Raw genomic sequence first — 144179 nt, forward strand, 5'->3', positions numbered from 1 at the left:
CAGTCCGGTGTCCAGGTGATCTCGCACCCAGGCCACCAATCACAGAGCACGTCCTGCTATAACCATCCCTGCAGAGCAGCAAACTACCTCTTCTTGGCTGCTCTAGCAGAGACAAGTACTGATTTTCTTTCTTTTCCAAACTATTACGTGTTGTTTAATTATGCTTTGATAATGGCTTAATATATTTCTAGTTAAGAGAATTATTCTACACGGTTTATGTTGTATTTGTTTCAATTTCTGGTATCACTGAAGCCAGCTTGGCCCATTTGTGGCATCTCTCTACAGTGCAACACTGTACACTGCTGCTTCACCTTGGGCGCCCAACTGTTGCTCTTTGTGATACACGTCGGCCACAGTCTCCTCCGGGTACTAAGGGGGAAACAATGTTCATTTTCAGCTGTGCAACATTGGTACGTTTCCTTCCTCAGGCCACAGTTTATCAATGACCAGAATAATATTTTGTATCACGTCACCTGCCAGTTGGCTTCTTCGAGTTATATTACTTTCCCAGGAAAGTAGCTTCTGCAGGAGCAGATTCCCATGCTTCTGCTATTTATTACAATTCGTTTTGGATAACATATTATTTTATTAATTGACAGTTTATTGTAAAGAAAAAAAGAGAGAAATGGGTCATGTTTATTATCAGCTGATATTTTGTATTGCTCAGTCATTTCTCTTACATATTGCCTATTGTCAGTGCCTAATTTGTAAAGAAATGAGTGCCAGGGCCCAAATTAGGAGGCCACCACAGCTTGCTTCACCCTTGCCCCTGTCAGCGCAGCCATCACAGTACCTACAAAACTACTAATCATCACACTGCTAAAGTGTAACAATTCAGTCTGTTCGTGGCCCATAAAGATATAAAAATGGCTTGGGTGGCAGGTATTAGTGGCTTTAATGTATATTGAATTAATAAGACAACTGTTGTTCTGCTTACTCTAAATATTACAAACAGAGCCACCATGTTGCAGCTGTCATAAATGCCGGTGTTGACAATTAAGTGCTGGTGCCGAGCACCGGAAAACCCACCGGCATAAATTAAGCAATACCTGTTGTGGCAAAAGTCCCCCCCCCCCCCTTTACTATTCTGACCACTTGCTTTCTGTTGTTAGGGGTACTATGGAAAGATATGACGAGATTGGCATTAAAAGTATCTCACTTCAAAAACCGCCCAGGAATTCAGACATACCGAAGTATAATTATTTTGGGGAAGAGGAAAGCCAAGAAGGATTAGGTTGGCAATATTCTGTTGAGGTGTGATAGGTGTCTGTCCCTGAGGTTATTCAGTCATCTGTTCTAGGGAGGAGGCTCATACCACCCACCAACAAGTGTTTTCTAATGCTAATAAGGTGAAAACCTCCTCAAGGAAAAGAAGCGCTGAGGCGTCTCACATTATTCATTATAACAAAACCCCATCTTGTTCAAAGGAACAGAGAACACACTTAGTTTGTGCAAAAAAAACCTAAGAAGGTTACATTTATGGAAGATACTTTTTTGAGAAGGCCTGTGTAAATATACCAAATTTTTCCTCCACACACTACAGAGCGCTCAAGTGCAGAGAGCTCAGTGATGTGTGGGGTGAGGCCAGGAAGAGGTAGCAAAAAATAAATGGGAAACATAGAAGGTCTTGTGCAAGGCAATGTAGTTACTGAATCAATGGTGTTGTTTATTCTACAAGGGGGGGGGCATCATGCTTCATTCTGGACTGCTGAGGAGCACACATTGCTGATATGGATGATTGGTTTCTAGCAGTCAGAGGTGTAGATTGGTGCATAGTCTGTGACCCAAACAAAGTGTTGTGGGAACTGGTGCCTCCGGAGAGGTCTCACCAGTTGGGAGACTGAAATATGTCTTGAAGGTAGACATATGTTATGTGACACTATAAGCTTTTCGTGCTGTCTTGTGTTTGACATTGCATGTGGAATGGCATTTGGCGCCTCGATCTGTAGGAACGCACTGAGAGTAAAATAGCAGAAGTGGTGCCAGGATTGTAGATTCAAGCTGGCCTTCTATTGCAAGACAGAAGAATCAATTTTGACTGGACCTCTCTACTGAAATCTCGAGTAGCAAACCAATAATATGTATATATTATGAACAATTAAACAGAAAAATCCAACATGGATGACACAGTAACAGCATACATAGCACTGAGGCCGGCAGTCTAGTGTTCAGGTGAACTCGCAATCAGGCCACCAATCACAGAGCAAGTCCTGCTATAACCATCCCTGCAGAGCAGCAAACTACCTCTTCTTGGCTGCTCTAGCAGAGACAACAAGTACTGATTTTCTTTCTTTCCCAAAGTATTGCCTGTTGTTTTATCAAGCTTTGATTATGTCTTAATGTTTTTCTAGTTATGAGAATTATTCTACGCGACTTATGTTTTATTTGTTTCAACTTCTGGTATCACTGAAGCCAGCTTGGCCCATTTGTGGCATCTCTCTACAGCGCAACACTGTACACTGTTGCTTCGCCTTGGGCGCCCAACTGTTTCTCTTTGTGATACACGTCGGCCCCCGTCCTCTCCCGGGGGGAAAGGGACGGGCAATGTTCATTTTCAGCTGTGCTACATTGGTGCGTTTCCTTCTCAGGCCACGGTTTCTCCATGGCCTGAATAATATTTTGTATCGCGTCACCTGCCAGTTGCCTTCTTTAAGTTACATTACTTTCCCTGGAAACTAGCTTCTGCTGGAACAGTTTCCCATGCTTCTGCTGTTTATTACAATTCGTTTTGGTTAACATATTATTTTATTAATTGGCCGTTTATTCTAAGGGAAAAAAGAGAGAAACGGGTCATGTTTATAATCAGCTACTATTTTTTATTGCTCAGTCATTTCTCTTACATATTGACTAGAGCCCCTCCCCACTTCACCCTCTTGTGATAACCCAGTCCGCAGCTGAAGGTGTTAATAAGATCTTGAACAGGGCACAAGTCCTAAAGAAAGGAGGGAGGGCTAATTATCGTATCCAATTCACAAATGATAGCACAGAAAGTGACGTCACGAATAGCCATGGTGCGCCCTTCTAATAATCCTTCCTTAACCGCATGCGCGCTAGCGGTTTTCCCGCTGCGCGCTGCGATTTTAAAAAAAAAAGTTACGTGACGAGCTCAGCTCGTCATCCGCGTAGCGCAGGTTACGCTCATGACGAGCTGAGCTCGTCATGAGCGTAAAAGGGGTTAACAGGTCAAGGGACTATGTTAAAAAAACATCAGATTAACATAATCACGAAAAATATGAAAAAAACATGTTTTGGTTTTGCCTTTTATAAATTACATGTAGTTTTTCTACAAATCAAAGGTTTGCCAGCTTGAAAATGGCTGAAAGTAATAATACGTTTAAATCAGATTTGTGAAACTTGTAATTTACATGTTAATACTGCTTATAGTATGTAAAAAAAATATGCTGTGTGCATTTTTTAAACGTTGAGCTAGCTGTTAAGGCACATTTGTTTCCTGCTGGTGTTCTTTATTGATAATGAAAGCACAGAGTGAACATTTGCACTTCATTAAATAATAGAAGGATTATTTGTGTCAAATTCTTTGTTCCTCAGCTTAAAATATACACCTTTACTTGGTCACTCCCACAAATAATGAGATGCTGCAAGCGGGATGTAGGTTTACAAAACCATCCATACGTCAGGTTGTGTGCTTAAACTATTTACAAACGCAAGCAGCTCTGGTGGCACAAGATCACAATACTCTGATTTGGGCTAATGCGAAGAGTGCTTCTCTAAAGACAACCATTTGCAATGTAATCGGTCTCGCATCTGCTTTTGCTAAAGCTATTGGCATTGTAAATGACATTGGGCTAGATGTAGGTAATTGACATTTACCGATTCGAAAATACCAGATTTTACCGATTCGGTATTTGCGAATCGGTAAATGCTATGTAGATAATTTTTTGGCAAAAAATACTGAATCGTTAAGATTCGGTATTAACCGAATCGGTAATTATCGATTCGGTATTTGCCATTCATTCATATGGGCCTGGAGGCCCATAGGATGAATGTCAATTACCGAATCAGGAGCGGAGAGGAAGGGTCGAAAGAGGAAGAGCAGGAACAGGCGAAACCATAGAAAACTGGTCAGCTGGGTTTTTGATATTCACCAGTGTGTACTGTGAGAAGTGCCCGGTGTGGGCGCTCGTGCTTTTCAAATATCTGGATGTGATCCAAAGGGCGCAGGTCACGTATGGGGGCTATGCGTGGGCGCAGCATGACTAGGAGTTCGAGGCGCGATTGGCGGGGGACCCGGACGCGAAGTGGGGTAAGATCGACATGGAGCGAAGTTTGGTAAGACCATCTGCACGGCCAGCGGCTTGCCGCTGGCGCCTCCTCCCTTTCAGGCTCGTCCCACCCGTGGCGGGGTGGGATAAGGAGGGGCTGCCACAAACGCCGCGGTCAGAGCGTGTTGGGATTACAACAAGGGCACGTGTGGCAGACAGTATTGCTGATTTCGGCACGAATGCTCCAAGTGCCTGAAGCGCCACCCGGTGGCGGCGGATGGTGGGCCCATTTCGGAAGGCGCCCATCCAGGATTTGATTATTTCTCCTATCGGCGTGGTGCGGAAGAAGGAGCCAGGGCAATTCCGCCTGATTCAGCACCTGTTGTGGCCGGAAGGCACGTCGGTGAATGATTACATATCGACGGAGCCGTCCTCAGTGTCGTACTCGTCCGTGGATGTGGCACGGCGGCCTGGTGGCATCGGTGGGAGTGGGAGCACTCATGGCAAAATGCGACATTAGGTCGGCATTCAGGCTGCTGCCGATGCATCCGGAGGACCACCAGTTGTTGGGGATCCAGTTTGATGGGGACATATTTGTGGATAAGGCGTTGCCCATGGGGTGTTTGATCTCGTGCGTCTTGTTTGAGCGCTTCAGTACCTTCTTGCAGTGGGCTTTTTCCTGGCACACTGGTAATGAGACCATGACGCACTACCTGGATAACTTCTTCTTGGTGGGACGGCCTGGTTCGGTGGACTGCCAGCAGCAGCTAGACGGTTTTACGGAACTCATGGGTTACATGGGTGTGCCCCTGGCGCCAAAGAAGACGCAGGGTCCCAGTACAGTGCTGTAATTTCTGGGAATAGAGCTCGACTCCGTGGCCACGGAAGCACGCCTGCCAGAGGACAAGAAGGTGCACATGATGGCATTGGTGGACGGCATGTTGAAGAAACAGAAGGTGACGGTTCAGGAAGTCCAGGTTCTGTTGGGATATCTGAATTTCGCATGCCGCGTCGTTCGGGCGAGCCGTATATTTTGCAGGCGGCTGGGTCTGGCGCTGTCCGGTCTCACGTTGCCGCATCATCACCTCCGATTGTCAGCAGGGACAAAAGAGGACCTGCGCATGTGGCAAGCTTTTCTGGAGCGCTTTAATGGTGTGCCCATAGCGCCCCGGGAGGACTGGGAATAGGATGTAACCATCTCGTCGGATGCGGCGGGGGTGGGTGGTTTCAGTTTGTACTGGCAGGGGCGGTGGTGTGCGGAGGAATTGCCACCACAATGGCAAGGCGGGGGACGAAGCATTGCTTTCTTGGAGCTCTTCCCGCATGTGGTGGCAGTGACAGTGTGGGCTCAAGAGTTGGCACACAAGCGTTCACTCTTGTTTACAGTGGCAGAGGTTCCATAGTCTAGCCAGGGAGGTGGACGAACACAAGAAGCCAGTGACGCTGGGGCTGTGGTACGTGGGAGAGACCGGGTCGTACAGCCTGTAAGAGCGTCGGTGGCGGTTTCCACCTGGAGAGCGTACGAAGAAGCATGGCGGGACTTTCAGGAAGGTGGGGCGGTGCGGCAGGACGATCGCGGGCTGCGGTGCGAACAGGTGGTGCAATTTATGCTGCGAATGATGGACAAAGGAATGTCGAAGGTGACGATTGCTGGTAAACTGGCGGCAGTCGCCTTCATGGGGAAGTTGTGGTGGAGGTATGCGCCATCCGCAGGGGAACTGGGTGCGCGTTTGCTGGAAGGTTGGGCACGGGAGAAGGGTGCCAGAGTGTGTCAGTGGCGGCCCATCACTGCGGGTATGCCCGTCACTTTGATTCGGCTTTTGTCGTCAATTTGCCACAACCGGGAGGAGACCGTTCTGTTTTCCACGCTCATGTCATGGATGTATTTTGGGGCGTTTCGAGTCTCGGAGCTGGTGGGGACCAGAAGGGGGACTGGGGTCATGTGAGAGGACTTGGAACTGAGAACTCGAGAGGTGGTGGTGAGGTTACGACGCTCTAAGACCGACCAACGGGGTGTGGGGAAGTGGGTTGTGATGGGTCCGGTGGAGTCAGGGGCGGTATGTATGCCCAGAGAATTGTGGTAGGTTGTTGGCATCTGCGTGGCAAGTGGGGTCAGGAGAAAATTTCTGTCGGGACGACCATAGCAGGGTGACGGCGGCTAAGTTGTTAGGGGTCCTGCGGCACGCCCTACGTGCCATGGGTGAGGACCCGAGGGTTTTGGGACACACTCGTTTCGCATTGGGGCGGCGACGGATGCAGCAAGACAGGGTTGGGGAGGGAGGAACTCATGCGCTTGGGGCAATTGGAAACCGGACTGTTACAAGACGTATATCAGGCTGAGGGGAGTGGGGTTGGAAAACCACGCTTGATGGCGTCTTTTTTCTGTGGCTCACATATGTGTCTTTACAGGTGCCGTGGCGGGCCGGAGGAGGCCGTCCTGTCTATCCTCATTGAGGGGTATTCCTTTGTGAAATGGGCGGAATGTGCAGAGTGGGAAAAGGACCGGAGTTTGAATCTGGGATTGGATCCAGGGTTGTTTATTTGTCAATGGGAAGGAAAGGGGGGTAGGCGGTGGCATGAGCTGTTGCCAGCACTGAGTAAAGTGGTCAGGAGGGAAGTGTGTCCAGATATGCTTGTTATACACCTAGGGGGAAACGGTCTAGTGCATTGCAAGGGACTGGCTTTAGTCAAACAAATGAAGTGGGATTTGTTGAAAGTGCGGCGCCAGTGGTCAGGCTGCCATGTTAAATGGTCAGAATTGGTCTCGAGGCGGATATGGGGAGGAGCGGAAAGGCCAGCGGCTATAGATAGGGCACGCAGGAAGATTAACAGGGAGATGCGGTGTTTTTGCGAGAAGGAAGGTTTGACTAGGATGGAAAATCTGAATCTACGCTATGGGGCAGTGTACATTTTTCGGGAAGATGAGGTACACCTATCTCAGTATAGGATGGAGTTGTACATTGTGCAATTGAAGGAGGCGCTGGATAAGGCCATAGAAGTATGCCGCTATCCTAAGAGACAGGATGCCTAGGGGGGGGGGGATCGAAAGCTGTCAAGACGACTTTCGAGTGGCGTTTTTCCTAAAAAGTGCATGGGGGAGTTCATGAGGTCTGGGTTTACAGTTGGGTAGATATAAGAAGTTATATAGTAGGTAGGTAGGAAAGTTGAAAATTGCAAGTTGGTGTTTATAATTGTTGCAGGGGGGATCCAATTTTAGGGGTGGGGGGCAGGGTATGTTAGGAAGTATTTATTTAGTGAGGTTTAGTTTTGTTTGGCACAGGCCAAGGTTATGTATTTGTAAGGTGCACCTGTTTCCAAAAAAGCGGCTTTTTACTCACCAACAAGCTGGTCTGTGGTATGCGCTTCCCCTCCCCACCCCAGTATGGGCCCAATAGGGCCTTGGGAGGGCGGCCGACCAGCGGGAGACCTGGCCCTCCCGGGGGGTTTTGGCCCAGGGGGGCTGGGGGGGAGGGCAGCCAGGACCTCAGTTGGGCTGGTTGGGCTTTGTGGGCTCCTTTTGGGCTGGTTGGGCTGTTCTTGGGCTACCTTTGGGCTGGGTACATAGGTTGGGCTTTGTGGGCTCCTTTTGGGCTGGTTGGGCTTTTCTTGGGCTACCTTTGGGCGGGGTACATATTTATCTGGACATTTTGGGAAACCACCCACCATTTTGGTGGTAGTGACCCAGCAGCTGGTTGTAGGCGACCTGGGGGGTTTCCTCTGTTTTTCCCTCCCGCCCGCCCTAGGTTTCTTTTCATCTGGGGGTTGGTACTGGGTTGTAGGGTTGTGCAGGAGAGATTTTTTTGAGGTGGTCTTGTTGGGATCAGGTGCATTGTGGGTTATGTTGTATGGGGGGTTTCGTCGCTGGAGCAAGTGCTGGTCTGTTTTTTGTAGGCCTTTTTGGTGGCCTTTTTCCTAAAAAGTGCAGGGGGGAGTTCATGAGGTCTGGGTTTACAGTTGGGTAGATATAAGAAGTTATATAGTAGGTAGGTAGGAAAGTTGAAAATTGCAAGTTGGTGTTTATAATTGTTTCAGGGGGGATCCAATTTTAGGGGTGGCGGAGCGGGGTATGCTAGGAAGTATTTATTTAGTGAGGTTTAGTTTTGTTTGTCACAGGCCAAGGTTATGTATTTGTAAGGTGCACCTGTTTCCAATAAAGCGGCCTTTTACACACCAACAAGCTGGTCTGTGGTATGTGCTGCCCCTCCCCACCCCAGTATGGGCCCAAAGCATCTAATGAATAAAAGATTACATTTCCATCTGCTGTAAGTCAAGCACTCAATCCTCATCTGCATTTTTTCAATTGGAATGATGTACAGAGACCAACTCAAAAAGCATTAGATCCTACTGCTACAAGTACTGTTAAGAAGATGGCAGAGTAGTTGTCCTTAGTGAAGTGTGGCCAATTGCCAGCCAGTCAATAACACACGTATCCATTAAAAAAGATAACAGGCCAGTAACTATATGGTTTTCAAAATATAAGTGTCCCAGTCCATCCTCCAGTCAGGAAAGGATTGTTCAGTCATTTTCTGCTTTGAGGTACTAACTGTTCCTTCTGGAAATAGTTTTCTCTCAAGTGAGCATTCCAAAGAAGGCATAAAAGACCAAGAGGGACCATTGAGCAGATGTTGAATTAAAGGCCAGCTCGATATGTCTCTTGCCTCCTGTCCAATCACGATTGGAGTACGGTGTGCTGGTGGATTCTGCCCTAAGTTCTCAATGAAAATAAAGAACCTTTTTTTGCTGGAAGCAGTTTTAAACGAGGGAGGGAGTGCGATTCAGACTGCCCTACTAGGAATACAGTAGACAATAGGCGTGAGAAAACCCAATTATAAAGGACTTGTACAGTCATATGTGTAAATTCCTTGCTGTCCATGTGTTTTTAAAGGAAAGGAAGCAGAGTCAAATTACTTTTACTGCGACTACCATTTCATGAAAAAAAAAACAATCTGGTTTCTCTGACATTTGTCCTCTTTCTTTGAAGCGCAGCAAAAGTGACAGAAAAATGCAGAATTTAATGACATTTTTATTTATTGCCTGTACTTTGGCGACCCATCAAAAATCATCTTGCACAGTTTGGGAAACATTGGGCTAGTCTCTTGAGCTTGACAAACCCTTCTCCAACAGCCAAAAGGAATGCTGCCAGCTGTTGGATGGATGCCAGTCTCACTTGACTCATGGGGATAACTTTCTATATCTCATACATTAGACCACCTTCCAGGTCGGTCTGGTGGCACTGCTTCAACTGATAAGGCCAAGGCCATCCTTAACATATATCTTTACTATATTCTATTTCTTTCAAGGGCTGTCTGGTGGCACTGCTTCAACTGATGAGTCGATCCGTAACATACTTCTTTACTTTATTCTATTCCTTTTTGGTCCTGAAGAAGTGCTAGGGATCCCCTCCTGAGACCATTAAGAACGCGAAACATGTTGACCTAACACATTCCACTTTTACACCTGCACAGTAGCTTACAGCTACTGAGGGTTATAACCACCCTTGAGCAGCCTCTAACCTCCTGTTGTTTTTTAACCATGACAAGGGGAACTTTCTCATTAAATCTGCTCATTACAGATATCCTCTAGTTATTTTGACTCACCCATCAGTGCACTAGCACTAACTCGCACTCATCATATGGCATGAAAACGAAAAGATCTCCAACATAGCGACCCTCCGGGGGACCCATTGGGCTTTGCAGCGCCACACCCATGAGAAGCACTGCCCCATGAAGAAGCATGACATCCTTGAGGATGTCTGAGGACACCAAGTAAATAGTCACTTTGATTTCCCCTTCTTTGTTCTAAAACGACTCCTTCTGTCTTTTCTTAGGAACAGCCGCCCTTCGTTAATATTGATTCATTATTCGGGAGCACGGGCACTGGACCTTCATTTACCTCCTTGTCCCCCTTCTTCTAATTTTTAAAATGGAAACAGAAGGTACCATGCAACAAAGCCTCTCTTCTTGTGTGGAGAAACAATGTCCATGTGATTGCCTCTAAGCAGCCATTGCTCGAAGCCAAACAAAAGAAATAGAGAGCACACACACACACACTGCAGCATTGGAGGGGGGGGGGCCTTAAACTTTCGTTATGCCACTGCACTCAATCCAATCCACCCCAGACCAATCCTATCCACCCCACTCCAATCCAAACCAACTCACCTCACACCGATCTTCCCCACTCCAATTTGCCCCACTCCAAAACAATCTGCCCCACTCCAGTCTGCCCCACTCCAATCCAAAACAATATTGCCCCAATCCAAAACAATCTGAGCCACTCCAATCCAAAGCAATCTACCCCACTCTAATCTAAATCAATCTGCCCCAATTCAATCTGCCCGATGCCTATCTGCCACATGTCCATATAAAACAGTCTGCCCAACTCCAATATGCCCCACTCCAATCCAAAATGATCTGCCTCACTCCATTCCAAAACAATCTGCTCCAATCCAATCTTCCACACCTCAGTCTGCCCCACTCCAAAATAATCTGCCCCACTCCAATCCTAAACTATCTGCCCCACTCCTATCCAATACAATCTGCCCCAACTCAATCTGCCCCACTCCTATCTGCCCCACTCCCATCCAAAACAGTCTGCCAAATCCAATCTGCCCCGCTCCAATCCATAATAATCTGCCCCGCTCCAATACAAAACAATCTGCCCCACTCCAATCCAAAAAAATCCGTACCATCACAGTCTGCCCTAATCCAATTCAAAACAATCTGCCCCAGTCCAATCTGCCTCTCTCTCCAATCTGCTCCACTCGAATCTGCCCCGCTCCAATCCACCCACTCCAATCTAAAACAATCTACCCACTCCAAACCGCCACACTCCAATCCGTCCCACTCCAATCCAGCCCACTCCAACAATCTGCCCCACTCCAATCCAAAACAATCTGCCCCATTCTAATCCAAAACAGTCGGACCCCCTCTAATCTGCCCCACTCCTATCCAAATGAATCTGTCCAACTCTAATCTGCCCCACTCCAATCTTAAAGAAACTGCCCCATTCCAATTCAAAAGAATCTGACCCACTCCAATCTGCCCAACTCAAATCAGCCCCACTCCAATCTGCCCCACTTCAATCTGCCGACTCAAGTCCGCCCTCACCCATCCTTCCTCACTCCATTCCAAAACAATCTGCTCCACTCCAATCTGCCCACTTCAAGTCAAAACAATTTGCCCTTCTCCAATCTGCCCTATTTCAGTTGCCCCAATCCTATCCACCACATTCCAATCCAAAACCGTCTTCCCCACTCCACTCTGCCTCACTCTCAATCTAAAACAATCTGCTTCACTTCATTTTGCCCAACTCCAATCTGCCCCACTCCGATCAGTTTGCTCCACTCTAAAATACCCCACTCCAATCCAAAATAATATGCCCTCCTCCAATCCATAACAATCTATCCCACTTGAATCTGCCCCTCTCCAATCCAAAACAATCTGCCTGACTCCAGTCCAAAACACTCTGTCCCACTCCAGTCTGCCCCATTCAAATTTGCTCCACTGCAATCCCCCAATCCAGTCAAAAGAATCTGCCTCACTACAATCTACCTCACTCAAATCAGCCCCACTCCAATCCAAAACAATCTTACCACTCTATTCCACCCCACTCCAATTTGACCTACTCCAACCCAAAACAATCTGCCCACTACAATCTGCCCTACTCCAATCCAAAACAATATGCCCCACTCCAATCTGCCCTACTCCCTTTCTGCCCCACTCTAACCCCCTCTCCAATCCAAAACGGTCTGCCCCACTCTAATCCTCCCATTTCCAATCTGCCCCACTCCAATCCAAAACAATTTGCCCACCCCAATCGGCCTACTCCAATCTGCCCCACTCCAATCCAAAATAATTGGCCCCACTCCAGTCGATCCCACTCCAATCTTCCCCACTCCAATCCAAAACAATATGCCTCAATCCAACCTGTCCCACTCCAATCTGCCCCATTCCAATCCAAAACATTTCACCCTACTCCAGTCAGTCCCACTCCAATCTGCCCCACTCATACCACCCCACCCCAATACGCCCCACTCCAATCTCCAATCCACCCCACTACAATCTGCCCAACTGCAATGTGCCCCACTCCAATCCACCATACTCCAATCCAGTCCACCTCACCCCAATCCAACCACTCCATCCCAATTCACCCCACTCCAATCCACTCCAATCCAATCCAGCACAATCCAATCTACCCCACTCCAATCCAATCCACCCACTCCCTTCCCAAACCACCCGCTTCACTTCAATCCACACCACTCAATCCAAAACAATTTGCCTCATTCCAATCCAAAACAGTCTGTCCCACTTAATCCAAAACAATCTGCCCCACTACGAACTGCCCCACTCCAATCCAAAACAATCTGCCCCACTCCAATCAGCCCTACTCAAACCCAAAACAATCTGCCTCACTCTAATCCAAAACAAACCGCCCATCTCCATCCGCCCCACTCCAATCTACCCCACTCCAATCCACCTCACCTCACCCCAATCCAATCCACCTCACCCCAATACAGTCCACCCCACTGCAATCTCATCCAAACCACCCCAATCTAATCCAGCCAAATCCAATCTATCCCACTCCAACCCACCCCATTCCACCTCCCATCTCACCCCAATCCAATCCTTCCCATCCCAACAAACACATGTTTGATAATAGCAGGTCTCAAAGAAAACCACAACATTCTCGATGAAATGGAGACAATAATACAATACATGCACTGTAAGACACATATACAAGGAGATTGACATGCTTTGACTAGGTGTCTCCATAAAGTACTGAGAATGGTAGATGTTTTTCAAAGAAGTTGCTTATTTACCTTTGATACTCTCTCAACAGACAATGGCATTGTGGGAATGTTCAATCAATTCACATGGATGGGCAGTCAAGAACGGTGTATTAGTAGCTTCAAATAAAGACTAAAGATGGACATATATGCTGATCAGTAGGGCAAATTAAATGCCACCAGGATAAAAGGATATGTACTTTTATACTTGATCAATCAATCAATCAGGGAATTGTGAAGCACGCTAGTCACCAGTGAGGCTCTCAAGGCGTTGGGAGGGGGTGGGGGGGGTGCAGCTGCGAGTCAGCAAAAGAGCAAGGTCTTGAGGCTCTTCCTGAATGTGTGCCGAGTGGGGAGCGCGTCTGATGTTTATCGGGAGCTCGTTCCAGGTTTTTGCCGTGATGTAGGAGAAGGCTCGTCCACCCGCTCTGGCTCTGCAAATGCGCAGGGTTTCGGCGAGGGTGAGTTCGGTGGAGCGGATGTTTCTCTTGGGTACGTGGAAGGAGACTTGTTGAGGTTTTGGGGTCCGGTGTTGTGGAGGGATTTGTAAGCGTGACTGAGTTGCTTGAAGGTTACTTTCTTCTCGACGGGGAGCCAGTGGAGGTCTTGCAGGTGTTGGGCGACGTGTTCCTGTCGTGGGAATGCCGAGGACGAGTGTGGCCGCAGAGTTCTGGATGGTATGGAGTTTGCGGAGCTTGGATTTGTTGATTCCGGCATAGAGGGCATTTCCGTAATCCTATCTGCTTGTTATGAGTGTGTGGATGATGGTTTTCTGGATTCGGGGGGGATCCATTTGAAGGTCTTACGAAGGATGCGGAGGGTGTTGAGGCAGGTGGTGGCAACGGCGTTTATCTGTCAGGTCATTGGTCAAGGAGGATTAGAGTATGATGCCGAGGTTCCGGGTGTGGTCTGTGGGAATGGGTTGCCGAGGGAGGTGGGCCACCAGGTGTCGTCCCACGCTGAGGGGCGGACTCCGAAGACGAGTACTTATTTCTTCTCTGAGTTGCGCTTCAGGCAGCTGCAGCTCATCCAGGATGTGACGTCTTTAATTTCTTCCTGGAAGCTGAGTCTGGTGGTGTGGTGATCCTTTGTGAGAAAGAGGATGAGTCTGGTGTCATCGGCGTAGGATACTATGCTGAGTCCATGCTGTCTGACGATGGTGGCACTGTGGTTGCTATGGGATCTGAATTGGGAAGTTTCTAGAGAAGTTTAGAGTAATGCCTGGGCTTTTTGATGACTATGTTTTTAATTGTTCCTATGGATTATTAATATTGTACAGCGATGGTATTTCTTAACGCAGATGTACTGATTGATCTTTTTAATTTAATGAATCAAATTGAAGTTTGTTAAAATATATTGTGAATGAAATGTGACTCTTTTATGACACCATTGTCGAAATAAAGATGATAAAGAAAGAATTGGGAAGAGTCGAGGATGCAGTTGTCTTCGATGAAGTTCGTTAGCTGGACGTTGATGATCCTCTCAGTGAATTTGACTGCAAAGGGGAGGAGAGAGATGGGTCGGTAGTTTTTGAGGTCTGTCGGTCTGCAGAGGGCCTCTTGAGGAGGGGCTTGACTTCTGCTTCTTTGCAGTCATTGGGGAATGTGCCGGATTCGAAGGTGGCGTTGATGGTGCGTCATAGATCGGGTGCCATGGCGGCGGCGGCTCTGTGGAAGATGTGCGGTGAGCAGGGATCCATGGGGGGCTCCTGAGTGGTTGTGGCGGTGTCTTTGGTGGTGACTGGGGTCCAGGCGGAGATGGTAGGCTGGCTGTCGTTGCTGGAGGAAGGAGTGGTTTCGGTGTCAGGAGTCTATTCATTGAAGTTGTCGTAAAGGGACTTGATTTTCAGATAGAAGTAGGAGCTGAGTTTGTTGCAAAGGTCCTGGGAGGGTGTGATGTCAGTGGCTTCAATGGGGGGTTTGGTGAATTCCTGAATGATGCTGCAGAGTTCCTTTGAGTTGCTGGAGTTGGCGAGGATTTTGTTCTGGATGAAGGTCCTTTTGGTGGATCTGATGAGTTGGTGGTATTCTGTCATGGCGTTCTTGTAGGTGGTCCGGTCTTCCGAGGTTTTGCTGTTTCTCCATAACTTCTTGAGATGTCTGCAGGTACATCTGGATTCTCGGAGGTCAGTGGTGAACCAGGTGGCTTTCATGTGGCGCTGTCTGTCTGGGTTGTAGAGGGGGGCAAGCTTGTCTGCGCAGTTGGTGATCCATCTATGTAGTTCGTTGGCTGAAGAGTTGGCATCGGTCGAGGTGGGAGGGTGATCGTGGTTGAGGGTGGAGTTGAGGTGCTCCTCAGTGACCGTGCTCCAGTTCCTTAACAGAGGGCATGGTGTAGGTCTGTGAGCAGTGGCTTTGGCGAAAGAGAAGTGTATGCAGTGGTGGTCCGTCCAGGGGGGTTGCGTGGTGTCACTGATGTGGATGTTGTTACCTCATGCAAAGATGGGGTTGAGGGTGTGTCCTACAATGTGGGTGGTGATGAGCTGTTTCAGTCCAATGTTGGTGAGATTGTCCAGGAGGGCGGAGGAGTTGGGGGTCACTGAGGTTGTCAAGGTGAAAATTGAGGTCTCCGAGCAGTATGTGGTCCACGGAGGCGATGGTGTGGGGCGTGAGGAGGTTGGTGATGGTTATGGTGAACGCGGTTCGTGGTCCGGGAGGTTTTTAGGCGAGGGTGCTGCATAGGGTTGTTCTGGTCTGGGTCTGGAAATGTAAATATAGATGTTCCGTGGGGGAGGAGGAGTCATTCGTGCTGGAGGTAGTGAGTCGGAGGGAGTTCCTGTGTGCAATGACGAGTCCTCCTCTTGGGCGGTTGGGGCAGTCCTCCCTCTGGATCTTATATCCGTCGGGTATGGCGGTAGCGATGTCAGGGTCGGAGGTGGAGTTGGTCCAAGTTTCCGTGAAGAAGGTGACATCTGGCGAGAAGGTGTCGAGGAGGTCCCAGATTTCTATAGCGTGTCTGTGCAGGGAGAGCACGTTGAGGAGGATTCACCTCAAGGCTTCGGGTGTGCTGGCATTCAGCGGGAGGACGTGGCCATGGGGTGCTGGGGTTGGTGAAGGTTTATCAGCAGTATCGACAGGAGAACTGACCGTGCGTGGTGTTCAGCATAGGCAGCTGGCAGTTGTTGTTCCTTCCGGGGTTGAATGTGTGGAGTGCAGCTGATCTGTAGTGGTGGGTGGTCAGAGAACCAGGGTCCCTGGCGCTGGTTGCGGTCTGGTCGCGGACGGGCCCAGATGGGCTTGCCTTTGGCACGCCACCGGAAAGCCACCGGCACAGCCATTAAATAGGAGACGGATGAGAGAAATGAAGCTGGGAGGTGGGAGCGGGAACCGGCAAGGGGGAGGGGCTGCGGGGGCAGCAGGGGTGGGAAAAGGGCAGCAAAAACGGGCACAGTAAAACGGAAGACACAACAAATAGCAAAAAACACAAAAAAACACAAAAACAGGCACAATAACAGTAACAACATAAAAGACAGAAAAAAGACAGTCAACAGGCACATTTACAATAAAACAAGAAAATACATGCAAAAAGACAGTCAAAACAGATAAGGCTGGCCGAGCGAACCAGCAGAAGAGCAAGGCTCTCCCACTAGACCACCAGGGATAAGGCGCAGGCAGGAGCCTGCGAGTGGAGGCGAGCCTCGAACCCCTACCTGGACCGAGAGGTGTAGGGGGCAGAGGAGCAACGACGGAGCTGCTGGGGTGGAGTTCCCTGACCAAGAGTTCAGAGGTCTTGCTTAAACTTGAACATGTATTAAAGATACTTGTCTCAGCTTAAGTGTTTAATAAATCATAATTTCAAAAATAAGGTTCTAGGATTTTTAAAAGCCGTTGAAAATCATGTCTGTACATCATTTTAACATATTTTCATTAAATGCATCTCAAGCTTAACCACCTCAGAGTGGTCCACCCTGGTCTGCTCTCATCCCAGGGACTGCCATTACTCCCCGAAGGCATCTCAAGCATAACCAAACACCAACTGAAATTCCAAAAGCAAGCATTTCTCCTAGAAGATCTGAACATCTGGATCAACAACCCTTCCAACACCTTCTCCCAAGCAACTAAATAGGACAGGGATAATCTTTGCTGCATCCAGCCGCTGAACAGACAGACCCTTGACAAAGGAGGCCCTTTTAAAGTCAGATCATTCCAAATCTGCGGAGGCAGAAGTAAACCAAAGGTACAATTATGACCTAAACTAATGGAAACATTCAGGAAGAATACTAGAAAGGTGATATTAAGTAGCCGAAATCCCTCCTTGCCTAACTGCATGCTGAGCCAATTACCATGGCTATACACTAGTCATATCCAGAGCACTTACCAGCATCTTTGAAGGCAGAATTATCTCAAAATAACCCTTTAGGCTCTGCAGATAACTTGCCGCATCACTTCCCTAAACTTCAGCCCTTGTAGACCCAATAATAATTAATGTGTGACAGTTTTGAAGGCCTACTTTGGACCCGCATCCCCAGCTCAATGATCCTTGGTCCAGGGAGTGCAGGAGGGTTTATTCCTATCAGGAAGAACCTATAACATCCAGAAGGTCCTGTGTCTCTGCTTCTGCTCTCCTGCCTCTGGCTCCAGGAACAGGAAGCCAGGCTCCCACCCCTAAGCCAATCACAACGCTGCAATGCAGCATTGTGATTGGTCTGAGCGCCATGACATGGGGCTCAGCCAGAGGCTGGAGAGGTGGGCATGTTCCTCATGCAGGCTGTAATGCAGCCTGCATGGAGAACAGGGAAAGTGCGCATGACAGGTTTGGGCGGCCCAGGAGGGCCGACCAAAGAGTCATTGCAGACGTAGGAGTGGGCAAACCACTCCTCCCCTGCCCTGCCCTGCTCCAAGAGCAGAGCAGCCGCACCCATCCATCCACAACGTAGCAGGACACGAAGCATAAAATGATAACTCTAAGTTATCATTTTATGTGAATCATGTCTTGATAAATAAATAAATAAATAAATAAATAGCAGGAAGCCGCAACTGATAACTTTCATTACTGGTGCAGATTAATTGTATTACCAAACCCGAGGTGGGTCTTCACTCACTTTGTGACGTCTGCCCCTTCCAGAAATACTTCTTAGAACATGTATACTGCATTAAAGTCTCTGCGGTCCACCAGCCAGCATCTCCAAGCCAGGGAAGTCATCATTCTGATTCTTCACACGTGAATACAAATATTTTCTCACTTTTCCAAGCCATGTGCCCCTCCCTCATCAAGGAGGCCCTGGTGCCATTTCCGTCAGCACTCCTCTTCATTGATCCAGTACTCCTTTGTCCTAAATAACAGTAACCTCTGCTCATCCAGAGCATTAAACCACATATGCATTATGAATTCAAGTTTTTTTTTTAGTTCATCACTACCAGTGCTTAGCTTTTTGAACAAAATGTTAAGTTCAAGGGCCCCAACATGCTGTCAGATTGCCAGGTTGCTGAGCCAAGGCTGCTGAGTTTTAATTCCACTCTTGCCTCTTTCTTCCACCACCTTCCTTAACATTGTCTTGCACATTCTTTTTCCTCCCTACTTTCTCTTAATGTCACTGTCTTGTTCTGTGTTCCCTTCCTCATTTTTCCCTTTTCTGCCTTTCTCTTGCTCTTGGTCAAAGTCTGAGGATGAAAAAAAGTCCTGGTCCCCAAATATATATACCCTCAGCCTGGGTCGTCCAGCCAGGACCCCCGTTTACCTCATTTAGGAATGCCTTTCCATCTTAGATTGAATCATGGTCCCTTTCATAAAGCAGAATGGACAAAGACAATAGGTTTGGCGTTTGAATAGTGAATGAGCACTTGTCCTCTACATAACATATTCATATTAAGAGCGAATATAGCTATCAATCTTTTGTGCCATAGTCACAAACAAGGCCGGACATGGACAGAAAAGTGTCCGGGACATCAAAATAAAAGTGTCCCCCATTATTGAATTAGATAGCTATAAACGTGGCCCATGTTTGCAAAGTTAGCCAGTTTTGCACTTGTAAAGACACACTATATTTGTGTTTTGCAAGAAATGGAAGATTGCATGGATGCATGGATCTGAGGTTCAGGGGCGGCTGGTGACATTTGAAAGTGGTGAGGCGTAAATACTGCACTGTGACGAGCGCGCGCAGCGAGCGAGGCCCAACCACCTATGGGGGATTCGGGGGTTCTCCCACGAGAACATTTTGAAAAAAGAGTGGGCAAATGGTGCATTCTTAAGCACCCTGGACTCACACAGGCACACTGCTCACCCTGCGCTTACACAGACATCACCAACCCTGCACTGTCACAGACATCACTCACCCTGGACTCACACAGGCACACTGCTCACTTTGCGCTCACACAGACATCACCAACCCTGCACTGTCACAGACATCACTCACACAGGCACACTGCTGACCCTGCGCTCACACAGACATCACTTACCCAGGACTCACACAGGCACACTGCTCACCCTATACTCACACAGACATCACTCACCCAGGACTCACACAGGCACACTGCTCACCCTATACTCACACAGACATCACTCACCCAGGACTCAATTTTGTTCACTCTCCCTTGCTCTTTAAAATGGTGGTGCCTGTGCCTCCACACTGTTTGTGAGGCCTGTCTGCTTGAAACGCTGGAGCCAGTAGATTTCCATATTGAAAACATAATGCAATGCCCCATAGAAGCGACAGTAGCAAAACTCTACTAAAGCACTGCCTCCTGACAAAATGAACAATGCACACATTCTGAACTGAAAACTGGCTAGCCCATCAATATACATACAACTGTGATGAGCAAAAACACGGAGCATGTATATGTTTCACTTTTTACCAATCATTGTTGCTTAGATTTAGGTGACCGTTTTGACCAATAATTGGTAATTGTCTGTCCACGGTTACACAACAGTGTTTCATCTATCCCTTAAAGAGAATAATATTCATAATATGAATAGAACCGTTCACAAAGCGACTCGTCAAATGGATGGTGATGTTTACGTCAGAGTGGATGACGTAGGACTGCTAGGGTTCGAACCTGGGATTGCTGCAGCAAAGGCTTAACCCATGGAACTATCCTACCAGTGGGAAGTAATCTAGAATAGACACTTTCGCTCTGTTCTGCTACTGATGACAATTGTTTGACATGCATCAACTTCAAGGTCGGAAACAGAGCAATGATGTTATAGCTATACATTATCTATGTGAAGAGGTCAAGAGATGAACGCATGAACACTTTAACAAACTGACAAATCAATGCAGTACTCGCGAGGGGGGGTGGCGGGGGGGTTGGGGGGGGGGTCGCGGTGGGGGGTGCGCAAAGGTAGATAACATTAAGAAAACTTACCTGACCGCCTCTGCTCCTGCTCCGAGTTGGCGCCTCATCTCCAAACAGGAACCGGAACAGGACCAGCAGCACCGAGTGGCAACCCCTAAACCAATCTGCAGCGCCAGGGCACAGTTAATCCTCGCCCGCAGCACGCCCATTAGGAGCCCTAATGGGCATGCACTAACAAGTTAAAACACAAGTGCGCATGTGTGGGCACGGTGCGAAAATTCGCCCTCCGTCCCCACTCATGCGCACTTGTGTTGTGCTGCTGCCCCCATGTCTGACAATGCATGTCAGTCAACATGACGCGCGGTCTGACGTCATGCTGGCTGACATGCATTGTCAGTTCTCCCTCGGCGTCGGTCATTGAACTTAAGTAAACCATTCAGTTTACTTAAGTTCAGAAACGTCGGAGCTGCGGGCGGCTGCGGGCGGGGGTCTACGCCCCCCACGCCCTAATGGACGCACCACGCCTGCTGAGCTTGCTGCAGGCCATTTTTTACTTAATGTCAAGGAAATCAACAGAAAAGCCCAGCAGACCATAAAACAGGCGAACAAACAGCCAAAACAAGCATTTGTAATGCAATAGGTCTCGCATTTACGTGAGTTTCGTAAATGCGACATCTATCGCCAGGGCTCGAGTCGGGGTACCACGCGGGTGGACGGCGTCCCCCCACTTATTTTACCGGGAGCTCGATAACTGGAGCAAATGGAGCCACACATTCACTCTTTGGCCTCTCTGGGGCGAGATCGGAGCCGATTCAGAACGCTGCTCATGCGCTGGCTCCTCTGATGCAATCGCATCCAAGGGGTGAACGAGGGAAGGCAATGAGTCTGCTGGTGCAAGCCACCTTTCGTGACGTCACTTCCTGTTGTGACGTCAGCGTCCCCCCACTTCTTTTTTTAGGACTTGTGCCCTGCCTATTGCATTACAAATGCAAGTTTGTAAAAAAAGCCCATGCGGTGCTTTAACTTTAATATCGGCCACTTCCCTTTCTTCATACGAGCTGTGTCTAAAGAAAGGGACGTGGCCTCAATTAAAGGGAAAGCACGGTATGGTGTGCTTTCACAAAAAAAAGCATTTGTTTGTCAATTTTTTTGTAAGTGTCGTGCTTTCACTTTAATGGTGGCCATGCCCCTTTCCTTAGACTCTGCTCATTTAAGGAAAGGGGCGCGGCCAACATTAAAGTGTAAGTGCGGCATGGAGCAATTAAAAAAAAAATGTAAGTAGTTTAAAAAACATGCAGCCACGTTTGGCTGGAAGTACATGAAAGGCATTATCAGCGTGGCGTGCCGTGCAATGTAAAAAAAAAAAAAAAAATGCTGTTGTACGCGAGCGTGTCATGCCTGCAACATCAGGCATGCAAAATCCATTAAACGAAATAGGGCGCAGAGGCTGTAATTACAGTCTACCGAACAACAACACATGTAAAAGCGGGTGTTCACATGGGAGGTTGCAAATGAAGACAAGGTGCTACTAAGGAGGAACTAACAAGATTATTTACAAATCAGAACCCATAATTTACGAAGGACAATGACACATGCCAATGACAAATTTGGGCAGAGAGTGGGCAGGGATTCAAGTGCATACTCCAATACAGCATGCAGAACAGCGCATGGCTGCCCAGGCTCGACCTAAAAACAACCCACACATTGGCTTGTCCGACCGACCCAGTGCCTGATCCCAGTGCAAGAAAGGAAATGGACCTCTGGCTGCTTTTTGAATTATTATTAAATATAATAATAATCAGCGTTCAATTCACCCTTCAGGCCTCTGGGCATCGGTGCCGCTGCACCTGCCGCACCAATGGAAGCTACGCCTCCGCGTGTTTGCCTTATAGGCGAGACCGACCTTGGTCACAAGCAGCTGTATTTAAGTGGTTTTCGCTGGCAGAGACATACAGAAGAGATCTGTTTCCATGATATAGTTTACGTCAGGCGAAGCAGGGCAGTTAGTGTCCCATGGTGCGAAGCCAGCGCTGATTGGTGGGAGGAGTCTGAAAGGCGGACCTCATCTGATGCACGAGCACGGTGACATTTAGACTTCCTCAGGCACAGAGATTGTCTTGTTGGCGCAGCGCCAGCTGGCCACGTTTACAGCAATCAGATGCTCTGCGGTGAACTCCCCTGGCTGGAGGTGACATGGCAGAGAAGGTACGTATGTGGGACCTCAGGTGATGGGGCGCTCGGGCAGCCTCGTCACTCGAGGGGTGGCTGTGGTCCAAGCAGGAAGAGCTGAGGCGCTGGCAGGAACGCCTAAACTTTGGACCCGTCACCCTCCTCTCCAGCGCGACAATCCTTGGTCAAGGCGGGAGAGGCGGAGTTTTCACTTCTATCTGGAACCGATAACATTAATTATTAGCACAGATTAGATTGTAGAATAAACGACTGTTAACATAGAATCACTTCCCATGGGCTGTCTTCCCCGCCCTCCCCCTCCCACACACACACACACACACACACACTCACACTGCTGAAAAATGTACTTTATATTATCAACTCTACTCTACTTTATCTGCCATCCATTGCATGCCGGGAAATAAAAATGTTCACAATTTTTTTCAGACCGCACCCCTGCCTCACTGTATCCCAAGCACGACTAAAGAGGTGCTGTAACTCTTTCCACGCCTCTTCGCTCAACCAAATCCCCTCATTCCTACCTACATTGCCCTCAGCTCTTCCAAGTTCCAGTGCATGAAGCTATGTACTATTTAATGATGCTTTTAAAAGTAAAGCACTGTTGGTAGGTGTTCAAAGCTTTTGGTAGCAGCCGATTCTCAGTGCTGCTGAACGCCGAGGTTACAGAATACCAAGCCTGCTTGTAACACACATTCGGGGGCATTGGAATTATGTGACAGCAACGGGCCAAATTATGCTGCATGGCTTAGTAGCCTATGCTGCAAGAAAAGGCAGACTATGCGGTATAATGCGGCACATTTCATCTGCATTTTTAAACTTGGTAACACTGTATTTGCATTGGTTGCACCTCATTGGTATCAGTTCAAAACCCAAATAAAGCAATAAACAACTGAAAGGTGACCAGTCTAGCTTTGCAAAGGGCCTTCCGTTGCACAGCAACACATGTCGCCGCATTTTTATTAACTTTTGAACTATTCGAGCTAGAATCTAAAAATGTATTTGTAAAAATCTGCAGATTATGCGGCAGATGATGGATTACGTGGCAAATCTATATTAATATGAAAATTGCCTCGGCCTACAATCGCATAATTCCAGTGGCTCTGCTCATACCTCTCTCTCTCATCTTTATACTTACTTTCTCTTATGTCTTACTCTTGCAGGATATTTTCCAAAGCCTGCTTTGCCTCTTTGACACTGCTTTTCTATCTTTTTCTGCCTCCTTTTTTCTACTTATCTGTCTTTAACTCTCTTGTTCTGCGTGAAAGACTGCAGAAAAGTCCAGGTACCCAAAATTAGTATAGGTGCCCATCACTGGCAATCAAGGGCTCAAATTAAGCACTACTAGACGTGATCACAGTGACATCTGTTCCTGCTTGTTGCAGACTGTGAAGGCTAGCTTTTTCAGTCTGTCCATCCATCCACTCCTGGAGAATCAAGGAATTATTACTTGTCAATCCTAGTAGGATCTGAGTTCAGTAGGATGTCCTGTGGATTACGCACTCGGTTGAGCCTGGAATGTCCCCTGCATGGAATACAAGCACTTTCCTCTGCTCTTAATGCCTGACTGCATATGAATCTGGTATCCTGACTTTTATTTTGGCCCTGGCATCACTGCCATGTGACCTGGAGTGGTGCAGAAAACATGCCCTCATAGTTGCCTTTGGACTACTGCCCCTGTCCAGGGTGTACACATAGAGCAGTTGTGGCAGCATACCATGTTTTGTAATTTATAGTGTGACCAGACCTTTTTAGGTCTCGCCTATGCAGCGCACATGCATAGGCAAAAAAGACCTTTTGTTATCGGTACGGCTTTTCAGCCATGCACGTGCACGCGTTCCATTGCCTTCAATGGAAGCGCGTGCACGTCTGGCGATTCACTTGCGGGAGCGCGCTGGTCGCACGCTCCCGCAAAGGAATCACGCAGGCCCCCTCCCCTTGCTGCCGCACGCTTGTTCTGAACATTCCGTCCATCAATTGTTGTTTTTGCATTGTTCTGAGTTTGCGTCGGCTTCGCTCTAATATTGCATGTGTTGCGGCAGCTTCTTCTTTAAATGCAAAAATGTGATATTGGAGCAGCATAACAATGCAGGGGAGAGGATGTATGTAAAGCTCTCCAATACCTTCGGGTTGAGTTCGCGCTTTTTAAATCTGTCCCCAAAAAATGCCACCCATGAGCCAAAAACGATGTGTGTGGAGGAAATATGCTGCCACATGGCAGTGATTTTCCTCAGAATTCTCCAGATTATTATTTCACAGTAGTGAGGTGCGAGCGTTTCGTGTGGAAAGTTATGACGAAAAAAATAGTACTTGCCAGGAAGATTTGCCCGAGCTGTTAAACACTGGCGCAGCAACTTGCACAGAGGCTCGCGTGCTTGGACGCTGTCCCGTGCTACGTAGCATGATGGGTGGCAGCTCTTCCTTCAGTTCATGCATATATAGTCAAAGACTGCATTGTACCAATAAATTCTAATGCCATAGCGCCACCAAAAATTGTGCGATAATAACATGAAGGCTGGCCGTATCCGATTTCGAAGCAGTGCGCTTTCACTTTCGTCTTCCTCCGGATCGGCTAATGTGGGCAGGGACGCAAGCTGGCTGCAGATAGAAATACAGGAAAAACATAAGTGTTTATACATGTGGATCACTCTGAGCACACAACTTTCAACCACTCTGGTTGTTCACGGTTTTTGAGGGTGCAATTTAAAAAAAATATTTTTATTGATAAATGCCTCTGCTGTCAAACGAGGGCATCTGGCGGTAACAAGGATCTCGTACCAGTGTAGTAACGTCTAGAGGTGACATGTAGACACACATGTGTAATCCGGAGTCGAAGAGGGTGAGCATGGCCCTGGAGCATGGGCTTTTGACATGTTCATCACGCTGTGCTACGTAAACCTGTGGCTGTGGGTTTGAGCCTGTTATGTGGTGCTGATACGTACCACAGTGCACCGGCTGCACGCCACCAACTCCCTATCTTTCTGCACTGCCCAGTCCTCCGGGAGAAAGTATGGACAGAGTCACAGGGCCACTCAGTCTGAAGAGAACATCTGTCTGAGGCTGGGCAACAGAGTTTTCCTCGTAGACTGCCCTCCACTGTCCTTCCTTCCATCAGGTATTCCTTCCTAACAAGACGCTTCATTCCTCTCGCCTTCTCTTCCTTCACTCCTTTCACTTTTATTTTCCTCCTTCCCTTCTCTTCATAACTTACTTCACCTCAGCCCCACTCTCTTCTGCATTTACTTCTTTCCTTAAAACTCTTCATACACAAATTACATATTTCTATCATTCTTGTTTAACTCTTGGTAACATCTCCGCCGCTTTTTAAATCATCTGTATTAGTGACATGCTTTTTAAATCTTTTGTATGTAAGAAGTACTCCTTTAAATTGCCATGATGTTAAGTAATCAAACAATAAAGTCAAATTGAAATTGACTGTAGCGGGGGTGGCAGAAAAGGGCAAGAGACTTGTTTTGGTTAGGCTGGGATTTATTCGAGCCAACAATAAGTCAGTACAGGTTTTCCTAGAGGTGACTCGTAGTGGCGACCGGCTTCTCTCTCTCCTTCCCCTCCTACGGCTTTCTTCCTCCTCGGAATCCCGATCCGGTCCGCCCCTTGTATTGCTCTCAGCGGTCTCCGTGGTGACGGGTGTTGCGGGCTGTAAAGGCTCAATCTCCGTCCGAGGTCGTGCTCAAAGGAAAGGAAAAAGAACCAGGTATCAGTTCTTGACTTGCTGGGCTCATAAAATGCAGGGAAAAAGGAGTGAGGAAACACCACCGGTGTGGGAACACAACACTGTGAGGGAAGAGGTACGTGATGGGGGGGAAACACTTGAGAGGGAACCCAGGTCAGGTTACGGATCCTCCCTTCTTCCCGACCCAACCCGCTATACGGCTGCGTACCTGGTGTAGCCACACACCTCCAGGCGTGCGGCTGGGCGGCTCGTGATGCCGATGGCCTCCTGGCTCCCGCGCCGCCGACGGGTCCCGCTCTCCCTCTGACTCTCCGTTGATGTTGCTCCGGTCTCCAATCGTTCTTCAACTCCTCTGTCCTCCGCCTCGTCTTCAAACTCCACACTCGCCTCCGTCCTCCGCTCTCCGATACCTCCAACGCCTCCGGTGATAAAACACACCTGTGCAATCTCGTCCTCGGTTCTTGACGGGGATTGCGACTCCGCCCACTCTCCAAGGCCGGCCCAGTTAAAGCGATCGTCGTCTTCCTCTTCGTCAGGTACATAGACATGCTCGGCTGGGCTTTCCCATACATTTGGCTGTGGATATAAGAGGGGGTTTTTAAGAGACAAATCCCCCCCAGGGGGCACAGAGTTCACAGAGTTCGTGTCCAGTCGTGACAACCGTCCCTCCCCGCTACATTGACATATATAGTTTATTTGCAGTTAAAAAACACATGAACATTATAAAATCAAAACCTGCCATGTGAACCCATTAGCTGGCACCCTATCTGCCACAGGGCTGCTGCTATCTGAATATCAGAAGAATAGTGCAGACTTTCCATTGTTCATTTTTAGGTGTTGCCGAAGACAGCGCACATTCGCTGTTGCTTGCCAGAGATTTTGTTTACTACAAGGGGCTAGGAGCCCTCCCATTTCGTACTATTCGTTGGCTGCATTTCTTCTTTCATTGTCATTCGTTGTTGTCCATGTTGCTTCTTCCGTGTTGCTGGCTGTCATACCATCATAGCGCCGGTTGTTTGTGTTGCTTATTCCCTTCTATCATTGCTCTTGTTGCTTCTTCCCTCCCACCTCCAACTGCCCGTGTCCATGTTGCCTCTTTTATTCCAGATCTCGCCACATAATTACACTCTACTGAATACAATATAAATACACTCCACATAACACAACACAGTACCACATAATCACACCACGTACTTACACTCTACTAAATGCACCATGTACTCCACATAATACCCCTCAGTGCCACTTAATAACATGCGACGTAATTACACTCCACTCAATGCAACATAAATACAATCCACATAATATCACTCAGTGCCACATAATAACACCCCACATATTTACACTCTACTCAATACAATATAAATACACTCTACATAACACCACTCAGTACCACATGATTACACATCACGTAATTACACTCTACTCAATGCAACATAAGTACACGCCACAAAATACCACTCAGTACCACATAATCACATGTCACAATTACACTCTATTCAATGCAACATAAATACACTCCACATAATACCACTCAGGGCCACATAATTACACACCACATAATTACACTCTAATCAATGCAACATAAATACACCCAATGTAATACCACTTAATACAACATAAATACACGTCATAATTACATTCTATTGAATGCAACTACACTCTACATAATACAGCTATGCCACATAAGTACAAAAAAATAAAAAACATGTTTACATTAAAATATTTTTTTAATCAGGTTCTTCAGTTGTATATAATGTCGTCTTAGTTTTTATAAAGGTAACAAAAATGCTTTATACTTTTTATTATAACTTTTAAACACAATGCACATCAGCCACAATGCTCTACAACATAGCCAAAACTTCAGGATAAACAGATAAGGTCCCAAAAGCGAGACCTATTGGCAATGCCAATGCTTGTTTTTAAATCTGTCTCAGTGTAAATGTAGCCTACTGACGCCTCTTGTGTAAATTCTTTCTGTTAAGTGTATCCCAGAACCGTGGTCTGACATCACATGTCTATCTAAAGAGAGTGTGTGTCTACATTGAGGCTGTGGTACATGCATGGTTTTAGGACTCTTCAGGTGTGTGAGTCTGAGCATTGAAACCGGTGCGATCCGTTTTAGTTGCCCCTGGTTTAGCATGGCAAAGATGGTGGTAGAGGACAGGCCTTGACGTGAGGAGGGAGACAAGTCTACCTTTAGAAATATCACTAGGCTGCTGATTTTTCAAAAATATATAGAAAGAGTGGTCCTAGACACAATTTTTGCAAACAGAAACAATCAATGTAAGTGTTAATTATTCACACTAGGCAGTCAGATTTAATCTGAACAACAAAAGGAGATGTATTATTGATTAATACTGCTATCAAATGCAAAAAACCCAACACAACAGTACAAAAACAATTTATACTGCAGTTTATTTACATATTAATAAAATTGGCAATAAGAAAATAGAAAAGGTTGATGCTCAAGTGATGAAAGGGAAAGTTTAAAGTACAGGATTCAGAATGATTCAGTGCAAAAAGGAATAAGTTTACATTGCACATATATGAAGCCTACCCATACAAAGTATATACACACTATTATACAAGGGGACTGGGAAGATGGTATAGGCTTTAAAATTAAAAGGGGGGCATAATCGTCGACGTTTCGACCCTGGCGCAATACGGGGAATTCGCGACCTCTGCTACGGGTCTTCTTCAGGACAGGTAGGGGACGGGGAATGGGGAGCACCACGGAAGGAACGTGGCGGTGTAACAAGGCCAGATCAGTTGGGCGGTACACCTATGACTGGTGAATTCAATTGGAGGTCAAGATTGGTGAGTATGTCTATGGACAAGCAGGCAATATCAATCGTGCCTAGTATGGTCAACCAATTAGTTGAGAGCGAGGAAAAATGACTCTGGAATAAGCGGACCTAGTATTCCTTCGTTGGTCCCTGTATATATAAATCCAATTGAAATGAAGTTGTCAGCGATTGTCGCTCGTAGCTGCAGTCTGAGTCCGGCCAGACCCGATTCTCACATCCGGGAAGAGACCACGTGTATAATAGTGTGTATATACTTTGTATGGGTAGGCTTCATATATGTGCAATGTAAACTTATTCCTTTTTGCACTGAATCATTCTGAATCCTGTACTTTAAACTTTCCCTTTCATCACTTGAGCACCAACCTTTTCTATTTTCTTATTGCCAATTTTATTAATATGTAAATAAACTGCAGTATAAATTGTTTTTGTACTGTTGTGTTGGGTTTTTTGCATTTGATAGCAGTATTAATCAATAATACATCTCCTTTTGTTGTTCAGATTAAATCTGACTGCCTAGTGTGAATAATTAACACTTACATTGATTGTTTCTGTTTGCAAAAATTGTGTCTAGGACCACTCTTTCTATATATATACAATCACCCAGGTCCTGCTGACTTATTGGGTCTACCCCATTGTTTTTCAATGATTTTTCAAAAAGGCAGCATTAGAATTTACTGTAGGAGCAGAAGCTCATTATACCTGAAGAGTATGAACTGATGTAGGGAGAGACCGAGTGGTCACAGTACCCATCAAACCACACATCAGACCATGGACTGGCAGGTGCAGAATGCATACAAGAGGTCTGCCACCTTGAATTCTGACCCTCTGTTTGGAGCACTGGAATGCTATGAATCAGTGTCACTCCATCTCTGCAAATCACAATGAACGTCAACTAGTTTGGAGCAGATGGCATCCAGATTAGCAAAAAGTAGCACACAATCTTTAAATTCTGCTCTAGTTAGTATTTCCCGTGTATTAAATGGAAACAGGCTCTAACCAGGGGAGGCTGCTCCATTAGGGCGGAGGAGCGTCACCCCACTGCCTTCTCGCAGTGCGAGAAGCAGAAACGTAAAATTGTATTTTAAATACCATTTTATGTTTCAGCGTCTTGTGCTGCAAGAAAGCAGAATGGTATGCCTGGTTGGGGGCGGGCGTATCAGGGAGTAGTGCCTTGCCCAATGCTGTGGGCCCTGACTGTTTGGTCATCCCTCTGGGGCCGACCAAACCAGTCATGCACACTCTCCACTTTCTTTATGTAGGCTGCATGTAGCTTACATAGAGAAAATGGCCTCCCTACAGGTGCCTGGCTGGGCGCCGTCTGTACACGCTGCCATTGCAGTATTGTGATTGGCTTAGGGGAGGGGAGGGATGATGCCTGCTTCCTGCCACAGGCAGGAGAGCAGGAAAGCAGCAGGAAAACCCGGGCACGGTGCCCAGCCAGGAGCGGAGGCTGCGCATGACCTGGTAAGGTACTTTTTTTTTTAATCCCCTCCCGCGCGACATGCCGCACCCACCCCCCACCCGCGAGTCATGTTAGCCACGACTGGCTTTAACCCAGAAGATTTCATTGCTGTTAACTCTCTTTTATTTATAAACAGGAGGTCTTATCCATTACTTGGCACAGGGAATCCTTCGGTTTTATCCATTGTGTATCAAATTGTTAAGCAATTAAGGCTTCCTTCTTTCCCTGCTGTTTTGCAGCTGTCAGTCCGACCTCAATCCGTAGGAAGAATGGATTTAGGAGTGTTATCGTAAGAATCACATGGCCAGTACCCCCACTCACCATCACTTTATTTCCAAGAAGTTAGCTCTTCCTGTAATAATGTTGGCATTCCTCTGAATACTAGTTTGCTTAGAATTCAATCTAACAGGATTCGTTGGGTTAAACACCTACTATCCGCCTTTAACCTTTATATCTGCTTAACCTGATGTTTCCTACCCCTTTTCTTAACTATATTCCTTGATATACTCATATCTCATATCTCATATCTTGCTGGAAGGCATTCTTTTATCTCAAAGGATTTCCCTTTCCCACATAGTGCTCAGTATCCCCAACTGTCTATTAATAAAGCTCAGCAACTTCTTGCATATTGATGACAGGTCATTAGAATACAACACCTCCTGGTTTCAATGATATCTAGACTACCTGCAAACCAATACAGCGGAAAGTCTGCTCCATTCTGTCTAGTTCCTTCCTGGTCAAGTCCATTACAACTTTGAAACCTTTGGAAGACCTGCCTGATAGCTCTCCGGAAAGAAGGAAATATGTTGATCATCATTTAAATCATTTGAAGTTGAAAATTGAACATCCTAGCTCGAAAAATAAGAAATTGCCTGCTGAATGGAATATTCACCGCTGCAGATATTGCTGCAAGCAAGGGATCCTTCAAAACCAAACCTTCACAGGCAGGGTAGCAGCTAAGCATGTTTCCTCTACCAATAGATTCTGCTGAAATTCTTAGTTGCGTGAGGGCATACAGCAGGAAAACATCCTTGCTTAATGCGTATATAATGCAAAGGTTCAGCACAATGGATGAAGTTAATAAATTAAGCTGGCCTACTACAATGAAAGGATTTTTTTCTGACCACGACCCTCGGTGCTATTTTTTCCGAATAGTGCAATGGCCTCCTCACATGCCACTTATGTAGGGCACCACAAATGCCCCAGAATATATTTGTGTCCTAGCCCTTCTCCTTTGTAAACAGCATATGATACAGAAGATAGGCTATCTGGTGCTAGCCCAAAATTACTAGTAATACCATAAAAGCAAATAAAAAGAAAACACCTTAAAATAGCAGCAACATCGATCCTGGGCCCTGGTCCAAGGCCTTCGTCATTCAGCCTGACAGCACACACTAGCCTACTTTGCAGCCCTCAGTCATTGCAACATTCTCCATTGTTTGGCTAATCCAAAGCACTGTTTTCAAGTTTGACTCCACCCTTACTTTCCTGGGTATGAAAAGGAAAACGTTATCAGCTGTAGTGCCCTGTCAGTGGGAAGCAGTGCCGCCACAAGATCTACCAGAAGCAAAACAAGAATACACTTTTCATCAACTGACTCACCTTTCACTAATCCTTCAAGAAAAAAAACCCAGCTTTCTAGTTAGTCTTTCATCTTTCCATCGACTTCCATTTCAAGCAAGTAGTTAACTCTGCACATTTTTATGATACACATGGACAGAATAATTCGGCACCACTTACCAGCAGATGACACCGCCTCAACTTTTGTTATATCACGTCAACTCCATCAATGTGGTGCTAAAATTCCTGCCACTTTCCTCTTGAAATTCACTAAAGGTCTGCTTACACTAACCCGCATATTGTAGACTGGGTTCAAGAGCACATGCACCCTTCACTACTTCGCAGATGGGTCCACAGTGACTCCCTATGTAAAATGAGAAAGAACTTCAAATAATCATTCAAATTCTACAAATTGATCCTTCATTCACCCACTTATCTCAACGACCGCTTGAACATCTCAAGATGTCTCAGAAGATGAAGAATTCTAAGTCTAGAAAATCTCAAATTTAGAATTAAGCAAACGCAACGGGATGCTGATGCAGAACAATTGCTTGTTGACCCTGGGTGAAACGGTACACACATCGATTGTGTTTTAACTATGCTTTTTACTTTTGGACCACGTAGACACTGTGCGGGGATGGGGGTTGGTTCCGGGCGGGGGGATATAGGGGAGGGAGTTGGGGGGAAGGGAGTTACTTTTATGTGATGGATATTTATCTGCACACTGCTCCTCCGGCTCCTGGAGAGCAGTGCCCTCTTTGTATTCCTTCAACAACAAGAAAATCCAATAAAATTTTGTTCTGAAAAAAAAAAAAAGAATTAAGCAAACACTGAAACTATCCATCCATTTCAGGTTCTGGCCTTGCAATTAGGTATCTTTTATAACTCACCCCAGTCCTTCTGCTTTCAACTTAAAAGCATTTCTCTTCCGAGCTGTCATGTCGTGACATTAAAATAAAGACAGACGCTTAGTCTATGTTTTATATTGCTGAGCTTTATCCATACATCTGCTCCCGTCCCTGTCCCTACTCTATCTGCCCATTTCCTGTCCTCGCTCCTCCTCTTCCCCTCACCCCCTAGCTCCACCCATGCCCAACCACTAGAATGCTTCACGATCTCACATCTCCCCCTTTGTTAACAAAAAACAAACAAAATGAGCGTCCCACATTTGTATAGTTCCTCCGTCAGCCACATGGGTCTGTAGGTTGCTCGTTGAAGCTATGGAGATGCCAGTCCATTTCCTTGGTGTGGCCTTCTAGTGCTTTGATAAGAGTCTCATTGATTACCGGAGTACATCTTTGAACTTGCAAAATGTCTCTTGTGATCTTCTTGTTCCCAGGCTCATGACGGTTTCTGATAGGATCATGTACCGACCACTCATCTTCAGTCTCCAAGTCAATCATGATCGCCTCTTGTAAAAGGGCTGTGAAGGGTTCATCGTGAGGGTGACAGTTTTGCTTCCTTGATGGCTCTTGTTTGATTGATACACGATTTCCTTCATGAGTGGAGGTTGCTCCGGTCCTCTTCTGACTATCCATATGTCGTTGTACTTCCCTCGATCTTATCTGGTCGAAGGCAGCATTGTCTTGCGGTTCGACGTCAGGCATCCCAGACAGTGATGCACTGTTTGGAGAGAGAAGTTTGGTTTGGTTCGGAGACTCGGTCGCTGCCTCTGATTGGTTCGCCCACTCTCACTCGCAACTGGGATTGTAGAATCCTTTAACTATCTGAGCAGGTGCATGGTCTCCTCCCATCTGAGGATGATCTGTCTCCGTTACCGCTTCAAGTTTCTTCTGTGGGGTGACTGGGCAGACTTGTCTTGCCCCGTGCGTAGTGTCCTTTCTATCCATTTTTATTCGAGAGATCCTTTGAGTCAGCCTCGCTGACCCCATTCGTGGTGATGGTGTATTCTTTATGTCAGGAGCTGTCTGCGACTGACATGACAGGTTGTCTTGTGCGGTGATAGAGGATTCAAAAACATTAGTTTGAGATAGGTTGACCTTGATGGGGAGAAGGTCCTTTGGTTCTATGGCGTGTTCGAGTGATTGACGCCATGGCCGTTGTCGGGCCCATGACTCGGTCGACTCGAAAGATCGGACAGACATGCTTTCTGACTCAGAGGATCCTTGTGTCAAATCCCAGGAGCGGACAGACATGCTTTCTAACTCAGAGACTTCCTTTGTCGATTTTTTCCGAGGACGTTCCAGTGGGCGGGTCTGGACCGATAGATCTTTGACATGAATAGGCCAGGACGAACTGCTCTTCACATCGGAGTTATCTTTAGGATGTTTCTCCGAGTACTTCTCTTTAAGTGTCTGTGGTGTCCTTTCACTGGAAAGGTTGCCCGCCACCCACGTGTTTGTTTCTCGTGTTTGATCCCAGGGTGTTTCACGTCTGCATCGCTCGCCCGCTGGTAATAACCTCCTCTCAGTTTCCCCATTGTCTCGGCTGCCATGGAGGCGTTTATCATCCCTATTTCGGTGTCTGAGTGAATCAATCCATCTTATGCTATTGGCTTCTTCTTCCCACTTGTTTTGTGTAGTGGCGTCTGTGCTGCAGGTGTGATGTGTTCTGCTGCTTGATGCTTCCTCATACTCATATCCCGAGTTTGTTAGGCAGTGCGGTACTTGGGAGTGATTGTGTATCAACTTCCACTGTTGACTTGACTGGTCCATTCTTTCATAGTTTCTCTTTCTTGCCCGTTTGTTGGGCAGACGATCTGTCCCACTTGACACGTTATCGTCTTCAGAATAGTTTGTGCCATGCTTTGAATGACTCCTTGATGTTGAATAACTCCTTGAGGTTGTTGACTCGGAGTATTCTATGTCCCTTTGTCTCTCCCATTGTCGTATCTCTGATCTACCTTCATCCTCCCTCTGTTTGGTTCTATTTGCTTCCTGGAGTTTATTCCCATGCATGAGTGATGTCTCTTTCCTGGTGTACTTGGTTCTTGCATTAAGGTGCAATTTGTTTGATCTGTCTCTTGCTTGGATCCGTACTCCAACATCAGCCTTCCTGATAATTTCTTTTAGTGACCAATGCCCTCGAAGGATCTTGTGCTTCGTGCTAGAACTTGAACATCCTTCAATTATCCGGAGACTAACTGCTTCCTCATTTGTAAGTGAGTTGAAATGGCAATACTGTACCAGACTTTGCAGCCGGATGATGAAGCTTGGCAATGTTTCTCCTGGTTCCTGTCGTGCTTTGTTGAAGGCGATGCGATCATAATCCACATCTGCTTGTGCATGGAAATGTGAGCGTAACTTCTCTTGGAGTCTTTCATAGGTCTCTGTGTCCTTTTCAGAAAATGTGTTGATCAAGCGTCGGCCTTCATGACCCACCAGCTGGAGAAGTAACATTAGACATTTTCCGTCTCTTCGTTCACCGATTGCGTCAAGAAACTCCTCCAGTGATTCTAACCACCGGTTCCATTTGGGACTCAAACTCTGGGTATCAGTCTGTGTCACTGGGGGTGGTATTCCAATGCAGGGATTGGACCTCTGTGTTGCTTTTCCCACCGCCATGAGAGATGAAGATTCTGTTCTGTTACGGTCACAGGACTGTTCACTTTGCTCCCCGTCTTCTTTGCAGACTCTCTGCAGCCGAGATCCTCAGTCTGGTCGTCTGCTTGGAGGTCTGTAAACTTTGCAGCTAGCTCAGTATGCTCCAGTGGGTGAACATGGATTTCTGGAGTTAGGGCGGGTCACCACTCAGCTACCTGTGCGTGACTCGTGGCTCCCTTTCTTCTTTAGAGTCGTATGCTAGCTGCAGGTGGTTGATGGCTCTTTCACGATGATGCCTGACACATTTGACACCTCATTCATTCATGCGTCTCTTCTGGACTAGCAAAGGTCCTCCACTCCCTTTGCTGATGAGAGAAGGCTTCCTCACTGCTTGCGTTTGTCGCATTCACGGTTTGTGCAGACTTGAGCTTGTTTTCAGCGCGTCCCTTGTACTTGCCAGTGTCCGCTATGTTTATTGACCCTTGACTCCTTTCGCGTCACGTTGCTCATTTGCATTCATTGGTTACATTCGATGCGGTCTTCGCTTATTTGGAACTGTCTTCTGCAGTTCGGTCCCCTTCTGGTCGTGATCGATGTTATCTTTGTTTATCTCGGGCACTCGCTTAGGCTTATGCATCTGCTTCTTACGTCTACTTGCATTTGCATGTGCTTGTCTGTGTTGACCCTTGTGTTCGCTTGTGCTTGTTTACTTGTTCTATTCACTTTTAATTGGCTAAGGCTTGTTTGTTAGTTCACGTTTGCGTTGACTCGTGCTGGTTTATTATTTCTGACTTGCATTTACTTGTGCTTGTTGATGGCTTCACATTTGCTTTGCTCGTGATTGTTTATTGTAGCAGATTTACATTTGCTTATACTTGTTTCCTTTGTCCACTTGCATTGATCAATGCTTGTTGTATTTTCTTATTGTCTTTGCCAGTGCTTGTTTTCTTATTTTTTTCTTTCGCATTTACTTGGGCTTGTTATTTTACTTATTGTCTTTGCCAGTGCTTGTTTTCTTATTTTTTTCTTTTGCATTTACTTGGGCTTGTTTGTCGACTCTTGCACTCGCCAGTGCTTGCTTTCTTCTAGGTGCCTGACTTCAAAATGGCCGTTCATGAATCACACAGGGATGTCCCTCTGGGTTGCCTGACTTCAAGATGGCCGCCCGGAAATCTCACTCTTTACGAGATTTGGGATACATTCAGTCTCCAGCTCACCAGACACTCACTGGGAGCTTCTTCCACGGCCAGCAGGTCTTGTACGGCGCAGCCCACGATCTTTGGCCACTTTCCACCCTTCAGGTAGGCCAGGGATAAATTCCCGACTTCTTCCTTCTGTCCACGTGCCGTCTCTCACGCATCGGGGGTGAGCCCCGATGTCGGCAAAACGGGGTTTCTCTTCCGGCGCCTCCACAGGGGTCCCTCGCTTCTCTGGACACCCTTTACTCCTCGGGGCGCTTCAGGAGGGCTGGGGTGGGCTCCCAGTTTCCTCTTTGACATCAAACCCTCCAGGGGTACTCACGGTGCACTCGCGCTGTTTTGGCGCGAACCAGCGCTTTCGGGGCTGCAACTGCAGCGCTCTGCCACGCTGGTCAAGCGGGGGCTCTACACGATCACCTGATCGTGGGGCTGCTCATTTAGCGCTGGCCTCAGTCTATGGGCGGCGGCTTCGTGGGGCACATGGGTCGCGACGGCGACCACGTCCTTGCTGGTGCCCGGGACAGGGCTTCTTTCTTGTTCTGCAGGGGATGGCAGGTCACCTCATCCCACCCTCGTCGCCAGTTGTCATGTCGTGACATTAAAATAAAGACAGACGCTTAGTCTATGTTTTATATTGCTGAGCTTTATTCATACATCTGCTCCCGTCCCTGTCCCTACTCTATCTGCCCCTTTCCTGTCCTCGCTCCTCCTCTTCCCCTCACCCCCTAGCTCCACCCATGCCCAACCACTAGAATGCTTCACGATCTCACACGAGCCTTTCTCAACTAATGGTTTGCCTACATGTTTTCACTTTCCCCTTTTCCCTAGTTTTCTTTTCATATTTGATCACCCTGCCTTGCCGGTCACCACTGTGGATATTAGCACTTCAGTGGGGTCACTTCTCAGCAAAGAGAGTAAATGGTCACTGATTGAACGTAGGAATATATTACAATGGGTCTATCTTTCAAGCTTGTTGTAGATGTGGTTTTACAGGAGAGTGAGTGCAGCAACTCTCATTAGAGAGTTTCATTATCTGCAGCTGAGATAAAGGACGGAACATGTTTAGAAGGATGAGGTGGAAACAGCCCTGGCAGTAAAGATAGGAGGACCGACAGATTACTGTTTGCAAAGAAAAACCCAGGTAAGATCATAACAAAGATGAGCTGACTGGGTATGTGTGGAAATGCTAGCCAACAGTTTACTAATTTCCTCAAAGACATGTAAGATTCCATGCTAACTCTAATGAGCAAGGATGTGTACACTTTCATCTGGGCTTTATAAAATCCTTCAGCAACTGGACAGTAAGACAGCTGTCTTTTCCTCTCCCAAGCTAGGGCCCCCGATTTGTATTTTACCAAGGTCAGGATTAAATAAATTGTCTTCATTGTTCTATCAAGACTAACAATAGTTCCTTTGGCAACCTATAACTACCTTCCTAGATTCTTCTGCCATGAATACTTGCTCTCATATTCCCCAAATTAGGGAAGTTCCTAAACCTCAGATGATTGTTTTTCATATATTATAACTATTATGATATATTAATTGATTTTTTCTTTTTTCTTTTACTCTAGACTTTGAAGTTATTTATTGAAATGTGATTAAAAGCATTTTTAGAATTTGCTGATTCTCTCCCCTTCCCTCCACCTTTTTTCTTGCATATTTTATTTATTTGACAATTTATATGTACGGTTTTATCTTGTTCGTATTATATTGTATTTAAATATTTGCAAATAAAATCTCTTTCAACTTAAAAAAAAAAGACTAACAATAGTACCTAGGGAGCATAATCACAGCACTGAGTTTGGTTTTCCCAAATGGGAAATAATATAAGATGGAAAATTGACCCAATCTATTAATTTTCTTAGGGACAGACACATGAAGGAGTGAGGAGAGAAATTCGAGAGTATCAAGTTTCCAGGTTCTACAACACTCTCAAAGATTTGGAGTTAAAAGTTTGTCAAGAAGGAGACAGAAGAAACTGCTGATTGAAAAGCATAGCAAAGTGATCTAACTGTTTTGAGGATAGAGTGAAGATTCTATGAGATAATTTCAAACAGTTTTTATATGCATTCAGTTTTGTATAAAAGTTGCTTTTCTTGTAGTAGTTTGGGTGTTTTTGAACTAATGCATTAGTTACATATTTTTATACTCAACATTCATTATGCAATTATTGTTTTTTCAATTTGAATTTGGTTTTTGTGAAAACATTATTTTGGAATGACTGACTAGACCCTGAACAGAACTTTGAAATTGCCACTTTAATTTATCCTGTTCAAGAAACAATTAAAGTACCTAAATGCTTCTCTCTAGAAACAGAGGGGATCATTTAGAGCCTGACAGACACCTGGGTAGTTCGCTATGGGGAGCGATGGCCATGGCTTTTGGCCTGCTGACAGAATACTGGTGCCCTAATTAGAGATTCACCACTTCCTCAGTTTGTCCAGCAGGTGCCATGTATAAAGCACCCCCTCAGAAAACGTTTTTGTATTGATAAAGCAAACTCTGAAAGTGGGATATGTTTTCTCAGTACAAAAAACTAAAAGCCACATCATGCAGGGAGTTTTCTCCCTCTGCGTGGAGGCCAATCTACATTTGCCCTGATCAAATCCACCACGTGTCTATTACAGTGGTCACAAAGGGCATAAGGGACAACTGCAAAGTGTTTCTCTAAAGCAGGGGTCTCCAACCTTTTCTTTAATAAGAACTGCTTATATTCAATGAAAATCATCTTGAGCTACTAATATTATTAGTATTGTAGTGTTGTAAAAGTAACCACGTCAGAAAGGATTACATTGGTGACCATCCTACCCAAGATTAGCACCAGTGATCATCTCGGTGCATCGGGCAAGGTTGCCAGCAGTAACGTAAAAAAAGAATTTGTCAATTTGGAATACCTTTACTTGTGTAATACATAACAGCCATAGCTGCAACAATCCAGGTACCAAGGTATTATTACTAATACATTTCGTCTACACAAAATGATGTTTTCACTCAAATGTCAGCTTTAAATATAATCAATAATGTTATCTTCAAACATCAGTTTAGTCGTTGTAAAAATACACACATTTTTGTCTTGAATGCACGATTTTCAATTTTGGTACATATATATTAATTAAGCCAAGAAAAAGCTTTTAATTGAGTAGGCTTAGCTGCACACAGGAGAGCTACTTACAGGCCGGAGAGCTACCAGGAGCTCACAGGCTACTCATTGGAAAAGCCTGCTATAGATGCTATAGAAGGAGTCTATCTCTTGTCCCTGCAAATCTCTAGTAGTAAATGTGACTTTGCAGTTAATCAGATTTGTTTTTCTAAACATTTCTGTGTTCATGCTGTTGCTGATCTAAGAGAAATTGTGCACCTCAGGGTGTTGTCAATCAAATGTGATATTCTCATTACGCACAACTTTGAGATCTTACTATTGTTTTCTCTCTCTGTGCTGATGGATTAAACCCAGATCAGTTGACTGGGGGTGAGTGTTTGATTTGCTCAAACGCTCCGTCCATCATCCCCTTTTGTATCGCTTTGTTCGCCCCAAGTTGGCAGGGAATGCTCAGACGTGAGTCCTTTGCTCACTTTGCCACTGGATTCAAGATAGCCTGGCTGATGAGGATTATGAATCCGAAACCGGTCCCAGGATGCTTGTTTCTGGTCCAGAGAAGACATGGCTTGGCAGTTCGGGCTGGACTGTTCCCATGAGGCACAGGGTCAGACTGATTTGCATATGGCCATGTCTGAACTGGGGTGGCAGAGTGAGCTAAAGAATGGTTATGGATTAAACCCAGATCAGTTGACTGGGGTTGAGTGTTTGATTTGCTCAAACGCTCCGTCCATCATCCCCTTTTGTTTCGAGTTATATCCCATGGCTGTAAAGTGCATCCTCTTCCCTGGTTCAATAGCATACACATTTTTCATGCTAACCTAATTAAAGGCTCCTGAGTTTTCAATATATATATATTTTGAAAACTCTTTTCATTAAACATGCTCATCGTACAGCGTAACGTATAAAGAAACTAAGCAGGTATAAAAGTGCACTGTGACATAACTATTATTTCAAGGCAAGTCTTTGCTTCACATTTGAGGTGTGTAAAACCATATAAGACCACAATTTATAACCAGAAAGCGGGTATAATCGTCACTTTCTTCCCTTTGCTTTGTAGGGGTAGTCCGTCTTCAACCCATGGGCACTCATATGTCTAGATTCACTCCTGATATGTTTCCAGGGGCCCCATACCTTCTCCCATTTCTTCGGGCATCCCCCACTGGGGCACACCACCTGCTTTGCCCTTTGACCCCAGTCTAAATCCTTTTCCCATACTCTCACCGACGACAGGAGCAGCGCCCACCATCTCTTCACAATGTTACGTTTAGCCACCCCGGCTGGCAGTGCAAACCAGTGGCGGCTCCTCTATAGGGGCGTTTGGGCACAGCCCCCTGCTTTCTCGCCGTGCGAGAAGGCAGAAACAAATGGTAGTTATTACTGCGCTCGAGCAACACTGCACACTCTCCCTGTTCTCTATGTATGCTGCAGCAAACATAGAGAAAATGACCCGTGTGGGGCAGCGGCCTCACTAATCACAACGCTGCCATTGCAGCGTTGTGATTGGTGGAGGGGAGGGAGGCTGCCATCCTGATGACGAGCCAGGAATTCAACCCAGGACGGCGGGAGTCGGGAGTCTCGTGAATTAACAAGAAGCGGGACGGTAAGTTTTAATTTTATTTCTTAATTTTTTCCACTAAACCCCTCCCGCCCCCCCATCCCCTCCTTGGCGCGACGACCCCATTTCCAAACCTTCCCCGCCAGTAATGCCTGCCGCGACTGAAGTTGAACTCCGTGGAGCGTCGGACTGCAGTGCAGAAGACTACCGACGCTGGGGTGCGAGTCGTACGACAACAGGTAAGTGGCAGGCAGTGCAATAATTATTAAAAGATTTTCACTGTGGGTCTGCTGTTTGGGGAGGGCAGTTTGTCTGTCGCATGGAGGGGGATGTGCGGTGTGTCTGTTGCCTGGGAGGGAGGGACAGTTTGCCAGTTACATGGTGGGACCTGGACAGTATCTGGGAAGGAGGGTCTGTGCGCCTGGAGGGGAGGGAGGGTGTTTGTCGGTTACAAGGGAGGGCCTGGTCCTGGACATTGTGCCTGTAATGGGGGGTGAGGTCAGAGGCGTAACACAGGTCCACGTAGCCCCCGCGGTGCGGGGGGCCTCTAGCTACAAGGGGCCCCCTCAGCACTGCACTGTGGCCGGAGAGCTCCTTATTGAGCCCAGAGGGGGCCCCTCTAAGTACCCTGCAGGGAGGCCCCCTCACTTTTCGTTACGCCAGTGGGTGAGGTGTGGGCGGTGCGGGAAGTTCTGCAGTGTTCCGCCCCACAACTTTTACCATCTACCAGCCGCAACTGGTGCCAACCATAACCGGATGTATCTGGGTCAGTCTTCCTCATTCTGCATCATCAAGAACAGCCATTTAGCATCAACTGGGACTATAACTGAAAGGACCCTTGACATTACAGTAGTCACTTCCTGCCAAAATTGCTCTATCAGTGGGCACTCCCATAGAATATGGAAAAAGAAACCTCCTTGTTCACAATCTATTATGCATAGAGGCGCATCTACTGCCCACATTTTGTGAAGTAGAGTGTGTGGGTACTATGTTCTATGAAGGATCTTGAGTTGTATTAACCTAAAATGTGCTCGGATTGCTATATCCCGGGGACTTTGTCCCATTCCTCGTCCTCTATGTCGCCCAGGTCTTCGGTCCAAGCCTCTCTCAAGGAGCCCAGAGGGTTGGTCATTAATTTTTTTTTTTAATCGCTGGTACACCATTGTGTGGAATGGAATCAGCTAGCAGGCGGTCCTCGAGAGGGGAAGTGCCAGGTGAGCTCGTCCCCTCTCGAATGTGTACAAGGAGAATGTCCCCTAGGTGGTGATAGTGAAGTGCTTGGGAGTCCGTGAGGCCGAATCCCTACCCCAGGGTGCCAAAGCAGATAAAGGCTACATTCCTCCAGAGGCTACCCAAGTGCTCAATACCTATCTATGCCTACTGAGAGAAGCCTGTCCACCCTATAGGCTGGTTCCTCCCAATCCGAATACACCCTTTTATTATTCACTACCGACTGTGATGCCCAATAATAACTTTTAATGTCTGGGATTGCTTGGCCCCTGTCATAGATAGACCCCTCTCTGGAGCTTTTTTAGAGCAAGTCAAGGCACTCCCCCCGCCACAGCAATGTGCGGAGCTCCTGATCTATCTGCTTAAAGAAGATATGAGGAATGGGGTATGGCATGTTTTGTAGAAACATATAAAACCCAGCAGGGACATCATTTTGTTCAGGGCAGCTCTCCCTGACAAAAACAAGGCAAGTATATGCCAATGCATCACATCCGTTCGGAGCCGGTCTAACTGTGGGGCAAGGTTACGTTTCAGAAACAGACATTGATCCCTGGTCCCAAAGATTCCGAGGCACTTAAAGCCTGTTAATTCAATTGGAGCCTCATAACTTTCTGGGAATTTGGGGGGGGGGGGGCGACTCAACAGGTTTAGCCCAATTAATTCTGTAACCAGAATAGCTGCCCAAAAATTCATATATATGCAAAATGCAGGCTATCGAGTAATACGGTCTAGAAACATATAACACTATATCGTCGGCGTATAGGGAGATCCATTCCTCCCATTTGCCCCTAGATGGGATCCCCTAGACAAGTGAGTCCACTCTGATCCGGGCTGCCAAGGGTTCCAGTGCCAGGGCAAAGATAAAGGGAGACAGCAGGCATCCCTGTCGGGTGCCTCTTCTTAAAGGCAAGGATCTAGGTAGTACACCATTCACCTTCACCCTCGACACAGGAGCCTGATAGAGCAGTCTGATCCACTCACAAAACTTAGGGCCGAGGCCCAGCCTAGCTAGGGCGGCAAACAAATATGGCCATTCTATAATGGCAAATGCCATTGTGGCACCTAGTGCCATCAGTAGCCTCCGCAAATTGTGACAGGTGCTTCTACATGGCATAAAACAGGATTGGTCTATATGAATAATCGAGGAGAGGGCCGGTGTGATGCTAGTCGCCAAGACCTAGGCTAAGACCATCGCCTCAATATTCAGAAGAGAGATTGGTCTGTATGAGTTGCAGTCCTCTCTGGCCTGCCCGCCTTATGGATTACCACTATTGTGCCTGTACGCTCATCCTCCGGTAGGCATCCCAGTGCTTTAGCCGCCTTAAACATCTCTAGCATCGGTGAGGCTACTTTCTCAGTCATACTTTCAAAGATTTCCACTGGCAGCCAGTTCAGCCCAACCACCTTCCTAGATTACAGGGCCCTAATGGACGCTCCTGCCTCCATTACTGTGAGGTCCACCTCCAAGGCATTCACCATCTCGCTCGGGAGAGGCCGTAGGGAGAAGTCTCTTAAAAACTCATCGCAGTCAGCCCTTTCCCTGACACCAACCAGTGTATTTAAGTCTGCGTAGTAGGAGGCAAAGGTATTTGCTATGTCAGAACTCATCGTCTGAAGGACTCCTGTCCTATCCCTGACTCCTACCACCCATGTTCTTTCTCTATCCCTTTTCTCGAGCCAGGCCAGTAATCTGGAGGCCTTATCCTCGATGTTGTACAGTCAGCGCTGCGTCGCCAGAGCATAGGACCTAGCTGTGCTCTGCGCCAGAGTTCGCAAGGAGATTTTCTGCTAATTTTATCTGTGTTGATCCATTATTATTGAGGGGTTTCTAAACTAAAACACTTTTACAACTTCTATATTTTCATATATATTTAGCTGATATATAAATGCCTAATCAGTAGTAATGCTTTAAGTAATCATATGATACATCAGTACACTCATATACAAAAATGAGCTTCGTAGTTCACACATATGTGGATAGATGCAGTTGTTTAAGCTCAATTATCAAACTTTCTCTTAAACTCCCTAACCTGTAAATCTGAGCAATTGGCCTCGTAATCATGATTAGGGCTACCGTTTTTATAGTACACAGCATCTAGTGGGTGAAAAAAATCAAATAAACATGCTTTAGTGATGGCTTAAGACAAGTGTGCCCAATTCATGAATACACTGACACTGCACTAACAACGACACCCTGTTGTTTCACAATAAAATAACTTTCTTTATAGTTTTCCAATTATAGTTATAGAGATCGCCATTCCAAAGAATAGTACGGAGGAAAATGCATGGATAGATTTAACACATTCAGGATATAATGAATTACTGAATACTAATAGTGAACATACAGAATAACTCATGGTGGCAGTATTCCACTCCTCTCTCCTTTTTATTAATTTAGGAGAATCGTTCACGAGTTCTTATTTTTTCTTTCTGTTGTCTCCCTTTCTTTTAGGAATACTACTGGAACATAGGATACACAGGTGAGCACATTAGGCCTCCTTTTTGCATGAAAAGCGTGCTGAACAGAGAGCAGGGATACCCATGAGTAGATATTCCAGCCCTGAAGAAGGCCCCAGACCCGTGAGGTCTCACGTTGAGGGCCGAAACATGTTGGCACTATAAGGAGGGTACAATGGAAGCAATTGAATAAAAAAATAAACCCCATTTAGGCACAATTTTATCTTATACCCCGGGTACCCTAAGAATAAATGCATGTTTGGGTGTACCTGTAGTTATTTTTAACATCACCCATCTGGTTCCCTGCATGACCAGTGTAACGAGGTGAGACTAAGCGGAAACGAGGAGTGGTGGAAACCCGGAACTGACCACGTAATGCCTCCTTCATTGCAGACGGACCCCTGGGATCCAAGACAGGACGAACTTGAGAAAGAGGAACACGGCGCCTTTAATTGGGCGTTCACTGAGGAGGAGAACACTCCTTCTGTAAACGTCAGCAACGCCGGATTGGATAAACCACAGGAAGTGTTGTTTGTGGCGTGTGACATCACCCCGGAGGAGAAGGCGAGGAGCGGCGTTGGGGAGCGGGTTGGAGATTTCAGCGAAGGAGTACGAAGGATTCCCGAAGAACATCCAGGAGGAAGCGGAGGAGAAGAGTCCCACGGAGAGCCAGGTGGCCAACGACCCCGTGAGCCGCCGTGCCACGCTCCCGAGGGAGGAGTGTGGCTGTCCCAGGTACGGCGGCGTATGGCAGCTTGGGTGGGAAGCAAGCGTGTGTGAATAGCGTAAATAGCCCCATGTTCATTCTCCCTCGTCTTTCCCTTCCTATCGTTTCCATTACCCCGCGTTTGTTCCTCACTGTCTGTAAACCCGACTCACACCACTGACTTCAGCTAGATGCACGTTGTCACCGGTGATCCCCAGTCTCACTAAACCCGGCCCCGAGGTGCAATCCCCCAGACGACATTGGAACTAACGGCTTCTTTTGCATGGGAAACCAGAGCCCGGGAAGTCGCCTTACAGACCAGACCTTGAAGCGAATAACTACATACAGAAAACCAAGCAGGAAACAAACAGATCGCCAAAACGGATCCAAGTCAATTTGCCAAGGAAAGACTTACGTTCAAAACCAGGAGGACTTTGATATTAAAGTCAAAACGTGTGATTCCAATAAAACCATCTTTACCTCGACAACCTGGTGTATCTCTCATCCCTGACCCACAACCTGGTGTATCTCTCATCCCTGATCCACAAGCCCGGTCCACAGTGGTGTCAGAAGTGGGATCAACTCCCTCAGATCAAGACCCAGAAATGGAACAAGTCATCCAAACCTTAATCGAAGGGCAACAGAAGCTTGAATGGGCCATCAGCCAACAAATCAGCACAGCAGACGCAGATCGAGCCCTATTCCGCTCCACAATGACTCAACAAATGGACAATCTGCAAAAGGTGGTCCAGACCCCGGGGACCGCAGTTTCACTGGATCGAAGGCCTGCCGGACCCCATCCGTCAGGAGTAGCCTTACAGAAGTATGTCATAGGTGAAGACCCGGACGCCTTCCTGGTCAATTTTGAGAGAGCGGCCCGCGCTTGTGGCTGGCCAGAAGAAAAGTGGCCCTTCTTTCTCGCACCCTTGCTAACTGGTGAAGCACAGACAGCGTACCAAGTCGCAAACCATGCGGGAACCTCCACATACACAGAGATCAAGGGGGTGATATTAGATCACCTAGGGATGGATGCAGAAGCCTACAGGCTCAGGTTTCGGAAGGAAAAGGGTGTAACCGGGGAAAACCCGAAAACTTTTTATTTACGTCTTAAGATGGCAGCGGAAAAATTGTTAAAACCTGAAACCAGGAGCAAAGAAGACGTAATGACAAGTATAATCCTTGAGCAGTTCATGGAGGCCTTACCGTATGGTACTCAAAGGTGGTTGAGGCAACATCCAGGACTGACTGCAGCTCAGGCAATTGAGATGGCGGCCAACTATACAAGGGCAGCACCTCGGTCTTTTCCGGGGGAGTCGGAAAAAAACACCAAGATACCAGCCCCTTCCACTAAGATAGAGAAAAAAAAGACCGTCTATGAACCCCTGAAAACACGGCACTTCCGACCGGATGTAACCCCAATGAAGGGGCCCCAGTGCTTTGAATGCGGGGAGTGGGGCCATATAGCACGGTTGTGCCCCTGTAAAAGACCTGTTGAGGAACCCATGGAAGTTGGATATATACCCAAAACCGTGATGTACACCGCAGAAATGGGACCTTCTTTTTACGTAAGGGTACGGGTGAACCACGCCCCTGTTAAAGCTCTCTTAGATTCGGGGTGTAGACAATCCGTTATACGAGAAAAACTACTGTATCCCTCTCAGATAGGTCAGAAGGGCATAGTGCACATCAGGTGTGTCCATGGGGACATTAAGACTTATCCCATCGCACGCATCACTATACACCCGATAGGAAGGGAACCTTGCTCAGTGAGAGTAGGGGTGGTGGGGTCACTGCCCGAAGAACTGATCCTAGGGGTAGACAATCCTCATTTCCTGTCCTTATTTAAAAGGGAGTTAGACAGTCGTCCTGCTGAGGCTTACTTGACCGCTGAACCATGGGTCATCGACAGGGGGTTCAAATTTGCACAATCTAACGACCCTACCCTTTTGAATGCTTGGCAGGCCGCCCACATTGCACAAACAACTGCCTCATCTCAAAGATACCCCCGCTTTAGTATTGATAATGACCTACTATATCGGGAAGGAAAGGAGGGAGATCATAGACAACTGGTAGTGCCAAAAGAATTCCGAGAACAGATATTGTTCTACGCGCACACTCACTTAACAGCAGGACATAGCGGGGCAGAAAAGACCACCCAAAACATACTGCGTCTGTTTTACTGGCCAGGTATATATAAAGAGACCGAGGCCTATTGCCATCAATGTGAGGTGTGTCAGAGGAAAAATCTCACCAAACCCCCGTCGGTGCCGTTACAACCTTTGCCCGTTATCGGCAATCCATGGGAACGCGTGGGGATGGATCTTATAGGGCCTCTACCTCGCACCTCCAGGGGTCACACCTATGCCTTAGTGGTGGTGGACTATTCAACCAGATTCCCCGAGGCCTTTCCTCTGAGCGCCCCAACCACCAAGAATGTAGCAGAGAAGCTAGTAGAACTATTTTCAAGAGTTGGCTTTCCCCGAGAAATCCTAACGGATCAAGGGACACCCTTTGTTTCACGTATGATGACGGAGGTATGCAAAACACTGGATCTCCAACACATCCGCACTTCTGCTTACCACCCACAAACGGATGGTTTAGTGGAAAGATACAATAGGACATTAAAAACTACCCTTAAGAAACTGTTGAGTTCAGAAAAGAAGGACTGGGACAAAATGCTCCCATTAGCTCTGTATGTAGTAAGAGCACAGGTCCAGAGTAGCCTCGGATATTCCCCCTTTGAGCTTTTGTATGGCCGGCAACCGAGATCCCTTCTCGAAATAACCAGAGAGGCATGGGAAAGAGAAGAGGCAAATGAACAACGCTCCCTACTCGACTACACCCAGCAGCTAAGGTCCAGATTGGGTAAGCTGAGAGATTTAGCCTATTCGAACGTGAAGTCGGCCCAAATCCATCAAAAGCGATATTATGATAAGGCTAAACGATGGAGGTCCCTGGAAAAAGGAGACTGGGCCCTAGTATTGCTCCCTTCCTCTACACAAAAGTTTAGGAGTGAATGGAAGGGACCTTACCAAGTGCTAGAGAGAATCGGCAGTACCACCTATAGGTTACAAATGTCGCCCAATCGTAAACAAACCTTCCACATAAACCTCCTGAAGAAGTGGATAGGCCCAGTCCCACGAACATCTAATCTGGTCCTACCTGAAGATAGTTCTAAAACAACCTTAGAACACCTACCAGTCAATCCAGAGCTAACCGCTTCGGAGAAACAGGAATTAATTAAGGTGCTTTGCCCTTTTTCTCCCCTGTTCTCAGACACGCCTGGATGCACCCACTTGGCAGAACATGAGATTCATACAGCCAAAGGGAGTATAGTGAAACAAAGAGCATATCGCATCCCAGCCGCAAAAAGGGCAGACGTAAGAAAGGAAGTCGCTAGCATGCTAGATCTTGGTGTTATCAGACCATCAAAGAGCAACTGGTCATCCCCCATAGTCATGGTACCCAAGCCTGACGGGTCTACCCGTTTTTGTATGGACTTCAGGGCATTAAACGCTGTTTCCACCTTTGATGCATTTTTCATACCCAGGGTAGATGAGCTGATAGAACGAATAGGGGAAGCCAAATATATAACAACTCTGGATTTAACAAAAGGGTATTGGCAGGTACCCCTAAGGGAGGAGGACCGCCACAAAACAGCTTTTGCCACCGAGGAAGGACTATATGAATTCAATGTCCTTCCCTTCGGACTCCATGGGGCACCTGCCACGTTCCAGAGACTTATGAATAAGGTATTGGCTCCCCATACCAGTTACAGTTCTGTTTATCTTGATGACATCGTCATCTTCAGTCACACATGGAAAGACCACCTAGAACACATAACAAAAGTAATGGCCTCTTTGAGGGATGCCCGACTTCATGTAAATGCCAAGAAATCTCGAGCAGCATTCCCAAAGGTGAAATATCTCGGGTTTATGCTAGGGGAAGGTGTAATTGCACCCCAAGAAGAGAAAATAAAAGCCATCACTGAGACGCCTTTTCCCTCTACAAAAAGGGATCTAAGGGCATTTCTAGGCCTTATGGGCTACTATCGGCGTTTTATAAAGAACTTCGCCGACATAGCCACACCACTAACTAACCTATTGCAGAAGAATGTCAAAAACATCCTGCCTTAACCACCTTCCCAAGAAGCCAGAAATGCCTTCCTCCTATTGAAGAGAGCCATTACCACCAGCCCTGTGCTTATACCTCCTGATTTCGAAAAACCCTTTTCCCTAGCTACAGATGCTTCAGATACAGGAATAGGGGCAGTTCTTTCACAAATAGGGGAAGATACAGCAGAACATCCAATACTATACATAAGCCGTAAACTCCATCCACGTGAACAGAAATATCCCACTGTAGAGAAAGAGTGCCTAGCCATTCGTTGGGCTGTTGATAAATTGCGGTATTACCTGGAGGGGAGGGCATTCACACTCTACTCTGATCATGCCCCTTTACAGTGGATGCAAAAGAACAGGACACAGAATGCCAGGATACTGCGGTGGTTTCTGTTTCTTCAACCCTTTGCCTTTACAGTAGTACACAGGAAAGGGAGGGACAATGGGAACGCGGATTTTCTCTCCCGTATGCCAGTTCTCCCCGATCGGGAGAATCCAGGGGGGGAGGAGTGTAACGAGGTGAGACTAAGCGGAAACGAGGAGTGGTGGAAACCCGGAACTGACCACGTAATGCCTCCTTCATTGCAGACGGACCCCTGGGATCCAAGACAGGACGAACTTGAGAAAGAGGAACACGGCGCCTTTAATTGGCCGTTCACTGAGGAGGAGAACACTCCTTCTGTAAACGTCAGCAAAGCCGGATTGGATAAACCACAGGAAGTGTTGTTTGTGGCGTGTGACATCACCCCGGAGGAGAAGGCGAGGAGCGGCGTTGGGGAGCGGGTTGGAGATTTCAGCGAAGGAGTACGAAGGATTCCCGAAGAACATCCAGGAGGAAGCGGAGGAGAAGAGTCCCACGGAGAGCCAGGAGGCCAACGACCCCGTGAGCCGCCGTGCCACGCTCCCGAGGGAGGAGTGTGGCTGTCCCAGGTACGGCGGCGTATGGCGGCTTGGGTGGGAAGCAAGCGTGTTTGAATAGCGTAAATAGCCCCATGTTCATTCTCCCTCGTCTTTCCCTTCCTATCGTTTCCATTACCCCGCGTTTGTTCCTCACTGTCTGTAAACCCGACTCACACCACTGACTTCAGCTAGATGCACGTTGTCACCGGTGATCCCCAGTCTCACTACACCCGGCCCCGAGGTGCAATCCCCCAGACGACATTGGAACTAACGGCACCCTCTCTGTTGGTCTTCTTTTGCATGGGAAACCGGAGCCCGGGAAGTCGCCTTACAGACCAGACCTTGAAGCGAATAACTACATACAGAAAACCAAGCAGGAAACAAACAGATCCCCAAAACGGATCCAAGTCAATTTGCCAAGGAAAGACTTACGTTCAGAACCAGGAGGACTTTGATATTAAAGTCAAAACGTGTGATTCCAATAAAACCATCTTTACCTCGACAACCTGGTGTATCTCTCATCCCTGACCCACAACCTGGTGTATCTCTCATCCCTGATCCACAAGCCCGGTCCACACCAGTTAATATTTTATATAAGAACTCCCGAAACACCATTGGTTGAGTCCGCCCAGGTAGTCCCACCTTACCTGGGTGTGAAAAGATGCCTATGATGAAGCATGTCACAAATCCGATAAGTGAGTGAGGCGTCTTCTCCAAAATCTTTGGATATTCCACCATCCAAAGTGGTCTTTAGCAAGGATTGTTTTTTCTTGGACCCCGTGGACGCATTCCTTTATCCCCCCCCCCTTCTTTGACAGTCTGCATATCCATATGGGATAAAAACAGACAACTGCAGTTGCCTTTTGTGATAAGATTAACCTTGGGAGATTGCAACTGATCTGCTTCTCTCACTCTCAAATGTGAAAACAATGGCAGGTAATCGGCTGGGTCTTGGAGACCTCTCCTCTGTAGTGGAAGAACTCAGAGGAATGCAATCTATGCAAAAAAGTTAAAAAAAAGATATATTTTGAATTAAGTGAGCGGATGAAAGGTGCAGAGTGACGATCCGGCCACAATACCTTGAGATCCGTGGCCTTCTCTGAAGGCGTGGAAGGGACTCACCAAGCTCAATTACTTGAATATTAGATGAAACAACATCTTCAAAATGCGCAGCTCTTCACATGCTTCTTAAATGAAAGAGCACATCTGGTATTAGGACTCCGGCCTCCCCCAAGGACATCGCCACTTAGATTACTGCTTGCTTCCTCAATTATAAAGATCACAACACTGTGATTCCTCTGATCACTGTGCTGTGTTTGGCACGGTCCAAGGGTGACCTTCTGCATGAATCCCACAATATCCTAATCTTCCCTGTTTAGACTGAAATCGTACAGCGCCAGCAATGCTCCTTTGATCCGGGGAGGCAGAAGTTAAGGGCTATGGGCCTGCAATACATCGTTGCTCTTCCCAGCAAATTTGAAGATCCTGTTCCACGAAATGGCCCATTTCTTGAAGTCCCCGAATAAGACCTGGGAGTGGGATGAGGAGTGCCCTGAGCTCGCTCTGGGAGACTGGAACTCTGGGTCTTCATTGAACTTGAAGGAACAGTGCAGATGGATGAGATGCCGATAACATCCAAGGAAATTCAGAAAGACTGATCAACACATAGAAGGGACAGAGGGCAGAGGTATCCTTGGAGACACATCAGAGTATGTAGAAGAGGCAACTGTTGATTACGGGGGTAGAGGGAGAGATGAGTGACTACAAATCACCTGTAGCTAACTTTAGCACCTGGAGCACCTCAACTGGGACAACGAAGATACCCCTGACATAAAGCCAATGGCTCTAGTTGCTATTGAACACAGTACTCTGAGTCCTGGGGTGGGACGCAGGGACCTGCCATGGTCTGCTTCTCTGAGGGGGGGTGAGTGAACTTGGGGCCACACAAAGTGGGCACCTCCCCTTATAATATATGACTGTTGAACATTCAACATGGTTCCTTCACTTGACTAAGGGCTGCCAGTCATTAAGGGTGGATCCTGACTGGCGAGAGCTCACCACACCACACCACTTACTTTGATTTTGTTTTTCTTTCGTTCTATAGAGGATACGGATGGTTCAAGGGTGAAAGTATAGGATGAGGGGTTGTTGAGGGGTGGGAGTTTAGGTTATGCATTATGTTAGTGTTCTTGTTACTGTAAATCACACAGCAGCGCCACTGACTTCTACTCAGGTCACTACCCATCATGTCTATCGAATACGAGGGAGCTGGTGAGAGAGACCTTTATGTAATGTCCTGGAATGTGAATAGGCTGAATATTAAAATCAAATGGGGCAGTAATGTAATATGTAAAGCACCACACAGTGGAAGTTCTTCTTTTACAGAAAGAACATTTGTTGGCCACTCGCTGTGGCTTTTTAGGTAGACATGGGTACACACGGGTCTGGTACTCTGGTTTAGCTAGTGCAACTACAGAATGTCAATTATAGGGGGGACTTTAACTCTGTGATAGATCCTGCACTAGACATTAGTAACCCTTTACCAGTCTATCACATGTCTCATTTCAAACAGTGGATATCCACTATGGGCCTAGAGACACCTGGCGCTATCAGCACATGTCCGACATGCAATATATGTACTTCTCCTACGCACATGCATCTCATTCCTAAATGGACTACTTACTCTTACTGTCTATGGAACGTCATAAAGTAACCGCAGCTGTGACCGAAACGCATCAACGCTTCTGCTTTATAATGTTAAATTCGAGGAACCTTTAAGTGCAATTAGAATAGAATTCATCGACTTCAACAACATTGATTCAATCGAATTAACTTTGTTATGGTGATTTAAAGTTATCACTTGTTTTGTCTCTCGTTTTTTATTGAAGTTCAGTTGTTTTGTATGTGTCTAACTGTTGAATTGTTTTTAACCCTTAAAAAAACTATTGTATTTATGAACTGTGTTCTATATGACCAAATTCGCGTTTTTTAAATAAATGTATTTTTTAATATCTATAAAAAATATTCTTTTTAATTGACTTTTTAGGACCCGGTGTGATAGTGGACTGAGAATATGTGAATGACCTTTGTATGATCGAGTGTGGATTATTTTAGATGGTGTGATCAAAGAGAAATTCTCTTTCTATACATTTATTATAGATTCTATTATACACTGACAAGGCCCTGGCTTATGGGTAGAGCAAGATCCCATCATTATACTAGATACAGAGCTCAAGAGGGGAATTTGATATGGACATGCCCGACCATACAGAAATACTGAGAAACTATCTGTAGAGAATTGATGGGTAGCACAGATCCAGTCGACCCTCGAATGGTGATACTGGACCTACTGGAAGAATGAGGGAGCCCGCGATACACGCGCTTTTTTGTAGCTACAGGTTTTCTGATGGCAGGATGCTGAGGTGCCTACAATGACAGAATGGACGATGGGCATGGAGTTTTACGCAAAGGTCAAAGAACCTGTTTACAAGGCACGAAGGGCCAGCCAAAAACAAAAGAAGATATGGGAAGGTTGGTGGAACTACTCACAAGTCTGACACATCTTTTTGCTTACCATATTATACGAATATCACGATCTCCCTTAGAACGTTATTGTCATATGTACTTGGTAATGCACTGAATGTGGAATGCATTCTGCCTGATTACTGTTTGATGTTGTTATCAATTGCAAAAACAAAAAAATGAGTTTATAAAAAAAAAACAAAGAGACACTCATTTCATATCAGACCCAAGGTGAAGGCAAGAATACCTCCCGATCCTATTCCTCTGTGGTCTATCCAAATCTTTTTCCTGATACCACATATCAAGCTCTGGCAGCAAAATTGAAAAATCTAATCAGTGACAGGTATCATAGTCTCAGACTAGGCTCCATTAAATCTGACCTAGTCTTTATTTTTATTTTGTACAAGGAGCACAATTCTGAACGGATACACTATGCTTTTCCTTCTTGTATTCAAATACAAAAAGAATCTCTTATGTATTAGTATAACATGACTATCTCAAGTTAACATAAATTGAAATGTGAGCTGCACATCAACCTGTATGAAAAACAGAAAGCTCACAATCCAGTCCCCGGATATCAACCTCCACATCTTTCCCACATTGTCTGGTACCATGAAATGCTCTAAAAGCTTCTACTATGGCTAGGGAGGTTAACACTGGTACCATGCCTAGCATTTCTACTGGCTACACCACCCATAGTTCATCCTCCTCCACTCCCATATCTCATCATCACCCACACACCCATGAGGACATTAATCCATACAGTGAAATACCCATTTAAATCAAGGTTATCTGGACCATAACGTGGAGCAAAGCTACTCTTATTGTGACTCACATCTAAATACTATCAAGGACCAAGCCTACAGCCCTCCAGGCACACAGCACCAATCTCGATACAACCTCCCTTAAGCATGATTTAAACAAGAAGTATGACTACTAACATCATACTTCATTCCAGGTGCTCACGATTAATCAGAGCAGAAATCAGTTTTTCCACTCCCATAAAATGATCTGCTTCCCATCACACTCAAGCTGAACCACCTGCATGAGTTTATACCAAGTCTGAAAACCACACTCTCACATCTCTCACACAAGAATTTTCTTCTGCCATAAATGAATTGCTTCACTTCAAACTCGAGCTGGACCACCAGCATGAGTTGATACAAAGGTCTTCCACCAGGTTTTTCCTGGTACACCATCTGTTGGCAGATTAGGGCACATTTGCACGGTTGTCAGGTCCTAGTCAGATCTAACTGGGGTGTCAGATTCTTCGGGTGGTTGGGCCCATTTGCCTTATAATGGCTTGTGCAAATGCACTGTTGTTTACAGACAGTGAGAGTGGCATTGAGGCACAGGGCATGTCTAAATGCCTACAATTTTGTACAAACTACAACATTGGGGGTAGGATGCACACCTTTTTCTCAATAATTCAACGAAGTTTGTCCGTTATGATTTAAAGTGCGTGCAGACTGGTTGTGTGCCACGCCCAATTTGCACCTTGTGAACAATTAAACATGAGCTGGGGCGTCATTTACGCCCCCACCAATCGCACAGCTATAGCGCCTGTCTGGCAGAATTTTGTTCCACTCAATCCTGAATACTCCAAGTAATCCAATTTTTTAACCAATTCATTTGACTTTAATTCAATGCTTTTCCATCGTCCACCCACGGAATGGTATGCCTATTTTCAAGTTTCTTATATTCCAGCTGGGCCATCCGAACCTCATTAAAAAGCTTCCTTCCTCCTACGTCTCACAGATGATTGTTCTGTGAGACGTAGGAGGAAGGAAGCTTTTTATTAATGTTAGACAGTGACCCCTGACGAAGCACTGTCTTAGACGAATTTGCGTCAATCTTATTCTTGAAAATGAGGTTCGGATGGCCCAGCTGGAATATAAGAAGCTTGAAAATCGGCATACCACTCCGTGTGTGGACGATGGAAAAGCATTGAATTAAAGTCAAATGAATTGGTTAAAAAATTGGATCACTTGGAGTATTCATGATTGAGTGGAACAAAATTCTGCCAGACAGGCGCTATAGCTGTGCGATTGGTGGGGGCGTAAATGACGCCCCAGCTCATGTACAATTTTGTACAGGCAGGGCTCAGGAAGTTACATGGTAGGCTCACGTCTGTCAAACTCTATGTTAGAGCTCATTTAGATGTCCTGTGCATAAACTACTTATTATTCACTAGCAGATCACTGTAATAGGAAATGGCTTATTTATTCCCAGCAACAATATAAATGGATCTTTTTGCAATCACCTATTCATCCTTCTGTCCACTCACAGTCATCAATTCATCCACCCTGGTTACTCCCTCAATCCATGCATTTATCCATTTATCTTTCCAGTCATTGACATTCCTCCATACCTCCAAACACTTGTATCCAGACCTATTCCTCCATCAACCCATCCCCAAACGTCCATCACCCTCCCTGACCCAAGACATCTCATCTACCAACAACCACACAATTATGCAACAGCCCACAATTGTTCGGCTTTCAAACCACACATGCATCAATCCAGCTTTGCAACCACAACCATCCATCTACCCCCCATCATTGTATGCATCCACAGGGATCCAGCCATCCTGTGTCTGCACGTGCCCCCAAGAACAGTGGCAGCCGTCATGGATCTGGGGTGGAGGGCTGAGGGAGAGGGGATAAGGGGATGTAAAAAAAGAAAAAGACTCTTACCTCCTTGCCGCTCTCTCCCACATCGTCTCTCCTCCACATCGGTGGGACAGGAAGCAGCCAGGCTCCCCTGAGGCAATCCTTGATTGGTCTGAGCGCCATAGTTCAGCGCTCAGATTGGGATTGGGGGACTGGGGGCTTGGGTATTTTCTTCACCCAGGCTGTAATGCAGCCTTGGTGGAGAAGATGCTAAGTGTGCATGACTGTTTCGCCATCTGAGACGGCGGGCAAAAGCGTCATGCACTCTTCAGTGTGCCCCCCATTCCTCCCCTGCCCTGCTCTGTGAGAAGAGCAGTCCTGCCCCACCCCCATACTGCCGCAGCAGGAACAAATAAAATGATAATAACATCAAAATATCATCATTTTATTTTTCCTTTCTTTCACTGCTGCAAAGCAGTGGGTCGACTCTCCTCCACCTTAGCAAAGGAGCCGCCACTGCCTAAGTATGTCCCACAAAATGTCTATCTCAGTTTGTTGCCTGTGGGCGTATATGTGCTTTTGGGTGTTTCTGGTGTGCATATCTGTCTCTGTAAATGTTTTCAGTTTGTGCACCCAAACCTATCGCACAGCAGATACAGACCTAATGGGTTTGCCAATGCTTATGCCTCATGGCACAACATGTTGGAATGCATTATTTCTGCCTATACAGTGCTCTCTGGTATTTTATTTCTCCTGCACCTTCTTGCAACAGACATTACATTTTCTGATGCACTTTTCCTGTTGGCTATGAGTCATGGCAGATTTAAAGAGAACTATTTCTACCTCGACACTTTATTGTAGATGGGCTCTACAACCACTGTGGCACAAAAATATTTATTTTCTGGTGTATGTCCATTATTTTATTCTAATAAAATGTTTACAGTCATTGGTTAAGTGTGACTTCTTGACGCATTCGTAGTTTTTTTATGCCCCTTAGAAATAAAGCTACTAAGATAATGCGGACATCTTCAGTTCTTTGGGATTTCTTCTACCATCTAAATTTGTGATTTCTCCCAAAGGTATTGCTTTTTGAGCTATTGAATATGAAAAATTAAATTGCACCATTTGGCTATATTTAACCGATAAATCATGAGGAAAGTAGACTTGAATCTACAACTATCCCGCTGTTTCTTTTCCTGGTATTGGGCAGTAACTCAGGCCTCACCTTTCCTCCAGTGCCCCACTGGCACTCTCACCCCATTCGCATGGATAGGAGTCCACTGTGCCCGTCACAACACGCCTGGTGTAAACAGCGCATAATTCCCAAATCAGAGGGAAGTGAAAGGAGCCTCCCTGTCTTGGAAGGAATGCTCTATGTTATCAGTCAGGTGACTCCACGACCTACGGGGCCTTACCAGCCCCTTATCGTCTCCGTATCTCCTCCTGCACCACGTCCCCATGTTATTAAACAGATAGGAACTTTCTCCTCAGAAAACGCTGATAAGAGTACGAGGTCCCTTATCACAAGCAACACAGGAATGAGAACAAAAGACACAACCAGAGGTGGCCAAGGACAGCCAGTCCAATGATTCGGATTCAGTGCAGCTCTTTTAATTATACCTAGTGTTAAATAAGTGCAACGAGCTTGTCACAGTGAAAATATAGAGTCAAATGTAAAAAAAACTTTGGTCGCAAACCCATGGAATTTTGGGAACCAACATATGTAGTAATAGATCGATTCACAAAATTCTGAATTTTATTGAGTCACAATACTACCACCTCATCACTATTCATGAGGTAGGTTGCAAATTGCAACTCACCCCGATTTATGGTAATCACAGCCATAGTGCCCTGCTGAGGCCACCAGACCACCGTGTCTGTGATCACTTTTTAAATAATAATTTGTTTTAAGTTGCTGCAACAGGGCTGCTTTAAAAAAAAAAGTTAAAACTTTAAAAAAAAAAATCTTTTTATTGCAAAAAGAACAAAATAAGGTGGTCATCACATTCAAGGAACACAGTTATTACATTCTAGTCGTTGGAGAAACACAGGTTTAACACGTCTCTTCCTAGTACAGTGACTCTCTGGATTACATCCAGTCTGGTGAAAATCACAATGCAGTTAGTTCGTCAATGGGGGTGATTTGAGGGGGTTCACAAATATTACCACGGTAGTCATTCCATTTGGACCACGCCGCCACCCACTTTTTGGGACAACCCGGGTCACATACACTGTCTTTTCTTGGACCATGCACCAATCCATATCCTTCTTCCAGGAGCTGAGTATTGGTGGTGTGACTGTCCCCCACAATCTCGCACGTTAACACTTTTTAAAAGTTTGTTTGAGAGCGGCCGCCTGGACCACCTCCTAATCACTAACAAACGTCTCCTTTTTAAACTCAGACCCGGTGAGACCCAGTCCACTCAAAGCCCTGGGTACCCTGTTATCAAATCTCATGGGTTTGGTATACTCCAAACAGCTATTTAGTGGATGCAAATCCTGAGATTTAGCAAATCGCAGAGTCTGTGACTGCTAAATAGCTTCATACATCTGGCCCACAGAACTTTCAATTTACAGCATAACAATTTGCAGCAGAATAGGTGATCCACTTTCAACTCAACTCGACTAACCAAACCACTCAACACCAAAGGTACCCCATGTATGAACAGATCTGCCATATATGGCTGGCATCCTGGGAGACTTTAATATATATATATATATTTTTTTAGTTGTCTTTATTTCGATGATTTCATCATAAAAGACTTTGTACATTTAAAAATACATCCATAGGGAAAGAAGTACAATAATTAGTTAAAAAAAGGATAAAATACATATTCATAAGCATTAAAAAAGCACTAACTTTAAAAAGCGAGATTAATGCAATAAAAACATAGTAAAAATACAGTAGTTACAATAGAAATAAAACTGAATGGAATCACTACACAGCTACGGCCTGGCCCGAATAATCCACACCCAACCTAGGAATTTTGCCACAACAATTACTATCGGTTCGCTCGTGTCGTACCTCAGGATCCTTAATGCTACTGACCCTACCCTTGTGCCAACATTTCTATAAATGGATTTTAGCCATTTAACACGTGGGGCTTCATAAGCCGGACATTCAAAGAATACATGTCCAGTGGATTCCCTGCGGTCAGTACACCAACGACAGGATTCAGTCACCTGACCCTTCCAGTTTTTGGTAAAAGTTCGAATGGGTAGGGAAACTACCCTCAGCTGGTGATAGAGTTTCCTGTCGCTGGACCTGGTAATAATATCCCAGTACTCTTCTAACGAAGGGTCACTTTTAAACTCCAGGAACATGCCAGTAAGTGAGGTAGCTGACAATACTTTAAAGCGATTCTGGCTTATCAAGGACTAGTATAGGTTTTTGTATAGTTTTATGGAGGGGAAGGGATTGTTAGCGGGATCAGTCCACAGATTACCCAGGCGCATAGACTCCAGGAGCAATCTGACTTGCTTAAGCCATGGTATATTGCCCGAACCCAAAATAGATCTAACGTCAAGTATTGCCTTAGTGTTGTATTCTACATATTAGTTTAATATGTACTCTAGCCCTGCTGCCTCTTGCTGCTCAGCCAGAGTGTGTCTTGGTATTAGAATGTTGGTGTGCCTGTGATGCGTGTAATGCCTGGGTGACTGAGTGGGGTGAATGTGGCAGTTGGAGATGGGCTGAGCAGCTAGGGAGGCTGCTCCTGGTGGGGCTGGTACCACACTAGGCTGGCTGGAGTCATCACTGATGTAACTAGATCTGAAGACTGAATAAACAAGTCTTGACTTTCTCTAAATAGGAGCTTACCTTTTGCGACTTGTTTCTGTGCCGGTCCTGCTGTGGGGGTGACGCTCCAATCCTGACAGGTGAATCTACGCGGCAGTAGTCCAACGGAACGCCCGGTCTCTTCCTGCCGTCGCAGCTACCCTGTCATCAGCGTGACCGCAGTGGGGGGGAGACCGAGGGGCAGGGAGGAACCACATCTCCCAAGTGCCCTTGCGTTTCCCAGCCGCCTCCGGGGGATCGTGACGCGCCAGGAGGCGCTTTAAAGTGCAGAGCGCCCTCGGTGGAGCGGGGACTTTCTCTAAATAGGAGCTTACCTTTTGCGACTTGCTTCTGTGCCGGTCCTGCTGTGGGGGTGACGCTCCAATCCTGACAGGTGAATCTACGCGGCAGTAGTCCAACGGAACGCCCGGTCTCTCCCTGCCGTCGCAGCTACCCTGTCATCAGCGCAACCGCAGTGGGGGGGAGACCGAGGGGCAGGGAGGAACCACATCTCCCAAGTGCCCTTGCGTTTCCCAGCCACCTCCGGGGGATCGTGACGCGCCAGGAGGCGCTTTAAAGTGCAGAGCGCCCTCGGTGGAGCGGGGACTTTCTCTAAATAGGAGCTTACCTTTTGTGACTTGTTTCTGTGCCGATCCTGCTGTGGGGGTGACGCTCCAATCCTGACAGGTGAATCTACGCGGCAGTAGTCCAACGGAACGCCCGGTCTCTCCCTGCCGTCGCAGCTACCCTGTCATCAGAGCGACCGCAGTGGGGGGGGGACCGAGGGGCAGGGAGGAACCACATCTCCCAAGTGCCCTTGCGTTTCCCAGCCGCCTCCGGGGGATCGTTACGCGCCAGGAGGCGCTTTAAAGTGCAGAGCGCCCTCGGTGGAGCGGGGACTTTCTCTAAATAGGAGCTTACCCTTTGCGACTTGTTTCTGTGCCGGTCCTGCTGTGGGGGTGACGCTTCAATCCTGACAGGTGAATCTACGCGGCAGTAGTCCAACGGAACGCCCGGTCTCTCCCTGCCGTCGCAGCTACCCTGTCATCAGCGCCACCGCAGTGGGGGGGAGACCGAGGGGCAGGGAGGAACCACATCTCCCAAGTGCCCTTGCGTTTCCCAGCCGCCTCCGGGGGATCGTGACGCGCCAGGAGGCTCTTTAAAGTGCAGAGCGCCCTCCGCCCTGGAGCACGCGGGAGCAGCGCCGGGCTAAGCCGGGGCAAAGGGCGGGCCCTCTACGGCCCTCCTAGGCCAAACAAGGCCGGGCTGGGCATACCCTTTAACTTCTACGCCCCGACCCCCGATGTATGTATAAAATCTTCTAATTACGAACTTATACCATCAGGAATGTCTACATCTGCGGCTGATGAACTCCCACCCAGGGTAGGAGTATCTATCCTCGGCCCCTTGGATAGATACTTCTCGAGAGCAATTGCCGACGTAGATAGAGATATAGCATTGGCGGAGCGACGTGCGGAACGTCGCCTCTCTATTGAACTATTAAAAAACACAGTCATTGCTCCAATTCCTAAGGAAACAAATATACCACACTTAGAAAACGTCACATTTGAAAACACAGACACTGATCTGTTTAATACTGAGAGCATCCCTTTAATCTTTCAAGTCAGCTCCTCCCCAAAGCTGGCTAACATGTCGATATCTGTTGTCACCCAGTCAGACCCACCTCCCCCTACCAACCTTTTAATCGATCTTAACACCCCCATAGATCCAAAGGCTCCGGAACATCCCAGTCTAAATCTTTCTGTGGATCAAATAGGCTCAGGGGTTGATCAACATGTGCAAACACGACCTCCCCCTCCTATGGAACTTAGATTAACTGATAACAATTCTTTAAAAAACAAACGCGGAATTATTCGCTCACCTCCTAAAAAACGAAGGAAAAGAGGCGGGGGAAAAATAGCGAGCCCTGCTTGTAACTTGCTGCCATCTAATGTCCCTTTGACACAGGAATTAGCTGGAATTGTAGAAAGGGACCCAAGCTTAGTCTCGACTAGTCCATCTAATATCATCCCTTCTTATGTGTCTCCATCATTGAAAGACTTTACTGAGGTGATAGAACAGCTTTTGAAAGTCTTGCTGCTACCAATAGTAGAGAGACTCAAGAGACTAGGCGCCCAATTAGATACCCTTGTCGAAGGTGCTAAACAAACGATCCAAACAAAAAATGATGTAATAAAATCAACAAACTCAAAGGAGGCAGAAAAAGTGACAACTAAGGTTACAGCAACATCCGCTGTAAAAATAGCTACCATGCAAATACCTTCTGCAAAAATAAAACTAGCGAATAATAAGGTCTCTTCCGTCACCAAGAAGATGCCCCAAGAGTCACAGTCTCTTCGAGTAAATTCACTTGTGGAATCAGCAAGATTGGGGCATGAAAAGACCTACTCCCAGCTGAACAAGGACAAAACCAAACCAACCCAGATTCTACGTGAAAGAAATGTGGATCTACCCCCAGACGCCTTCAACTATGTTATTATTCTAACAGGGGTTTCGCCTTTACCATCAGGATCTTTTGAAAATCACACCAGCCTAAAAAATAAGGTTATTTATTGGCTATGCAACAACAGACCACTGCCACCTCACCTAAATGGTGATATAATTTCTGTGCGAAGAACAAACTGGGTGGGAATGCGACCAAAGGACATTGAGGGCGATGTCGTGATTGTCACTTTTAGAGATCACAGAGTCATCTCGCACATCAGGGATTGGTTTACAGATACTAGTAGGGGGTCGATTATTCCTAAAAATTTGAGTTACTTCTATCCTGAAGCCTTGATGCCCCGCAAGAATTATTGTTCAACACAGCCCTGTGAAAACTATTTTTCTTCCCAGCAATATAGATATTCACATAACTCCTATCCCTTAAGGCCAAGATATATGGAAAACACCTTTCCTCGTTCCTTCGCACATGCTTTCTCTGGCTATGGCCACTGCCCGCCACCTACAATGCCTCAGTGGAATATTCCTTGTTTTAACCCCTGTGCGCCTCTTTCCGGCCTGGATGATATTGAATGACTTTCCACCTTAGATGTATGCTCAATAAATCGCTTTGAGCACCTTCCTAAATATCAAAAGCCGAACACTGCGCCTTCAAAAAATCCAACGTCAAAAACATCTTTGGGGAGTAAAAATGGCAGTGAGGGTGTAAGGTCTCCTTTTTGTAAAAACAGTAGCCCGAAGAAAGGACTTCTTCTCGAGTCTTTGGACTTACACAAAAATGTATACCTTTCTATAGTTGGATCACAGCCCGGTACAAAAGTTTCTGATAGCGCATTGGTTTTATCAAGGTTGGATAGCCCCGAGAGAGGGAATGTAACTGGTGCGAGCTCTGATGTAGTACCTTTAAATAGCGTTTCTCTGTGTACCAAGATAGATGCCAGTGGGTGAGCAAGTCGGGCAGTTCTTTCGGACCCCTTAACCAAACAATCTTGGGCAAATCAGGAGAATAACACAGAGGTATCTTATAATCATCTTATGAATCGTGCCATACTTTCCCAAATTCAGATACTTAGTTGGAATGTGGCTGGCATTTCCACTAAAATAGGCTTATCATCTTGGCTTGATTTTGTTAGTTCTTTTTCAGTTTTATGCTTCCAGGAGACGTGGGTACAAACCCCGGTTCATCTTCTGGGCTTTCAGACCTTGCACTCACCCGCGTTATCGAGCAAGCAAGGAAGAAATAGGGGTGGGCTGTGTGTTTACGTTAATATTGCTAGGGGTCTGAGCGTACGGAAACATTCTCTCACGGAGTCTTATCAAATTATCTCCATTCAAACCGGTAAATCTTTGCATTTGTTAATAATACATTTTTATAATAATATGCCATTACATGGTTTGGAGAGGGTGTTAAATGAATTGTTTCACGCCGTTGTTTCTGTTAAAGAGTTGCTTGGGGGGGGAATGGACCATTGCCTTTATGGACGATTTTAACTGTTACACCTGCCAGCATGCTTCAAGGGGACTTTGTGACTTTATTTCTTCCCCGGAAAATGATGATACTTCAAACCATTTCATGCATTCAAAAACAGGGGAGGCACTAAATAACTTTTTAGCACATTTTAACTTAGCTTTTGCAAATGAGCTATGCTCACCTCCGATACCCTTTAAACCCTCTTTTCACGGAAGAGGCTCAAACTCTACCATTGACTTTGTATTCTTTTCTAAGATGCACGCCTCTTTGATAGCCTCATGGGATACGCTAGATCAGATATATGGTGATCATTACCCCATAGCCTTCTCCATTTTATTACCATCCCACATTATAAGTCACCATTCTCATCCGGTAAGGTATGACCAACCAATTTCAATAGGGGCGGTAAATGGCTACACTCTTAAATGAGAAAAAATTTACCCTGCTGGCCTTCTTAAGAACTTAATAGAGATGAGGCGGAAAGGGGTGCATATTTGTCTGTCTATGACGGAATGCCCTCAAAAAATTTTAGAATCTTTTTCAAAAATACAAGAAACCCTAAAAAAGTTACTTACCCGCCAGTTCAAGCCAGGCCCCTCTATATCTAAAGGATGGTTCGATAACAATTGTACACGAGCACTCAAGATATTGAAAAAGGCTTTACATTCCTTCCCGAAGTCCTTACCTGAGATACGTCAGGCTAGATATCGTTACCGCCATGCTATCAAGAGCAGGATAAAAACTTTGAAGGCGGAGGCTTGGCAGACATTGTTGGCAACCTCCGAAAGTCGCGATTCCTCGGCTTTCTGGAAGTTTGTCAACGCCCCACTCCCGTGGGTTAAAATGCCTGAGAAGAGGTTAGACCTGGCCATTGATGGAGATACTTGGGCTGCCTATTTTCAACAGCTGTATAGCAACCCAAGTCCTTTCGGCACACCTCCATCGGACCTTATACCTTCCTGTCCTAGTATTACAGTGGGCTCGAGAGAGTGTGTTCCTGACATTGTTTTTTCATGTGATGAGGTCATCCTTGCTATTAAGGAGAGTCGATCTGGCAAGGCCCCCGGTCCAGAGGCTATACCAGTGGATGTCTTCAAGGCTGAAATAGATTTTGGGGCCCCGTTATTAACTTCCGTTATGAACTGTGCAAATGTTTATGGTTTAATCCCAACCTGGTCAGAGGCCATTGTGGTACCTGTATACAAAAAAGGGGATAGGCATGTACCCTCTTGTTATCGTCCTATCTCTTTGCTTGATGCCCTAATGAAGGTGGCGGGACGCATTATCCTAAAACGTATGCATAACTGGACAGAGGAGGAAGACGTCCTCTCTAGATTTCAATACGGGTTTCGAACAGGTAGGGGCACGGTCGAACAGAGTTTAAATTTATATTTTTTAATTTCTAAATATGTCGAGGCTAAAAATGGGAACCTTTTCGTTACATTTATAGATTTAAGTTCAGCATTCAACTGTGTTGACCATAACCAGTTATGGAGTGTTTTGGAGCACTTAGGACTGAACTTATCTATTCTTAATGTTATCATTGCTTTGTATAGGGATGCAGGGGCCAGGGTGCGGTATGGACAGAGAGGGGAGTGCTCCTCAAGATTCACCATTGGCAGAGGTGTGAGGCAGGGGTGCATCTTAGCCCCCCTGCTTTTCTCGCTCTACATTAATGCCGTTGGCGATTTCATGCGGAGCTTTGAATGTGATTACCCTAAGGTAGAGCGCCATGCCGTTAAAATCCTGTTGTACGCAGACGATGCGGCTATTTTGTCTCAAACAAGGTTGGGGCTGCAAAAGGCGGTCACTAAATTTACTCTCTTTATGAAAGAAAAGGGTTTGAAGGTAAACATTGCTAAGACCTTTTCCTTGGCTTGTAGCAAGGGAATAGAGAAAAACCCCATGCCCGATATTTATCGAGGGAAAAAAGATAGACACTGTAGAACAATTTCCATATTTGGGTATTTGCTTTCATAGAAAGGTGTCCTAGCAACCCGCAGTAAAAGCCAGGAAGCTTGCTTTTTCAAGAGCGATTGGCGCACTTCGAGATTTTGCTAGTAAAATTGGGGGGAGACCAGTCAAGCAGCTTATTACCATTTACAAAGCAAAATGCGTATCAACGGCAATCTATGGGGCAGGTCTCTGGGGGACCGATACAATAACATCAATCCAGAAGGATGAAAATAAGTTCCTCAGATACCTCCTAGGTTTTCCGAAGTCAACGTCCACCTATTTGACGCACATAGAGTTGGGGCTACCGTTTATTTCTGACACAATCAAGACTGAGCCCATTCTCTTATGGCATAAGCTTTGGACTACTCCAGAGACGGCCTTTAATCGTGAAGTAATAGCTGATTGCCAAAAATTGGAGGGGGCAAAACACATAAAATGGATGTCTTCCGTTGAAAGGATGTGTTTTGAAATTGGCCGCCCAGAGTTTTTTATTGACCCATCGAGTTTGGAGCAAATATCGAGGAAAGCCTTGAGAAGGCTCTTAATGGACCATTTAGAAGCCAAAAGATGGTCTACTCAAAAGGACAATAAAACTGTTTTGGCTTTCCAAAGGATCACTATGGTTCAGGGTCTTCAACTATACCTGGGAACTGATATTAATTGCTTTTCAAGAATGCTCCTCTCCAGATTTAGATTGGGTTTCTTTTTTCGGCTAATTACTTTCCCCTCTTGCAATGATTGGTCCCGAAACCTGCTCCCTTGCCCGTGTGATGATATTGCATCCCAATCTAATATACATTGCATACTTTTCTGTAAATACTATCAAGTACCTAGAAAATCTTTACTGAAACCTCTACTGAAGACCTGGGGATTGCGGTCTTGCAAGGATGCTTTTGTTCGCTTACAACAATTGGAGAATAGGGAAGCGATACTTATTGTGGAAAAGTTTTTAAAATTGCTGCTAAGGTTCAGGAACTCGATATGATACATGTATTTTTATAACTATTTATTTGTCTTATATTCTTTTAAATATTTCTTTTATTGTTAAAGTTAACTTTTTCGTTTCTTGTGAAGCTATGTTTTTCTGGCATTTTATAGACTTATATGTGGTTTCTTAATTGCAATTCAATTATTGTAATGTGTGCTTTTATGATATCCTTGTGATTATCGAATAAAGCTTATTGATTTGATTTGATTTGAAGTCTTGAATATACATCCTGGCTCCTGGTGTCTTTCCATCAAGGGCACAACATAATTTTGGCGACGAGGACAGTCTTGAACCCCAGTGACTCTTGGTACAACAAAGCAACTAACAGCCTGATTCATGTAGGCAATAGCGCTCGCAAAAGGGCCAGATTCTGAGAATCTGGCCCTTTGCGAGTGCGATTTTTGCATTTGGTATTCATGATCCCAAATGCAAAAATCGCTATTTAAGAATTAGCAAATATGCGAGGAATAGCATTTAAGGAATCTCTATTAGAGATTCCTCAAATGCTATTCATGACACAATAAAAAATAGCGATTTTGCACTTTTGGGGCCGCTATTTACCGAGAGGTCAGACCTGTCGGTAAATAGCAAAAACTCAGAAAAATGCTTTTAAAAGCATTTTTCTAAGTTGCATGTTGCACACACACATGTCCTTTGGACATGTGTGTGCGCAACACCTGTTCCAATGTGCATTTAAGGGGTGCTACAGGGTGTCCTTTGGACACCCCTGGCACCCTTAAAATCGCTATCTTATTTGCGAGTAGCAAATTGCTACTCGCAAATAAGGGATACTCCCCATTCATTCCTATGGGCCTCTTGGCCCATAGGAATGAATGGGGAGTTTTTGCGAGTAGCAAATTGCTACTCGCAAATAAAGAACATGTAGGAATCGCTATTTAATTAGCAATTCCTACATGAATGCCGTTTTGCGTGTCCTCAATAGCGAATCGCTATGATTCGCTATTAGGGACACGCAAAACGGCCCGTACATGAATCAGGCTGTAAGTAACTTAGAAACTAAACAACTAAGAGAGTAACCAAGAGATCCTACAAGCAACTTCAAGAAAAAAAAAAGAAGGTATTTCCAGGCAAGCCAGCGCCAGCCCCACCAGTGTCCTTCCTTTGGACAGCCCCTACGAGCAGTGTCACCATCAACTGACACTTCTGCCTGGGAATACAACAGTAACAGTGAGTTGGTGGAGTAGTTCATCTACAACCTCATCTGGAGTTCCAGCGGCTTGGTAATGTACAGATATGTCTGTGAGTTGGATGGGTAGCGTCTCTACAACCAGGTGTTGGTGTACCAGCCACATCACACAAATGTGTGAAGAATGCCTTTAAAACATAGTGACAGAAATAAAGTCAAGGCATAATTTGGGATGTGTAGTCATAAAAGAGTTATTATCTAACAGCGTGCAGTGATTACACAACTGGAATTTATACCCTAAGGATGTTTCAACTTACAGTGTGCAGTTGCTGCGTTGATGGAGGATTTTAAAGTGATTAATTCACAGCAGCAGAGTTTTAAAGTACTTTCAAGTCTACACAGATCTTTATTGTAAGGGGTTTGTCAGCTATCTTCCTCCAGTAGTAGCACAGATGGACTATGCTTTATGCCTGACAAGTATTTTAATCAAAGTTTGTGGCTAGCTTTGCAACTAATGACTGTACATCTATCTGATACTGTGCTGCTGCATGTTTGGAGAAAGGAGGGACTTGCTTCTATCTCTGTGTGACTATTTTTGAAGCTATTTGCCAGTATCTTGTTTTGTGTACTCTTTGGATCCTACATGTTTGATACTTTCTACATGGGTACAGAGATGTATTCTGCGTGCTATTTGTGCGAGTACTGTTTCAGGAATTCTAGGTCCACCTTCTTGTTTGGACGGTTAGCAGAAACAGACTGTCATTAAACCGGTTTGCTTTTGAGCAGAGTACCACTATGATTATTAATGACCACTGAAACTTATTTGCGGCACAACATGGAGGAAATTCACCAATTCTACATGTACAGTGTCTTTGATGTGAACCATTCATCTGTTTTTTTTCCATTACAAGTAGCAGTTGACAGTTCATTTGTACTTTTGAAAGTTTAAATGTTGAGGCGCGTGCTGCATACAACGCAAGGAATCTTACCTGAGATGCCTTCTTGCTGCGCTCTTCCAAGCTCGTTCCTCTGTGACGCTTGTCTTTTGTATAGGAGCGTTTTGGTGCAATGACGCACCGTGAGCCACCCTGCAGTGCGTCAGCAGCGTACCGCCATCTTGAGGTTGGCGGGCGATATTCTTTTTCTCTGTGTAATAGTTCCCGTCTGATGCGGTGATGCGGTCTACACAGTTTTTTTAATGCCAACCACTTTGTTCACAGTTCCTCGATAAAGTTTCAACAACGACATGGAGATTGTTTGCTTTCGTTCAGGATTTACCTGTGAAGGAATGGAATAAACAGCGTGGAGCCTTTTAGACGTCTTTGTCAATATTATCGACAACATGGTGGGATTTACTTTCTTGGAACTTTGCTGCCACCAACTCGTTTTACCCGTGAACACTGCTTCACTGGTCCACGTCATGTGCCCTTTACAGTCTACTTTATTCATCTTGTGAGCGACATTGATTTTCTGTTTGTGGTGTTCTCATCGTGGGATCTTCTTGGCGGAGATCTCCGTTTCAAGTGTGTTCGAGACCACGAGATGTAAGAACTATGAGTGTCATTTTGCTGCACAGGTTTGGAAATGGATAATACTCTAATCGCTTGGGTAACACAAGCCACGTCTTCTGCTTGGTTTATGTGAACTTTGCAAAGTTGTGTTTTCACCTATTATTCATTATGGTTTGAACCTTTTATTTCTCCATGTATCTCTACCTATCCGTCGCTCTGTTGCTATTTAAGAATTGTTTGACAATGTGTCTGGTCTCACAGGTGTGGAAGTAACTAGTTTAGCTTTTTGGATTGTCATGTTGTGTTTTCTTTTCTTTTCTCTTCTGCAGGGAAAGTGTTTTGTCAGAACTCGGGTGAGAGATCGCTCACCGGCGTGTTCCAGTATGACTATTGTTAGGTGTCCTATTGCTCTAGTATAAACATTTATTTGAGTGTAAGGTGTTTCTTGTACAGCCTTTTTCAGTAGTGTTGCCACATGTTATCAGCAACAAAGTTAGTCTAAGGATGGCCTTTCTTAGTTTTCTATGGGACAGTGTGTTACTCCTACTCGGGGTTGGTTGTGGGCTGATGTGTCAGTGTGTTACTTCTACTCGGGGTTGGTTATGGGCTCTTGTGTCAGTTCCCATTAGTATGCATTTAGGTTAACTCCTACACGGGGTTGGTTGTGGGATTTACTCCCTGTTACAGTTGTGCACAGTACTTTTGTACGTACCTTTACGGTTGGTCTTATGGGTGACGACCCATTCATTTTGTTTTCCCTACTCTTGGGATTGAGTCGTAGGTTATTCTACCTGTAGCACTATCCTTTGTTTTGCTTGAGGGTCATAGTGCTTTTCGTTACAGTGTATTTGGAACATTGTGCTCTTTTTAAGGGGGATGGGGGATCTTGCATTTATTTGTATTTATCTTAACCATCATTCCTTTTCAGAATGTTTTCCTCTTGTGATGTTTTGGTGTTATTGCTGCATCCAAGAGATTTGAGATTGATACTATTATTGATTTTCTCCTGCATTAATGATTCTATCTTCTTTGATGCTTTGTTCATTCGCTGTTTCTTTGTGATTAGAAATGTTCATCTAATTGGACATTGTCCTCTACTTTCCTTTTGTTTTGTTTAAGGAAAAAGGGATAATTTTGTATTCTACATATTAGTTTAATATGTACTCTAGCCCAGCTGCCTCTAGCTGCTCAGCCAGAGTGTGTCTTGGTATTAGAATGTTGGTGTGCCTGTGTTGCGTGTAATGCCTGGGTGACTGAGTGGGGTGAATGTGGCAGTTGGAGATGGGCTGAGCAGCTAGGGAGGCTGCTCCTGGTGGGGCTGGTACCACACTAGGCTGGCTGGAGTCATCACTGATGTAACTAGATCTGAAGACTGAATAAACAAGTCTTGAATATACATCCCGGCTCCTGGTGTCTTTCCATCAAGGACACAACACTTAGCATAAAGGGCTAGTTCAGGGGTGGTCCAGATCCTCCTCTATAGGGCCACTGGTTTGAATCGTGCAATGTCATCAATAGAGTGACAGCCTAAATCCATTAATAGTGGACCAGTGGGACTAGAACAAGGAAGACCTGTGAGAGTCCTTAAAAATTTATTTTGGATTTTGACCAGAGAGGATAGGTCCCCAAAACCCCATAGGTCCGCCCCGTACAGGCAGGATCGCTGAACTTATCCCGGAGTTGTAAATCTTCAATGCAGGGCCAATCCTTTTGGTCTGGGACATTCTCTGTTCTTTTACCAAACATTCTGAAAGCTGGGAAAACTTGAGGGATAGGGTATCAATTTGGGGTTTCCAACTCATCTTACTCTCTAAGACTATCGAAAGGTAGGTCATTACATTTGTCTGTTCAAGCTTGGTGTTATTCAGCGTGACATGGCCCACCACAGGTCCATAAACTTGGTTTTGGTGACATTAACCTGGAGGTCGTGGTCTTGGCAGAAAACATCAAACTTATCCAGGGCAGCTTGCAGGCCCCTCTGTGTCTGCGATAATAGGAGGGTGTCGTCCGCAAACATTAGTAACGGAAACTTTATGCCACCCAAAGAAGGAGCGTCTGTCGGAAAGGTAGAAAAGTACTGCACAACCCTGTTTATGAATAACAAAAAGAGGGTTGGTGCTAAGACGCATCCTTGCCTTACACCGCGTGACACTGCAAATCTATTAGTCACCTGCCCTTGTTTACCCCAACGAACTTGGGCGTAGTTTGCCTTGTGGAGCCTAACTACGATGTTTAGAAGATCCGGAGGCATCCCCAGGCTATCTAGGACCCCCCACAGTTTGGCCCTGGGAACTAGGTCAAATGCTGACCTAAGGTCAACGAAGGCAGCAAACAAAGTGCCACCACCAAGGCTGACTGTTTTCCAATATAACAGCTGGAACCTAAGGACCTGCTCGATGGTGCTGATACAGGATCTAAACCCGGCCTGTAGGGGAGATAGAATATCCTCCAACTCTATCCAACTCTTTATTCGTGCCAGGACCATCCTGGCCACAGTTTTTTGGATAGAGTCGATTAAACTGATTGGGCGATAATTCCCCGGGCTTGAACGATCGCCCTTCTTATATACTGGCAGTATCTCGGCTCCACTCCATGTGTCTGGGATAGCAGCCCCCTTGGCAATTGCAGTGGCCAAGAGAGCGATGTAGGGCACCCAGTTGGTTTGATCATGTTTGAAGAGGTCCGCCGGGATGCAGTCAATACCTGGAGCCTTTCCACTGGGGATCTTACTCAAGGCTTCCTCGACTTCTCTGCAGTCAAATACGAGGTCGTGCGTGTTAGCCGTAGGACAGGAATCTAAAGGAGAACCTTCAATTCCCAATTGGCGACCACAAAACTGAGACTCAAAGTGCTCAATCCAAGTCTCCGCCGGGACATAGTTTAAAGGAACCGGAGAGTTGGAAGAATTGCCCCAATTAACAATATGCCAGAACTTGGTCAGGTTTTTTTGTTTGCTAGCAACAAGAAGGTCCTGCCAGTGTTCATTATCCCATTCTTGTTTAGCCCGATTTTTAGCTTTGGTGTAATTAAACCTAGCCAGTCTGATATCGACCACTTGGATTTAATTGCAGAGGCCAGTTTACCATTGGAATCCCGGCACAGTTTGTTGTACCAATGTTTGCGCTTTGGTTGGCCGATTTTGTTATTTAGTTTAGTGGGTTTGGAAAAATATATTTTAAGGCCAGAAAATAAATCTTCATGGAGTTTTGTAATCTCTCTATTAATATCTTCCTGGGTTGGGAGAGAGCGCAAAACTTCCAGGGCCGGTGTGACTTCCGTACTAATCTTCGCTCATGCCCCAGGGTCGACAGCGACCCTTGCTCAGCACACCCTACGTAGGTTATTAGTAAGTAGGGCATCTGCAGTGACTAACTCTGTATGAGCTTCACATCTGGGGACACTGTTTAGTTGAAGGCTAACTACAAGCGGGTTATGGTCACTTTCTGGGCGGTCCAAAATCTCCATATCCCTTAGAGTTGACCAAAATTCAACTTTAAGGTGGGCGTAGTCTATTCGGCTTTTACGTAAGCCGTTGTCAAAGGTGTTCCTGCCAATTTTATCGGAGACAGTCCGTCCATTTGCCGACCTATAACCGTGCTCTAAATAGAAGCCCATCCACTGTAGGGCCGATTTACCATTGGAATCCCGGCACAGTTTGTTGTACCAATGTTTGCGCTTTGGTTGGCCGATTTTGTTATTTAGTTTAGTGGGTTTGGAAAAATATATTTTAAGGCCAGAAAATAAATCTTCATGGAGTTTTGTAATCTCTCTATTAATATCTTCCTGGGTTGGGAGAGAGCGCAAAACTTCCAGGGCCGGTGTGACTTCCGTACTAATCTTCGCTAATGCCCCAGGGTCGACAGCGACCCTTGCTCAGCACACCCTACGTAGGTTATTAGTAAGTAGGGCATCTGCAGTGACTAACTCTGTATGAGCTTCACATCTGGGGACACTGTTTAGTTGAAGGCTAACTACAAGCGGGTTATGGTCACTTTCTGGGCGGTCCAAAATCTCCATATCCCTTAGAGTTGACCAAAATTCAACTTTAAGGTGGGCGTAGTCTATTCGGCTTTTACGTAAGCCGTTGTCAAAGGTGTTCCTGACAATTTTATCGGAGACAGTCCGTCCATTTGCCGCCCTATAACCGTGCTCTAAATAGAAGCCCATCCACTGTAGGGCCGATTCGGTCCATTTCTTGATAGGTATAAGATCGAGACTGGGGATGTTCCATTGGGCATCTGCTTCTGTCTGCAGTGTTTCCCCGTCTACACTCAGAGGCTCAAAAGAGCAGTTTAGGTCCCCTACTAATATTAAATTAATGTCGGGGCTAACTGAATCCAGGAATCCGTCCAGTTTTAGGAAGGTATCAGTACCACGCCCTCCGGGTTGGCCTCTATTGTATACATTGAAGATAAGGATATCAGGGCAGTCCTGGAAGTGCAACAGTATAACTAAGAGATCCAAACTGTCAATGACTAATTCGGTGGGTCTGCAGTTAATACTTTGCCTCACCCATATGCTAAGGCCACCTGAGGGTCTACCCTTTGCCCCTCTAACTGCTGCTTTGTGAAAGTTGAGGTAACCAGGTAGGTACACGGGATCCACTGCCCACGTCTCCTGGAAGGCTAGTATGTCATAATTCTCCACCCAGGCAGACCACTCAGCTATGGGGATTTTACTCCTTAACCCTGCTATGTTCCATGAAACCACAGTGAGCAAATGGGTGTCCCTGTCAACAAGCTCTTGGGTCTGAGACGTAGCGTGTTGGCTGTTTGAATCATCGATGTTACCATAATTTGGACACCCATACTCACAAGAGCTGGGTTCCATGGACATACACTCTCCCATTGCCAAAGGGTCCTCCCCTGCTAGTGGAGCTATAACGGGATTCAAAGACAAAGAGCAAAGTGGGTTCGTGCCCAAAGCGCTCACTGAGGGAACAGGGCTAGATTGAAGTCCCAGTCTTATTTGCAACACAGGGTGTGGTGGCGGGGCAATGTTAGGACACTCTTTCCCTACACACTGTTGCCCCTTCTTTAAGCTGCTACTAATTAAGTTCTCCTCCACGACAGTACAACCTTTCCCCCTAAGCCTAACAGGGCATATACCCTCATGGCTATAGGCCAGTCAGTCCACCCCCTCCAGATTACTCAATGGCTCAAATCGATTAAACAGGGGGAAGTGGGACACCTGTCTGGATGAACAAAAAGGGCGTCCAGGGGTCATTTCCCATCCCTCACTCTGAACGTGATGCTCACCACAGAAAGATTTGGGGTAAAAATAGCGCCAATCAAGAGTAAGAATTCCTCTAACACCCAGGTTTCTAGGGTGGTAACAGATGTGCCTAACCACTCTAGGGTCCCTGAAGTTTATAATTATGCAGTCGCCCTCCAAATCCTTTGGTCTGGTACCCAACCAATTCACCCTTCTACAGAGCAAAATCTCTGCGTTTATGTGGGGTGGGAGAGACCTGTTTTCATTTAACCAAAAGATGACCTTATTCTTGAGCTCGCTATGGGACTCTAGCCGGTCTAGTTTAATCTCTGGGACTCCTGCCATAATTACCGTATAGGGTGCTGACTCTGGGGGTAGGTTAATACAGCTTTGATGATAATCCCTCTTTCCCAGGGGGCTTATTCTCTCTTATGATCGCTACTACGGTCTGTGGTAACCGGCTTCCTCCTGCCTTCTCTGGCAGGGGGAACAGCTGCCTCCCTAGTAGAAACAGTAAAAGAAGAGATTTGTCTTCCTTTGGGGGTAGCTGTGTGGTGGTGTTGGACAGGTTGGCTAGGTAGAGTGGGAATGGGTGTACCAGTCGTTGTGTTCTTAAGAGGTGCTACCCCGCCTGGGGGCGGGGGTCCTGGGACCAGAGGGGGACTCTACGGCTTTTTCCAGGATAGCCGTATTTGCTATCCTGGAAAAAGCCAGCCAATTCTTTCCAACTTCCCAACGTTCTCACTAAGTTGTTTAACTCTCTCGAGTAATGGAAGCAATAATGATTTCAATAGTTGTTCCAGGGATTCCAGTATTCCTATAGGGAGTTTGACCTCTACAGACTGGGAAGGTGTAAACTTGTGAGTCCTACAACTGGAATCGTTTGAGGGTGTTGGGTGGTGTGCTACGGGAGGAATAGGATGTGGCTGGGTGGTGTTTTTTGAAACTTTGGCACATCTACCCTTTTGAGACCCTCCCCCACGCTTTCTTTTGCCAGCAGTCAACTGGGAGGGGTTTCCCTTCCATTTTGGTGGTGCCAGTGGTGCAGCTATTTGTGGCCGGATGGACATAACAGTGGGATTTGGTACAGAAGATCTGTTCCCTAAAATGGAAATACTATCTGTGGTGGAATCTAAAGAAGAACTGTTGTTAGAAATGACGTCCCCTACCCTCTCCGAGCTATGGCCCAGGCTGGGTTCACTGTCCAACTGCATCGTCTTTGGGGAAACGGCTGCCATAATTTTGCCCAGAGAGGATCTCTTCGCCAACAGCTCTAAAGACATCTTTTTTCAGTAAGTGCAATTTCGTTCTCAAGGACAACAGCTGCTCTTGAAATAAACTGATCAAGCGTTCCTGACACAGAGCCCCCCACACTTCCCTGTACAATCTTCCTCCCATTTCTCAGATGTAACGCCATAGCTGGTCGTAGGGTGTAAGTATTGAAATATGAGAATAAGCTACTTAAAAACACATATAAAATAGGTCACACATTAATGTGAACAAGAGTAACGCACAAGTCTTGGTATTACGTTTGGGGGTATGACCCAGCCTCAAGCTGAGAAAAGAAACAAAGGTTCCAGTCAATAGTCCCACTGAGAATAATATCGTAGAAATTAAAAAAAAAAGGGGATTTATGGCTGTAACGTGGATTGAATAGGGCAGAAGAGAGTCTAAAGAGGTGTAGGACTATAATACTTTGTACATGCACAGCAGGATTTGGTTTTGTGGGGTACACTGTTTTGTCATGTTTTGTGTAAGGAGTTCCTAGTGGGGACTGGGCGATTGGGTGACTGGGCGGAGCCTGGTGGGATTTCTTCTTTAAAAAGTATCTTTTTTCTCTTTGTTGTTTTTTTGCATTTGCATCTACTGTAAGAGAGTACAGGCAGGGAGGGGGGGGGGACAGCACCACTCAAGGGGATTGGGAACCAGTCATACATAGGTCAGGATTGACCTAGTTGCCTATGGACAGGGGGGGGGAGGGGGCGCCAGAGAGGGAGAGATAAGATTGATGGTACAGGTAGTACAGATGGTACAGGTAGTACAGGTGGTACAGGTAGTACAGGTAGTACAGCCAGTTCAGGCAGTACATGCAGAGGGAGAAGAAGGGGTAAATACATATAAAATACAGTGGGGAGAGTTGAAACAAGTGAAACAAGTGAACATGCATAATGACTCCAATGTACGCAAAGAAATCATAACAGGAGTAAGAGGATGTAGGGAAAGATTGAATAGTCCTCCATGAGTGCGAGCGTTAAAATTATCACCATGAATGTGTGTGGGCTGAATGATAGATTAAAAAGACAGCGGTTGACACTGCTGCTAATAAATACTGGGGCGGATTTTGTTTGTCTACAAGAGACACATGTAGAAGGGAATAGGTTGTTTTTGCTGGAACAACTGGGCTTTAGGGTCCCTTGCTCATTGCACCATCAGGATTCAAGCAAGCCGGGCCGAAGACGGCTGTAATGCCAGAAACCGGTCCCCGGAAGCTTGTTTCCTTTCCAGTGAAGAATTGGCTTGGTAGTTTGGTCTGCCCTGTTCCCATGATGCACTGGGCCAGGGACAGACGAATTTGCATATAGCCAGGTTCTGAACTGGGATGGTGCAGTGAGCTAAAAAACGGTGATGGATCAAGCCCTGATATGTTGACTGGGTAGGAGTGTTCTGATTAACTCAGATACTCTGTCCATCAGCACCCCCTTTTTGTAATTATTTTGGCCACCATGAGTGTGGAAGGGTATGCTCAGACATGAGTCCCTTGCTCATTGCACCATCAGGATTCAAGCAAGCCGGGCCGAAGACAGCTGTAATGCCAGACACCGGTCCCCGGAAGCTTGTTTCCTTTCCAGTGAAGAATTGGCTTGGTAGTTTGGTCTGCCCTGTTCCCATGATGCACTGGGCCAGGGACAGACTAATTTGCATATAGCCAGATTCTGAACTGGGATGGTGCAGTGAGCTAAAAAACGGTGATGGATCAAGCCCTGATATGTTGACTGGGTAGGAGTGTTCTGATTAACTCAGATACTCTGTCCATCAGCACCCCCTTTTTGTAATTATTTTGGCCACCATGAGTGTGGAAGGGTATGCTCAGACATGAGTCCCTTGCTCATTGCACCATCAGGATTCAAGCAAGCCGGGCCGAAGACAGCTGTAATGCCAGACACCGGTCCCCGGAAGCTTGTTTCCTTTCCAGTGAAGAATTGGCTTGGTAGTTTGGTCTGCCCTGTTCCCATGATGCACTGGGCCAGGGACAGACTAATTTGCATATAGCCAGGTTCTGAACTGGGATGGTGCAGTGAGCTAAAAAACGGTGATGGATCAAGCCCTGATCTGTTGACTGGGTAGGAGTGTTCTGATTAACTCTGTCCATCACCACCCCCTTTTTGTAATTATTTAGGGTCTTAGCACGTTCAAAACAAGGGGCGAGAATTAGAGGAGTGGCTGTATTAACTAAACACGCAGACATTAAAACGAGGAAGAAGTTTGAGGATGAGTGGGGGAGATGCGCCCTGATTGAGTGTCTTATAGGGGAGGAGTGGGTTACCATAGGTTCTGTGTACGGGTCGACCGAGGATGACCCAGAGTTGTTTCTTTTTCTGGATACTGAGTTACCATCCTGGGCGCCACGGGTTATTCTGGCAGGAGATTTTAACATCGACGGGGCCAACGGGCTAGATATAGATACAACAGGGCAATATCAGGGAAGAAAGAAGAGAGTGTGCAGGGCAATACAGAGCTTAGCAAGAAATAATGGAATGTACGATGTGTGGGGGGCCAAGAAACCGTTAGATTACGGATACACATTTTTTTTCAGCACCTCACCGCAAATGTGTCAGGCTTGATTATTTTTTTTTATATCCCGGGTACTATTAAGTAATGCAGTAATTGAGAGGTTACCGCGTATGCTGTCAGACCACAACCCTTTAAAATTAACAATAGAAGGAGAAGGGTTTAAGAAGGTGGCGGGGTCATGGACGTTCGAAAGGGGCTTGCTGAAGGACGATGATTATATTGCATATATGCATGTATGGATTAAAAAAATGTGGGACATTAATAGAGGGAGTACTAATATCGGGAACGCTTGGGACGCATTTAAAGCATGTGTCAGAGGGGAGACACTTAGCTATTCCATTGCTAAACAGAGGAGGGGAAAAACAGAGAGAGAACGATTGAACAGCGCCCTGATCCTGGCAGAAACGCGCCTCGAGCAAGCAACCTTAGACCAGCGGGGATTCACTGAACGACTACTAGAAATAACAGTAGCTAGGGCAGCGGCTCTGGAAGAGGTGGCGATCAAAGTCGCTAGACTGTACGAAGTGCAGAGAGATAGGTGCTACGAATTTAGCGAAAGGATAGGACGTACGTTAGCTGCACGGTCAAGACAAAGAGTAGCTAAAGGCGAAATCAAGGAAATTAAAGATGGAACAGGCCAGATAGTCACTGATGATAAGGGGATAGCAGAGGTATTCAGGGTTTATTACAGCACGTTATACAAGGAGGAGCTAGTTCGAGACAGGGAGGAAATAGAGCTTTACCTAGAGAACACCCCGGGTAAAGTATTAAGCGAAGAGGACAGAGAGTATCTGGGCAATGACATAAGTGATGAGGAGATAAACGATGCTATATTGGGGTTACCAAATGGGAAAGCAGCTGGACCCGACCAGGTACCCGGAGAATTTTATAAAGTATTCTTATCCTCAATATTCAAAGAAATAGCAAGAACCTTCAAAGGAGTACAGCAAGGGCAGGCGATCCCAGGTAGCTGGGCGGGAGCAGACATAGTAATTTTACTAAAAAAAGGGAAGGACCCAACAGAGCCTGGTTCATATCGACCCATTACATTAATTAATGCGGACACAAAAATATTCTCAAAAATACAGGCAGTCAGATTCGCCAGGGTAATCACTCAATTGGTGAGTGTCAACCAACACAGGTTCATACCTCATAGAGACACCACAATTCATGTAAGGAAAATGATCACACTGTTCGATATTCAGGAAGGGGAAGAGAACCCAATGGCCACCCTGTTACTTGACGCTGAGAAAGCATTTGACAGGGTGACATGGGAGTACTTATGGGCTGTTTTGAGAAGAGGGGGAGTGGGCGAAACCTTTATTAAAGTAATACAAGCTCTTTATACAAACCCGACAGCGTGCGTCAGGATAAATACAGGCCGTACGAAACCCTTCAACATCACCAGGGGCACAAGGCAGGGGTGTCCCTGCTCACCATTGTTGTTCGCAATGTATATAGATCCATTGATACATAAATTAGAACAAAACGTACGACTTGAACCACTGATTACTAGAAGGGAAATATAAAGGTTCTAGCATACGCAGACGACATAGCGGTTATTAAACCTAACCCAATGGAGGCGATAAGGGAAATCGAATCAGAGGCGGAGCAGTTTGGGCGAATAGCGGGATATGCACTGAACAAAAGTAAGACACAAATTATTAAAAACATGCATACAGGCTGTACAGACACACGGGTGGTCAATGAAGGGAAATATTTGGGTATTACTATTACATCAGATTTAGGAAAATTGGTGGAAATCAATATTAACCCCATTATAACGAAAACAAAGAAAGACCTGGATAGGGTACATAATTTGCATATGACACTTGTTGGAAGGGTTAACTATGTGAAAATGAACCTGTTGCCTAAAATTTTATATTTATTTAGAACAATTCCGCTGTTTTTTAGTTTAATGTGGTTTAAGAAATTAGAAAATATGGTAAATCGTTTTGTGTGGACACAAGGGAAGACTAGAAGGGCACTGAAATATATGTCACTACCACACGATAAGGGTGGGTGGACTCTACCGGATCTCAGGATGTATTATTGGGCTGCAGCTCTGCAGCAGATGACCTGCCTGCTGGGAGGGACGGAAGGAGAGGGGGAACTGCACACAGGGTCATTAGAAGTGTTTGGTTTAATTTTGGGAGATGAAACCAACAATGCTTTCTTAAGATACTCGGAGCCAAGTTACTTCAAGCAAACTAGGTTTAAGACACTAGAAGCTGCTGACAAAATTTGGAAGGCATTTAAGAGAAGCTTTGGTTTGGGGAGATTTCATGGACATACAAGATTAGCGGGGGACTTAACGTTACCTTCGGACATTTTCACTGATGTAATATTTAAAGAATGGGTCAGACAAGGCATTAGAAATATGGGAGACTTAATGGGGGAATCAGGGGTACGTCAATTCACGGAGCTCCAGCAGAAATTTGGTGTCAGCAACCGGAACTTCTTTAAGTATCTACAAGTAAGAAGCTTTCTAGGTAATAAACGTGGTGGTCAGGCGGGATTTAAGGGGAACCCAATATTACAGATGATCGAAGTAGAGCGGTCATGTACAATTAAACGGCTGTACGCAGAATTGATAGAACATAGAGGGGATGATCTAGTGAAGTATGAGACCAAATGGATGGAGGCATTAGGAGTCTCAGAGGGGACATTCTCAAAATCACTAAGCTTAGGGCATGAAACCTTATGTTCGGCGTCACTACAAGCACAACATTACAAAACCCTGTATAGACTCTACTACACCCCAGCCAGGATTGCTCAGTGGGGAGGAACACAGGGGGTAAGGTGCCCGAGATGTGATAGCTTGGAGGCGGATATAATTCATATGTTTGCAGGGTGCCCAATCCTTTCACCACTCATAAACAGTATTGAAATGTTCTGTGATAAATCTCTGGCCTTCAAAGTGAAACTGACACCTGATGTAATAATATTAGGCCTAGAGGATTGTAATGATCAACAACATACTGCAGGGGGCTTTATATTTGTGGCTATGGCCGTGTTACGTCTTTGCATAGCGGCTGCATGGAAAGATAAACTGGCTCCCCCATTCCAGCAGCGGCTGGCTAGGCTATTGCACATGCATAACCTGGAGAAGGCTATCTACGCGAGAAAGGGGAAGAAAAGGAGAGCACTTAGGTTACAGCTGTGGAAGCCGATTGCTGACTGGAAAGATAGGATGTTAAATGTATAAGGGGGTAATGTAAGGTAACAGGTCCTGAAGAAGTGTATTTCGGTCTCTTTTTCTTTGTCCTTGGTGGGTGGTTGGGATTTCTGGGTTTCTGGATTGTTATGTTTAATGTGTCTTTTCTTCTTTTCCAAATGCCTAATGCTTTAGTTGGTATGTCCAGTCAGGATCCTTTTTCTTTTCTCTTATTTTATGTCATAATCTGTAAGAAATGAAATAATGTATTATGTACCATCTGTAAACGAGAATTGACAGTCATTGTCTGGCGCGGGGTGGGGGGTAAAATTGCTTTAAAATGTTAATAAAAATATTTAAAAAATAAAAATAAATAAAAGAGAATAATATCGTAGAGTCTTACATTACCGGTATATATCCAGCATCGCAAGTGAAAGGGAGGGGGTCCCGTCTCGGCCTCCTCTGGCCCCGGATGGCCACAGACGGTCCCGCCCTTGTCCCGGGCTTCTCCCGGGACGCTCCCGCATGCTCCTTCGCAGTGGGTGACTGGGTTAGTTATATGAGCGGTAGGATATCCTGGGTGCGTGGCTGGCAGCAGAACGCGGGACCAGGTGTGCGTGGTGAAGCAGGGACTCCTGGTAAACCGAGTCCCTGCTAGTGTTGTGTGCCCTGTTATTATCAGGCACAGTGCCGCCCCAGGTGACTGTTCACAGCGTGTCCCCAGTAAAGTGCTCTCTCCTCAGAGTGAAGCGGAACCCGCGTAGCGGGTACGGCGAGCAGTTTGGATAAGTCTCTCCCAAAGGTGCTTTGTGGATTCTCAGGTCCTCCTTGCAATCAGGAAAAGTGGCTCCCAGAGAGTTGAGGCGCTGGGTTGATTTTAACTTTACTCAGGCGTCCTGGGGGCGTGGCTGGCGGCAGAACACGGGGCCTGGTGTGCGTGGTGAAGCAGGGACTCCTGGTAAACCGAGTCCCTGCTAGCGTTGTGTGCCCTGTTGTTATCAGGCACAGTGCTGCCTCAGGTGACTGTTCACAGCGTGTCCCCAGTAAAGTGCTCTCTCCTCAGAGCGAAGCGGCACCCGCATAGCGGGTGCGGCGAGTAGTTTGGATAAGTCTCTCCCAAAGGTGCTGCGTGGATTCTCAGGTCCTCCTTGCAATCAAAAAATATGGTTTTCCCTTGAATGTCCCAATAACCGTCACCATAACTAAAGCTAGACATGCTGTAGCAATTCTCCTATAGGTAATGACTGTAACGCAGACCATCCAAGCAGATTTCTGTGCTCTGTCTGTTGCATCCCTCCTCCTTCCCTGTCCAACAAGACTTACTGACTGGATGACCTAGTTATTGTACACAGTACATGAATTAGATTGAGTAATCATTACAGACTCAACACAGGTCACTGCGAGACAAATTATAAGTGCCCCTTAATTATAATCAATCTGAGCACGCCTATTTCTCACAGACCCCTCGTCCATCATGTTTCTAATTATTGCACCCCAGGACAGAATAAGAGCATCTTTCTGGTCTCTAGCGCATGGCACAAAAAACCTCCCCTCATCGACACACATCAACTACATCGCTCTTCCAACCAAGCATTCCCCCACCGTGTAGTGCATCACCATTCGATAATGGTAAATAACTTGTGGTAACAATGTTTGCAAGCAGTATTGTGGTATCACATTCTCCTTATGTCACTGTTTTGACTGCACAATTTCCGGCAGGTATTACCTGAAGGAAACTGTGAATGTAAAACCCTTTGCTAAGAGCTTTTTGCAGGGAACCAGTGATTTAAAATGGGACATAAACACATATTCAACCTGTTTTAAAATTACGGTGGCAAATAGAAAGAGGGTGTGTGTTGTGAGTATGCGTGTGTCCGTGCAAGGACCTTTCCGCATTCTGAGTTAGATAAATTATGAATCGTTAAACTGGGTTAAAATAACACATTTTATTCGAACTGCACGAAATAGCAAAACTATGGTATGAAGTTCTATATAAAAACAGGGTTGAAAACCTAGATGTAGGTATAAAAATCTTGCCAAAGTGGGCCTTAGTGTGCAATTAGCAAAGTGAGTCGAAATGTGGTACACAATTTTTACGGACCTACTAGAGTGTCGCTGTGTGTGGAGAAACGGACACCTCCACTCTTCACAAGATTCCTACATACCGCTACTCAACACGTCCTGAAGTGTCCCACATTTCGACTCACTTTGCTAATTCCACACTACGGCCCACTTTGGCAAGATTTTTATACCTACATCTCCACGTCAACCCACACAGTCCAGGGCCCTGTCGGGTCGGAATTATCACCGACGGAGCGACTTTCGCTACCTTTCTCCAGTATCAATAGCCCTGAGGAGTCGCGGGATGATTGTCCCACACGCGACGAAACACGTGTCGGCTGGTTTTCTCTTTAAGAACATTAAAGACACCTCTTACCAACGAGTTATTCTAGGAAAACAATTATTTATGTTCAAATGACAGGCTTTGTCTTCCTTGTTTAAGTGTCTACACTGACATTACTGTTTATATATTATTAGAGTGTGCAGGGGTATTCTAGTATTATCTGGATTCAAGCTAGCCTGGCTGATGAGGGCTGATACCCCAAACCTGGTCCCAGGATGCTTGATTCTGGTCCAGGGAGGTCCTGGCTTGGCAGTTAGGGCTGGATTGTACCCATGATGAGCAGCGTCAAGACTGATTTTGACATGGCGGGGTTTAAACTGGGGTGGCATGGTGAGCAGAAGAACAAAGGATTTAATCCAGATCTCTTGACTGGGGTGAATGTTTGATTTGTTCTGCATTCCGTTCATCATTTCTGTGTCTTTTGCTTTCTCGCGCTAAGTGCGCCGGGTATGCCCAGAGGTGGATCCCAGTGTTGTATAGCATTTTAGGACCCTACTGTAATTTTCCTGATTCATGCCCTTATATAATTATAAATCACCATATCTTTATATAGGCATAGAAATCATAACCATATTTAGACATAGCTCATGCAGTCCCAATACGGGAGGGCTACTTCCACTAGTTCTGAAAATCCACAACGATTTCTTGGAAAACTAGGCTTCAGCAGCTAGGGACTTCCCCTTGCTTGAATACTGACTTGTCCAAGAACTCATGGAGTTTTCAAAGAACTGAGACTCTTTGATGACGTTATTATGTCCACCTTTACGTCAAACACGGCACCTTCAAGGTATAAATATGCCCACACTTGCCATAGCAAACACACGGTGGTTTGGAGCAGTTCGACTATCTACTCAATCAATCAATCAATCATAACACTTGTATAGCGCACTACTCACCCGGAAGGGTCTCAAGGCGCTTGGGGGAAGGGGTCCGCTACTGCTCGAACAGCCAGGTCTTGAGTTGTCTTCTGAATGCGAGATGGTCCTGGGTCAGCCGAAGGTGGATGGGGAGGGAGTTCCATGTCTTGGCCGCCAGGTAGGAGAAGGATCTGCCTCCGGCGGTGGCTCTTCGGATGCGTGGTACGGTGCCGAGGGCGAGGCTAGTAGATCGTAGCTGGCGGGTGGGCGTGTAGAAGGTCAGGCGGTCGTTGTGGTACTTGGGGCCCAGGTTGTGGAGAGACTTGTGTGCATGGTTGAGGAGCCTGAACGTGATCCTCTTGTTGACGGGGAGCCAGCGCAGGTCCCTCAGGTGGCCGGAGATGTGGCTGCGTCGGGGGATGTCCAGGATGAGTCGGGCGGAGGCGTTCTGGATGCGTTGGAGTCTTTTCTGTAGCTTGGCTGTGGTTCCGGCATAGAGGGTGTTTCCGTAGTCCTGTCGGCTGGTGACGAGTGCCTGGGTGACCGTCTTCCTGGTTTCGGTCGGGATCCAACGGAAGATCTTGCGGAGCATGCGAAGGGTGTGAAAGCATGATGAGGAGACGGCGTTGACTTGTCTGGTCATCGAGAGGGAGGAGTCCAGGATGAAGCCCAGGTTGCGTGCGTGGTCTGTTGGCTTGGGAGCGGTGCCCAGGGCGGGGGGCCACCAGGAGTCATCCCAGGCGGAGGGCGATGGTCCCAGGATGAGGACTTCCGTCTTGTCTGAGTTCAGTTTCAGGCGGCTGTTCTTCATCCATTCGGCGACGTCTTTCATCCCTTCGTGTAGGCTGGTTCTGGCGGTGTCGGGGTCTCTGGTGAGGGAGAGGATCAGTTGGGTGTCGTCGGCGTAGGAGATGATGTTGAGGTTGTGTTGGCGTGCGATGGCTGCAAGTGGTCTCATGTAGACGTTGAAGAGGGTGGGGCTGAGTGATGATCCTTGCGGTACGCCGCAGTTGACTTCGGTGGCCTCGGATCTAAACGGGGGGAGGCGGACTCTCTGTGTTCTTCCGGCGAGGAACGAGATGATCCACTCCAGTGCCTTCTCTTGGATGCCGATGTTGCTGAGGCGTTGAACTAGGGTGCGGTGGCAGACAGTGTCGAACACTGCAGAGAGGTCCAGGAGGATGAATGCCGCTGTTTCCCCGTTGTCGAGCAGGGCTCGGATGTCGTCGGTGGCTGCGATGAGGGCGGTCTCGGTGCTGTGGTTTGCTCTGAAACCGGACTGCGAGGGGTCGAGGGATCCGGTCAGTTGTGTTGACGGGTGGGTTCTGGCTGAGGGAAGTGGTGAGCTGGTCGGCGGTGATCTTGCTCCAGCTCCTGTGAGGAACCTGTTGCGGGTGGTGGTGGGTTGTGGTTCTTCTGAAGCTGAAGTGGACGCAGCTGTGGTCGGTCCAGTGGAGTCCGGTGGAGTGGCTGAAGGTGATGTGCTTGCTGGATGAGAAGACGGGATCAAGCGTGTGGCCTGCGTAGTGGGTGGGGGTGTTGACCAGTTGCTTGAGTCCGAGGTTGGCGAGGTTGTCCAGCAGGGCGGCGGAGTTGCGGTCCTTGTTGTTCTCCAGGTGGAAGTTGAGGTCCCCTAGGAGGATGTAGTCAGCGGAGGGGAGGGCGTGCGGGCTGAGGAAGTCCGTGATGTCCTCGCTGAATTGTGTGCGTGGTCCCGGGGGTCTGTAGACGAGGGTGCCTCTGAGGGTCGTCTTTGGGTCGGTGTGTATCTGGAAGTGGAGGTGCTCGACGGCGGCGAAGGTGTCGTCGGAGTCGGTCGTGATGCGGATGGTGTTCTTGAGGACGATGGCGATGCCTCCTCCGGTCTGGTTGACGCGGTCCCTCCTGATGATCTAGTACCCGTCCGGGATGGCGATGGCGATGTCGGGGGCTGAGGAGACGTTCATCCAGGTTTCCGTGAGGAAGGCGATGTCTGGTGATATTGTGTCGAGGAGGTTCCAGAGTTCCACGGCGTGTCTGTGGACGGAGCGGGTGTTGAGCAGGATGCACTTGAGGTGGTTGCTGCTGGTGCTTGGTTTGGCGGGTGCGGTGCAGGATCGGAGGCAGGTGAACTTGCAGGTCTTGCAGGTGAAGGGTCCGTGGGTGCGTTTCGGGGTGGCCCGGCAGCAGGCGGGGTTCCGGCCGGCATTGAGTGCGTTGAGAGCGGCGGCGTTGTAGGTCTGCGGGTCGTCTTGCATCGGCGGGGGCCAGGGGTCCTGGCACTGGGCGCGGTCCAGGCGCGGACGGGCACAGACGGGCTTGCCTTTGGCGTGTCTTTGGCGCACAATCGGCGTGCCCGCTGCGCGTGACCGCTGCGCGTCCGTGCGGTCGCCATTTAAGGCTAAGTGGGAGGGAGGAGCAGCTGGGAGGCGGGAGCGGGGAGGAGATGAAAAAAGGGGGCGTGGCCGCGAGGACGGCGGCGGTAAGCGGAGAGCGGGGCAGGCGGCAGAACGGGCACAGGCACAACTACATCAATTATAAACAGGAATAAGCACAAATATTACAAGTTTTAACACAGATTTCTAAGAGGCACAGCTGGGGGACAGTGCAGTGAGGCGGCAGCTAGGGAGGTAGGCAGAATGTCACAACGAGGATGCGAGCAGCAGCTAGGGCACACGAGGGGGCACACACACAGCTGGCGGCCGTGCGGCGCGGGGGTGTCCTGAGAACAGGTCATCTACTTGCCCGACGCATCCTGCCACAGTAAGTGCCGAAGGAAGCCGACCCTCCAGCAGACGCACTGAGAGAGACGCTGTCTTTTCTCTTGTCGAGAAATCCAGCTCCAGTGTTTCCAAGCTACCCTTGCGGGTTGTTGGGAAATCGAGTCCTGAGCCTGACCTTCTTCATTCTACACCAAGGTACGGAGCTGATTAGACCCTTAGAGAAATCTTGGATAGATTCTTGGCAAAGAATACTACATTAATGCCACACCTCACTTACTCCTTCCCTCATATTATGCTTAGGTTAGGTACATCGGGGTATGCGTATTTTAGAAGCTCCAGTTGAGTACTTTTTAGCCTTTGTTATTTATGTATGTATTTATCTATGGTCTGGGAGCCATACAATGCGCTTACAGTATTATTTTATCCTACTCATTTTACTGTACGCATTATACTTTGCAATCAGTATTACAATTGTAGCAGTTCATTTCTTCTGCTTGAGAAAGAAGAATGTTCAATAAATACTTTTATTGAAAACGCCCGTCTCTCTATTTCTCTGCACCTCTGGTGAAACGAAGCATGCACGAATGACTGAGTAAAATATCTATCTATTGTTTCCACGACTCTGAAGATCAGTTTTATCTTGGGGAAACAAAGTTGTCATGTTTATGCGGTTGTCAGAAACTAAATCCCTTCTTGTGAACTCGAGAAAGTTTCTAGTGACCTCTGAGCTAGCTGGCACTCACAATTAAGTCTAATAAATTTGATAGCGACCTAGGAGACATAAGTCCTACGTCACATCTATAGGATATATTATTCCAATGCGCAGAGCCTATTGGGAATATAGGAACTACACTACACCAGGCCCACTGTGCCTCTGAATTCAAGCTAGCCTGGCTAATGAGGTGTGATACCCCGAAACCGATCTCAGGATGCTTTTTTCTGGTGCAGGGAGGACCTGGCAGTTCGGGCTGGACTGTTACCATGAGGAGCAGGGTGAAAACTGATTTGCATATGGCTGTGTCTAAACTAGGGTGGCATGCTGAGCAAAAGAGCAATGGATTTAACCCAGATCTCTTGAAAGGGTGAATGTTTGATTTGTTCCGCATTCTGTCCATCATTCGTGCGTCTTTTGCTTTCTCGACTTACGTTTGCTGGGTATGCCCAGACGCAGGTCCTGGGCTCACTGTGCTACTTGATTCCAGCTATCCTGGCTAATGAGGAGTGATACCTTCAAACCGGTCCCAGGGTACTTGCTTCTGGTCCACGGAGGACCTGGCTTAGCAGTTTGGGCTGGACTGTTTCCATGAGTAGCAGGGTCAAGAATGATTTTGGTATGGCTGGGTCTAAACTGGGGTGGCATGATGAGCAGAAGAACAATGGGTTTAATCCAGATTTCTTGACTAGAGGTGAATGTTTGATTTGTTCTTCATTCCACCCATCATTTCTGTGTCTTTTGCTTTCCCGCCCTAAGTGCGCCGGGTATGCCCCGAGGTGGATCCCAGGCCCACTGTGCCTCTGGATTCAAACTAGCCTGGCTAATGAGGTGTGATACCCCGAAACCGATCCTAGGATTCTTTTTTCTGGTGCAGGGAGGACCTGGCAGTTCGGGCTGGACTGTTACCATGAGGAACAGGGTGAAAACTGATTTGCATATGGCTGTGTCTAAACTAGGGTGGCATGGTGAGCAAAAGAGCAATGGATTTAACCCAGATCTCTTGACTGGGTGAATGTTTGATTTGTTCCGCATTCCGTCCATCATTCGTGTGTCTTTTGCTTTCTCGACTTACGTGTGCTGGGTATGCCTAGACGCAGGTCCTGGGCTCACTGTGCCACTGGATTCAAGCTAGCTTGCCTTATGAGGGGGATACACGTAAACCGGTCCCATGATGCTTCTTTCTTGTCCAGGAAGGACCTGCCTTGGCAGTTCGGGCTGGACTGTACGCATTAGAAGCATAGTCAAGACTGATTTGCATATTGTTGGGTGAAAATGGTGTGGCACTGTGAGCAATGGCTGTATCTAAGCTAGGGTGGCATGGTGAGCAAAAGAACAATGGATTTAACCCAGATCTCTTGACTGGGTGAATATTTGATTTGTTCTGCAATCCATCCATCATTTGTGTGTCTTTTGCTGTCTTGCCCTAAGTGTGCTGGTTATGCCCTGACGTGGGTCCTGGGCTCACTGTGCCACTGGATTCATGTTAGCCTGGGTGATGAGGGGTGATACACCAAAACTGGTCCCAGGATGCTTGTTTCTGGTCCAGGGAGGACCTGGCTAGGCAGTTTGGGTTGGACTGTTCCCATGAGGAGCAGGGTCAAGACTGATTTGCATATAGCTGGGTATAAACTGTGGGGTATGGTGAGCAAAAGAACAACAGATTTAACCCAGATCTCTTGACTGGGGGTGAATGTTTGATTTGTTCCACATTCTGTCCATCATTTGTGTATTTTTTTTGCTTCCTTGCCCTAAGTGCACACTGTGTCTCTGGATTAAAGCTAGCCTGGCTGATGAGGTATGACACCCCGAAACTTGTCCCAGGATGCTTACCTTTGGTCCAGGGAGGACCTGGCTTACCAGTTTGGCTGGACTGTTCCCATGAGGAGCAGGGTCAAGAATGATTTGCATATGGCTGTTTCTAAACTAGGGTGGCATGGTGAGTAAAAGAACGACAGATTTAACCCAGAGCTCTTGACTGGAGGTGAATGTTTGATTTGTTCCACATTCCGTCCACCCCACCCTCCACCCCAGTTACATTCAGGCTAAAGACCATAGTGTATCATTTGCATTCAGCAAGTGCTCCTCAGCTGGAGTCTGCTGAGGAAGACTTTACCTGCCCTGTTCCCATGATGCACTGGGCCAGGGACAGACTAATTTGCATACAGCCAGGTTCTGAAACTGGGATGGTGCAATAAGCTAAAAAACGGTGTTGGATCTAGCCCTGATCTCTTGACTGGGTGAGAGTACTCTGCTTAATTCAGAGACTCTGTCCATCACCACCCCTTGTTGTAAATAATTTTGTCCACCCTAAGCGTGGAAGGGTATACTCAGATGTGAGTCCCTTGCTCATTGCACCATCAGGATTCAAGCAAGCCGGGCCGAAGACGCCTGAAATGGCAGAAACCGGTCCCCGGAAGCTTGTTTCCTTCCCAGTGTAAGAATTGGCTTTTGTAGTCTGGTCTGCCCTGTTCCCATGATGCACTGGGCCAGGGACAGACTAATTTGCATACAGCCAGGTTCTGAAACTGGGATGGTGCAATGAGCTAAAAAACGGTGTTGGATCTAGCCCTGATCTCTTGACTGGGTGAGAGTACTCTGCTTAATTCAGAGACTCTGTCCATCACCACCCCTTGTTGTAAATAATTTTGTCCACCCTAAGCGTGGAAGGGTATACTCAGATGTGAGTCCCTTGCTCATTGCACCATCAGGATTCAAGCAAGCCGGGCCGAAGACGCCTGAAATGGCAGAAACCGGTCCCCGGAAGCTTGTTTCCTTCCCAGTGTAAGAATTGGCTTTTGTAGTCTGGTCTGCCCTGTTCCCATGATGCACTGGGCCAGGGACAGACTAATTTGCATACAGCCAGGTTCTGAAACTGGGATGGTGCAATGAGCTAAAAAACGGTGTTGGATCTAGCCCTGATCTCTTGACTGGGTGAGAGTACTCTGCTTAATTCAGAGACTCTGTCCATCACCACCCCTTGTTGTAAATAATTTTGTCCACCCTAAGCGTGGAAGGGTATACTCAGATGTGAGTCCCTTGCTCATTGCACCATCAGGATTCAAGCAAGCCGGGCCGAAGACGCCTGAAATGGCAGAAACCGGTCCCCGGAAGCTTGTTTCCTTCCCAGTGTAAGAATTGGCTTTTGTAGTCTGGTCTGCCCTGTTCCCATGATGCACTGGGCCAGGGACAGACTAATTTGCATACAGCCAGGTTCTGAAACTGGGATGGTGCAATGAGCTAAAAAACGGTGTTGGATCTAGCCCTGATCTCTTGACTGGGTGAGAGTACTCTGCTTAATTCAGAGACTCTGTCCATCACCACCCCTTGTTGTAAATAATGAGGAAGACTTTACAGCATCAACACACAGGGAAAGAGGGAGGAGGATAGCACCTTACTTTGACCTCCTCAATGTACGTAGCAATACTCAGAAAAGAAGTAATGTTCCTATAGTCGGACTATTTCTATAGTCACTATCTACAATAAAGGTGTAGCAAAGCACATCCACTTTGTAAAAACTGCCCTCACCCACAACGAATTGTGGCATGCTTCATCATAGGGCTGCTGCTCCACCTCAGCGCAGACCAACGCTTGAGGCAGAGCAATAGGATGGGGGAGACAATATGAACAAATAAAAAAGGAAAAGAAAGTTTCAAGAAAAGGTGCAGATAATGAGTCTAAAACTAACTAAGGGATGGATATCTCAATAATATTTTTATTTTTGGATTCCCTTGTCGTGATTAAAAAGGTAATTGATACCCTGGGATGGTGGTGAAATGAGTGTATTATGCACCCTTCATCCCTCCGTTCTGCATAATGATCAACATGTTTCAGCCGGTATCCGTGTCTCTACTGGCTTTCATCATGACTGTCGGATCCCTATGCTAGATTCTCTTTCTGTCAATAAACCCCTGGTATATCAATATACTTAAGGTTACTCCACCTTCATAATGTGGTGTGGTCCAAACATACTCTCCTATTTAGGATCAAGTTTCACTTTTTGAATTGCCTGAACTGGCACGAGGGAAGGGGGCACCCCTGTAGTCACACAGCCGTCAAGGGGCCACCAGGAGGGACCATAATGGTGGCGGCGCACCACCCTTGACGACTGTGTGACAACTGAGGGTCACCCTATCTCTCGTGCCAGTTTGGGTGATTAAAAAAGTGATGGACTCTTTTCCAGAAAAACACAGCACATTGGCCTTTCCAACTGCACCAATTTACCTCGTTTAAAGCCTCCCTTGATGCACTCTGGCTCAGAATGCCCACTAACAAGTACTCCCCTGTGCTGCTTCAAGATTTCCATCTTTCTTCTATAAGGTACCCCTCATCTGGGGCTCTTGCCTTAGGCACCTGCACGATACCCCTTACTTGCTCCCTTCAACCTCTTACTCACTGATACCTTAAAAGATCCTGCTCTAAGTTAAGAGTACCAGCGTGATGGTTTCACATGTGTGGCTCTGTGCAAGTACCCCCTATAATGTCTTGTAGCGTAAAGCAAATATGTGATTTACTCAGGGGCATATTTACAAGGGAATTGCGCCACCGGATCTTCACTTTTTGCGATGCTTTGCTGGCGCTGCACGCTGCTTCATATTTACAATCCGGCGCTAAGCCACTTTGCAAGGCTTAACGCCACCTTGTAAATATGGTCTTCCTCGATGCAATTTTCTGCTGCAAAAGGGGGTGCAATGGGTGCTGCTGTGGGCTTTCCCACTCAACAACTCATTGCTTTTTGAAATTGTGCCAGATTCACAAGGATCTGTAAATCTGAAGCAGCTCCAAAAATGGCGCAATGAGAAATAATTTTATTTCTACTTGTTTTTGCTCTTTCTATGTGTGCTGCATTTTGTAGCACACATAGTAGGAGAAAAATGACATTTATGATTGTTTTTGTGCAGAAAGGTGTCCTTTCCTGCACAACAACAATCATCCCTGCAACACAAGCACCCTTGTAAACAAGAAAAAAGATGACCCCCGCACCAAGATACATATGTATATGATGTATGTCAATATTGTAATACACAGAATGCTCAGAGAACAGTACAGTGTAACAGTAGATAACTTCCAAAAGATAAGCAATTCCAAAGTCTTGATTGAAGGTGTATTACACTCTTTATTGTTCATCAATTCATTAAAAGATTACAGATTTGCCTGTCGCCAACGCGTTTCATCCCACCAGGGACTTCTTCAGGGCTCAATTTGTTATATTCTGATCAATGATCACATCAACCTTCATAGGGTATCTGCACCAATTGGAGTCATATATTATTCTCAAGTTGTCTTGGCTTTTGTAAAAACTTCAGTCTGTCAAACACAGGGGATGTCCCTCCTGCTCCAAGTGTTTTATTATCGTCTTCTAACCATGGTACAGTCCAGTGGTAAGCATTCAGGCGTCCGTTGTCACCCGATACCACATCGAACTCCGGTCCTGTTAGCAAGATTCACAAGGATCTGTAAATCTGAAGCAGCACCAAAAATGGCGCAATGAGAAATACTTTTATTTCTACTTGTTTTTGCTTTTTCTATGTGTGCTGCATTTTGTAGCACACATAGAAGGAGCAAAATGCCATTTATGATTGTTTTTGTGCAGAAAGGTGTCCCTTCCTGCACAACAACAATCATCCCTGCAACACAAGCATCCTTGCACTTTGGTTTAAGGGTGCTAGCACTGGCACTAGGCTGTTTTATTGTGCAGTGCAGGGATGAGGTCAGGAATGGCCATATTGTTGTGAATGTAGCGCAATCATGCACTTAGAAAATGACGCAGCTCGGTTCAGCAAAATTGCTTGCAGCACTGCGCTGCGCCGTTTTCTTGTAAACATGCCCTTCAGTGGTTTTACCTGCAGTAAAAGCTCCACACCTCATGGAGACATAAACAAACAAGAGGAAGAGATAGATAGGTGCAAAAGGATCATAAAACAAACCCACCCAAAACTCAACCAGATTCCTGAATCCATAAGACCAATTCTAATATTCCGAACTTCCTGAAAATTTTGGAAAAGCACATTATAAAACTTCCTTGCTGAATTATTTTCCTTCATAGCAACTAGATCCTAGCCACAATGTTTTTCCCCAGAATACAGTCGCAATGTTTTACTTATAGAGTTATGTTGTCCCTGAGGCTAGTGTAGTGCTCTATAAATACAATAAATAAACAAATGCAGTGTATCACATGTGTCTGACTCTGTTCATATTTACCACAAACAATTCTATCATGTACTTTCATACACAATAACTACAAATAACACTGTGGGTCACGCAGCAGTAACTTAAATAGGTCTATCAGGATGTGTAGCATGTTAGCGCTCCATCATTGGCTCCACTCTGGTGAGGGCAGGTTGTTCTCCACACCTTGAGAAGAAGTTGGGAGGGGAGGGGAGCGGCCTCCACTCTGGCACTTGAGGTGAGCTATGTGATGCAGGTGAATTGGACTTAACTGAGTAATGTACATTTATGACTTGCATAGGTAAATAAACTGCCAGAGACATCCAGCATCCAATCCAGTGAATTATGTCACAATAGACTCTAATAGTCAAGGAGACATCATCAAGCTATGGGACATTCTGGAAAGCCTTTTACTTACATCAGCTGAGCATCTACCTGTAAATCCTTGCATGCATTTGCTAAGCATTACTGTTGTACAGCCCAACACACAGTGCTGGATACTTTGCCACGCAAACACTGAATGATTTCCTTGGTTAAATGGCTCTACTCACTCCCTCCTTTTGGAGAGTATTGCCATGGGTGTCACTCTTAAGGTGAGGAATCTACAGGACGATGTATCCATCAGAGGCAAAGGTTACATGCCTGTGGTAATGAATCTTCTGGTGAATGCACACTGTTCCCGCAGATTCCTCACAATCTTCCCTCCTTCCCCGATGAGTTAATGGCAATAATAATAAGATGAAACCACTATATAGAAGAGGGACTGTGTACATAAGATGTTAAAAGTCAGAGAAATGGGGGAATCACACAGGAGTGTCAAAACTGCCAACACTGGAGGTGGAGCTATAGGGATAACACAACAAATAAATGGCAGATAATGTATGGATCACAAGTAAAAATAAGTGCAGAAACAGTGATTAAAACTGGCCACAGGGAGTACACTGCATACACGGTGCTGGGAGAGACACACGGAGGGGCCGCAGCTCACCTTGATAAAAGTGTGACTATAGGGAGCTGCCCTCGCTCCCCTCCAAGTTCAAGTTTAGATTTTATATGAACTCGGTTCCTATTGGAGAGCAAGGTGCTCTACCATATGTTTCCAGAGTAAGTTACTCGACAAGGGTTTCTTCCCTGAACCCCTGAAACTAAGGTTGGAGGGTCGGTCCCTTTGGTATCATTTATGAGTGAGTCCTGATGAAATCCGGGTTATTAGATTGTGCCGGCTGAAACATGTTGATGGTTTTTGCACAGTGGAGGGGTTGGTAACTCATAATAGGTTTTCCAAACCACCATCCACTGGTCCTGTGTGACCACTTTTTATTCTGGACAGGGTACTCAGTATTAAAATTAAAATTGTTAGACGGGACTCCCTGTGGCCAGTTTTAATCACTGTTTCTGCACTTATTTTCACTTGTGATCCCCACATTATCTGTCATTTATTTGTTGTATTGTCTTCCCCCTCCCTAATGCTCCACCTCCAGCATTGGTCTACTCGCAGGAGTTTTAGCAACCCCATGATGAAGCATGACACAGATTTCTGTGTGTGAGGGCAGTTTTAACGCTCCTGTGTGATTCCCCCTTTTCTCTGACTTTTAGCATCTATGCACAGAGTCCCTCTTCTATGTAGTGGTTTCATAGTTGTTGAAGGAGGTCGAAGCGGGACTTAATCCTCCTACACCTCTTTGTTGTGAGTTAATAATAATAAGGTCCCAAGATATGTAACCTGGTCACTTTTTGGTTCAGTAGTAAAAACTGTTGAACGATGACATACAGAAATTCCATCAGCTAATTTAACTCATTGTGTTACAGCAGTACTTGAGAAGTACCATACAGACCTCAAACCCTGTTCATTAGTATTTTACTTTAATAGTCTCAAGAGGTGAGTGCTATGCCACATTTGAGGTCCAGTAGTTGGTAAAAAAAGTCCCCAATTTCCCCTGTTTCAGCCTATTATTGATTTCCTACTCATGTATATTTACTTCTCCACCTAGCTGTCGCTCTACATTTTTGCTTTCCATTTCTGAGTGGAGATTTATACCTAGGTTTAGTCTTCCATGTCTTCACTGCCTGAAATAAGGGGGTGGAGCCTACAACAACAGAACTGGCAAGTGTAAAGTTAGAGTGTAAAATTACTACTAGTCATTTTTCACCTGTTGGTGACGATCAGACCCAACCTGTGTGTAGATCTTCCTATGGAAAAGTCTATGAAAAGTTTTTTTTGTACAAAACATTTAAATATTTTAGTGCATAATATAAATGTAAATTAATTAAAAAAGTAAACCTAGAAATAATAAAATACAATTGACAACACGTTAACTCATCAAATTTTGTATTAAAAATATTAAGATAGTTTAAATATATTAATGTATGTTCAAAACATTCTTTTTTAAACAAAAAGTATAAATTGTACCCTAAGTTAACTGTAACTCGTGCCCCCTCCAATCACAGTCTTGTTATCAATGATATTATTTCAAATCTCGCAGTAAAATTATCAATAATGTTATAGAACATACATACAAAAATAGAGCTTTGTTCCGCATTCTCATGAAGAAGTATACTTGTCCAAAATTTAGTGGATAAGTTTGACAATCACAAAATGTATATTAAACACAATTTTTATATTAAGCAGTAGTTCAAAACAGGCTGATGATATCCTTTCTCATATATAAGTAATCACAATAGTCCATAAGTTTCTGTACAACTTGTTGATTTTATTTTTTTGGTACTCCCAGCAAGGATTTTGCCAACACGTGTTTCGTCTAGTCATAGCATTTTTCAAGGCTGGAAAAGTAAATACCATACATGTTGTTTTTTGTTTATACAAAATAATGCATAGAAAAATATATAATGATTGTGAGATTACAACATTACTGTAACATGGTGATATAGCCATAGTTTGGCCAAAAGATAAAACTTTAGTTTGTGAAAGATGAACTGGTGATAATCAGAAGTGCTATCCATGCTTGGATTTAGGAGAAAATATATATGATCACCCAGTGTATTCTGAGAAAGAGAGGTAAATATTTACAAGAGTGAGAGATAGTGATGATTATCCCCATTGATCACCAATACTGATAGATAAGAAACAGTTGATTTCACCCTATAAAGTGACATTTGGAAAAAGGATATATATAAAGAGATTTTCTATTCTCTATTTCACGTGTGATTTTTTCACACTAAAGTTATGACACATAAAATGTGTTATCAGACCCACCGATTACGAGTAAGAAGTCAAGACCTTCCTGACATATAAATTCTTGCAGCAACGTATTATAATGATAGTGGCAAAAATGAATCTGTTGTAATTAGAGAAGATTGTATTAGAAGACTCTCCTAATGGCAATGAAAAATATATATTTTTAAAATTATACGTCCATAGTCCACTGTGTGGTGATTCTGGACAAGAAACTCCTGATCATGCCCATTATATTATTACAATCGGCACATTTGGTACTACCCACTGGCATGCACAAAATTAAAATACATGTTCTAGTCATTACAGATAAATGTACTTGATGCTCGATGGAAAGTGGTCCGCATCCCTGTGTAGCATCCAAATTTCAATTCTCCAATACGCGTTGCCTGGGCTAGGTCATTGTTATCACTACCGAATAGATAAGCATGTAATTAATACATATCATTGGCCCCAATCGATATGTAAAGAAAGTTGTCTCCACTCTAACATTCCTAGGCCCCTAAACTGTAACAATAAACTTTATGTTTATACACTAGCAGCCATCCAGTTTATGTATAATGGCATATAGAAAAAAAAATACATTTACCGTTCAAAGAATATACATATATATGAAAGTATTATTAGTATATTGCTGGACAATTGGTATACAAGCACAGTTCTAAGTAAGATACTTGGGTCACAGGGAGGTCACTGGTAGGTCTCCTCTCCAAGATGTAAAAAATGACCACTATTAGGTATCCATAACAATACTTCTAAGTTTATTACATTCTTCCACTTTATTGTGAAAAATAATGTAAACCTAAGATGAATGCCACCAAATCTATATATAATGTTCTATAGAAAAATATATTTACAGTTAAAAAAATATATCTAAATGTGAAAGTGGTTTCAGTATCCAATAGGCGCCTAGTGTAATGACGCAGTTCCAAAATAAACAGACCACTCACAACGAGGTTACTGGTAGGCTTCTCCTTTATGATTTAAAAGAAATGACCAGTATTAGCTATCAATAAAAATACTTCTGATTTCTTTTAAATTGCTGGTTGGGGCCCTGGGCTTGAGTTACCCGAAAAAACGTAAATCTCTATTCATAGCAACGCAATTCCGTGTAGCCTAAATTGAGTCACTGCGTTTGGTTCCGCGGGTAATATTAGTAGGTACTCCACTTGGAAGGAGATCCCTGATAAGCCCCCTCACTATAAAGTAAAAAATGCCGGTTAATATCTAATGAGAATTGCAGTCCAGATAAACTAAGTTAATAACGAATCCCAAAACATAGTTATCCCGTGGATCTCACTTACCAAAGGATGATTTGTCTAAACTCTCGAATACGCGTCCGTGCTTCCTGCACAGAGTCTCCGCGTTCGTTCTCCATGTTTAATTTTATAGACAGCAAGCTGCGGTCATGTGACCCACCTGCATGTGATTAGTCTGCAAGTATTTTTGGTTCAAACCATTGAGGGCTATAAGCGACACCATCTTAGAGGGCACCGTTAATGTATAACATGCCATTAACGTAATAAGAATATATATGTTAAGTATGTTAATATGGAATAGGTACGTTCGAAAAAATCATGTAAGCTGGTCTTCTATGTCTTGTTTGGCCACAGAATATAGTATAGCTCAGATAAGTATAAGTGAATCGTACAGGAAGAATGCAGTTTGAATGTATGTCTGAAGAACATAACTGATGCTACTTGAGTCTTAACCACTGTTAAAGTAACAGCACAACACATAAAACCAGCAAACTGTGGTCACCTACCCCACCTGCATGTGTCATAACTTTAGTGGGAACAATCACACGTGAAATAGAGAATAGAAAATCTCTTTATATATATATCCCTTTTTAGGTCGTGGACCTAAAGGCTGCGCTTGCGCAGTATGGGGTCGGAGATTTAGGGGCAGATTTATGATGACTGGCGCATCCCCAGGGATGCGCCAGTCATATTGCGCCGCTGCTCCGCCACCCATGGTGCGCCGCATTTACAATGCGGCGCACCATGGGGCAAAAACGGCACAGATGCGTGACGCATCTGTGCCGTAAAGGCGGCGCATTGCTGGAGTTGCGTCGCAAGCGCGACGCAGCTCCAGCAGGCTCGGGGGTGCCCTATCTGACCAATGCTGCGTCAAGACCTACGCCTGCTTCAAGCAGGCACAGGGTTTTGACGCAGCATTGGCCTGAAAGTGACTGAGTGAAATCTCATAGATTTCACTCAGCCACTTTTGCGAGGCGCACCTGCCCCGGAACGTTCACCCTGCGCCGGAACGCCCACAAGTGGCGCAGGGCTTTACAACGTGACGCATCTGCCTAGATGCGTCACGTTGTAAATGGGTCGTAGGGATGCGCCCGTTTACGCCGCAGTTGCGTGACGTAAACGTGGCGCATTACCATCATAAATCTGCCCCTTAATGTCTCTTAGTAGCGCTGCAGAACCCGCCTCCCTGCCCCGTCTCTCCTCCATTGGCTGGCTTCCAGCCATTGGAGGAGAGATGCGTCACTCCGATTTAGCCCCGTCTTTTTCGGATTTGGGGGTGTAAGTCAATCAATCAATCAATCATGCCATTTGTATAGCGCACTACTCACCCGGGAGGGTCTCAAGGCGCTTGGGGGGAGGGGTATGCTACTGCTCGAACAGCCAGGTCTTGAGTTGTTTCCTGAAGGCGAAATGGTCCTGGGTCAGCCGAAGGTGGATGGGGAAGGAGTTACAAGTCTTGGCAGCCAGGTAAGAGAAGGATCTTCCTCCGGCGGTGGCTCTTTGGATGCGTGGTACGGCTGCGAGGGCGAGGCTGGTGGACTGTAGCTGGCAGGTGGGCGTGTAGAAGGTCAGGCGGTCGTTGAGGTACTTGGGGCCCAGGTCGTGGAGAGACTTGTGTGCGTGGGTGAGGAGCCGGAACGTGATCCTCTTGTCGACGGGGAACCAGTGCAGGTTCCTCAGGTGGCTGGAGATGTGGCTGCGTCGGGGAACATCCAGGATGAGTCGGGCGGAACCGTTCTGGATGCGCTGGAGTCTTTTCTGTAGCTTGGCTGTGGTTCCGGCGTAGAGGGCGTTTCCGTAGTCCAGTCGGCTGGACTGCTGTTCTTTAGACAGTGACGTTGTCTGTCACTCAGAACCACAAAACCACGCCCCAAATCCGAAAATGGTTGTACTTTTGTAAATGCCATTTTGCGCTGATCGTCTCTGCAAGAAGTCACTGAGTACTCCTTCCGACAGTATTTATGCTTTTTTTTATGTTGCTGTTGTTTTCTGTTACAGCCATTTTGTTTTTTTTTGCTAATCTTATGTTTATTCTCGTCTCTTTTTTCTAGGTCTAACATGGCCCGTTGCGTCACCCTGCAGCCGTGTGCACTACTGGGCACGAAGTTGTGCTGACGGCTGTTCTTTTGCAGTTCGAGGTAAGCTATCTTTTCAATTTTGCTAATCTTCTGTTTCTTCTCTTTTTTCTAGGTCCAACATGGCCCGTGGCGTCTCCCTGCAGCCGTGTGCACTACTGTGCACGGAGTTGTGCTGACGGGTATGTATGTTGCTGTTGTTTTCTGTTACAGCCATTTTGGGTTTTTTTGCTAATCTTATGTTTATTCTGTCTTTTCTAGGTCAAACATGGCCCGTGGCGTCTCCCTGCAGCGATGTGCACTGCTGTGCACAAAGTGTTTCCGATATGCTGTTCTTTTGCAGTTCGAGGTAAGCTATCTTTTCGATTTTGCTAATCTTATGTTTCTTCTCTTTTTTCTAGGTCCAACATGGCCCGTGGCGTCTCCCTGCAGCCGTGTGCACTACTGTGCACGAAGTTGTGCTGACGGCTGTTCTTTTGCAATTCGAGGTAAGCTATCTTTTCGATTTTGCTAATCTTATGTTTCGTCTCTTTTTTCTAGGTCCAACATGGCCCGTGGCGTCTCCCTGCAGCCGTGTGTACTACTGTGCACGAAGTTGTGCTGACTGCTGTTCTTTTGCAGTTTGAGGTAAACTATCTTTTTATTTTTGCTAATCTTATGTTTCTTCTCTTTTTTCTTGGTCCAACATGGCCCGTGGCGTCTCCCTGCAGCCATGTACACTTGTGTGCACGAAGTTGTGCTGACGGGTATGTATGTTGCTGTTGTTTTTTGTTACAGCCATTTTGGTTTTTTTTGCTAATCTTATGTTGCTTCTCTTTTTTCTAGGTCCAACATAGCCCGTGGCGTCTCCCTGCAGCGATGTGCACTGTTGTGCACGGAGTGGTTCCGATATGCTGTTCTTTTGCAGTTCGAGGTAAGCTATCTTTTCGGTTTTGCTAATCTTATGTTTCTTCTCTTTTTCTAGGTCCAACATGGCCCGTGACGTCTCCCTGCATCTGTGTGCACTACTGTCCACGAAGTTGTGCTGACGGCTGTTCTTTTGCAGTTCGAGGTAAGCTATCTTTTCGATTTTGCTAATCTTATGTTTCTTCTCTTTTTTCTAGGTCCAACATGGCCCGTGACGTCTCCCTGCAGCTGTGTGCACTACTGTGCACAAAGTTGTGCTGACGGCTGTTCTTTTGCAGTTCGAGGTAAGCTATCTTTTTATTTTAGCTAATCTTATGTTTCTTCTCTTTTTTCTAGGTCCAACATGGCCCGTGGCATCTCCCTGCAGCCATGTGCACTACTGTGCACGAAGTTGTGCTGACGGGTATGTAAGTTGCTGTTGTTTTCTGTTACAGCCATTTTGGGGTTTTTTGCTAATCTTATGTTTATTCTGTCTTTTCTAGGTCCAACATGGCCCGTGGCGTCTCCCTGCAGCGATGTGCACTGTTGTGCACGAAGTGGTTCCGATATGCTGTTCTTTTGCAGTTCGAGGTAAGCTATCTTTTCGATTTTGCTAATCTTATGTTTCTTCTCTTTTTTCTAGGTCCAACATGGCCGTGACGTCTCCCTGCAGCTGTGTGCACTACTGTGCACGAAGTTGTGCTGACGGCTGTTCTTTTGCAGTTCGAGGTAAGCTATCTTTTCGATTTTGCTAATCTTATGTTTCTTCTCTTTTTTCTAGGTCCAACATGGCCCGTGGCGTCTCCCTGCAGCCGTGTGCACTACTGTGCACGAAGATGTGCTGACGGCTGTTCTTTTGCAATTCGAGGTAAGCTATCTTTTCGATTTTGCTAATCTTATGTTTCTTCTCTTTTTTCTAGGTCCAACATGGCCCGTGGCGTCTCCCTGCAGCCGTGTGCACTACTGTGCACGAAGTTGTGCTGACGGCTGTTCTTTTGCAGTTCGAGGTAAGCTATCTGTTTATTTTAGCTAATCTTATGTTTCTTCTCTTTTTTCTAGGTCCAACATGGCCCGTGGCGTCTCCCTGCAGCCATGTGCACTACTGTGCACGGAGTTGTGCTGACGGGTATGTATGTTGCTGTTGTTTTCTGTTACAGGCATTTTTTATTTTTTTTTGCTAATCTTATGTTTATTCTGTCTTTTCTAGGTCCAACATGGCCCGTGGCGTCTCCCTGCAGCGATGTGCACTGTTGTGCACGAAGTGGTTCCGATATGCTGTTCTTTTGCAGTTCAAGGTAAGCTATCTTTTCGATTTTGCTAATCTTATGTTTCTTCTCTTTTTTCTAGGTCCAACATGGCCCGTGACGTCTCCCTGCAGCTGTGTGCACTACTGTGCACGATGTTGTGCTGACGGCTGTTCTTTTGCAATTCGAGGTAAGCTATCTTTTCAATTTTGCTAATCTTATGTTTCTTCACTTTTTTCTAGGTCCAACATGGCCCGTGGCGTCTCCCTGCAGCCGTGTGCACTACTGTGCACGAAGTTGTGCTGACGGCTGTTCTTTTGCAGTTCGAGGTAAGCTATCTGTTTATTTTAGCTAATCATATGTTTCTTCTCTTTTTTCTAAGTCCAACATGGCCCGTGGCGTCTCCCTGCAGCCATGTGCACTACTGTGCACGGAGTTGTGCTGACGGTATGTATGTTGCTGTTGTTTTCTGTTACAGCCATTTTGGGTTTTTTTGCTAATCATATGTTTATTCTGTCTTTTCTAGGTCCAACATGGCCTGTGGCGTCTCCCTGCAGCGATGTGCACTGTTGTGCACGAAGTGGTTCAGATATGCTGTTCTTTTGCAGTTCGAGGTAAGCTATCTTTTCGATTTTGCTAATCTTATGTTTCTTCTCTTTTTTTTAGGTCCAACATGGCCCGTGACGTCTCCCTGCAGCTGTGTGCACTATTGTGCACGAAGTTGCGCTGACGGCTGTTCTTTTGCAGTTCGAGGTAAGCTATCTGTTTATTTTAGCTAATCTTATGTCTCTTCTCTTTTTTCTAGGTCCAACATGGCCCGTGGCGTCTCCCTGCAGCCATGTGCACTACTGTGCACGGAGTTGTGCTGACGGGTATGTATGTTGCTGTTGTTTTCTGTTACAGCCATTTTGGTTTTTTTTGCTAATCTTATGTTTATTCTGTCTTTTCTAGGTCCAACATGGCCCGTGGCGTCTCCCTGCAGCGATGTGCACTGTTGTGCACGAAGTGGTTCCGATATGCTGTTCTTTTGCAGTTCGAGGTAAGCTATCTTTTCGATTTTGCTAATCTTATGTTTCTTCTCTTTTTTCTAGGTCCAACATGGCCCGTGACGTCTCCCTGCAGCTGTGTGCACTACTGTGCACGAAGTTGTGCTGACGGCTGTTCTTTTGCAGTTCGAGGTAAGCTATCTTTTCGATTTTGCTAATCTTATGTTTCTTCTCTTTTTTCTAGGTCCAACATGGCCTGTGACGTCTCCCTGCAGCTGTGTGCACTACTGTGCACGAAGTTGTGCTGACGGCTGTTCTTTTGCAATTCGAGGTAAGCTATCTTTTCAATTTTGCTAATCTTATGTTTCTTCTCTTTTTTCTAGGTCCAACATGCGCCGTGGCGTCTCCCTGCAGCCGTGTGCACTACTGTGCACGAAGTTGTGCTGACGGCTGTTCTTTTGCAGTTTGAGGTAAGCTATCTGTTTATTTTAGCTAATCTTATGTTTCTTCTCTTTTTTCTAGGTCCAACATGGCCCGTGGCGTCTCCCTGCAGCCATGTGCACTACTGTGCACGGAGTTGTGCTGACGGGTATGTATGTTGCTCTTGTTTTCTGTTACATCCATTTTGGGTTTTTTGTGCTAATCTTATGTTTATTCTGTCTTTTCTAGGTCCAACATGGCCCATGGCGTTTTCCTGCAGCGATGTGCACTGTTGTGCACGAAGTGGTTCCGATATGCTGTTCTTTTTCAGTTCGAGGTAAGCTATCTTTTCGATTTTGCTAATCTTATGTTTCTTCTCTTTTTTCTAGGTCCAACATGGCCCGTGACGTCTCCCTGCATCTGTGTGCACTATTGTGCACGAAGTTGTGCTGACGGCTGTTCTTTTGCAGTTCGAGGTAAGCTATCTTTTCGATTTTGCTAATCTTATGTTTCTTCTCTTTTTTCTAGGTCCAACATGGCCCGTGGCGTCTCCCTGTAGCCGTGTGCACTACTGTGCACGAAGTAGTGCTGACGGGTATGTATGTTGCTTTTTTTTATGTTAGAGCTAAGCCATATTTTTATTTTTGCTAATCTTATCTTGCTTCTCTTTTTTCGAGGTCCAACATGGCCCGTGGCGTCTCCCTGCAGCTGTGTGCACTACTGTGCACGAAGTTGTTCAGACGGGTATGTATGTTGCTGTTTTTTTATGGTAGTGGTAAGCTATATTCTTATTTTTGCTAATCTTATGTTTATTCTCTCTTTTCTAGGTCTAACATGGGCCGTGGTGTCTCCGTGCAGCTGTGTGCACAGCTGTGCACGAAGTCATTCTAACGGTATGTATGCTGTTACCACATACAGGTAAGTGAGATTTTGTACAAATAGAACACATTTAGAATTCTTTACGTATTTTGCATTTGTTTAAAAATGGTATAGGCATGTCTGTTATTGTTAATTTGTGTTATTCTTTTTATATTAATACATTTTTTTTAAAGTTACGATTTTTAACGTACTACTTTTTGCTTTACATTGTGTATATTTTTTTATATTATAGCTGCTACTTTAATGATCATTTAGTAATAATGTTTGTAGGTATTTTTATTTCATGTTTTTGACGAAAGTGCTGTAACGAGTTCATTACGGGGAGTACCTTATTTGAATACGTGCGGGTGGGGCACGTTTTTCACGGAAACGTCAGTTGGCGATATCTTCCGCTAAGTTCTGCAGGTAAGAACAACTTTGGTGTGATGTTAATATTATCTTTTTGTTTCTGATGTAATGTTTTGTTTTTTACGCTTTTTAGAGATTCATTGTCCGTGTCCTGTTTGTGTACTGTCCGTGACTTTTCTACACTTCACCGTCCTTGCTGCTGTGACGTGTACGGGTAAGGGCTACATTTTTATGTGTTGGGAGATTGCGTTTCTGTTTTGTTACATTATATTTTCTCGTAATTAAATAATTGCTATTTGCTGTTACTAATGTATTTTGAGGTGTACCTTATTTGAATACGAGAGGGTGGGGCACGTTTTTCACGTAAACATCGGTTACCGATATCTTCCGGCAAGTTCTACAGGTAAGAGCAACTTTTGTATGGTAATATTAATGTAATAATGTTTTTGTTTCTGATGTCTTTTTCATTTTTTTAAACGTTGTAAGTATTCACTGTTTGTATCCTGTTTGTGAGATTTCTAGACTTCACTGCCCGTGTTACTGCAATATACAGGTAAGTGCTATTTTGTTTACATACGTTTGTTGTGCTTTGTATTATATTGTGTAAAATATATTGCTTTTCCTAGTAGATGCAATCGAATTTATTACTAAGGTTTGCCGAGATTTGGATTTGATGTTTTTGACGAAAGTGCGAAGAAAACTTTATTAAGGGGATTACCTTATTTTCATAGGACAGGGTGGGACACGTTTTTCACGTCAACGTCGGGTACCCATAGCTTCTGGCAAATTCTACAGGTAAGAGAAACTTTTGTGTGGGGATGTTAATGTAATATTTTATTATTTCTGATGTTTTTTCTTTTTTAAAATACTTTGTAAGTATTCACTGTCCATGTCCTGTTTGTGGACCGTTTGTGAGATTTCTACACTTCAATGCCCGTGTTACTGCGACATACAGGTAAGTGCTATTTTTTTATATATTTTTGTCGATCTTTGTATTATATTGTGTATAATGTATTGGCTTGCCTTATAGCTGCAATTGATTTTATTAATAATGTTTTGCGATATTTGTACTGTATTTGTTTGACGAAAGTGCAGTTAATACTTTAATACGGGGAGTACCTGATTTTCATACAGCAGGATGGGGCACGTTTTTCATGTAAAAACCAGGGGCGTAACACAGGCCCCTGCAGCCCCTGCGTTGCGGGGGGGCCCTCATGCTCCAGGGGCCCCCTCAGCGTGGAGCCATTAAGCAATATACAGACATCTGTGACCGTCTCAGAATTTTGCTAGGAAATTCATTACTACATAGGTTACATAACATGTTAAAATACGCTGGCTGCTGCTCGCTCTAATAGACTTCATAAATTAAACGGGGGTAAAGTGGGCTGCAGGGGCCCCCTCAGCAGAAATGGTATGGTGCGCGGCGCGCAGATGTCCCGCCTTCGCGTCTGCACAGTCTTTGTCTTCACCCTTAGGGTGGGGCTGATGACCGCCAATTGTCATGCGCATTGCGGCTCATGCTATTAAAAGTGTGCGTTTCATGACTGGTGAGGCAAAGTCACATCCCAGAGGTCAGAGAGGACCTCCGGCCATAATTGAATTAATTCTAGCCCCTGGCTAGTGGCTCGTGGCTAGTGGCTATCCTTCCCTGTCTTCTCATCTGCCGCCCGCAAGTGAGTCTGTCTGTTCCTGGCCCAGCAGTCGGGGTGGGATGGAATTGGATGCATGCATGCATCATCATGGGCATTGGGCCCCCCGGGCGGGCAGCCGGGCCGGGATCAGGGGCGGCGTTAGGCATGCGCAAGCTGTGCACCTGCACAGGGCTGCCAAACCCCAGGGGCCGCCACGCCAATATATATCCTTAATATAATAATCCTCTGAGGATGGATACATATTTGCGTGGCGGCCCCTGGCAGGGATTTGGCGGCCTCCGGCTCTGTTCCACTACCAAACACCCTGACTCACCCCACCTCTTCACTGGCCTCCGCGACTGCGTTCCTTCGGGGGCCCCCTACCTACGCTCCCTGCCCAGGGTCGCCATGAGCCTAGAGCCGCCCCTGCTGGGATTAAAAGCAAAAAGTAATATGGGCCTTTGGGCCAGGCCCAGTTCTGCACAGTGGAGTTTGGAGACCGTGAATATACATATCTACAGTTTGTGAGTGAGAACGGAGCAAGGTGGCTGGTGGTAGCGGCTTGTGCACCATCGGAGGCCGTGGCCAGCTGCAATCAATCAAAATGTGTAATCATGATGACTGTCACCATGACCGTGACAATCAACATGATTTAAATGTTTGATTTATTGCAGCCAGTGTGCGCGCAGCGCAACTGCATGCATCATGGGGCGGGCTCCGCGATTTAGAAGAGTATAATACAGGGCCCGGGCCTGGTTCTGCCAGTGGAGACAGTGACTAGGATTGCCAGCGTCAGCCCGTTTCAGTTTGTGAGTCAGAGCAAGTGGGATGGTGGTTGCAGCTTGTGCACCGTCGCGTGGCTGCAAAAAATCAAACATTTAATAATCACAGGTGATTGTCAATCATCATGATTAAATGTTTTTACTTTTTGCAGCCACGCGACGGTGCGCAAGCCTCAACCACCATCCTCGCTCTCACAACCTGCACCCGCACCCCCACCGCAGTGAATCGGAATTACAGAGGGAGTGATATATTGCTGCAGGCCAGGACTGGAATGGCGGGCAACCGGGCCCGGTCAGCAGGAGGGCGTGGGACAGAGGGAGGGGGTTCTGATTCTGAATCTAAACTGGAAAGAATTACAAGTGGGACGGGAGGGCGATAGGCCTTGCTCACTTTTCATATTGATACAATTTTATACATTTTAAGACTGGACAGTGTTATTAATTCCATTGTCAGATCTGTGCTACTGCCCCGTTGATAGTGCATTTCTGTTACTCCTGCTCACCAGTGGTTGGTGACAAGTGATCTTTGAAAGTGGTGAGGCTGAGGCGGAAAACTTGACAGAGTTCCAGCAGCGAAAGGAAGGAAGGGAGACAGGTTTTTTTAAGGAGAGTTTGGGAGTTCTTCACCGCCCCCCCCCCCCCCCCACACACACAGAAAATTGTGAGAAAAGCAGGTCAAATTGTGCTTTTAAAAAACATTATCCAACTGAATGTGCTAATGTAAGCCCCACGCTTTGAAAGGGTGCTCTCGAAACATTCGTGGTACTTCCACGGTGCGCCAAGGACGCCTGACATGTCCACCCACCTGCCCCCTTCGTAAGTTTAGCCTAAAGCCGGCTTTATTTCTCTAGCAGCCTCATATTTCCCAAAACATTCATAAATTCATTCATGCATATGCAGCCTCTGTCAGTCAGCTGTCTTCATCCAGGAATTTGTACAAGGGCCCTTCACCTTTTGCCTTCTCTCCTACAGCATGGCTAGGGGTCAGCCCAAGCTAGCTGCTGGGTCCCTTCATCATGAGGGACAGAAATCTCTTTTGCGCACGTGTACACATCCACCTAAAAAGGTAGGTCACCGGGGCCGATGGACCTAAAAAGCCAGGACTGGCTTAATGTGCCGCACAAGACAATCCGTCACTGGGCAACGAGATTAAAGATTGACAAATTAGGTTTCGGATTGTGATGCTCGTTATCAGTAGAGAGTTCAAAAGTTACTCCAATAAGGGCTGCAATAGCAGACAGTGCATTTCACGTGCAGATGTCACTATCCCAGTGGAGCCTACTAAAAACGTCACAGCCCCCATAATATGAGCCTCTGTGGGGTTTGGGCTGTGCCTCATAAGACCAACTGACACTCCCATCACTTGTATGGTCAAACTGTGTAGCTGCACCTGAACGCATCGGAGATGATATGAAAGCGTCACTGCTGGCACCCAGCTTCCATGCAGAGCCGGGCTTCGGGGCGCTTTCACGAGCCCCTCGACGAGTGGTGCTCGAGCTCTAGTACCCCACACTGAAGCTGCATCCTGTACGTTAACCCTTCGCCAAAGTAAACTCTTGTTTTCACTGGGATTCAGTGTTTATTGTTCTGACCTTTATATTTGTGCTTTCTAAACTATGCAATTCCTCATTTACAGTTCATTCAATATCCCCGTATACCTCTTTCCATCCATATCTTGCGCATATTTCTTTTCCCCAAAATCCCTATACTGTCAACAACCACAATGGCACCCGTTGACTGGTTTGTCATCCATTTTTCGTTCCTACACAAACATATTATATCCTCTAAATCCACATGCTCCATAGAGGTGAGAGAGCCACTGAAAGCCAGGCTCGAGGTCCTGTTGAAATCTCGAGCCAAGCTTACTTGTTGCTTCTGTGTGCTGCCCTCCTGTATCCTGGGTGTGGCGTTAGACCAGAACTGTCGTCTTTGGACCTGATGAAGCAGGTTCGAGTCTCAGCGTCGGCTTAACATCCTGTGCTCTGGGCAAATCACTTCATCCACACTCCTCACAGTAAACAATGGGCGGTGTCCTTGTGTAAGGTAAGGGGGTTCTATGTAAAGTGCTCCAACGCATTCGAAAGGGGCACAAAGAGATAAAGAGAAAGCCTTGACGTAAGGAATATTGCTTTTTAATAATATGGGTCACGCACAGGGTTTGTCATGTCTTGCCTCTTAGTTCTTTTATGCTTCATGTTTAAAAAGTATCACTTTTAATAAAGTGCTATATTGTGAGGCACTGATTTGAAAGCTTCCACGTGCTAAAGAAAGAAACTTTTGACTTTGAAGAGACTTTATTGTTTATTACATTATGTTTGTTTTATGATTTACATAGTAAACATGTTCAGGGCTCTAAGATCCGAGGCAGACTCTTGGCTCACCATGCTTATTTGTTTGCTCGCCTACCTCTACTGCTCCATCCCTCTCTGCCTTCTAGCGATATTTCATCCACTTTATGTACCCTCCCGCTTTCGCTCCACCATTCTATTGGCTCCAAGACTCCGGAATAAGCTCCACATTACAGTCCTTAATGATGACCAATTCACTGCTTGTTGCTAATTTCGATTGTGATTTCTAATATTAATTACCCATGAGCGTATCATGTGCTTTAAAGGCTTCTATCAGTTTACTATATGTGTACAGAGCCTTGGAGAAAGGCGTTCAAATAAATTCAATATATAAATACAAATATACAAACTGCCTGCCGGGCACAGCTGAAGGCCCCAACCATGTTCTCTAGGCACCGGTGCATGGTGTGAGTGAGAGGCCTGCTCTGTACCAGATGGTTGTATCAATATAGTCTGCTGTGGCTAAGACAGACTCTGTCCTTTAATCATTTAGTAAAAGTGACCAGCAGTAAAACAGTAGTAAGGCAGAAGGCTGGTGTAGATAGGACTTCCTCAGGCCAAGTTACATCGATGTAGGCCACTCTGTGGGTTTCTTTACTTTTATTTATTTCAATTACATGTTTCAATTATACAGCCCCCTCGCCCTAATAAAAACTTTAATTTGTGCCGTGACTCATTTCTTCCTTACTGAGGTGAGCAACTCAAGATGAATAAACTCATACTGAATATTGTCTGAAAAGGAAAGACCGTATTTTGAGTGTGCAATCAATGTTACTATAGCTTAAATACTCCTATCACACGTACATGCACAGTAAGTCCACTGAGCCATAAGCCAGATGGAATAAGTTGTTCCCACCCTGAGCCAACCCAATGCCCAAGTAACGTCAGTACTGTAATGAGCCTCAAGCTAATAATACCTTTAATCTACAGCGAGACTAGACCTAGTGACTTGTTGCTTCCCTGAGCATGGGTGCCGCAATCTCAGGCTTTGAGAAGTGGCCACACATTGCAGAATAAAAATGGAAGCCCATAAACAATGCGCAGAATGGGTCCAAGTCTGTAAAATATATATATTTTTTAAAAACACTGAATTTGACTATCTCCTTCTTAAAAATATGATACTGCAGACAATGTTTGTGTGTTTAGAAGGCAGTTTTCATGTTCAACGCTTTCATAATATACTGTAGCCGTTTTGGTTAAGTCAGCAACACAAGACAGTTAATGACACTGGATCATATTGACTATTGGTACCAATAGTAAAGAATGTATATTGTCGGTCGAGTTTTTATGGAATTGCAGGTTTGTGTTTGTCTTTCAAAGTTTCAGGGTACTGTCCATTAATCTCAATTCTAATTCAGACCCTTCATAGTTGTTCTTCAGACATAGGCAGTTCCTGAGACATTAGGATCACTCCTTGGCATTGTTCTGATTGCTGCCTCAGTTAAATAATCTGCTTTTGACTTTATTGTTACAAATGGTGTAGCTTATATGTTAAGAGGGTTTTCCACTTTCTCATTAGAACTTGGAGAAAGACAATATAGAGGCACTTAATTTAAATGTTGGAGGTTTCAAAGCAAAATATGCCAGATTATTTAGTGGTGGGGCAAAGTGGTAGGTGGTGGGCTGGGCCGCTGGGAGGGGGGTCCGCCGGGGGCCCCCCTCCACATGCTTTGCAGGGGGGCCCCCTCAAGTTTTGTTACGCCACTGGTAAAAACCGATATCTTCCGGCAATTTCTACAGGTAAGAGCAACTTTTGTGTGGTGATGTTAATCTAATAATGTGCATGTTTATGCTGTATTTATACTGCTGTTTGCGTCTTGGATTTTGTGCTCGTATAATAGTTTTTAAAAAAACATTTCTTTTACACGTTGTTATAGCTCCTGTCCGTATCGTAAGTGTTGGGGCTGTAAGTGATGCGTTTTGCGCGTGTCAGGTAAGCCATCTTATCTTTTGTGCTCCTCAAATGTATTTTTACGTTGGATCTGACAATTTAGTTACACATATTATATTGTTGCAGGTTTGTTATTTAATTTAAGCAACAGCCATTTTAAAGTATAAGAGCGAACATTTTTATATCTGCAACAATGTTATACCTTTAGCTTTTATCAGTAACATTTACGTGCAGCTTGTATTTCCTAAAACACTTTGAAGCACATTTGGATACTTTGTTGTCGAACAGCGTTTAACATCATGCAACTGTTGCCATATCTCATGTTCTTTGGTAGCTGCAGTGTAAGAAGGGGGTGTATTTTAAAGGCATAATCCTTCGTAGAAACTCCATAAAGAGCCCTACCAATGTTCGTACAAACTCATGCAGCAAAGGTAAGAATGTGGAAAAGGCCCATGTAGCTTTGCTCTGGGGGGCTGGGGGGTGTGGGTGTATGCTGTAATGCTATAGCACAGGTACCCCTTGAGTAAAGCACCAGTCTCCTCGTGCGCCATCTTTCAACATTTATGCTTAAGTGCCTAATAACAGACTTCTGTTTTTACCTTTGTACACTTTTGACACATCAGTTGGTGGTGACTAGAATACAAGTCTATGGGGAGTACCATGCCTAAAGAGTGATAAAAAATAGAGCTGTGTTGTTTTCTTTTGCCTGCCCCCGTGCCTTGATGCTCCCTGGTGCCCCCGTGCCTGACGCTCCCTGGTGCCCCAGTGCCTTTATGCTTCCCAGTTCCCCAGTGCCCTGACGCTCCCTGGTGCCTCCGCGCCCTGACGCTCCCTAGTGCCCCAGTACCCTGATGCTCTCCAGCGCCCTCGTGCCCTGACGCCCCCTGGTGCCCCCGTGACCTGACGCCCCCTGGTGCCCCAGTGCCCTGATGCTCCCTGGTGCCCCAGTGCCCTGACGCCCCCTGGTGCCTCACGCTTCCTGGTGCCTCACGCTTCCTGGTGCCCCAGTGCCTCACGCTTCTTGGTGCCCCAGTGCCTCACGCTTCCTGGTGCCCCAGTGCCTCACGCTTCCTGGTGCCCCAGTGCCTCACGCTTCCTGGTGCCCCAGTGCCTCACGCTTCCTGGTGCCCCAGTGCCTCACGTTTCTTGGTGCCCCAGTGCCTCACGCTTCCTGGTGCCCCAGTGCCTCACGCTTCCTGGTGCCCCAGTGCCTCACGCTTCCTGGTGCCCCAGTGCCTCACGCTTCTTGGTGCCCCAGTGCCTCACGCTTCCTGGTACCCCAGTGCCTCACGCTTCCTGGTGCCCCAGTGCCTCAAACCTTTTTACTTTCTATATCTGTATTATCACACTAATACTACACTTTTATAACTCTACTAATACTCTTTAATACACACTTTTACTATATATTCTATACATACACTCTGTACACACACTTTTTACATCTACTCTATCAATACATGCACTCTATAGATGCACTCTCTACATGCATACACACACAGTCACTACACATGCACTCTCTACACATGCACTCTCTAACACACACAGAGACACTTTAATATACTCTCCCTAAAACACGTACATACACTCTCTGTACATAATCTCTGTACATAATCTCTGTACATAATCTCTGTACATAATCTCTGTACATACACTCTTTGTGCATACTCTCTGTACATACTCTCTGTACATACTCTCTGTACATACACTTTCTGTACAGACACTCTCTGTACAGACACTCTTTAAACAGACTCTCTAGCACACACTCTCTAACACTTGCTCTGTTAAACATTCTTTGCATTACACTATGTTACATATGCTCTCTGTATTATGCTCTCTGTTCTCTATCTTATGCTCTCTGTATTACCCTCTCTGTATTACCCTCTCTGTATTACCCTCTCTGTATTACCCTCTCTGTATTACCCTCTCTGTATTACGCTCTCTGTATTATGTACGCTCTTTGTATTACGCTCTTTGTATTACACTCTCTGTATTACGCTCTCTGTACCACACTCTTAGTACCACATTCTCTGTACCACACTCCAAGCATGGTCCAGAGGGCGTGGTGCAGAGAGCATGGTGCAGAGAGCGTGGTGCAGAGAGCGTGGTGCAGAGAGCACGAGAGAATAAACATAAATTACAAAAAAAAATGGCTTACCTCTAACCAAAAAAAACAGCAACATACATACCCGTCTGAACAACTTTGTGCACAGTAGTGCACACAGCTGCAGGGAGATGCCACAAGCCATGTTGGACCTAGAAAAGAGAGAGAATAAACATAAGATTAGCAAAAAAAAACATAATAGCTTACCTCTACAGAAAACAACAGCAACATACATACCTGTCTGAACAACTTCATGCACAGTAGTGCACATGGCTGCAGAGAGACGCCACGGGCCATGTTGGACATAGAAAAGAAAGAAAAAACATAGGATTAGCAAAATCGAAAAGATAGTTTACCTCAAACTGCAAAAGAGCAGCATATCGGAACCACTTTGTGCACAGCGGTGCATATCGCAGCAGGGAGACACCATGGGCCATGTTGGACCTAGAAAAGAGAGAATAAACATAAGATTAGCAAAAAAAAGTACATAAAAAAAATACAAGAAAGCATACATACCGTCAGAAGGAGTACTCAGCGACTTCTTGCAGAGACGATCAGCGCAAAAATGGCATTTACAAAACTACGGCCATTTTCGGAGTTGGAGGTGTGGTTTTGTGGTTCTGAGCGACACATAACGACACTGTCTAAAGAACAGCAAAAGTTACGCCCCAAATCCGCTCTCTGTATTACGCTCTCTGTATTACGCTCTCTGTAATACGCTCTCTGTACCACGCTCTCTGTACCACGCACTCTGTACCACGCTCTCTGTACATACACTCTCTGTACATACACTCTCTATACATACACTCTCTGTACATACACTCTCTATACATACACTCTCTATACATACACTCTTTATACACGCTCTCTAAGACACTCTAAGACACACTCTGTTAAACATTCTATATAATACGCTCTGTTACATATCCTATCTGTATTATGCTCTCTGTATTATGCTCTCTGTATTATGCTCTCTAGATTATGCTCTCTGTACCACACTCTCTGTAACACACTCTCTGTACCACGCTCTCTGTATTACATTCTCTGTACAAAACTCTCTGTACCACACTCTCTGTACCACACTCTCTGTACCACACTCTCTGTACCACACTCTCTGTACCACACTCTCTGTACCACGCACTCTGCACCACGCACTCTGCACCACGCACTCTGTACCACGCACTCTGTACCACGCACTCTGTACAATGCTCTCTGTACCACACTTTCTGCACATACTCTTGGTACATACATCTTCTGTACATACACTCTCTGTACATACTCTCTGTACATACTCTCTGTACATACACTCTGTACATACACTCTTTGTACATACACTCTTTGTACATACACTCTTTGTACATACTCTCTGTACATACTCTCTGTACATAATCTCTGTACATACACTCTCTGTACAGACACTCTATACAGCAAAACTTTTTAAACATACTCTCTAGCACACACTCTCTAACACTTGCTCTGTTAAACATTCTCTGCATTACACTCTGTTACATATCCTCTCTGTATTATGCTCTCTGTTCTCTGTCTTATGCTCTCTGTATTACCCTCTCTGTATTACCCTCTCTGTATTACCCTCTCTGTATTGCCCTCTCTGTATTACCCTCTCTGTATTGCCCTCTCTGTATTACACTCTCTGTATTGCACTCTCTGTATTGCACTCTCTGTATTACACTCTCTTTGTATTACGCTCTTTGTATTATGCTCTTTGTATTACGCTCTCTGTATTACGCTCTCTGTACCACACTCTTTGTACACATTCTCTGTACCACACTCCAAGCATGGTGCAGAGAGCGTGGTGCAGAGAGCGTGGTGCTGAGAGCGTGGTGCAGAGAGCGTGGTGCAGAGAGCGTGGTGCACCTATAAATTGACAATAGCTAATGATGAGAAAGCGAGTGCAGGTGAGAACCAATCTGCAAACTCCAATTGGGTTGCTTACGTGAGGCGTTGTCAACTTTTTCACACCTTTTTACTTTCTATATCTGTATTATCACACTAATACTACACTTTTATAACTCTACTAATACTCTTTAATACACACTTTTACTATATATTCTATACATACACTCTGTACACACACTTTTTACATCTACTCTATCAATACATGCACTCTATAGATGCACTCTCTACATGCATACTCACAGTCACTACACATGCACTCTCTACACATGCACTCTCTAACACACAGAGACACTTTAATATTCTCTCTCTAAAACACGTACATACACTCTGTACATAATCTCTGTACATAATCTCTGTACATAATCTCTGTACATAATCTCTGTACATACACTCTTTGTACATGCTCTCTGTACATACTCTCTGTACAAAATCTCTGTACGTACACTCTCTGTACATACACTTTCTGTACAGACACTTTCTGTACAGACACTCTCTATACAGACACTCTTTAAACAGACTCTCTAGCACACACTCTCTAACACTTGCTCTGTTAAACATTCTTTGCATTACACTCTGTTACATATGCTCTCTGTATTATGCTCTCTAGATTATGCTCTCTGTACCACACTCTCTGTAACACGCTCTCTGTACCACGCTCTCTGTATTACATTCTCTGTACAAAACTCTCTGTACCACACTCTCTGTACCACACTCTCTGTACCACACTCTCTGTACCACACTCTCTGTACCACACTCTCTGTACCACGCACTCTGTACCACGCACTCTGCACCACGCACTCTGCACCGCGCACTCTGCACCACGCACTCTGCACCACGCACTCTGCACCACGCACTCTGCACCACGCACTCTGTACCACGCTCTCTGTACAATGCTCTCTGTACTATGCTCTCTGTACTATGCTCCCTGTACCATGCTCTCTATACCACACTTTCTGCACATACTCTTGGTACATACATGTTCTGTACATACACTCTTTGTACATACTCTCTGTACATACACTCTCTGTACATACACTCTTTGTACATACACTCTTTGTACATACACTCTTTGTACATACTCTCTGTACATACTCTCTGTACATAATCTCTGTACATACACTCTCTGTACAGACACTCTATACAGCGACACTTTTTAAACATACTCTCTAGCACACACTCTCTAACACTTGCTCTGTTAAACATTCTCTGCATTACACTCTGTTACATATCCTCTCTGTATTATGCTCTCTGTATTATGCTCTCTGTTCTCTGTCTTATGCTCTCTGTATTACCCTCTCTGTATTACCCTCTCTGTATTACCCTCTCTGTATTACCCTCTCTGTATTACCCTCTCTGTATTACACTCTCTGTATTGCACTCTCTGAATTACACTCTCTGTATTGCACTCTCTGTATTGCACTCTCTGTATTACACTCTCTTTGTATTACGCTCTTTGTATTATGCTCTTTGTATTGTGCTCTCTGTACCACACTCTTTGTACCACATTCTCTGTACCACACTCCAAGCATGGTGCAGAGAGCGTGGTGCTGAGAGCGTGGTGCTGAGAGCGTGGTGCAGAGAGCGTGGTGCAGAGAGCGTGGTGCACCTATAAATTGACAATAGCTAATGATGAGAAAGCGAGTGCAGGTGAGAACCAATCTGCAAACTCCAATTGGGTTGCTTACGTGAGGCGTTGTCAACTTTTTCACACCTTTTTACTTTCTATATCTGTATTATCACACTAATTCTACACTTTTATAACTCTACTAATACTCTTTAATACACACTTTTACTATATATTCTATACATACACTCTGTACACACACTTTTTACATCTACTCTATCAATACATGCACTCTATAGATGCACTCTCTACATGCATACACACAGTCACTACACATGCACTCTCTACACATGCACTCTCTAACACACACAGAGACACTTTAATATACTCTCTCTAAAACACGTATATACACTCTGTACATAATCTCTGTACATAATCTCTGTACATAATCTCTGTACATACACTCTTTGTACATACTCTCTGTACATACTCTCTGTACATACTCTCTGTACAAAATCTCTGTACGTACACTCTCTGTACGTACACTCTCTGTACATACACTTTCTGTACAGACACTTTCTGTACAGACACTCTCTATACAGACACTCTTTAAACAGACTCTCTAGCACACACTCTCTAACACTTGCTCTGTTAAACATTCTTTGCATTACACTCTGTTACATATGCTCTCTGTATTATGCAAATTCTTACTACTTAGCTCGAGGTGTATAAGTAGCTCTGTATGTGTCTCTATAGCTCTGTCTGTGTGTAAAATTGTAGCTTTATATTTTTCAGTCTATATTGCACTGTGTGAATGTGTGTAGATCTGTGTGTGTACCTGTGTGTGTGTGTAGCTCTGTGTACATTGCTTTATGGTTAAGTGTCTCTATTTATAAGTAACTCTGTCTGTGTTACTGAGTTTAGGATACATCTCTGTGTGTGTAGCTCGGTGTGTGTGGCTCTGTGTGTGTGTGGATCAGTGTATGAGTGTGGCTCAGTATGTGTAAGTCTGTGTGTGTCTGTGTAGATCTATGTGTGTGGCTGTGTGTGTGTAGCTCCATGTGTGTGTGGCTCAATAAGTGCATGAGTGGCTCTGTGTGTGTATATGGGTGGCTCAGTATGTTTATGTGGCTAGCTCAGTATGTGTGTTCGGTGCCTCTGTATGTGTGTAGCTAGCTCTGTATGGGTGTAAGTCAGTGGCTTTGTATGTGTATGTCTGTGACTGTGTATGTCTGTAGGTAGCTCTCTATGTGTGTCTGGGTGGCTCTGTATGTGTAGCTCTGTATGTGTGTGTAAGTGATAGACTTTGTGTGTGTATGCCTGTGTTAGTGGGTCTGTATGTGTGGTTGTTAGCTCTCTCTCTATCACTACCTCACTCTCTCTCACTACCTCAATCTCTCTCTCACTAACTCACTCTCTCTCTCTCACTAACTCACTATCTCTTTCAGTACTTCACTCTCTCTCACTAACTCACTCTCTCTACCTCACTCTCTACCTCACTACTCACATCTCTCTATCTCACAGCATAACAATGTCTCTACCTCACTAATTATCTCTCTCTATACCACATTACATCACTATCTGTACATACCTCACTCTCTCACTACATCATTCTCTATCACACTACCTCACAACTTCACTCTCTCTCTATCTCGCTACCTCACTCTTTCTCTATCTCGCTACCTCACTTTATCTCTCTATCTCACTATCTAACTACCTCACTATATCATGACTCAGCCTCTCAAACGTTCACTACATCACTCTCACTAACTCACTCACTATCTCACAACTTCACTCACTCTCTATCTCACTACCTTACTCTCTCTCTTTCTATCTCCCTAACTCACTTTCATTCTCTCTTTCACTACCTCTCTCTATCTCTCTACCTCACTAACTATCTCTCTCAAAACAACATTACATCACTATCTCTACATACCTCACTCTCTCACTACATCACTCTATATCACACTACCTCACAACTTCACTCTCTCAATCTCACTACCTCACACTCTCTCTATCTCACTACCTCACTCTAACTATCTCAATCTCACTATCACACTACCTCACTATATCACGACTCGCTCTCTCAAAAGTTCACTACATCACTCTCTCACTAACTCACTCTCTATCTCACTACCTCACAACTTCACTATCTCTCTAAATAACTACCTCACTCTCTCTATCTCACTACCTCTCTCTCTTTCTATCTCACTAACTCACTTTCACTCTTTTTCACTACCTCACTCTCTCTCTATCTCACTACATCACAACATCACTCTCTGTTTCTATCTCACTACCTCATAATATCCCTCACCCTCACTCTTTCACTACCTCACTCTCTCTGTCTCTCACTACCTCACTCTCTATCTACCTCACTCTCTATCTACCTCACTCTCTCTCACTACATCACTCTCTCTACCTCACTACTCCACACTATCTATCTCACTATCTATCTCACTACCTCATCTCACGACTTCTCTCTCAAAAACATCACTACCTCACTCTCTCACTATCTCACTAGATAACAACTTCACTCCCTCTAACTCACTACCTCACTCGCTCTTTATCTCACTACCTCACTCTCTCTCTTTCTATCTCACTAACTCACTTTCACTCTCTCTTTCACTACCTCTCTCTCTATCTCAATACCTCACAACATCACTCTCTGCTTATCTCACTACCTCACAACATCACTCTCTGCTTATCTCACTACCTCACTCTTTCACTACCTCACTCTCTCTATCTCACTACCTCACTCTCGTTCTCACTACCTCACTCTCTCTCTATTTCAATACCTCTCTCTCTCTCTCTCTCTCTATCTCACTACCTCACTCTCTCTCTGCTAATGCAATAAGTCTCACATATGCAAACAAATAAGCTATTGCCAATAGAAATGACAATGCCATTTATTTAGGGATAAAAAAAAGAATAAAAAAAAACAATGCCAATAGCTCTAACTATAATATTGCCGAGACCATTGCATTGTAAATGCTTGTTCTACATGTCACTTTATAGGGTGAAATTAACTGTTTTTTTTCTATCAGTGATCAATGGGGACAATCATTATTATCACTCACTCTTGTAACAATTTACCTCTCTTTCTCAAAATACACTGGGTGATCATATGTTTTCTCCTAAATCCAAGCATGGATAGCACTTCTGATAAACATCATTTTATCTTTCACAAACTAAAGTTTTATCTTTTGGCCAAACTATGGTTATATCACCATGTTACAGTAACGTTGTAATCTCACCATCATTGTATATTTTGATATGCATTATTTTGTATAAACAAAAGATAACATGTATGGTATTTACTTTTCCAGCCTTGAAAAAGTCTATGATTAGACAAAATATGTGTTGGCAAAATCCTTGCTGGGAGTACCAAAAATAATAAAATCAACCAGTTGTACAGAAACTTATGGACTCTTGTGACTACTTATATTTGAGAAAGGATATCATCAGCCTATTTTGAACTACTGCTTAATATAAAAATTGTGTTTAATATACATGTTGTGGTTGTCAAACTTATCACTTTTTTTTGGACAAGTATACTCCTTCATGATAGTGCTGAACAAAGGTCTATTTTTGCATATATGTACACACATTAGTTCTCTTATGTATATTTAGCACCTTTGGTAGTAGGTGAACTGAGCCTTAATAGCACTTCAACCAAATTGAAAGTTATCTCACTGTCTAATCACATGAGACTTAATTATATTCAACTTTATAGCCTTTTGAGGTGCAGTAATTTCCCAATTGGGTTCCACTACTAACTCATTTGAATTCATTAAATGTTATGGAACATGTCATCATCATCCTTTATAATCTTTATTCAGTCTGATTAGAAATAGACCATAAAAGTACATAGAAGTATTGCACATAGCCATGATCACACATAAAATGTTAAAATATTATTACCTTAAGAACAATTAAAAAGGCTATATATTCATAAACCGCTTTAAAATGCCACAATACGTCAAATAACCATACTTAAAATAAGCAAAAAGTGCAAGTCATAATTACATTTTAAGCACTATTGCACTTATATAGAAACTGCCCAAGGTTTAAAAAGAATGATGGGAAAGGAGAGAGAGCAAAAACCTCGAAACGGGCCCGCTATGTGCTCCTGCTATCCCTCAAAATTAAACCAAAACATCTCAACCAAGCTCCTTATGCTAAACCACATAGCACATATGATTCTAACAAATTATCCTATCATAGTTTTTCGAGCCCTAATGGCTGCTTTCAAAAAAGCTCAGACACAGTAAACAGTTACAGCTAAACTTCGGAATTGTAAGTGGAGACGAGCTGGTCTACAGCGTCTGAAACCTAGCCTCCGTAACAAAGGTGTCAGAAAGTACTTTCATGCTGAACTGTGCAATTTGCAAAAGAACATAAAGTGCAATACTGATTGTGTAGAGTGATTGTCACATGGACAGGTTCTTTTTTTTACGTATGGACCAATGAATTGACCCTGCTCTGAAGGGAAAGAGAAGTGACAGCTCCCATCTTGACATATCCAGAGATAAGTACAAGGGAGGTTCATCTCCTCCTTAGAGTTTTTGGAATACGACTGGGATTGGTGACCCAGGAGGATAAACTCAGGGATCCAAAAGTGTACCGTACATAGCTCAACCAAGGTATGGACTAGGCGTTGTCCAACATTAGGCAGTCGAGTATAATTTCCTTACAAAGCTTAGCTGCTGGGTACAGGCAAATGCAAACCTATATTAAAAGTGGCACCAGCTGGACCTTATCCAATATAAATCCCTGGTTTAATTCAAAGTGGGTAATAAGACTAGAGGTGGATGGTGGTAAACTCAGCAATCATTGCAAGGAGCAGTTTTCCTCGACCTGTAAAGAACAATATTTATTAAAACCCCAAACTCCTGTACCATAGGTAGCTGCATTAGTGGACTGCGAGTTATAAACCTTCAGTGGGGGTAGCATGGCCCCCTGATATCTGGTCTAATAAGATTACAGATTATACTAGTGGTTTTGCTTAGTTTAAGGCTAGCCTGGGCAAGATGGGGATTCCACGACCCTGATGAACTAAAAGTTAACCTAAGATAACAAAAGTTAACAACTCTCTTCAATTCATACCTTAGTTTGCCCGGACCACAAGGCATGATGTGTGAATTATTCTAGTTAGTTTTTAGGATCATGTTTTGCATAAATGAAGCAAAGCGGTCCACCTGATGTCTAAACGCATTTGGAGTGAGGGCTAGCAATACCGCGTCATCACCATATAGTAGCGCGTGAATTGAGGAGCCTGCGATTCTAAGTATGTCTGGGTGAGAGGAGGACAAATGAGATTTTAAACCATTTAAATGAAAAATAAATAATAAGGGTGACAATATACACCCCTGCCTCACTCCACTCTTCAATTGAAAATCAGATGGGAGTTCACCATAAGAATTTAAGCAGACTGTGGCTGAGAGATCTAAGTGTAGGGATTACAGAAAGTTTACCAAAGGAGGGTCCACGCCGAAATCCAGCAACATTAACCAAAGCTTGGTTCTGTTTAATGAATCAAAGGCGGTGGATATATCCGTAAAAGCTAAGCAAATAGGGGCGCGCCTGGCCTATATTTAGAAATTGTCAGAGCCAAGTTCAAACATTGTTCATTATTTCCTTTTTTCGGCCAGAAACCAAATTGAAAGGGGGAGAGTATATCCTTGTCAGCTGCCCATTTGACCAAACTGTCATAAATGACTCTTCTGATGGTTTTTAATAGTGCGGTTGATAAGTGAAATAAGCCAATAGCACTTGGGCGGTGTACATATCCCCCCTTTTAAATATGGGTACAATTGTTGCAGTAGTCCATGAAGGAGGAATATTAACTGATAAGCAGGTATTAAATGTATTAGTGATATAAGCACCCCATAGCTCAGGCATGAATTTCAGCAGGTTCATAGGTACCCTATCTGGGCCTGGCGCTTTCCCACCCTTACTAAGATGGATGCCCAACTCCACTTCCTGCAGCGAACATGTCGGTAGTTGATCTAATATGTAGTTGTGCGCAGCGAGAGGATGAGTTATAGTGACTAGAGATAACTATAACTGGTGAATTTCAGTGTTTTTTTTTAATGCTAAACATTACCGCGTCCCTGAAATGTTCACCTAACTATAACTTCACTTTAACCTTTGTTTTTTCAGGTAATTTCTAGGTATTTTTTATAATGTAAAGTAATATTTTATTACCATAAATAAAGCCAACTCTCTGCCAAGCCTTCAGTCTGCAAGTTTCATGCAACTCCGAATGGGCAGCCAACCCCAAATGTATATTTCCATAGTTCACACAATCTAATGTTTAATAATACTGATAATTAAAAAAAATTGAATAACATTTTAATTTTCAAAAACTCTGTGACTCTGTCTTTTTACATAGTTTTTATTGTTACAATTTGTGCGTGAAAATCTTAAAATAAATAGTGGGAGACATATTGTTTTAAAGAAAAAAACTAAAGCCAGCGCAGGTCTGAATCTTTATTTTAACATTTTCGGTGTTGGTTGTTTTTGGCTTCTGCGCACTTTAACACTGTGTCCCAGTGTAAAGTGCGTGCGCACTCTGAGTGCATGTTGTGAGATAGGCCTGCCCTCCCATAGGAATGCATGGGGAATGTGTGTGTCCATGTTAGTTCCTGGTGTGTGGGGAGTGCAGGGTCGAGTTTGGTATGTGCAGACTCGTGTGATTAAATGCTGCGCGATGATGTGTGCAACGTTAATGTGTCTAGTGTGGAAGTGCCACTTCTAGAAGTTGGCATGTCTGTGTAATAAAGGTGAAATGACTGTCTGGCTTGTGATTGGCTGGAGCTGGCTCGTGTGCCTGATTCCAGGAGTCAGGATGGGTCTGCCCCGGTGGTGAATAGAGAGACTGACAGCCAGATGGGTGGGAGGAGTGCACCTGGGACCCGAATAGGGCTGGGCTTTCCCTACACAATGCTGGCTCCACCCCCTGAGGTGCAACTTATGACCCTAGCCTGTCCTATGAATGGGGAGAGGGGCTGAGCACAACAGAGTGCTCCAAAATCAGCTGCGTCTGGTTTTCCCTTAACCCTGCAGCCTCAGACAAAGGATTTATGTGTATAAAAAGGGGCTGTGACCCCATGTAAAAGTCTCTCTTCCTGATCCTACCTTGAGGGGGGCCTGCTACTGCTCGGCGCCAGGAGGACCGCCACTGGGGACTGCCTCCCTGCCTGGAGGGCCCTGTGAGCTGGCCCCTGGGCCCAGCCTTTGCCCCTCGCCCCCACCTCCTAAAAAACTCTTGCTGGACTTTGCCTGGACTGGTAACTCGTTTTGCTAAAGTGCCTGCGAAGCACTTTGTTCCTCCTGTCCAGGAGCGCTGTTGCTTTCACCTGCAGCCCAGAGCTGCAAGCCCCTGCATTGAGGGATTCCCTGGCGTGGGGATCCCCCCTTTTCTGCCGATCCGCGGCGCGGGTGCCACCCCGCTCATTTGCCGTTTTTTTATATATCCCTGGCGGGTGCCCACCCCGCCACGGACCTTGAGCCTGTTTTGTTTGGAAACCCCTAGCGGATGCCCACCCCGCCAGGGACCTGATCTTTTACCAGGTGCCGACCCCGGATTGCCTCCGACACAGAAATCAACAATACGTGCCGCCGCTCTGCCCACGGTGACCAAGAAGTGCCCCAGCTGGAAACCAGAAGCAGAAAGCAGCGGGAGCCTACCCCGCGCTCCTGCCTGTGCCTGGGGAAGCCGTGCCGTGCCGCACATCGCCGGTTCCCCGTGTGGAGAGGGAGACCGGCAGTGCTCCCCGCCCCCGCAGCCGCCGGGTAGAGTCAAAGGAATCCCGGGCGACGGAAAGGTGCAGCTGCCAGCGAGGCCCAGAGTGCGGGACCGGCTAGAGGAGTCCGGAGGAGTCCTGCAAAGCCAGTGAGTGGGGCCCCAGTGTTCATTGTTGAAGAGGAGGGCATCGGGGCACATTGCCGGTGCCCGCCCCTCCCCTCCTGTGGGCGCTGTCGCCGCGTTGGGCCCCATTGTCTTGGTGGGAGTCCCAGAGCGGGACTCTGACGTTGGGGGCATTTTTCTTTGTCAGAGCGGCCCCGGGAGGCGGCGGGCCGCTCCAACGTTAATCCCAACCTCGGGGGCAGCTGCATTTAAAGCCCACGAGACCCCAAGACCGCATTTGTATTTCGAGCCCGAGAGGCTGCTACATCCCGGGGGCATTATTTCAGCCAGAGCCCACAAGGCTCCAACAATTCTGGGGCATTTTAGAGGGTAGAGCGGCCCCGGTTGGCAGCGGGCCACTCCCCCAGTGTGGTGGCATTGTTGTTTAGAGCCACGAGGCTTGTGAGGGCCCAGTTGTTTTATTCTTGGAGCCTGCAAGGCTCCCACGTGATTTTGGGGCACTGTTGTGTCGTTGAGCCCCACAGGAGAGCCAGGAGGCACGCTGGTGCCAGGCTCAATTCCACAGCTGCCCAGCACTTAGTGGGCAGCTGCTACGTTTAGGCCCTGAGAACTGTTGCGCATTCTTCTTTGGTTGCCCGCGCAGCCAGCCCAGACATTCTGGACATTGGGCCTGTGAGCCCCTGAGAGGCCAAGTTGGCCTGGGGTCAGATATATGATTTTCTGAGCAAATGTGATTACTTGCCCAATGTGATTTCTGCATAATATGCAATGCCTTTTTGCCTATTTCTACCAAGTGCTAGTTCTAAAAGTGCTTATTCCTGACAGTGGCCCACGTGGCCCTGTCCCGTGTATATAATCCCCTGTAAATTTTGCCCGTGCCTGTGGCACATTGTAAAGTGTGTGTTTATTATCTAATGTGTTTGGTATAATACAAAGGCTATTTGTATATATAACCTTGTGTGGAGTTTCTTTTGTGGTGGGCCTTGGGTGTTGTTGCTGGGTGCACGCGCAAACGCTTTACACATCGCCTCCAGGATAAGCCTGACTGCTCGTGCCAAGCTACCAAGGGGGTGGGTAGGGGTTATCTTTGGCGGGTGACTTCCTTGCCCTGACTAGATTGGTGGTTTCTGCCTGGCTTTGGCGCAAGCCTTAACCAACCAGAAATCACCATTTCTAATAAATACTATGATAAAATGTACCAAATTATGCTGCAGAATTAAATGAGTGTAAAAACAAGGTAGGGGCTGGTAATCAGAAGGCTCCGCTGTCAGGCGCTTTTTTCTGTTTTATGCTGCAGAATTTGTCTTGCTGCATAATTTAGTCAAATTCTGCGGCAGGGGAGTATTAAATTATGCAGCAAGAAAAGGCAAATTATGCACCGTAATGCACCACTTTTTGTGATCATACTATTTCAAGATTTTGTCAGTTTTACACTTCTTGACACTGTCTGGACATACATTTCACCTCAGTATTACCAGTTTAACGCCCAAATGTAGCAATAAGCAACAGAATTGTGATTTGTCAACCTTTGCGAAGGGGCGTCCAGTGTGCACCAACATGCTTTGCTGCGTTTCTAGTAACTTTCAATCCTTTTAAGCTAGAAACATTTTTTGCTAACTCTTGCACACTAAGCAGCAGATGCAGGCTAATGTGGCAAATCCATAATTGTGCAGAAAACACCACAGCTGCAAAACTGCATAATTCGAGTGGTCCTGGTTTTGCCCATTCTGTGTCTATTCAGCCCTTAATTGAACCTCATCCTGTTATCATAGTTTTAAGGTATCGGCAAAGTAGGCAATAGCCCAGAGCCCCCACCTTCCAAGTGGCCTGGAATTAGGCAACAGGCAAGACCAAATTATGAAGCAGTGTTGACTAAATTATGCATCAAGACAAGGCAAATGTGGAGTAATGTGGCAGTGGTGCTGGAACAATTTTCAGAGTTATGGTGCTGCCATCAATGTTATGAATGTCTGACATATTATCGAAAACCACAATATCGTACTACACTAATATCGGAACAAAAATATCGACTTCACTATTATCGACTTCCTATACTTAACTATATACATACAAATATATCGGATAATTAATCATTTATATCGACTACTTTGATATCGGTATACATAAATATCGATCTCTTAAAAATACATACACATGAAATAAAATATCGCCATCAATAATATCGTGAACAATAATATCGTAGATTCTGATATATCGACAGTTTATATACATATATTTGCACTTTTATTTTACATATTATTATTTTATTTGCAATTAAATCCACACTACTTATTTAAACATTTTTATTTTTCTTATAAAAAATTCACAACTATTCTATATTATCTATTATATAACCTACACATTGAAAATTAGTGTCTGCTATTTTTATAATTATATCAATTATTTTCTTTTCCCTTCTTTTACTACATAATATTCACAACTGAAATTCAAAAATACTAACTAACCAATCAACACACAGCTTTTTTTCACCAACCAATAGCAAACTAAGTACTAATGACACTCCTCCATATAAACAATTAAACCCAAAACACAAACCACTTACTAAAAGTCACGGAAGGAGATACATCTCTGGATGAATTGCAGCACACCAACAAGAACATCAAGATTATCAACATATAATCAAAACTTTCAAGTAAGTAACTCAAATAAACACTAAGTAAATAACTGCTACTATATTACTTACCTGCTAAATACCCTGTGCTCCTTTTCTGTTACTACTACAGAACATGCTAATAATAAATAACAGATTACTGATTTCTAAAAACACACAACTACTAGAAATGTTATAATTATCTCTATATGACATTAATGTTGTAAGCTTTCTAAAAATAATTTTATTATGTGTATATCCTAACTCTTTTATTTCTCTTCTAATGCTACAGATAATTCTACTACTTACTACAATACTACTAACGTATTAAAGAAATATACAAAGATCAAAGTAAGTATCATTTCACACTACATTAACTGTGACAATCCCTACAATTATGCACATGTAGTAATTATTTATACATACAAATGTTTTTATAGATACTACCACTAGAGGAAATTCTACAAAGAAACAACTGTGAACAAGATCCTAAAACTAAAAATACTAATAACTAAGTAAGTAAATTGTAACTTTGAATTTAATTGTAAAATGTTCTAAACACAAACAAACAATTACATTTATAACACATATGTACTTTTTTTCTCCAGATTCTACGACTGAAAACTACACTACAAATGAACAGAGAACATTATTCCTATTTCTATATTAAATATTACTAAGTAAGTATTTGTAAACAGAAATCAATGTGGTAAAAACAACAAACATTAGCACTTGTTCTAATTAGTTCCTATTATCTATTTGTTTTACACAGCTAACACTACAGAAAAATATACCGAAAACATTCAGATCTCCAATTTCTGAATACCAAAAATACAACTCACTAAGTAAGTATATTAAAGTACATAATTAACTGCTAAGTTGTTGAAAACCTACAAACATGGTGAGTTTTCTAACACATATGTACCTAATATTTTAGATAACACTACTATATACTCTCCACAAAAAGAAGATACAACTATACTGGAAAACCCTACCTAAAACTAAATAAGTAAGTATCTTGACAATGTAAAATAAAATCCTACACTTATTAGTATCCACTTTTGTTGTAGAAATCAGCAGTGACATTCTAAATATACACAAAATTTTGTAATAATATTGTCAATTTATGTTTTTCCTAACAGCTCAAACAACATCAGAAAACACTATCCAGAACAAAAGAATAAAGCATATCAAAAGATTTCACTGATTTCTAAAACACGTAAGTATATACATTAGTATTAATCACTTACTTAGATTTTTTAACACATTGTCCTTGACATTAACAATTATATATATGTTTTCTAGATATACAAACAACAAAATGATAGAAGGAGCAGAATTTGTAACCAGCCAGAAAGGAAAGCTATTACTGTGCTACATGGGTTACACTTATACACAAGAAAAGCAATATGGCATGAAAGTTAATTGGAAATGTTGTAAATATTATTCTAACAAGTGTTATGGAAGAGCAACAACAAGAGAAGCTACTGTACTGTATACTAGGGAACACAATCATCCACCAAATGTTACTGAAATTGAAGTTAGAACAGCATTGGAAAATATAAAAGAGGCAAGCACAGGTTCCCAAAAACAAACCAACGTCCTATTAAAAGAAGCAATTCCTAAAATCCCTAAAACTGCCACAACACAAATGCCAAATATTCTTTCACTAAAAAGAACTATAGCACGAACTAAAAAAGCTACTACTACGACCACACCAGCTCCCAGAACATATCATGATATCAATTTAAATGCCAACCAAATTAAAACTTTAAACAAGCAACCATTTATAATTTACGACAATGAAAACAATGACAAAAGACTTATTATTTTTGGAACCAATATGAATCTTGTAAAACTTCAGCAAAGCCAATATTGGATGATGGATGGGACTTTTAACATCTGTCCCAAACCATTTTTCCAATTATACACTGTACATGGCCTCTACCAAAACTGCAACATACCACTACTATATGCACTACTACCAAACAAAAATAGTTCCACATATATTGAATTATTAAATATAATTAAACAAAAAACAAATGATTATTCTCCAGAAAAAATAATTCTAGATTTTGAGCAAGCAATGCTTTCAACCATCCTAAAAATCCACCCCCATACCTGCATTCAAGGCTGCTACTATCATTTAAACCAGTGTCTACGGAGACATCTACAAAAAACTACCTTAAGTGTAGAATATGCAACTATCTCATCTTTTGCATAACAAATAAAAAAACTCATAGCACTGGCTTATGTTCCAGAAACAGACGTAGCAGAACACTACAACATTCTTATAGACAGCCCCTTCTATAAACAAAATGAAGCTAAGTTGAGTCCATTTTTGGACTACTTTGAAGACACCTGGGTAGGCAGACTCCATAGATCTGGCCACAGAAGAAACCCAAAATTCCTAATACCCTGGTGGAACGTTTACAGAAGCACCTTAAATGGTGAATCTAAAACTAACAATGCAGTAGAAGGTTGGCACAATGCCTTTATACAATCAACTGGCAGAACAAAACCAACTCTAGAACATTTTATTAAGTGTCTACAGAAAGAACAAAGCTACCAGGAATTCAGAATGGACCAATCCATAACTGAACTAGTCCCTAAAACATCTAAACAAAATAAGCAAATGCACAAATACCTAGAAGAGCAAGTGAAATTATACCCTAGTACAAAAGGCATAGAATACTTAAACATAATTGCCAAAACCCTACTCTGAATAAATAACAACACCAAAGCAATCCCTAAAACTATCACCTAAATATGCATAATAACATTTCAATCTTGATGTTTAAAAGTATTTAATGTATGCAATATATATACTTATTAATCACATATATGCACACATTAAATAAAATTAAGAACTATTAAACAATGCAATATTAATAATCACATTACCCACCCACAAAAGATCAAACATAAATGACTTACCAATCATGTTTAAAATCCAATAACGTCCTTCTCCACCAAAGTAATCCAGGTAGAGCAAATGTAACCCAAAATAAAATGCAAAAATACAACTGTACCAAAAAAAGCAAATCCATGGTGTGAAGAGCCATCGAATAACCATAAAAAACCCGAAAAATAGCAAAAAGTTAAAAAAAACGCTCCAGGAAAACCGAAAACTTAAAAGAAGTGTTTGCAAAGCAGTGGTGAATAAAACCAACAAACACTTCCTTTAAAAAAAAAAGCGGAACTTCCGATATAGCGAACACCTATAACAAAAACATAGAAAACAGACATTCCCACCCACATTAACCAACACATAAATTACTATTAACATTAGTTAAAGCATTATTTTCCTACTGCATAAACTTAAAACATAGATATAGTGACTCTGTAAACAATCCTAAAACAAAGTAAAACTACGTGTATCTACCACACGGAAATAATCGTTTTAAAAATCTAAAACACTACTCACTCACATATAAGAACACTAAATAGCAGTAGACTACTCTCAAAAGTACATTAAAATACACATAAAACATATAAAACAAACCTTACCTGAAGCAACGTGAAGTCTCTCCCAACCGCGAGCTGCGCTTCATCCAAATGACCCAAAACGACCTAACCCGGTTACAAAATAAAGAACCCAAAAGTAATAAAATAGTCCAAAGTAAGAAATATCATATAAATTCTTTCTTAAATTACCAGAATTCATTAAAAAATAACCAATATTTTCAAGAAAATTTTATATTTTTCCTAGTATGAAATTATGTACAAATATTTATACAAACTGTAGAAATAAATATTATGAAAGAAATAATATTTATTACAACAATTTATAGAAATGTAAAAAAAGTGACACAATGTTTAAATGTACTAATTATGTTGGCAAAAAAATATCCCTTTTTCTGAGAAACTTAGATGTAAAAAATTAAATTTAAAAAAATTAATAATAATATTAATAATATTATTATTTTTTTATTTAATTTACTATATAATATGTAATACTATAAAGAAATGATATTACATATTAAATATAACCATATTATACTTTCTTCATCTTCTGTTAATGTTATTGTAATTTTTTTCTAATTATTAGCACAAATATAAATGTTTCATAAATGTGAATTAATTATTATTTAAACTGTTATCTCTGCTAAAGATACAAAACCTAATAGATATTTTTTTTTTCAAAGATGTTTAACATTTTCTGTTTTGTTATTACTATAATCTCACAATATTATAATTGGCAAAATCCAATTAGGTACTAGATACAATTTACATGTAACTTACTATTCCCACTCCAATCTATATAAAATTAAAATAAGTGCTGGACACTAATTTAATAAAATAATTATTCCAACTCCAGTCTAATTGATATAGAAATATGTGCTAAACACTTAAAAAATATTACTTACTATTCCTACTCCAGTCTACATAAAATTGAAGTAGGTGCTGGACACTAATTAAATAATAATTACTATTCCAACTCCAATCTACATTAAATTGAAGTAGATGTTGGACACTAATTAATTAATAACTACTATTCCATCTCCAATTTACATAAAATTGAAGTAGGTGCTGGACACTAATTAAAAAATAATTACTATTCCAACTCCAGTCTACATTAAAGTGAAGTAGGTGCTGGACACTAATAAAATATAATTTACTATTCCCACTCCAGTGTACATAAAATTGAAGTAGGTGCTGGACACTAATTAAATAATAATTACTATTCCAACTCCAATCTACATTAAATTGAAGTAGTTGCTGGACACTAATTAAATAATATTTACTATTCCAACTCCAATCTACATAAAATTGAAGTAGGTGCTGGACACTAATTAAATAATAATTACTATTCCAACTCCAATCTACATTAAATTGAAGTAGATGTTGGACACTAATTAATTAATAATTACTATTCCATCTCCAATTTACATAAAATTGAAGTAGGTGCTGGACACTAATTAAATAATAATTACTATTCCAACTCCAGTCTACATTAAAGTGAAGTAGGTGCTGGACACTAATAAAATATAATTTACTATTCCCACTCCAGTGTACATAAAATTGAAGTAGGTGCAGGACACTAATTAAATAATAATTACTATTCCACCTCCAGTCTACATAAAATTGAAGTAGGTGCTGGACACTAATAAAATATTAATTACTATTCCCACTCCAGTCTACATTAAATTGAAGTAGGTGCTGGACACTAATAAAATATTATTTACTATTCCAACTCCAGTCTACATTAAATTGAAGTAGGTGCTGGACACAAATAAAATAATAATTACTAATCCTACTCCAGTCTACATTAAATTGAAGTAGGTGCTGCACACTAATTAAATAATAATTACTATTCCAACTCTAATCTACATTAAATTGAAGTAGGTGCTGGACACTAATTAAATAATAATTACTATTCCAACTCCAATCTACATTAAATTGATGTAGGTGCTGGACACTAATTAAATAATAATTACTATTCCAACTCCAATCTACATTAAATTGAAGTAGGTGCTGGACACTAATTAAATAATAATTACTACTCCAACTCCAATCTACATTAAATTGAAGTAGGTGCTGGACAATAATTAATTAATAATTACTATTCCAACTCCAATTTACATAAAATTGAAGTAGTTGCTGGACACTAATTAAATAATAATTACTATTCCAACTCCAGTCTACATTAAATTGAAGTAGGTGCTGGACACTAAGTAAATAATAATTACTATTCCCACTCCAATTTACATAAAATTGAAGTAGTTGCTGGACACTAATTATGTAATAATTACTATTCCAACTCCAGTCTACATTAAATTGAAGTAGGTGCTGGACACTAATTAAATAATAATTACTATTCCAACTCCAATCTACATTAAATTGAAGTAGGTGCTGGACACTAATTAAATAATAATTACTATTCCAACTCCAGTCTACATTAAATTGAAGTAGGTGCTGGACACTAATTAAATAATATTTACTATTCCTTCTCCAATCTACATTAAATTGAAGTAGGGGCTGGACACTAATTAAATAATAATTACTATTCCAACTCCAATCTACATTAAATTGTAGTAGTTGCTGGACACTAATTAAATAATATTTACTATTCCAACTCCAATCTACATTAAATTGAAGTAGGTGCTGGACACTAATTAAATAATAATTACTATTCCAACTCCAATCTACATTAAATTGAAGTAGGTGCTGGACACTAATTAAATAATAATTACTATTCCAACTCCAATCTACATTAAATTGAAGTAGGTGCTGGACACTAATTAAATAATATTGACTATTCCTTCTCCAATCTACATTAAATTGAAGTAGGTGCTGGACACTAATTAATTAATAATTATTATTCCAACTCCAATTTACATAAAATTGAAGTAGTTGCTGGACACTAATTAAATAATAATTACTATTCCAACTCCAGTCTACATTAAATTGAAGTAGGTGCTGGACACTAAGTAAATAATAATTACTATTCCAACTCCAATCTACATTAAATTGAAGTAGGTGCTGGACAATAATTAAATAATAATTACTATTCCAACTCCAGTCTACATTAAATTGGAGTAGGTGCTGGACACTAATTAAATAATAATTACTATTCCAACTCCAATCTACATTAAATTGAAGTAGGTGCTGGACCCTAATTAAATAATATTTACTATTCCAACTCCAGTCTAGATTAAATATAAGTAGGTGCTGGACACTAATTTAATAATAATTACAATTACAACTCCTATCTACATTAAATTGAAATTTTTAAATATTATATTTTCATTACTAATAAATCTTTAAAGATGATGTAAATAAATAATATCATTTTTTTTTTTTTTTAAATCTACACCCTTATCCCCTATAAACTCAATAACCCACTCCTAATGATAGTTATGTAATCTTATGCTATATTATTAATAAATATATTAATTATTAATTTTTGTGTATGATTAATTAAATAAGAATAAATGTTAATTTATAAACAAAATGTAAAAAATAATTTTGTATAAAGATTTTTTTATATATATATATTTAATAAAAAATTTCAAAATACACTCCCACCCTTATCCCCTATAAACCCAATTACCCACTCCTAATTATTGTTATGTCATATTATTAAATATGATTTTCTTTATAATATTATTTAAATAAAAAGTATTATTAATCAATAAATATTAATATTTATAATTTTATTAAATATTATTTTAAAAATATTTAATTTAAAAAAAAAATGTATTACATATATTTTATAACACTCCCAACCCTTATCCCCTATAAACCCAATAACCCGCTCCTAAAACTAGATATGTATTTTTAATAAATATTTTTTTCAAATATTTTATAAAAATATTTTATAAAGTTTTTTTTTATTATATTTTTATTACATATATTTTAAAACACTCACCACCCTTATCCCCTATAAACCCAATAACCCGCTCCTAAAACTAGATATGTTTTTTTTAATACAATTTTTTTTAAATATTTTAAAAAACATTTAGTAATTTTTTTTTCTTCATATTTTTATTACATATATTTTAAAACACTCCCCACCCTTATCCCCTATAAACCCAATAACCCACTCCTAAAACTAGATATGTATTTTTAATAAATATTTTATAAATTATATTTATTTTTAATTTTTTGTTACCATTTTTTTATATTTCTTTTTATAAATCTCATTACATTTTTTACTACTTAATTTTTATTTTTTTCCTATAATACGATATTTTTTTTAGTCGATATTTTTTCTCTCGATATTCTTGCTTTCGATATTTAATTATACTTTCTTATTACGATATTTTTGTATTCGATATTTTTATATTTCTATATTATCTACCTTCAATATTAAAACTTCTATATTATGTCTTGTCGATATTATTTTTTCGATATTATGTCTGATTATCCAATGTTATATCACTGAAGTCACAGGGACTGTAAAAAATCCAAGCGTTTCACAACAAACAAGTGCAGCAAATGTGCTGTGCCCATTCAGCAGGAGAGTGGTTTGGGTGTAATGTGTAGCCAGTGAAACATTTTGAAGCACTGGTGTGGTATTACACTGTTATTTACATACAGCACATTTTCCGTTGTAATGGTCACTAAATTTGTATAGACATGCAGTTTTTCCGGCAAAACTATATTGTGCAAAAATGATAATGTGTGCAAATCCGGTTCCAGGGAATATTATAATTTGCACATTACCAAGTCAAGTGTCTTGATTTGCTCTGATCCTATTATAATCTTTATTTTCAGCACTCTTCAGAAAAGTGTACTTCATCTGCGTTTTCTTAATTGATCTATTTTGAAATATGTGTTTACTTCATTTATAGGTATTTATGTTATTGTGTGTTACAAAAATACGGACGGATATCATCCAGTAATTCCTTTCACTTACTGTGCCCCAGCAAGATTGCCACCTAGGTCACTTTTAACAAACTCCTCACACTTTGCAGTCAGAGAAATAAAAGTAAACATCAGTTTCCAAACAAAAAGGAGCAATTTCTTTGAAGACAAAGACTGACATTTGACCTTTGTTTTTGAATTAATAGCAAATGTGACAAGATAAACAGAAATTTTAAAGGCGTCTTTTGCTCATTCACCTTCGAAACTCAGCACCCCTACCCCCACAAACACATGCTTCTAGCACTTATGTAATGCGGCACATTTTGTGATATTATTGCTTCATTATTTTGTGTTTATTTCACATGGTGACACTGTCTGGGCAAAGTTTTTTTCTCATTAGTACCACTATAATAAACAAATAGAATAATAACCAGCTGAAGGATGACCAGTTAATCTTTGCGTAAGTCCTTCCGCTGCACTGGAAACCATGTTGCCATATCTTTAGTAACTTTTGATCCGATTCTGCAAGAAACAAATTTAATTTGTTAAAATCTGAAGATTATGCATGAGGTCATGGGTTAAGTGGCGTATGCGGCAAATCCATAATTATGTGGAAAACGCTGTGGCTGCAGTACTACATAATTCCAGTGTCCCTGAGTATTACTTACACATATTACTCCTTCATCCCTCCCTTGCTTCAATTATTTACATTATGAGACAACCCTGCCTCTACAGATATAAATCCCCACTTGCCAGTTGTTCTGTCTTTACTTTGTCTCCACAGGCTGACTGGTGCAGCAGTGTTCAGCCTGTAGCTGTGGGGGACATGTATAGGATTCTTGATTATGGCAGGGTGCTGAGGAGCAGGATTAAATCTCTCCCTAGGACGCCACTCCACCGCTGCATGAGGTTGTGGGAGCAGTTTCCAAAGCAGAGCTCTTCCAGGCAGATCAGGAAGGGATCCAGATGACCCCATGGTGCTCGGGCTGTGTTTCCAGGTAGGAGAGTGTGAGAGAGCAGAAGCGCATTATGGCAACAGCGAAGCTCTCTCACAGCAGAATTGTAGTGGTGAGCCTCAGCAGGGCCTACCAGTGCTAGGGGTTCTCCCTCCTCTGCACAGAGTCCTCAGACAAATAAGAAGAAGTTGGCACTAAAACTGGAATAGAAAAAAACTGAGTTTATTAACCTCAAGAGGTGGTACTATATTCACACAGCACCCTTCGGCAACTGTATGAAGTAGCACACTGAATGGAAAGAGCATGGTCCTTTTATACCCACACAGGGGCTCAAAAGAAGGCGGTACACTCACAGAGTGCTGGGTTTAGGTACATATAAGGTCATACAGAAAATGCAGGGTCGACAAGTAGGAGGAGCTAACAGTGTCCAGTTTCTAGTAAACACATCCTGACAGATATAAATTGACAACAGCTGCAAGCTCAACTGAACATGTGCAGAACAGGAAAGGTCTAACTATATCTTGTCTCAGGGCAGATTTCAAGAGCAGTTAACAGGAAGGTAGGACAGAGCACATGATGAGCACATGGCAACATGTGGCAGACAAAATGGCTGCCACAAATACAAAATGGAGTCTGCACAATGTTACAATAGTTGCTGAATACAGCATGACTTCTGCTAATGCTTAATCTAGCCGCTGCCAAATTACAACAGACGACCCTTTCAGCATTAGCTGAAGACATTCGACTTTCTGGGATAGTCTAAGTAATCGTCCTGTATATTTATACTCATCATTTCAGCTATTTCTTTGTCTATCATGTATTGTGCTTTAATTTCTTAAACATCTTTATTGGCTGGTATACAAGCAGTAAGACACATAGAACATAACATTGGACCACAATGAATACATTTGCAACATGTGAAGATAATTGCAACAATTATACAGAGGCCAGTTAAAACTTTCCAGCCCCATGCAGAGATTAGAGTCCAGAACCAACCTGTAAAAGTCCAGGTACCATTATCGGTATGTAAGTCGGCAGCAATCTTATGAAGTTTATTGATTGCTTTAAACACGGATGGGGTGTGGTCAGGTATGAACACAGCAACTACTTCCGATAATGCGACAGGCACCACCTCTGTCTGTTAACATAACATCTAAAACCATTCGGTTCTGTAAAGCAACAATCCTAGCAATTTGTAATTCTTCGGTAAGGTTCCCTAAAGCTGCAGCAACTTGATTTGTGACGACTTTCACAACTCTGGTTAATCGTCGCACTTTCCTACTGTTTAATGCAGCTCCTACAAAAAAGAACAGTCCTAAATTGAAATCTACATATTGTTGCAGACTAGTATCGGTTTGGTCAACGTCATCAGTGAACAAGGTCCTCTTATAGCGATTCACAGTCACATTATTCAGCAGTTTAAGATCTTTATGATATGATGTAGGTGCCAAAAATGCAACATAACAGACCCCAGACCACCCAGCTGGTAGTCGATAATACCCCCTATTTCCACATATGAAATATGTATTATGTGAAGCTAGAAAAGTACTGTTATTCAAACCATCTATATTTAATACAGTGATACAGTCACTAACACCTACAGGAATATGTCCAATACTTTGTACACATAATTCAGCTTGTGCTTGAGCTACAGAGATAACAAATTTCTCGCTTTCGACAATGTCTCTTGTGTTTGTGAAAATGTAGGGCATTGAGGCATTGTCCGGTCGGTACTCCTCCCATTCCCATATTGTTCCATTGGCTTGTGGATAGCCTTCTTTGTCCTGATGACACTCTTTATTCAACCGGAAAAGCAGTCTGGCTACTGTAGGCTTCCTAGTTGCAAAAAGCAAAGTATACCAGGCTCGACAAGAACCATTGTGCAAGAAAGGGAGAGGTATAAATGGTGTTCCCCCCTTCTTTTGATGAGCTGGCATCATTCCGCATATCCAACAGTTTGTTGCGTTCGTAGCAGTATGTGTATGATGTAGCATCTGGATGAAAGTGTTATTCAAGTAAGACTGTCTATGTTTCAATTCTTGATATGGGAGAGTAAAGTAAAAATGTTCCTCGGGCACTGGCGTAGTAACAACGAACAACTCACGAACAGGAGTTGCATCTTCAACAAACCATGTTATTGTAGCTGCAATCGCTAAGGCAGCAATGTACCCTACAGCACAGCAAATCTTCTTTTTCTCCATTTGAGCAAATGTACAAAACAAATCTTCCTGTAACTAAAAGGTTGTCAGAACTCTTCCCCCTAGGCAGCCGTTGATTTCTTCACTACTCTAATGCAGGGCTGATCCCCCTCCCCTTGCCTCATCGGCTCTCCGTTTCACTAACCTAGGGACCGTTCTGACTCCTATTACACAACTGCAAGCTTCTTCCTTGGCTTCAAATCGTATCTCCTTGCTCCAGAAACAGTTGGGTCTGGGAAGAACTCCTCAGATTCATCAGGTATAACAGCATGGCCTTTCTCCGCAGTCAGAATCTCTCAAAGGTCGGTCAACACAGCAGGCTCCACCAAACCAGGTTGTACTCGCCGACAATGGATCCCATGGACAGCTGTTCTCGTTGCAAGCAAGACCTGCTCGGGACCACACCACCTTGGCTCCAGACTGCTCGACCTCTCAAAGGACTTGATGAGAATGAAGTCGCCAGGTCGGAGATTATGGCCTTCACCTGTGAATCGGTCAGGGAGTGCTTCTCAAACCTGTTGATGAATAGAAACTAAGTTATCAGTCAATTGTGCCAAATAGTCATTCATTAAAACACAAGGTACATCGTACACTGAGCTCGGTTTCGGGACCCCCCCATATATTCATGGGACGTCCGAACAGAATTTCATAAGGAGTAAGGCCTGTCCGAGAATGAGGTACTGATCTGATAGATAACAATGCCAGTGGAAGTGCATCTGGCCAAGTCAGAGAAGTAGAAGCTTGTATTTTAGCTTATTTCAACTTCAGAGTAGCATTGTATCTTTCCACCAATCCTGCTGATTGCGGGTGGAACACTGCATGGAATTTTTGTTTGATCCCTAATCCTTTCAGGACATACTTGATAACCTTCCCTATGAAATGAGGTCCGTTATCACTCCACAAAAGTCTACAAACACCATAACGAGGGAAAAATTCCTTCAAAAGCACCTTTGCCGTAGTAATTGCAGTATTGTCTTTTGTAGGGTACGCCTCAATCCATTTGCTGAAGGCACATACCACCACCAACAGATACTTCAGATTATTGCAGCGTTCAAGCTGAATATAATCCATCTGCAAAACTTCAAAAGGTGCAGTCGGTGTAGAAAACCCTACTGCTGGAGTTTGTGTCCCCTTTCCAGGATTGAATTGCAGACAAATCATGCAGGACTGTACTACTCTCTTAGCTGTGCTAGCGATTTCTGGATGCTCCCAAACTTGCGTAAGCAATTTCACTATTGCTGAAGCTCCAACATGTGCTAGCCCATGTGCCATCTGAACCATAGGTTGTACAAAAGCTATAGGCAACTTCCATTTATCAATATGTTTGTTTTGCCAACAACCTTCATCATCCAACTACTCTACATCCTTGGACCATTGCTCCCGTTCTTTGTCAGAAGCGGTCCTCTGTATCTCTAGTACTTCTTTCCTAGCATCGTGCCACCGCTCAGCTTGTGACTTCACTACATACATAGAAGTAGTGTTAGGCTGCTTCGCAGTCTCACGTGCCACTCGATCTACAAAAGCATTTCCTTGTCCCACCTTATCAGTCACTTTCTTGTGCGCACTACATTTCACTATAGCTATTTTCTTTGGATATGTTAATGCAGTTAAAAGATTATGCACTAATTCTCCGTGCATTATCTGCATTCCATGTGATGTCAGAAAACCTCTTTCCTTCCAGGGCAGGCCAAAATCATCCGCCACTCCAAAAGCATAGCGGTCATCTGTATAAATGTTCACACACAAACCTGTACTAAGCTCACATGCTTGTGTCAAAGCTATTAGTTCTGCTGCTTGAGCTGACTTCTGTGGTATGCGAGCTGTCTCCACTATCGTGTGAAGCGTAGTAATTGCATACACGGCAGAAGTTGTACCATCCGGCAACTTCAGACAAGACCCATCAACCCATAGTTCTCCATCTACATCTGGAAGGGGCGTATCTTGCAAATCAATACGACCCTTTGGCTGTTCCTCAGTTAGAAAAATACAATCATGTGTTTCTTGCGCCTCAGGCTGAGTCGCCGGAAATGTCAACAACGTGGCTGGGTTTAGTGTTGCACATCTCTTCAGAGTAATATGAGGAGCCAACAGCGTCAGCTCATATCCTGTCAGACGAGCACTAGTTAAATGCTGCGTCTTTGTTTGATTCAAAAGGGCACCAACAGCATGGGATACCAGCACCAACAGCTTATGTGATAAAACTATCCCTTCACTCTGGCGTATTGACACAGCTGTTGCTGCAACCGAGCAAAAACTTCCAGGCAACGCTCGAGCAACAGGATCAAGTACTGCTGAAAAATAGGCACAAGGACGTTGCTTATCACCATGTGTCTGTACTAAAACTGACAATACACATCCATCTCTCTCGTGTACGTACAATGTAAAAGTCTTTGTGTAATCTGGAGTACCTAACATTGGTGCTGAACAAAGAGCTTGTCGTAACTGTCGGAAAGCATTCCTACATTCATCTGTCCATGGAAGGGGTATTGGAGTGTCTTTTGTCAAAAGGGCTAACAAAGGATTAACAACGTATGAAAATCCTAATATCCATTGCCTACAAAAGGAAGTAAGACCTAAAAATGCTCGAACTTCTTTCTGTGTGGAGGGTACTGGTGTGTCTAAAATTGCCTGAATACGATCTGATGTGAGTGCACCACCCCTCCTTAGACAAAAGGTGACCTAAATAGGTTACCTTTGGTCTACAATATTGCAATTTCTTTCTTGATACTTTGTGATGATGTGAAGCAAGGAAAGAAAGCAAGGACAAAGTGCATTTTTCACACTGTTCAGGGGTATCGGCTGCCAACAAGATATCATCTACATATTGTATGAGCGCCACACCTTCGGGCAGAACAAAAGAATGTAGTTGTCTTTTTAGTGCTTGACTGTAAATACTAGGACTCTCAGTATAGCCTTGAGGAACTCTACAAAATCTATACGATCGATTATTCAAAGTGAAACCGAACAGATATCGACTATCAGGATGAATAGGGATCGAAAAGAAAGCGTTCTTCAAGTCTATAACAGAGAACGTAGTTGCAGTTGGTGGAACTAAAGTAAGAAGTGTTGTAATGTCAGAAACCAATGGGTATTGTGGCACCACTATCTTATTCACTTCCCGTAAGTCAATTATAAATCGATAAATCCTAGTGTCAGTGTCTTTTTTCAAAATTGGGAGAATAGGACTGTTACAGACATTAAATGGAACTTCTTCAACAACCCTCACTTCAATGAGATCTTGTACAATTCGTGTAAGTGCTTCCTCACCCTCCTTTGAAATTCTATAATGGGGCAGTCGTGGCAACACAGCTCCCTCCTTTACACTAATATGCACCAGTGGAATAACCATCTGTCCCACATCAGTATCTGAAGTGGCCCACAAAGTTTTAGGTAGGGAGTGAAGAACTGGGTTTTCTAGAACCCAGCAGCGCCAGGGGCACGCCCAAAGTCTTCGGATTCACCTGTCTTGGTATACAGAGACACGGAATACTTCTGGGTGGCGTCAGAGATCAAATTTATTAGCTGCA

The sequence above is a fragment of the Lissotriton helveticus genome, chromosome 11, assembly GCF_964261635.1.
Source record: "Lissotriton helveticus chromosome 11, aLisHel1.1, whole genome shotgun sequence".
In the NCBI taxonomy this organism is placed as follows: domain Eukaryota; kingdom Metazoa; phylum Chordata; class Amphibia; order Caudata; family Salamandridae; genus Lissotriton; species Lissotriton helveticus.